The sequence below is a fragment of the Magnolia sinica genome, chromosome 5 (genome assembly GCF_029962835.1).
Source record: "Magnolia sinica isolate HGM2019 chromosome 5, MsV1, whole genome shotgun sequence".
Taxonomy (NCBI): Eukaryota; Viridiplantae; Streptophyta; class Magnoliopsida; order Magnoliales; family Magnoliaceae; genus Magnolia; species Magnolia sinica.
The window spans coordinates 66944744-67088922 of record NC_080577.1 but is presented as its reverse complement, the minus strand read 5'-3'; the positions used below and the strand labels follow the sequence as shown (position 1 = coordinate 67088922).

Here is a 144179-nt window from a genome sequence, read left to right as displayed (position 1 = left end):
CTATCTTCGGTCCATCTTTTAGCGATTGCTTAAAGAATCTTAAATGTGTGCTAAAAATATATGAAGAAAAGAATTTGGTACTCAATTGAGAGAAGTGTTATTTCATGGTTCGTAAGGGAATTGTCCTTTAACATATCATCTCGTCCAAGAAAATTGAGGTAGATTAGGCTAAAATCGATCTTATCTCTAATCTACCTCCACCAAAGAACATACGAGACGTGCTATCCTTCTTAGGACATGCCGATTTTTATAGGAGATTTATAAAGGACTTTAGTCTCCTCTCTAATCCACTATGTAATCTACTTCAAAAGGACGCACTAACAAGTGGACTGAGCAATGTCAGGAAGCTTTCACTAAGCTCAATGGCATCTTAACTACCTCACCTATCATGCAGCCACCCGACTGGAACCATCCTTTTGAACTTATGTGCGACGCATCTGACTATGCTTTTGGGGCGGTTTTAGGCTAGAGAAAAGAAAAGAAGCCCTATGTTATTCATTACGCAAGTAGAACTCTAAATCCTGGCCAAGTGAACTACTCAACTACGGAAAAGGAACTCTTAGTCGTAGTGTTTGCTTTGGACAAATTTAGATCCTACTTGATCGAATCCAAGATCGTTGTTAACACAGATCATACGGCACTCAAGTATCTTCTTTCTAAGAATGATGCTAACCCCTTCCTAATCAGATGGATCCTCCTACTCTAAGAATTTGATTTGGAAATAAAAGATAAAAAGGGAGTAGAGAACGTAGTAGTTAACCATCTTTCCTTCCTTAATCTCCCTAATTCCCTTGAGACGACACATATCAATGACATATTCCCTGACGAACAAATGTTCAAAGTCTCCCATTCACCTTAGTTTGCTGATATTACTAATTATCTTGCCATAGGTTTCACACCGACACATTGGACTACGCAAGATAAGAAGAAATTTTTCACCGAGGTGGACAAATTCTTCTATGATAATCCGTATTTGTTTAAATATTGCCCAGACCAAATCTTAAGGAGATGTGTGCCAGATGATGAACATCAAAGTGTCATCTCCTTCTATCACTCTCAGGCCCGTGGTGGTCACCTTTCTATTAAAAAGACCATAGCAAAGATTCAGTAGTGTAGCTTTTACTAGCCCACTATGTTCAAGGACACTCATGAGTTTTGTAAGGCTTGTGAACGTTGTCAGAAATTTAGAGCATTGTCCCATCGAAATATGATGCCCTTGAACCCCATCCTTATCATAGAAGCATTTAATTATTGGGGCATCGATTTCATGGGACCATTTCCCCAATCATTTGGAAATCTATATATTTTGCTCGCCATAGACTATGTCACTAAATGGGTTAAATCAATTTCATTCTGGAACAATTACCATCGAACGGTCATTAAGTTTTTCAAAGAGAACATTCTTTCTCGGTTTGGAACGCCTCAAGCCATCATTAGTAATGGAGGCTCACATTTTTGTAATAGGCCATTCGCTAATTTAATGAAGAAATATGGCATCTCTCATAAGGTGAGCACTCCATACCACCCACAAACAAGTGGGCAAGCTGAGATTTCCAGTAGGGAAATTAAATACATTTTGAAAAAGATGGTTAACCCTGACTATAAGGATTGGTCAATTCGATTAACCGATGCTTTATGGGCTTACCGTACTGCATTTAAAGCCCCTATTGGAATGTCTCCCATTAGACTTGTCTATGGGAAAGCTTGCCACTTACCTATGGAGTTGGAACATTGAGTCTAATTGGCCATCAAAAATATGAATTTCAACTTGGACAATGCTGGCTCGCAACACAAACTTCAGTTGAATGAACTCAAAGAAATCTAGAATGATACGTACGAAAACTTGAGAATTTACAAGGACAGGATGAAGGCATTTCATGACCAACACATTCTTCAAAAATCATTCACACTAAGTCAGAAAGTCCTATTATATAATTCTCGGTTACATCTTTTTCGAGTAAACTTCAATCTCGTTGGACTGACCCTTTCACTGTTATCAATGTTTATCATCATGGGGCTGTCGAGATTCGAAATCCAACCAATGGTAATGAGTTTAAAGTAAATGGACATCGATTAAAGCCATTTGTTGAGAAATTTGATTCAGAGGACATGTCCATACCTCTGAATGATCCTGTTTATCAGGATTGATTTCCTAGTCTGATGGAGGTATAGGTGGGTTACTGCTTTCATAGGACTAGGGTAATTTACTTTTTATCGTTCTAAGATAGTCAGTTTTATAATGTTAGGATAGTTTGCTTTCCAGTTATTCTAGGATAGTCTTTTTTGTTGTTTAACTCTTGTGTTGACCAACCTTCACACAGGGATTCTTTAGAAAAAGTCATTCAATTTCCTCCTCATGTACTATCTTTCCATCACTTCTTCTTTATTTTCGTTGTCTCATGTGCATTGCATGCTTATATCTTTTACATTGAGAATAATGTAGATTTTAGGTTGGGGATGGGAGATTAGGTTACCTAATCAGTGTTTTCTTAGTCTTGAGCAAAAATTATGATTTTTTTTGAATTTTTCTGAAAATTTTATGAATTCGAGTGATCTTGAAGGATATTCTTGATTTAAAAAGTATAATATACGTAATGTTGGTGATTTATGACTCTTGATTCATTTACCTGTTAAACTTCACAATTAAGTTTGGATTAATACTCCATGATTAGAAGTTTTAAACATTGATTGAGTCATGATTTCACATATCACATCTAGCTTACTCATTAAGATTTCAGTTCGATATTGAAGGGATACCTTGGTAATCACTAAGCATAGAAGGAACTAACCTGGGGAATTTGTCTATCATGTTAAAAAAAATACCCAACAAAAAAAAAACAGTTGTCGTCAAAAATGGCTACTTGTTAAAGATCTTTAAAAAGGTTGACACATCGTGAAGCCATCGATGGAAAAAATCAAAAGCTGGAAGAATAAAAAGGTCGAAATGTAAGGCAAGTTTCGGTTTAGGTTTGGTTATCTAGAATGCTCTTTTTTATTACCAATGATATCATGAAAATTGAGAATTGGACCTTTAATTGTGATAAGTCGAGGTTGCACTATACACCCATGGAACTCAATGTTTAAAATTGTTCTAATCGATAGATTAATACTTTAAACTTAACCATGAAGTTTGCCGTGCGCTTAAGTTTAGGAGAAACTAATGCTCAACATTAATGCATCTTAGAATTCTAGTATCTAGATTGTTTTTTCAAAAATCACTCGAGTTTATAGAAATTATCCTGTAATTCTTAAAATATTTTTTGCATACTTTACTCGGGACTAGCAAAATGCTGGTTGGGGATTGTGTTGAGGATCAAATATTGTATATTAGACCCAATTATTACTTGGTTTTATGAACATGATAATGCTTAACATTCTATTTTAATTGTCTTTTTGTTGGAATGTGAATTTAGGAGCTTGAATTGAAAAAGGGTGCTAAAGACATGGATTTGATACTCAAGAATCACCAAGGTAAGGGACGGATCTTAGGGGACCGAGACTGAATAATTCACATGCTAAAGATTTGAGAAAACCTAGTGATTGAAGAAAAGAGGCCTGAAAATCATCCTAAATGTAAGATCACAGGGTTCCCACTATCCGTTTGGCTCGAAATTTTATATCTAGCCTGAGGATCATAAAGTAACCGTACACATAAAATTTCAGCCATTGGATCTTTGTTTCAGTGGCTCAATGGAAAGATCAGCCCCAAAACCACCAATTTGGGGCCCACCTGATCTCCGGATATGCTTCAAACGCAGGATGAACGGTAGGAAGATTTGATCCCTTGGGCCGCACCAAACTCAAGCAAAAGTATCCATTCCCGACTGAAATCTCACCACGAGTCTAATGTACAGAGTGGATTTCTCCGCTAACGTCGACCAGGGGCCCACTGAACATCTCAGCGCAACTCCCGTGCATCAGAACTTGTGTAACAGTGTCCTAAACACTGTGTGCCAATTACATGATCAAGATCACATCCAGATGCATGATCCAGACCGTCCAAAAGCTTGGAAAGGGGGTCCTGACCCCAACCATGGAGCCAAATCAGTTTTTGGGACAATCTTTTAGCCAAAACCCTCATCCAAATGCAAGACAATTTATGTTTTCTTGCGCGTAACACGTTTCCAATTTGTTGCTACGTAAGGTTACGCACACGCCACCGCCCTACCTTCTCTCTATAAAAGAGCGAGAGAGAAGGACATGAGGGCATTATCTAACGTGGAGGAAGAGAGAGAGAGAGAGAGAGAGAGAGAGAGAGAGAGAGCGTGGACGACCGGCGGCTAGAGAGTTCTTCCTTCTTCCTTCTTCCGTCTTCTTTAGTTTTCCTTTTATGCTTTTTAAGAGATTTAGTTTAATCATGTCTGTGATTGGATAAACCTCTTAACTAGGGCTAAGAGGTGAAGCTTGTAGTGTGATGGGATACTTTCTATAACTTGATTCATGTTTATTAAACTCTCATTGATTTTAGTTTGATTAGAAGAAATACTTTTAACTTTTAATAGTTTATTGTGACTTAAATTACAATAGATCTACGATAGCTTTGAGTGTGTTCTTTTCATTATAGGGATTATGAACTTGGGAACCCTGTTATTCACCATCATCTCATGGACATGGTTGGATGATAGAATCCTTCCTAACCTTCATAATTTCCCAGATTGGTTATGGATTGGTATGTTCTATTATTTGCTTTATCTCATGGGCATGGTTTAGTGATGGAGCCACTTCTAATTCTTATACCTATCATTCATTGAAAACTAGATCAAAGGAAGTTCAGATTGAATTTTTAAAGAGATATCTTCCAATTGGATGAAGATGGGACTCTAATTCCAGTTGTGTTCTTGAATCAAGCATAGATCTCCTTGATCTCTACAAGTGGATCCTTGGAAACCCTAGTTTCCTACCTTTGAATTTTACAAGTTTTAGTTTAATAATTTACAATTATTCTCTTATATTCTCCTGATTTAGATTATATCTTCTTCTGGTTCCTTATATTCTCCTGATTTAGATTACATCTTCTTCTAGTTCCTTATATTCTCCTGATTTAAATTACATCTTCTTCTAGTTCTAGTTCTTGTTACTTTCAGAATACGTATAAGGTTTAGTCCCTGTGGATTCAACCTCGGTCTTACCGAGATTATTACTACATTGTGACCCTATACTTGGGGTTGTGAACAAGTTTTTAGCGTCGTTGCCCGGGATTGACAGTTGCATTTTTCTGAGATTGACTAGTTTTAGAATTAGGTTAAGATTAGGGTTTTCTAATTTTAGGCTTAGGTTTTTCTGTTTAATTTTTAGAATCTAACCTAACTTTCCTGTTTTGTAGGATCCTGATATTAACTTTCTAAATTGGTAATCTCTTTATAATCTTTCCATTTTCTATTTTTAGGATTAGGTTTTATTTTATGTTTTTAGAAACTTTCTAATTCTAGGATTTCTTTTATTTTTAGATACTAACTTGCTTTCTAATTCTAGGGTTTAGAACTTCCCTAATCAGTCTTTTAGAAACTTTTTATTTTTTATTTTTAGAAATTTTTCTTTTTTTAGAAACTAGTTTACTTTCTATTAGAACTTTCTAATTTTAGAATTCCTATTTTAGAAACTAACTTGTTTTGTTTTGTTTTGCAGGACCTAACTTAAGAACTTCAAATTTGATAACTTCTTTTTAATTCCCTCTTTCTTTCTATTTCTAGATTTCTATTTTCTTTCTTCCTTTTTTAGGTTTAGGTTAGAATCTGAGATTGAGGGCTGAGAGTATTTCATGTCCAAGTGGGTCCGTGACAACACTCGACGTCTTTTGAGTGAAGGAGGATTGGTTGAGGGGTTAACTATCCCTCGCAGGATTAGACACCACTCGAGATCCCCTAGAGTTAACTGAGGCCATGGCTACAGATCAACTGGCCAATCAACTAGAAGGACAATCTCAACCTCGGGTTGGGGAAGTCCAGGATAAGAATGAGGTACATCAACCACCCTCGCCTTATACTTTACGAGATTATTTACAACCAGCGGAGATGAATACACCATCATCCATGGTTTTTTTCAGAAAATATGGGACACATGGATATCAAGCCAGGGGTGATCCAACTCCTTCCAAAATTTCATAGGCTTGAATCTGAAAATCCATATTTACACATAAAAGAGTTTGATGAAATCAAAGCCACTCTATATTTTCCTAACATGTCTGACGACGCGGTCAGGCTGAAACTCTTTCCCTTTTCTTTGAAAGAGAAAGCTAAGACGTGGTTGCATTCACTATGTCCTTGATCTATTGGTAGATGGAATGACATGACAAGGGAGTTCAAAAAGAAATTTTTTCCATACCATAAGACGAACACCCTTAGAAAGTCAATCATGAACTTCGCCCAAAGGGAAGATGAAACATTCTTCCAATGTTGAGAGTGGTTCAATGATCTTGTCAGTTCATGCCCACAACATGGTTTCGAAACATGGCGCATCACGAACTTTTTGTATAATGGACTGACATTTCCCATGCATCAATTAGTCAAGACAATGTGTAATGGGGAATTCATGAATAAAAGTCTCAACGATGTGTGGGACTACTTTGATAAACTTGCTGAAAAGACACAATCAAGGGACATCTCCCTAAAACTAAGCACCATGTCTAGGCCGACTCAATCCAAGGGAAGGGATGGAATGTATCTCCAAAAAGAGGACAATGATATCAGTGTTAAAGTGTCTAATCTCGTAAGGAAATTTGAGGCCATGGAATTAAAGAAGGATAAGTTAAGGAAACTGTTTGCGGTATTTGTGCTTGCAACGTTCACACAACTGTAAATTGTCCAACAATACCTGCCTTTCATGAGGTGTTGAATGAGCAATCTAATGCAGTGAACAATTACCAAAGACCTTTCAATGGACCTACCTCCAATACATACAATCCTAGTTGGAGAAATCATCCAAGCTTCAGTTGGAGGAATGGACAAACCGCTACCCCTCAAGGTTTCTTCAATCAAATTCCACATCAAGAAAAACTACATGAGGACCTGGTTCTAAAACATCTTTAAAAGCAAGAGATTCTCAATCAGGGTATGCGATAAGGCTTTCAAGACCTCACAAAGGCCATACAAGGACTTGAGACTAAAAGTGCGATTGGGAATAAGAGGAGCCTTCCAGCTTAACCTCTTCCCAATCCAAAACCACAATATGAAGTTAGTGACCCGAGCTCTTCAAATCAGATGGAGTAAGCTAAATCTATTATCACTCTTAGGAGTGGGAAGACCATTGACAAAAATATTCTGGTTATAGCCGAAAAGCCTAAGGACCTGGAAGAGGATAACAAGGATAGACCTAGCATTGCTCCACAAGAATTAGAACTGGAACCTCAAGAGAAGCCAATTGCCCCATTTCCCCAATGGTCGGTTGCATCAAAACCTCTCTCTAACTCTCAGAATATTCTAGAGGTGTTGAAACAAGTGAAGGTCAATATTCCTCTACTTGATGTTGTAAAATAAATACCTTCATACGCCAAATTTCTAAAAGACTTGTGTACGACCAAAAGACGGTAAAATATTCAAAAGAAAATCTTTTTTTACTAAAAAAGTGAGTGTCATCCTAAAGCAAGATGTGCCACAGAAATTTAAAGATCTTGGTAGCCCAACCATCGTTTGTGTAATTGGAAATTATCACATTGAGCACACACTTCTTGATTTAGGAGCGAGCGTAAATCTGATTCCTTACCCAGTCTACAAACAGTTAGGTTTGGGTGAATTAAAACCCACCCTAACCACATTATAACTTGTTGATCGCTTAATTCATGTACCGAGAGGGATAATTGAGGATATGTTGGTCCAGGTTGACAGATTTTACTACCCGATAGATTTTATCATCCTATTTACGAAACCCATCAGTAACATGAGCACTCAAATTTTCGTCATTCTTAGTCACCCATTCCTTGCCACTTCAAATGCAATCATTAATTGTAGGAATGGAGTCATGAGTATGTCTTTTTAGAATATGACATTAGAGTTGAATATCTTTTTCAACACAGGAAGACAGTTAGAGGATGATGACAATTTTCATGACATTAACATGATTGATTCTTTCGTAGAAGATAGAACACTTTTGACCAATTCCTCTGACCTTTTAGAGACATGCTTGGCCCACTCCCATGATTTAGATGATGATATGATTAGGGAGATGGGTGACATGCTTACTACCGCGTAGGTACTTGAAGTTAACTGATGGAGGCCACAATTTGAAGAATTGCCTCAAACCGATATAGTGCCTCTATCGTCTAGCCTCAAGGCACTGAAGCTTGACCTAAAACCTTTGCCCTCTGATTTGAAATATATCGATTTAGGTGAAGATAAGACATACCCGGTGGTGATTTCTTCCCACCTTGAGCAAGAATAGGAGAGTATGCTCATATCTACTCTCATTAAGCATAAGAGATCCCTTAGATGGATAATTGCGGTCCTCAAAGGAATTAACCCTTTAGTTTGTACTCACCGCATTTTTCTTGAGGAAAATGCAAAGACCTCTTGGCAATCACAACGTAGACTAAATCCAAACCTGAAAGAAGTGGTTAAGGCTGAAATTCTTAAACTATTGGATGTGGGTATCATATACCTTATATCCGATAGCCAATGGGTGAGTCCAACTCAGGTGGTTCCTGAGAAGTCCAAAATCACTATCGTAGCCAATGCCAATAATGAACTCGTGCCAACTAGAGTTACTACTAGTTGGAGAATGTGCATTGACTACAGGAAGTTGAATACCGCCACAAGGAAGGATCACTTTCCTTTGCCCTTCATCAATCAAATTTTTAAAAGGCTAGTTGGTCATTCATATTACTATTTCCTTGATAGGTATTCAAGATACAACCAGATAGAGATAGCCCCTGAAGATCAGGAAAAGACCACATTTACATATCCTTATGGCACCTTTGCTTACCGAAGGATGCCATTCGGACTATGTAATGCCCTTGCCACTTTTCAACAATGTATTATGAGTATTTTTCTGATATGGTGGTGCAATATCTAGAGGTCTTCATGGACGACTTATTTGTCTTTGGTCCATCTTTAAGCTATTGGTTAAAGAATCTTAAATGTGTGCAGAAAAGATGTGAAGAAAAGAATTTTGTACTCAATTGAGAGAAGTGTTATTTCATGGTTCATAAGGAAATTGTCCTTTGACATATCATCTCATCAAAGGGAATCGAGGTAAATTAGGCTAAAATCAATCTTATCTCTAATCTACCTCCACCCAAGAACATATGAGACGTGCTATCCTTCTTAGGACATGCCAATTTTTGCAGGAGATTTATAAAGGACTTTAGTCTCCTCTCTAAACCACTATGTAATCTACTTCAAAAGGATGCACTATACAAGTGGACTGAGCAATGTCAGGAAGCTTTCACTAAGCTCAATGGCATCTTAACTACCTCACCTATCATGCAGCCACCCGACTGGAACCATCCTTTTGGACTTATCTTTGACGCGTCTGACTATGCTCTTGGGCCAGTTTTAGGCTAGAGAAAAGAAAAGAAGCCTTACATTATTCATTACGCAAGTAGAACTCTAAATCCTACCCAAGTGAACTACTCAACTACGGAAAAGGAACTCTTAGTCATAGTGTTCGCTTTGGACAAATTTAGATCCTACTTGATTGGATCCAAGATTGCTGTTTACACAGATCATATGGCACTCAAGTATTTTCTTTCTAAGAATGATGCTAAACCCCACCTGATCAGATAGATCCTCCTACTCTAAGAATTTGATTTGGAAATAAAAGATAAAAAAGGGAGTAGAGAATGTAGTGGCCGACCATCTTTCCCACCTTGATCTCCCTAATTCCCTTGAGATGACACATATCATTGACATGTTCCATTACAAACAATTGTTCAAAGTCTCCCATTCACCTTAGATTGTGCAAGATAAGAAGAAATTTTTCACCGAGGTGCGTAAATTCTTCTGGGATGATCCGTATTTGTTTAAATATTGCCTAGACCAAATATTAAGGAGATGTGTGCCAGATGATGAACATCAAAGTGTCATCTCCTTCTATCACTCTCAGGCCTGTGGTGGTCACTTTTCTGGTAAAAAGACAATGGCCAAGATTCTGCAGTGTGGCTTTTACTATCCCACTATGTTCCAGGACACTCATGAGTTTTGCAAGGCCTATGAACGTTGTCAGAAATTAAGAGTATTGTCCCATCAATATATGATGCCCTTAAACCCAATCCTTATCATAGAAGCATTTGATTGCTAGGGCATTCATTTCATTGGACCATTCTCCCAATCATTTAGAAATCTATATATTTTTCTCACCGTAGACTATGTCACTAAATGGGTCGAAGCGATTCCGTGCCGGAATAATGACTGTCGAACGGTCATTAAGTTTTAAAAGAGAACATCCTTTCTCGATTCGGAATGCCTCGAGCCATTATTAGTGATAGAGGCTCACATTTTTGTAATAGGCCATTCACGAATTGAGAATTGTGAAGCCATCGATGGAAAAATCAAACACTGGAAGAATAAAAAGGCTGAACTGTAAGACAAGTTTTGGTTTAAGTTTGGTTATTCGGAATGCTCTTTTGATTCCCAATGATATCATGAAAATTGAGAATTGGACCTTTAATTGTGATAAGTCGAGGTTGCACTATACACCCATGGAACTCAATGTTTAGAATTGTTCTAATCGATGGATTAATATTTTAAACTTGACCATGAAGTTTACCGTGCACTTAAGTTTTGGAGAAACTAATGCTCAACATTAATGCATCTTAGAATTCTAGTATCTAAATTGTTTTTTGAAAAATCACTCGAGTTTATAGAAATTGTCCTGTAATTCTTAAAATATTTTTCGTATACTTTGCTTGGGACTAGCAAAAAGCTGGTTGGGGATTGTGTTGGGGGTCAAATATTGCATATTAGACCTAATTATTACTTGGTTTTTTGAACATGATAATGCTTAACGTTCTATTTTAATCATGTTTTTGTTGTAAGGTGAATTTAAGACCTTCGATTGAAAAAGGGTGTTAAAGGCATGGATTTGATGCTCAAGAATCACCAAGGCAAGGGGCGGATCTTAGGGGACCGAGATTGAAGAATTCACACGCCAAAGATCTAAGAAAACCTAGTGATTGAAGATAAAGAGGCCTGAAAATCATCATGAATGTAAGATCATAGGGTTTCAACCATCCATTTGGCTCGAAACTTACATCTGGCCTGATGATCCTAAAGTAACCGTACACGTAAAATTTCAGCCATTGGATCTTTGTGGAAGTGGCCCAATGGAAAGATCAGCCACAAAACCATTGATTTGGGGCCCACCTGATCTCTAGATATGCTTTAACCGCAAGAGGAACGACAAGAAGATTTGATCCCTTAAGCCACACCAAACTCAAGCAAAAGTGTCCATTCCCGACTGAAATCTCGCCACGAGTCTAATGCATGGAGTGGATTTCTCCATTAATGTCGACCAGGGGCCCACCGAACAACTCAGCGCAACTCTTGTGCGTAAGAACATGCGCAGCAGCATTTGGACACTGTGGGCCAGTTACATTGCCAAGATCACGTCCGGGTGCATGATCCGAACAGTCCAAAAGCTTGGAAAGGGGGTCTTGACCCCAACCATTGAGTCAAATCAGTTTTTGGGACAATCTTCTGGCCAAAACTCTCATCCAAACGCAAGACAGTTTGTGTGTTTCCTACGCGCAAGACGTTTTCAATTTGTTGCTGCGTAAGGTTACGCACATGCCACCGCCCTACCTTCTATCTATAAAAGAGAAGGACAGAAGGATGTGAGGGCATCATCTGATGTGGAGGAAGAGAGAGAGAGAGAGAGAGAGAGAGAGAGAGAGAGAGCGTGGATGGCCGGCGGCTAGAGAGTTCTTCCTTCTCCCTTCTTCTTTAGTTTTCCTTTGATGCTTTTTAAGATATTTAGTTTAATCATGTTTGTGATTGGCTAAACCTCTTAGCTAGGGCTAAGAGGTGAAGCTTGTAGTGTGATGGGATACTTTCTATAGCTTGATTCATGTTTATTGAACTCTCCTTGATTTTAGTTTGATTATAAGAAATACTTTTAGTTTTTAATGGTTTTTTGTGACTTAAATTACAATAGATCTATGATAGCTTTAAGTATGCTCTTTTCATTATAGGGATTGTGAACTTGGGAACCCTGTTGTTCACCATCGTCTCATGGACACGGTTGGATGATGGAATCTTTCATAACCTTTATAATTTTCTCAGATTGATTATGGATTGGTGTGTTTTATTGTTTTCTTTGTCTTATTAGCATGGTTTAGTGATGGAGCCACTTCTACTTCTCATACGTATCATTCATTGAAAACTAGATCAAAGGAAGTTCAGATTGGATTTTTAAAGAGATATCTTCCAATTGGATGAAGATGGGACTATGATTCCAGTTGTGTTCTTGAATCAAGCATAGATCTCCTTGATCTCTACAAGTGGATCCTTGGAAACCCAAGTTTCCCACCTTTGAATTTTACAAGTTTTAGTTTAATAATTTGCAATTATTCTCTTACATTCTCATGATTTAGATTATATCTTCTTCTAGTTCTAGTTACTTTCAGAACACGTATAAGGTTCAGTCCCTGTGGATTCGACCTCGATCTTATCGAGACTATTACTACATCACGACCCTATAGTTGGAGTTGTGAACAAGTTTTTGGCGTCATTGCCGAGGATTAACGCTTGTGTTTTTCTACGATTGACTAGTTTTAAAATTAGGTTATGATTAGGGCTTTCTAATTTTAGGTTTTAGTTTTTGTGTTTAATATTTAAAAACTAAACTAACTGTCCTTTTTTGTAGGATCCTGATATAGAGTTTCTAATTTAGTAATCTCTTTCTAATCTTTCAATTTTTCTATTTTTAGGATTAGGTTTTATTTTTTTATTTTTAGAAACTTTCTAATTCTAAGATTTCTTTTATTTTTAGAAACTAACTTACTTTCTAATTCTAGGGTTTAGAACTTTCCTAATCAGTCTTTTAGAAATTTTTTATTTTCTTTTAGAAATTTTTCTTTTTTTAGAAACTAGATTACTTTCTATTAGAACTTTCTAATTTTAGAATTCCTATCTTAGAAACTGACTTGTTTTGTTTTGTTTTATAGGACCTAACTTAGGAACTTTCTAATACCCTCTTGCTTTCTATTTCTAGATTTCTATTTCCTTTCTTTCTTTTTAGGTTTAGGTTAGAATCTGAGATTGAGTGCTGAGAGCGTTTCATGCCCAAGTGGGTTCGTGACAACACTCAACGTCTTTTGAGTGAAGGAGGATTAGTTGAGGGGTTAACTATCTATCGCAGGATTAGACACCACTCGAGATCCACCAGAGTTAATTGAGGTTATGGCTGCAAATCAACTGGCCAATCAACCAGAAGAACAACCTCAACCTTGGGTTAGAGAAGTCCAGAATGAGAATGAGGTGCATCAAGCACCCTCGCCTCGTACTTTACGAGATTATTTACAACTGGCGGGGGTGAGTACGCCCTCATGCATGGTTTTTCTAGAAAATACATGACACACGGTGTCACGCCCCAAACTCGAAACTGGGCTCACAAAATTTTCGATCGCCGAATCCGGTGCCGACAGCCTCTGTAATACCCCATTCTCGGCTCCTAGCGCGCATGCGCCAGATTTCGAACCTGGGATCCTATAAGGAGGATTTTCTAACGTATATTTATTTTGTAAGAAGCATAACCACAAGTATACACAAATTACAATAGCAACATCATCACCACATATCCACTAATATAATCATTTAAGTACAATGCTGAAATGGAAATACAATATAAATATATCAAAGGAAACTCCAAAAGCTCCACCACACGCTCCTGCCTCAGATCGGATGCATCCTAACATCACCTGCACGCATCTATCGTGCTTAAGCTTATAGAAAGCTTAGAGGGTGGTGAAAGTGTGTGTGCAAGATAAGTGCCAAGCACACAAATACAATGCCATAAATCATACAATATCGGAAGAAGAAGATATACTGACAAGATCATGAATCATACGATATCAGAGTAAACGGAAATATATTGGTAAGTCCATGAGTCGTACAATATCAGAATATGTAACGTAGATCGGCTATGCAAACATGAAATCATAGAGAGTCAAATATCAGATGCCGAGGATGCAATGCACTATACAAATTTCGCTAGTCTGTTCAGGCCATATAAGTGCAAAAACATAGCAACTCAAAATGTCATATGCCTGCAGATGTAATGTAATATGCGATGCGAATGAAATGACCAAGCTGGAGTGTGAAGTCGGGATGACAGTACGTAGTATCACAGGCTACGGGGTCCATCACAAGGTACTTCTATCCAAACCAGTCACATACCTAAATTTAGATAGACAGACTCAATGTGGTAAACTCCTGATCTTAGGTTAGTCATGCGCCCAACCGAAATCCTAGCCATATGAAGGTACACGTAACAAGTAGTTACGCACCACCAGCTCGAATGGATAGTGAATGAATGAATGAATGAGTATACAATTCCTACTCAATAAGTCCATATATCAGTACGGTTCCTTTCTAGGATCATCACTGGTGTCTAGTACATTCCACACTGACTGCCGCCTCCCTAGCCACACAGCCCAGCAAGCGAAATAGACCACACTATCCACCTGATCAGTAGTCTGCCAAACCTACCTGGCTTATCAATAACAGACTTATTTGCGAGTTGGTCAAACTCAGCCTAGCTTACAACCCCCTCACTCAGGCAAATAAGGCCACATCCCCTCCCAACTGACCACGACACAATGGGAGACACAGCCTACTAGTATTCGACACTTGGGCGCTCATGTATCTACTCGGTCTAGACGTTAGGGCGACTCCTGGCCTCGGAGGTTTAGGGACTTTCACCCACGGACTTCCAGAGTGCCCAGATGCTCAAACCAAACATTTTCGGTGTCCTATCTGGTCATCCACGATGTGCATGTGGAGGCCACGGCCCTGATGTCGCTAGGGCGTATAATGATCACGACACACAAATGCGAGATGCATGAATCACACTATCCAGTAATGCAGCAATCCTGCGCGTACCACGCGCTCATGTGGGTAACTCTTATCAATGAGTCCCATAAATAATCTGCCCAATGACATATGCTATGATCAGTTACTATTCATATCAAGCATACATATGATGCATATGGCATGAGTCATGGAATTATACGAAGCATGTTATATGGTGATGAACTATCTTTCCAATGAGGATGTGCCTAGATGGCCTACACAGAACAAGTATAGGCCTATCAATAGGCCCTACGGAGAGTCATAATGCATACATTTAACCAACATTATCCTTATAATGTGGACGTCAAACCATCATTGCTCCCAAGGCATAGCCTGTCATAAACATCATTACATAAACCATGGTGGAATTACACATTGCAATAGACCTTATGTACATCCCATTGGGCCTCGACCCATGGGCCTCAAATACATCTAGATGGCCGCATCACGTGGGCCTTATATATATCAAGGTGGGCCTCAACAACGGGCCTCATACATCACATCAAGTTGGGCCTCAACAACGGGCCTCATATATCACATCGGGCCTAATTAAATGGCCCGAATCAATGGGCCGAATTAAATGGGCCAAGTTGAATGGGCCGAGCACAATTCATCTATTTGTAGACATTAATATAGAGTATTATGCAAAAACATAGCCATATCAAGAGATGACGGGACCATACCATATCTAACCGTGGGTAATGATTTACATGGTTAAATTCCAGTGGGCTCCATCATAAGGTTTATTTCCCATCCAGCCTATTCATAAGGTCACAAAGACCTAGATTTAGGGGAAAAACAAATATAATATTGGTCAAAACTTTAAAGCCCAAGGGTTTAATGGTGGACGCTCAAACCCACTGTTTCCTATAATGTGATCCACCTGATCCTAGATCTGTCTTATTTTTAGTCTCAAGCTGTAAGACAGGCTCGCCAAAGGGTTAGATGGTTTGGATGCAACACATGCATCATGGTGGGTCCCAAAGGGATGGACGACATAGGTAAAGTACATACCTCATGGTGGGGTCCACATGTGTGGCCCCCCAGATGTGCAGACAGTTGGATACAACATATACATCATAACCAAGCCCACTGTCTAGCTACCTAAACGGTGGAATAAACACATACATCAGGGTGCAGCCCACCGTCCAGCCATTTGGATGGTGTGGGCCAACCATATACATCAAGGTGCGGTCCCACGTGGGGCCCACCATAACGTTTGTATACCATCCAACCCATTAATAATGTCACAGGGACTTGAATAAAGAGGAAAAATAATTTTCATAATGATCCAAAACTTCTGTAACAAAAAAAAAGGTTCAATGGCAGAAGCTAAATCCTCACTGTTCCTTGCCGTGTGGGCCACCTGAGCTGTGTATACAGCTAATTTTGGGGGTGCCCCACGGTAAAAGGGGCCTCATCAAAGTGCATGGTGTTGATGTCAACACACATCATGGTGGGGCCTTTGGTTAGGACCCATGTCCTTACCCACCATGACAGCGTAGGACGCTGCTGCCTCCTCTAGACGGTCAGTAGCAACAGCGACTGCTGCTACATATTTTTTTTATTTTTCGGAGGTTTTTACTAGGTGGGGCCCGCATCAGGAGAATCCGCTCCAACTATTGGATTCTACGACTCAAGACAGCTAAATGAGCCCAATATTCGAGGTATTTTGGTGTAAAGAAACATAAGGGTGGATTTCAATGGTAAAAAATACTGTTTTCTATGCTATGGCCTGCCAGATAATCGGATTAACTTCATTTTTCGGCTCAACGCCTAAAATGGGTTAAGAAATAGGATGGATGGCGTGGATTGAATTCATATATCAAGGTGGGGCCTGCATAAGCGGTCCACCTAAGTTTTGAATCAAAATAATATATAATTGTTTTGGTTTGCACATCAGTGCACCACGCTGTCAGTTCATACTTCACTTGTGGCCACGTCCAGCATCCCTAGACGCTTGACGATTTGGTTACAACAACCTTTTAAGGTGGGCCCCACCTACAAACGTGGGCCACTAAAAGGTTGGTGGTGTAGATAATACGTACATCAAGGTGGGGTCCATCCGAGTGGGCCACACAGCCACGTCATCACACACAATAACAAATGAAAAGGAGAGGGAGAGAGAGAGAAAGAGAGGGACATGTGTGATGGAGGGCTCCGCCACTATGAGCCCTCCCTTGCATTCAATCATACATCAATTGGGTCGCAATACATGTGGGCCCACCAAATCAAAGATCAACGGTGGAGATTCATTCTCCACCAAAATAGAAGGTCTAGATGACCCTATCCATGCAAAGAAAATAAACATCATGATAGGGTCCATGGAGAATGGCCCAATCATGGAATGATCATGAGAATCAAGGTGGGCCATCGACCACATCTGGGGTCCAAAGTGAGATCCATACCATCAATCGGTAGACCCCACTTGGCCCATCATCAAAACATAAAAATTTAGGCCTATAAAACACCAACCGTTCGATTTTCTTGGTCCGATGGAACGCCGATCTCCTTGTTTCCCTCTTTGATGGAAGATGATGAGAAATGAAGGGCTAGGTGATGGAACTTGGGATGGGAAGTGGGCCACACAACACACTTTTCTCTCTTGAAATTGCTTGGACGTCCACCACTTTGTTGCTTGGAAAATATGTTAAGAAAGAGAGAGAGAGAAATGGTGGTTGTAAGGGAGAGGTGATGGATGTAAGTTGATAGTGTACTTGACATGTATGGGTGTGTAAGAGAGAGGGTGAGAGAGAGTTGACTTTAGGGTTGCTCTTGTACTCGACATGAAGTGATTGATTAACTGATTAATGGAGTGATTGATTGATGGGACATGTTGTAGAGATTCTCTTGGGATTGCAAATGCGCGGTGTTTTCCTTAAACAGAACGCGGGCCGACATCTCCTGACCTGGGTATCTCCTCGGCGCGTGAGACGCGACATCGAAACCATGGCGATGGCGCGGTTGCTAGGGTGCAAGTCTAGGATCGAGCCAACTCTAGAATATGGGACATGACTTAGGGTTGCGCATAAATGCAGTCTACGCATCGCAGGTCATCGGAATTCGACTGGAGGATCGCGGAAGCCTACGGAACAGTATGGGCTAGGATACGGGTCTTACACATGATATCAAGCCAGGGGTGATCCAACTCCTTCTAACATTTCATGGGCTTGAATCTAAAAATTCATATTTACACCTGAAAGAGTTTGATGAAATCATAGCCACTCTATATTTTCCTAACGTGTCTGACGACATGGTCAGGCTGAAACTCTTTCCCTTTTCTTTGAAAGAGAAAGCTAAGACGTGGTTGCATTCACTACATCCTCGATCTATTGGTAGTTAGAATGACATGACAAGAGAGTTCATCAAGAAATTTTTCCCATACCATAAGACAAACACCCTTAGAAAGACAATCATGAACTTCGCCCAAAGGGAAGATGAAACATTCTTCTAATGTTGGAGCGGTTCAAGGATCTTGTTAGTTCATGCCCACAACATAGTTTTGAAACGTGGCACATCACGACCTTTTCTATGATGGACTAACATCTCCCCTGTGCCAATTAGTCGAGACAATATGTAATGGAGAATTTATGAATAAAAGTGTCGACGACGATGTCTGGGACTACCTTGATAAACTTGCTGAAAACACACAATCATAGGACATCTCCCCAAAACCAAGCACCATGTCTAGGCCGACTCAATCCAAGGAAATGGGTGGAATGTATCTCCTAAAAGAGGACAATGATATCAGAGCAAAAGTGTCTAATCTCAATAGGAAATTCGAGGCCATGGAATTAAAGAAGCATAAGGTTAAGGAAACTGTTTGTGGTATTTGTGCTTGCAACGTTCACACAACTGAAATTGTCCAACAATACCTACATTTCAAGAGGTGTTGAATGAGCAATCTAATGCCATGAATGATTACCAAAGACCTTTCAATGGACCTACCTCCAATACATACAATCCTAGTTGGAGAAATCATCCAAACTTCAATTGGAGGAATGGACAAACTGCTACCCCTCAAGGTTTCTTCATTCAAATTCCACATCAAGAGAAACCACAAGAGGACCTGGTTCTAAAACATCTTCAAAAGCAAGAGCTTTTCAATCAAGGTATGCTACAAGCCTTTCAAGACCTCACAAAGGTCATAAAAGGACTTAAGACTAAAAGTGCGATTAGGAATAAGGGGAGCCTTCCAGCTCAACCTCTTCCCAATCCATAACCACAATATGAAGTTAGCGACCCGGGCTCTTCAAATCAGATGGAGTAAGCTAAATCCGTCACCACTCTTAGGAGTGGGAAGACCATTGACAAAACTATTCCGGTTAGGGCCGAAAAGCCTAAGGACTCGGAAGAGGACAACAAGTATAGACCTAGCATTGCTCCACAAGAATTAGAACTATAACCTCATGGGAAGCCGATTGCCCCATTTCCCCAATAGTTTGTTGCACCAAAACCAATCTCTAACTCTCAAGATATTCTAGAGGTGTTGAAATAAGAGAAGGTCAATATTCCTCTACTTGATGCTGTAAACAAGTACCTTCATACGCCAAATTTCTGAAAGACTTGTATACGACCAAAAGACGGAAAAATATTTAAAAGAAAATATTTTTAACTAAAAAAGTGAGTGTCATCCTAAAGAAAGATATGCCACAGAAATTCAAAGATCCTGGTAGCCCAATCATTACTTGTGTAATTGGGAATTACCGCATTGAGCACGCACTTCTTGATTTAGGAGCGAGTGTAAATCTAATTCCTTACTCGGTCTACAAACAGTTAGGTTTGGGTGAATTAAAACCCACCCTAACCACATTACAACTTGCTGATCGCTCAATTCATGTACCGAGAGGGATAATTAAGGATGTGTTAGTCCAGGTTGATAGATTCTACTACCCGGTAAATTTTATTGTCCTGGATATGGAACTCATCAGTAACATGAGCACTCAAATTTCCGTCATTCTTAGTCACCTATTCCTTGCCACTTCAAATGCAGTCATTAATTGTAAGAATGGAGTCATGAGTATGTCTTTCTGGAATATGACATTAGAGTTGAATATCTTTTTTAACACAGGCAGGTGATTAAAGGATAATGACGATTTCCATGACATTAACATGATTAATTCTTTCATGGAAGATAGAACACTTTTGTCCTATTCCTCTGACCCTCTAGAGACGTGTTTGGCCCACTCCCTTAATTTAGATGATGATATGATTACGGAGACAGGTGCCATGCTTGATACGGCATCGATACTTAAAGTTAACTGGTGGAGGCCACAATTTGAAGAATTGTCCCAAATCGATATAGTGCCTCTATTGTCTAGCCTCAAGGCGCCGAAGATTGACCTAAAACCTTTGCCCTCTGATTTGAAATATGACTATTTAAGCTAAGATGAGACATACCCAGTGGTGATTTCTTCCCACCTTCAGCAAGAACAAGAGAGTATGCTCATATCTACTCTCATTGAGCATAAGTGAGCCCTTGGATGGATGATTGCAAACCTCAAGGGAATTGACCCTTCAGTTTGTACTCACCGCATTTATCTCAAGGAAAATGTGAAGACCTCTCGGCAATCACAACATAGACTAAATCCAAACATGAAAGAAGTGGTTAAGGCCGAAGTTCTAAAACAATCGATGTGCATATCATATACCCTATATTCGATAGCCAATGGGTGAGTCCAACTCAAGTGGTTCCTAAGAAGTTCGGAATCACCATCGTAGCCAATGCCAATAATGAACTCGTGCTAACTAGAGTTACTACTGGTTGGAGAATGTGCATTAACTACAGGAAGTTGAATACCGTCATAAGGAAGGACCACTTTCCTTTGCCCTTCATCGATCAAATTTTATGAAGGCTAGTTCGTCATTCATATTATTGTTTCCTTGACGAGTATTCGGGCTACAACCAGATAGAGATAGCCCCTGAAGATCAGAAAAAGACCACATTTACATGTCCTTATGGCACATTTGCTTACCGAAGGATGCCATTTGGACTATGTAATGCCCTTGCGAATTTTCAGTGATGCATGATGAGTATTTTTTTCTGATGTGGTGGGGAAATATCTAGAGGTCTTCATGGACGACTTCTCTATCCTCGGTCCATCTTTAAGCAATTGGTTAAAGAATCTTAAATGTGTGAAGAAAAGATGCAAAGAAAAGAATTTGGTACTCAATTGAGAGAAGTGTCATTTCATGCTTCGTAAGGAAATTGTCCTTAGACATATCATCTCGTCTAAGGGAATCGAGGTAGATTAGGCTAAAATCAATCTTATCTCTTACCTACATCCACCCAAGAACATACGAGATGTGTGATCCTTCTTAGGACACGCCGATTTTTACAAGAGATTTATAAAGGACTTTAGTCTCCTCTCTCAACCTCTATGTAATCTACTTCAAAAGGATGCACTATACAAGTGGACTGAGCAATGTTAGGAAGCTTTCACTAAGCTCAAGGGCATGTTAACTACCTCACCTATCATGCAACCACCTAACTGGAGCCTTCCTTTTGAAATTATGTGCGACGTGTCTAACTATGTACTTGGGGTGGTTTTAGGCTAGAGAAAAGAACAGAAGCCCTACGTTATTCATTACGTAAGTAGAACTCTAAATCCTATCCAAGTGAACTACTCAACTACGAAAAAGGAACTCGTAGTCGTAGTGTTTGCGTTGGACAAATTTAGATCCTACTTGATCAGATCCAAGATCACCATTTACACAGATCATGTGGTGCTCAAGTATTTTCTTTCTAAGAATGATGTTAAGCCCCACCTGATTAGGATCCTCCTACTCTAAGAATTTGATTTGGAAATAAAAGATAAAAAGGGAGTAGAGAACGTAGTGGCTAACCATCTTTCCCACCATGATCTCCCTAATTCCCTTGAGGCGACACATATCAATGACATGTTCCCTAATAAACACTTATTCAAAGTCTCTCATTCACCTTGGTTTGCTAATTTTGCTAATTATCTTGCCACAGGTTTCACACCGACACATTGGACTGCACAAGATATGAAGTAATTTTTCACCGAGGTACGCAAATTCTTCTGAGATAATTTGTATTTGTTTAAATATGTTGTGAGCTTGTGTGCGTGATTTCAAAGACAGTTGGGATGATTGTCTTCCTTATGCTGAGTTCGCTTATAACAATAGCTTTCAGGCGAGCATTGGCGTGGCCCCGTGCGAAGCACTATATGGGTGTCCGTGTAAAGCACCACATTGTTGGGTAGAGGTTGGCGAGAAGAGTTTGATTGGCCCAGAGTTAGTGCAGGCGACCTCAGAGAAGGTCGACATTATCAGGCGTCGACTCCTGACAGCACAAAGTAGATAGAAGAGTTACGCCAATACGAGGTGGCAACCGCTAGAGTTTGAGGTTAGGGACCATGTGTTTCTTAAGGTTTTCCCAATGAATGGAGTCCTTCAGTTTGGCAAGAAAGGGAAGCTCATACCACGATTTTTGGTCCATTCCAGATTCTAGATCGAGTAGGTGTGGTAGCATACCACCTTGCTTTACCCACCCCACTCGCAGGCTTGCACAACGTATTTCATATATCTATGTTGAAGAAAAATGTTTCTAATCCGTCCCACATTATCAAATAGGAGCAGGTACAGTTGAGTGAAGATGCCACTTACATACTGCGACCGACATGTATCTTAGACAGGAAGGAGCAAGTGCTGCGTAGCAAGGTTATCCCGCTTATGAAGGTACTGTGGACGCACCACACTGAGGAAGAGGCTACTTAGAAAAAAGAAACCGAGGTCCGAAAGAACTACCGTCAAATTCTCGAGGAGTATGAAAAGGTACTAATTTCAAGGATAAAATTTTTCTTTAAGGGGGGTCGATTGTAACGTCTCGAAAAAATCCGAACAAAGACCCGAGTACCACCTCAGGAAGAAACCGCTAAGGATCAAATTATGAAGAAATTAGATGAAAATTAATTAAGTACTAAACTAAATTAATTAGTAGATTAGCTTGAACCGCTTTCTATATGAACTACAAGACCCAAAACCAATAGAATCGCTAACTTTACATTACCTAAAAGCCTAGGATCAATCTCAAAACCAAGTTGCTCTAGGGAGCATCCTGAAATTTTGTATCGGACCTGGACCGCACGTCGAAATCCCAATTAACGCGAAACTATATGGTTATGACCACCTTATTGGGCTTGACAGCCATCTCAGAAATCAAGTCCAAATAGTATCAAGAAATGCAAAACCTGAGCCCAGAGCGAAGTGTGTGAGAAACGTGAATATCTTCAGAAAATAGACTCAAACTTAAGTGAATTGGGTCGTTCGCTTGCAGACCAAATTTAAGGTTTCAGACCATCAGATTCTGACCCAACTACATCCTTGGATCAGGGAAAATTTTCAACACATGTCAGTGTACTTGTGGCCTTGATCGAGTGACGACGACCGTTGAATTGAAACTGGTCCTCCATAGTCAATCCTTAAATCCGATCAGACCGAAAACTTAACCTAACATAGATCCATTATCAAGGAACTTTCTCTACACCGTATGCAAAAAATGGGCCTCCAGATGAGATCCGTTGGCCCGAAACAAACAACTTTTGGCTATAACCTAAGTAGACCATGGCCCTAGGGCCATTGACATCAGTTCTAGGCCTATATAAGGGCCTTAACTCACCCCTCTCTCATTCCATAAGAATTTCCAAACCCTAGGAGAGAAGAGAGAAGAGTGAAAAGAGAAGGATAAAGAGAGAGAGAGAGAGAGGGATCCTTGCTGGGATTCGATCTCACCACTCCACGTGCCGAATCATCCTACATGTATCGTTATACCAGCGATTTTGACTCCGTTCTTGGGTAATAAATCCTAACCCTAATCTGTGTTAGGTATCCAAATAGAGTAAATGGTGAAATAGTTAACCTATTTCATGCTATAGGTTGTCGTTGTGTCGTAGACAAAGACGTAGTATTCAAACTAAGTACGATCCGAGTTTACCAATGAAAGGTGCAAACTATAAACATTTAGGTTATGGTTTTCAAGGCTTTCAATGTCAGTTAATGATTTATGACTGACTTAATTGCTATCACATGTACTTAGATACAATGATTGCCGTATATTACACATATATATGAACTATGTATATAATGCATTCCATGTGTTTGATGAAATGTTTGAATGAATATGGAATTATGATTTGTGCTTGCCATGATTATTGATTGAGAATATATGATTCTTGTACGTGTGACAACTCCTTTGTGAAAGGATTTGCCCTAATACATGTTATAACCAAGTTATATCATATACATCGAAAGGTGTAGCTTAATTGTTTGATAAAATGTCTGAATGAGTAATTATTTGATAAAATGCATTCATTAAAGGTGTCGAGATAAGATTATCAACCACCTTAACTATATGCATTGATTTCTTTATGTAACCTCAATACAACTACGTGATTTAAGTATGGAATGCATATGTGCGATAATATGTTTATTCTCTATTTTTTTATGAAATGCTCAAATGATTGCAATGCTTGAATTGTTTGCTCTATACGGCTATGACTACCATATGTGAATGCTATTATCTTAGAGTGTGATTGGGACTATGACGTAGTCTAGGCATTCAGTAACAGATTTCGTTAGAGTGGCCGGATTGGTTCCGCCACCAAGGACACGTTCGATGAATCTAAGTTGTACGGTGATTATCAACAGTGGTTAGGCCACAAGGAGTGTGTATGCACTTCATGTCAATTAACTTAGCATGCGCTTATACCAATCAGACTTGTCAAGTAACCCGATTGGCCTAATGTGTGTTTATCATGTATGGACACTACTGCTTGAATCTAAGGTACCACTTACCAGTGCAAAGTCCATTTAACCTTGGTACCAAGATCCACTAAGACGCATGATTTGGGCATGGTGGTGTATGGGACACCATGGTCGAGCTGTTAGCCTACGCTGGGGTGACGAGCCTCCCCATAGTGACCAGTGAGCAACCCAAACTCATGAGCTGAATATGGTGGTGTATGGGACATCGTATTCAAGCTGTCGACCTACGCTAAGGTGATAAGCCTTCTGGTAGTGAGCTTGAGTATAAAATAGGCCTACAATTAGGTGACGAGCCTCTCGTAGTAACCTCAAGTGTGAATTAAGCCTACACTGAGGTGACGAGCCTCCCGTAGCGACTTATAGTGTAAACTCGTGAACTTGCCTATCATATGTGATTAACTAGAATTGACGACCCTAGATGGATCATTGTTTGGGTCAATGATATAAAAGGTGGTACCTTAGCTTCCCAAACCTGCAGTATGAATAGGTCTAATTAAGAACTTGGCCAATCACGCACATGCACCGCGTTGCATATGCCTTTAGTGTTGGAGTTGAGCACAGTGGGAGTGTTGCATGCGCGATCATGAGATGATATCGCAGAGGGAGTATAAGCGAGGGCATATATCATTATCGCATCCCATCCTTGCATTAACAAGAGTACTTAGGAATGCTTATTATATTGCTTTATCATTACTTCTTGACTGAATTGATAACATGTTAACCTTTGCCTTATAGCTCCACTAAGTTGATCACTCACTCCCACGCTGGGACGGTGTTTTAAAATATTAAATAGACTCTATTGTAGTTTCAGATGACGCTGAGGCTTACAAGACGGAGCCTGCCTTCTATGACAACGAGGAGAAGTTCTCCTATCTGCAACTCTCTAGTGGGTCTGTATAAATCTGGATTTGCATCACTGGGGCTACAGGGATATGGATTATTTGACATTACACTTTATCATTTTATAAATTTTAGAATTATACCTGTAATTATTTAACCTAGTGACATTCATACTCTAGGGACTTACAATCACTTATATGCTTTATATATTTATCACAGTCTTCCGCTTGGATAATTTAACTGTCTCCAGAGTATGATATGCTGATTTGGTACAATCCCACTCATGTTTAATGCACTAATATGGTCAACATTTAATCATCATTGTCTATGTTGCATAAGTGATGCGTTGGAACTCGGGAGTTGAGCTTCTACTCGACCCCCGATTTTCAGGGCGTTACAAGTTAGTATCAGAGCATGAATTAGATTAAACTGGACTTAGGTTATGGTCACACGATGCACACTAACATACTTTGACTTAGGAAGGAGCGTTAAAACATAGAAACAGTCGTAGGATTCCCAGTTTCGCCGACAGGTGAAACTAACCGTTGAAACAAGACTTGTACATATGTTTGATCATGTGAGGTGATCCCAGTTCTTTTCTAGACTATCAATTAATGGGTTTAGATGATACTTTAACAGATTCCACACTTAAATAACCCGAAGAGCATGAATATACTTGAGATGGAACCTGAAACTACACCAAACGGACTCAGGGGCCCAAATCTGGGGGGGGGGGGGAACAAAGTGGTCCCCGCACACATACGGCACCCCGGGGGGGATAGCATCACCCCTAGGGTGATACCATCACCCTAGGTCCAGTGGACCATGATGGCATTGCCCCAACGGCGAGGCCTTGTGTTCTAGCCACAGCGGGCCGACGAGCCGGGCGGCCCGACGCACTTATACACACATGTGGGGCCATGTTTTTCATGTGGGCACACTTATTTCTTCCCTTTTATGCTTCATTTCACCCCCACCTAGAGTATAAGCCTTTCCAATCCCTCCAAAACTTTGATTTCCCCTTCAAATCCTCCCTCCATCCTCATACTATATTCTTCTTCTTCACTATGTACCCATTCTCCATCATATCCCTTAAACCCATCTCCTATCTCCCTCATTTCCTCCCATTTGAGCACACAAACCCTCCTTTGTGTCTCAAAAATCTCAAAGACCACCAATCCACCCTATCCCTCCATTTTATTTCACTTTCATGGCTCTTTTTGAGCTTGTGGCGGCCCTTTCCACACTTCTTTCTCTCATGGGAAAGAAGAGGGCTTCCACGCATGAAGTCGGGCTTAGCTACCCTACCCATTCAAGGAGGCAGAAAGGCATCGAGGCTAGCACAAGCGTCGATTGAGAGCTAGGACAAAGCAGGAACTCGATCCCCAACTTCCTTTCAAAAGAGCTCTACTGGCGAATATGACACATGGAAGGTTTCAAGGTCGTAGGGTTCTCTTTGAAGCACACATGGACGAGAAACTATTTGGGCTTTATCCGACGATGGATCTCCTGTTAGACGCCGGGTGGGGTCCCATATTTAAGGGCAAGTCTCGTACGAATGAGAGCATTGTCCGAGCCTTCTACGTCCATCTACGAGAGCCTCTGCTGGAGCCTTTATAGTTCTCTATCCCCGTAGGAAGGCGGGAAGCCATTGTCAATGTGGACTTGATAGCTCGACTCATGGGGATGCCGCTTGGTGAGGTTCATGCTAGCGAGAAGAGTCTCAGGAGTGTGCATGAAAGAGATCGACGTACACGATGCCTTTGTGGCCAACAGGTCCACTGGAATCAAGGCAACTACCTCTCAGTGACCTATGGTACCGCAGTCGAACCTTCTCAACAGGCTCGTGTGCACTCACTTGTAGCTGAGGCATCCGAGACAGCAATTACAGCATCAATGGCTTTCAAAGTCATAGCACATATTCAAGGTATACCAGTCTTCCTATTGGTGGACACTGGGTCCACTATCTCTATAATATCATGCGTAGCAGTCAAGCGACTGGGGTTGGAAACTAGTCATATGGTTGGGTTAAGACTCCTTGCTGCCACAGGGACCTTCTCAGATACTACCAAGATGTGTAAGGGTTGTTCGATAGACTTAGGGAGCAGAGCAGTACTCGTCGACCTGATTATTGCCCCGCTATGTCATTACGATGTGATCTTCGGTATTGATTGGCTCACCGAGATGAGGGCAGAGATCAATTGTGATGCTAGGGTGGTGACAGCCCATGGACCTGAGGGCATGACCTTTACATTCTCAGTGCAGGTCAGTTGGTACTACCGCATTAGTTGTTATGCTACCCTGCTAGAGAATGTTGATGGTCCGACACTGGGGAACACACCAGTAGTTCAGGATTTTACGGACGTGTTCAAGAAGATAATTAGATTACCTCCTCAGCGCGAGATCGATTTTACCATTGACCTTGTGCCTGGTGCAACTCCCATTTCACTACCAACTTATCGCGTGCCTCCATGTGAAATGGAGGAGTTGAGTAGATAGATTGGCGACCTATTGGACGCAGGTTTCATACGACCAAGTGTATCCCCATGGGGAGCACCTGTGTTGTTTGTGAAGAAGAAGGATGGATCACTACGATTGTGTATTGATTATCGCAAGTTAAATCACGTGACAGTAAAGAACAAGTATCCTTTGCCCAGGATAAATGATTTGTTCGATCAGTTGAAAGGAGTACAGTATTTTTCAAAGATTAACTTACAGTCAAGGTATCACCAGTTGTGCGTCAGGAATAAGGATGTGCAGAAGACAGTGTTCAGAACCAGTTTTAGGCACCACGAGTTCCTTGTGATGTTGTTTGGACTCACAAACTCACCGGCCATGTTCATGGACCTGATGAACCGGGTGTTTCAGCCGTATCTGTACTGATTCATCATCGTATTTATAGATGACATCCTAATAAACTCCAAGAGTCGGGAAGATCATGAGGAACACCTACAAGCAGTCTTCGATACTCTCAGGAAAAACTAGTTGTTCACTCAGTACAAGAAGTGTGACTTCTAAAAAGAAGAAGTGAAGTTCCTGGGACATGTGGTGTCCAAGGAAGGAATAGCTGTGGACCTTGCTAAGGTGGTCACAGTTCAAGACTGGGAACAGCCCGGTTCGGTTACAGAAGTGAGGAGTCTTCTTGGCCTGGTAAGCTACTACCATCAATTCATTAGAAACGTTTCCAAGATAGCTAGACCGTTGTCACAGCTAACTCGGAAGGATCTTAAGTTTGCCTGAAATGAGAGGGCAGAAGCATCTTTTCAGGAACTAAAGGATAAGTTGATGTCCGCCCCTGTGCTAGTATTGCCAGAGTAAGGGGTCAAGTATACAATATACACTGACGTGTCTCATGTTGGTTTGGGTTGTGTCCTTATGTAGAAGGACAGGGTGATAGCCTATGCATCACGACAGTTGAGGAAACACAAGGAAAATTACCCTACGCATGACCTAGAGTTAGCAGCGGTCAGCTTTGCATTAAAGCTCTGGAGACATTTCCTCTACTGAGAGGAGTTCGACCTCTTTTGCGACCACAAGAGCCTCAGATACATATTCACACAAAGAGACTTGAATATGAAGTAACGACGATGGATGGAAATTTTGAAAGACTTCAAGTTCGAGGTCTCCTACCATCCTGACAAGGCTAACCTTATGGCGGATGCGTTGAGCAGTAAGAAGACTATAGCATTTGTGGCTCCGTTGATGATAGAGGAGTGGAATATGGTAGAATTTGTGTGAGACTTCGAGCAGAAGTTTATGGTAAAGGAGCCGTTCGAGAGCATCACACATTCGGGTACAGCCACTCATCGATGACTGAATCATAGTGGTCCAAGGGGAGGATGAATGGTTAGTGAAGATGAGGAAACGAGCTAGTGGCGATGAAGACTCGGAATGGAGAGTTGGTTAGGATGGGGGTTTACGTTATCGTGGCAGCCTATGCGTCCCAAGTCTTCATGACTTGAGAAAGGAAGTTCTAAAAGCTGCTCACAATTTGAGGATGGCGATGCATCCTGGTAGTACAAAGATGTATTGAGATATGAAGCACTCGTACTAGTGAGATAAAATGAAGGCCCATATAGCAGACTATGTATCCCGTTGTCTCACGTGCCAGCAGGTCAAGGCCAAATATTAACGACCTCCTGGACTACTTCAGCCCATGCCCATAGCGGAATGGAAATGGGATTTCATTTCTATGGACTTTATTTCAGGGTTGCCAAAGACGAGGAAGGGACATGACTCTATTTGGGTGATCATGGCCAGGCTATACATCAAGGAGATAGTGTGTCTGCATGGAGTGCCTATGGAGATCATGTCGGATCGAGACACGCGATTCACATCTATCTTCTGGACTCGTATCCAAGAAGCAATGGGTGTGAAACTGAAGTTTAGTACCGCATTCCACCCACAAACGGTTGGGCAGATGGAACGGGTGAATCAGGTGTTGGAAGATATACTGCGAGCTTGTATGCTTGATTTCAAAGACAGTTGGAATAACTGTCTTCCCTATGCTGAGTTCGCTTATAACAACAGCTTTCAGGAGAGTATTGGCATGGCCCCCTGCAAAGCAGTGTATGGGCATCTGTATAGAGCACTGCATTATTGCAGAGGTTGGCGAGAAGTGTTTGACTGGCCCAGAGTTTATGTAGGTAACCTTAGAGAAGATCGACATTATCAGGCATCGACTCCTGATAGTACAGAGCAGACAGAAGAGCTACACTGATACGACGCGATGATCGCTAGAGTTTGAGGTTGGGGACCATGTGTTTCTTAAGGTTTCCCCAATGAAGGGAGTCCTTCAGTTTGGCAAGAAGGGGAAGCTCACGCCATAATTTATTAGTCCATTTCAGATTCTAAATCGAGTGGGTATGGTAGCGTACCACCTTGCTTTACCCACCCTACTCACAGGCGTGCACAACGTATTTCATGTATCCATGTTGAACAAATACGTTCCTGATCCATCTCACATTATCAAATGGGAGCAGGTACCGTTGAGTGAAGATGCCACTTACGTACTGCGACCAACGTGTATCCTAGACAGGAAGGAGCAGGTGCTGCGTAGCAAGGTTATCTCGCTTGTGAAGGTACTGTGGACACACCACACTGAGGAAGAGGCTACTTGGGAAACAGAAGCCGAGGTCAGAAAGAACTACCCTCAAATTCTCGAGGAGTACGAAAAGGTACTAATTTCGAGGATGAAATTTTTCTTTAAGGGGGGGTAGATTGTAACTTCTCGAAAAAATCCGTACAAAGACCCGAGTACCACCTCAGGCAGAAACCGCTAAGGATCAAATTATGAAGAAATTATATGAAAATTAATTTAAGTATTAAACTAAATTAATTAGTAGATTAGCTTGAACCACTTTCTATACGAATTACAAGACCCAAAACCAGTAGAATCGTAAACTTTACATTACCAAAAAACCGAGGATCAATCTCAAAACCCAGATGCTCTTGGGAGCATGCTAAAACTCCATATTAGACCTGGACCACATGTCGAAAGCCTGATTAACGCAAAACTATATGGTTATGACCGCCTTACTGGGCTTGACAACCATCTCAGAAATCAAGTCCAAATAGTATCCAGAAATGCACAACTTGAGCCAGGAGCGAAGTGTGTGAGAAATGCGAATATCTTCAGGAAATAGACTCAAACTTAAGTAAATTGGGTCGTCCGCTTGCAGGACAAATTTAAGGTTTCAGACCATCAGATTCCGACCCAACTACACCCTTGGATCAGGGAAAATTTCTAACATATGTCTGTGTACTTATGGCCCTGATCAAGTGACGATGACCGTTGAACTGAAACTGGTCCTCCATGGTCGATCCGTAAATCCGATCAAACAGAAAAATTAACCTAACATAGATCCATTTTCAGGGAACTTTCTCTGGATCGTATGCAGAAAATGAACCTCCAGATGAGATCCGTTGGCCCGAAACAAACAACTTTTGACTATAACCTAAGTATTTCATGGCCTTAGGGCCATTGACATCAGTTCTGGGCCTATATAAGGGCCTTAACCCACCCCTCTCTCATTCCATAAGAATTTCCAAACCCTAGGAGAGAGAAGAGAGAAGAGTGGAAAGAGAAGGAGAAAGTGAGGAGAAGAGAGAGAGAGAGTGAGGGATCGTTGCTGGGATTCAATCCCACCGCTCCACGTGCCGAATCATCCTACTTGTATCATTATATCGGCGATTTCGACTCTATTCTTGGGTAAGAAATCCTAATCCTAATCTGTGTTAGGTATCTAAGTAGAGTAAATGGTGAAATAACTAACCTATTTCATGATATAGGTTGCCGTTGTGTCGTAGACAAGGACGTAGTATTTAAACTGAGTACGATACGAGTTTACCGACAAAAGGCATGGACTATAAATGTTTAGGTTATGGTTTTCAAGGCTTTCAATGTCAATTAATGATTTATGACTGACTTGATTGCTATCACATGTACTTAGATACGATGATTGCCGTATATTACACATATATATATGAACTATGTTGAATATAATGCATTCCGTGTGTTTAATGAAGTGTTTGAATGAATATGGAATTATGATTTATGCTTGTCATGATTATTTATTGAGAATATATGATTGTTGTACGTGTGACAACTCCTTTGTGAAAAGATTTGCCCTAATACATGTTATAACCAAGTTATATCATGTATGTCGAAAGGTGTAGCTTAAGTGTTTGATAAAATATCTGAATGAGTAATTGTTTGATAAAATGTAATTATTAAAGGTGTCGAGATAAGATTATCAACCACCTTAACTATATGCATTGATTTCTTTATGTAACCTCAATCCAACTACGTGATTTAGATACGGAATGCATATGTGCGATAATATGTTTATTCTGTATTTTTTTATGAAATGATCAAATGATTGTAATGCTTGAATTGTTTGCTCTATACTGTTATGACTACCATATGTGAATGCTATTACATTGGAGTGTGATTGGGACTACGACGTAATCTAAGTATTCGGTAACAGATTTCGTTAGAGTGGCCGGATTGGTTCCGCCACCAAGGACACGTTCGATGAATCCGAGTCATACGGTGATTATCGACAGTGGTTAAGCCACAAGGAGTGCATATGTGCTTCATGTTGATTAACTTAGTGTGCGCTCGTACCAATCGGACTTGTCAAAAAACCCGATTGGCCTAATGTGTGTTTTTCATGTATAGACACTACTGCCTGAATTTAAGGTACCACTTACCAGTGTAAAGCCCATTTAACCTTAGTACCACGATCCACTAAGACTCATGAGCCAGGCATAGTGGTGTATAGGATACCGTGGTCAAGCTGTTGGCCTACGCTGGGGTGATGAGCCTCCCCGTAGTGACCAGTGAGCAACCCAAACTCATGAGCCGAATATGGTGGTGTATGGGACATCGTATTCGAGCTGTCGGCTTATGCTAAGGTCACGAGCCTTCTCGTAGTGACCTTAAGTATAAAATAGGCCTATGATCAGGTGACAAGCCTCTTGTAGTGACCTTGAGTGTGAATTAACCCTATGCCGAGGTGACAAGCCTCCCGTAGTGACCTATAGTGTAAACTCGCGAACTTACCTATCGTATGTGATTAACTAGGATTGATGACCCTAGATGGATCATTGTTTGGGTCAATGATATAATGGGAGGTACCTTAGCTTTCCAAACCTGCTGTATGAATAGGTCTAATTAAGAACTTGGCACATGCACCGCATTACATGTGCCTTTGGCATTAGAGTTGAGCACAGCGGGAGTGTTGCATGCTCGACCATGAGATGATGTCACAGAGGGAGTATAGGCAAGGGCATACATCATTATCACATCCCATCCTTGCATTAGCAAGAGTACTTAAGAATGCTTATTGTACTGCTTTATCATTACTGCTTGACTGAATTGATAACATGTTAACCTTTGCCTTATAGCTCCATTAAGTTGATCACTCACTTCCACTCTGGGATGGTGTTTTAAAACACCAACCAGACTCTGTTGTAGTTTCAGATGACGGCGAGGCTTACGAGAAGGAGCCTACCTTATATGGCGACGAGGAGTTCTCCTATCTGCAACTCTATGGTGGGTCTATATAGATCTAGAGTTGCGTCACCGGGGCTACAGGGATATGGATTAGATGACATTACACTTTATCATTTTGTAAATTTTAGAATTATACATGTAATTATTTAACTTGGTGACATTCATATTCTTGGGACTTACAATCACTTATATGCTCTATATATTTATCACAGTCTTCTGCTTGCATAATTCAACTATGTATGGAGTATGATATGCTGATTTGGTATAATCTCACTCCTGTTTAATGCACTAATATGGATAATATTTAATCATCATTGTCTATGTTACAAAAGTGATGCATTGGAACTCGGGAGTTGAGCTTCTATTCGACCCCCGATTTTCAGGGCGTTACATATTGGGCCATCAAAAATCTGAATTTCAACTTAACGCTGGCTCGCTACACAAACTTTAGTTGAATGAACTCAACGAAATCCAGAATGATGCGTACTAAAACTCGAGAATTTACAAGGACAGGATGAAGGCATTTCATGACCAATACATTCTTCGAAAATCATTCGCACCAGGTTAGAAAGTCCTATTGTATAATTCTCGATTACATCTCTTTCCGGGTAAGCTTCGATCTCGTTGGACCGACCCTTTCACTGTTATCAATGTTTATCCTCATGGGGCTGTCGAGATTCGAAATTCAACCAATGGTAATGAGTTTAAAGTAAATGGACATCGATTAAAGCAATTTACTGAGAAATTTGATTCAGAGGACATGTCTATACCTCTGAATGATCCTGTTTATTAGGATTGATCTCCTAGTCTGATGGGGGTATAGGTGGGTTACTACTTTCATAAGACTAGGATAGTTTGTTTTTTGTCGTTCTAGGATAGTCGACTTTATGCTATTAGGATAGTTTGCTTTCCAGTTGTTCTAGGACAGTTTACTTTTTGTTGGTTTAACTATTGTGCTGACCCACCTTCACGCTAAGATTCTTTGGAAAAAGTCGTTCAATTTCCTCCTCAGGTACTACCTTTCCATCACTTCTCCTTTATTTTTGTTGTCTCATTTGCATTGCATGCTTATATCTTTTACATTGAGGACGATGTAAATTTTAGGTTGGGGATGGGAGATTAGGTTACCTAATCAATGTTTTCTCAATCTTGAGCAAAAATTGTGAATTTTTTTTGAATTTTTCTAAAAATTTTGTGAATTCGAGTGATTTTGAAGGATATTCTTGATTTAAGAAGTATAAGATACATAATGTTAGTGATTTATGACTCTTGGATTCAGTTACCTGTTAAACTTCATAGCTAATTTTGGATTATTACCCCATGATTAGAATTTTAAACATTGATTAAGTCATGATTTCACATGTCACATATAGCTTACACATTAAGGTTTCAGTTCGATATTGAAGAGATAACCTGGTAATCACTAAGCATGGAAGGAACCAACCTGGGGAATTTGTTCATCATTTAAAAAAAAAAAAAGAGAGAGACAATACCCAGCAAAAAAAAAAATAGTCATTGTCGAAAATGGCTACCTGTTAAAGATTTTTAAAAAGGTTGACACAGCGTGAAGCCATCGATAGAAAAATCAAAAGCTGGAAGAATAAAAAGGTTAAACTGTAAGGCAAGTTTCATTTTAAGTTTGGTTATCTTGAATGCTCTTTTTGATTACCAATAATATCTTGAAAATTGGGAATTGGACCTTTAATTGTTATAAGTCAAGGTTGCATTATAAACCTATGGAACTCAATGTTTAAACTTGTTCTAATCGATGGATTAATACATTGAACTTGACCTTGAAGTTTACCATGCACTTGAGTTTAGGAGAAACCAATGCTCAACATTAATGCATCTTACAATTCTAGTATCTAGATTGTTTTTTTCAAAAATTACTCGAATTTATAGAAATTGTCCTGTAATTCTTAAAATATTTTTCGCATACATTGCTCGGGACTAGCAAAATGCTGGTTGGGGATTGTATTGAGGATCAAATATTACAGATTAGACCAAATTATTACTTAGTTTTATGAACATGATAATGCTTAACGTTCTATTTTAATCATATTTTTGTTGCAAGGTGAATTTAAGAGCCTGGATTGAAAAAGGGTGCTAAAGGCATGGATTTGATGCTCAAGAATCACCAAGGCAAGGGACGGATCTTCGTGGACTGAGATTGAAGAATTCACATGCCAATTATCTGAGAAAACCCAGTGATTGATGATAAAGAGGCCCGAAAATCGTCATGAATGCAAGATCACAGGGTTCCCACCATCCGTTTGGCTCAAAACTTTATATCTGGCCTGAGGATCATAAAGTAACCGTACAGGTAAAATTTCAGCCATTGGATCTTTGTGGAAGTGGCCAAACAAAAAGATCAGCCACAAAACCACCAATTTGGGGCCCACCTGATCTCTGGATATGCTTCAAATGCAGGATGAACGGAAGGAAGATTTGATCCCTTAGGCCGCACCAAACTCAAGCAAAAGTGTCCATTCCTAATTAATAAAATATTTTCTGATGAGCATTCTCTCATCTTTTCTTTGTAATTATTGAATAAGATAATTCCCCCAAATCAAATACTTTCGTTTCTTGTCGAAACACTATGACAACCACAGGGGATGACACTAATGACTCCAACTTAGAAATTAGTGAGTCTGAAAGTGATGGAGACCAAAAATCATTGAAAATACTTATGGCCTCCACCACTACAGTCATCCTCAATCTAAAGGACAATGATGAGATAGATCAGTATAACGTTGAGAATGCCAACTTGAAAGATAATAATCTCGACAGCCTCCCGGCGTGCAATATATTCGTAAGTGTTGTGTAGATCTGAAACATCCTCCATTTTCCTTCCTACTTGTCTAAAATGACAGCTTGTACAAATAAATGACTGGATCTCAAAAGATTAGAGGAGATTCAGAAAATTCGGCAGCATATATCCCATATACAATGTTTGCGTACAACAGGCAGGAGTTGCGTGATCCAACTGCTGTTGCACGGTCCAACACAACATGTTCTTTGCATTCTTCTTCTTCTTAAGATACCTCACAAAGGTATCAGGGCACTTCTTCTTCTTCTTCTTGAATTCTAATTTTCTTTGTCCCTCAAATAAAGGGGTGAAGGGGTATTTATAGACCCACTACACATGTAAGACCTCAAACCTTGGACCATGGGACCCACCTTGCATGCCATTCTTGTTGCACGGCGCGCAACTAATCTTATCTTCAATATGAGTTATGTGGTCTTATGCAACAAACATAAGTTGCGCAAACCCGGGCAACTCAACTGTCTTCTTTCTCTCTTGTCTTCACTTTCCCCTCTCTTCTACTAATCACTTTCTTCTCTTTCTTTCAAAATTCCTTTTCCATGTCTAGCACTAACATTTTTATGCTCCAACACATAGCCTTTCCCTTTGATTTCTTTGTGGGACATTCCGTGGATATGTGACCATACTTCTGGTAGTTGTAACATTGGGGCTCCTTGGACTTTCTGAAGGATTTGCCTATTTGCCACTTGTTGTACGATTGTTTCCCCTTGTTATCGTATGTTCTTCCACGGTTCTTCTTGAAGAATTTTTTTGAACCATTTAGCCAAAAGAGCCACCTCCTCATCAACATCTTCATTCTCACTCTCTTCTTCCTCAGAGGATACGGGTCTACCCAAGAGAACACTCAGACAAACCCACGAAGATCTCCGCCAAGACCAAGGGGATGATGCTCTGACGAGAAAGGACATGGCGGAAGGTGTCAGAAAGGACCATCAGAGATGACCATCACCATCCTAATAAAAAGTAACTCTGCCAAAACACAGAAAATCAGTGCATTCAAGCACTGCAGCTGACGAGCAGATCCGTCACATCCTCGAGCAGTCAAGCATCGATCATACGATAACTCATGGGTGAACTCTTCTGTAGCACCGTCAACTGTGGGAGGAGCTGCTGCAAATTCGAACCAAGCCTCCAATTCGGATGTCCACACCTGTCAAGACGGAGGAAGATATGGCTCACAAGAGAAGGGAAAACCAGTCAATCGAGATAACTCCTCCAAAGAACGACCTAACTCCAGGTCATTAAAGGAAAATAGGTTCAGTGCTGGAACCTAGTCATACGATGCACTGCTCAACATTCACTAATCTAGGTGAACTCGATGAAGGTGCAAAACCTCTCCAAAGCCCAAAAGATGCAACTCACGGCTCTCAAGAGTAGTCAAAATCCATATTCAGACACGCAGTCTCTCTGAACAGGTGTCACGTGGCTGCAAGTGACAAGTACGGACAGGAACACCCTCGACAATCTGAAGGCCAGGATCAATTGGTGAATCATCAAAGATAGGCATCCCCTCATCCAAAAAGTCAATCTCATGATGAAAAAAGAAACCCGACGCCCAATAGCCTCATGCAATGTGTCCCGAAAAGCAGCAACAGGAGGGCCCGAGTAAGCCACAATCATCACATCGAGAGCCGTCAGAAAGGCGCCCGCCTCAGGAGTCACAATATCAGGACCTCCCCAATATAACGAATCATCTAGCCCACCACCCAAATTTGTATCACCTATCATAGCCACCTCACCACCATATTCACCCACATCCACACCAACCACTGCAACTAATCCGCAACCACCGTGAGCCATGCTGCCCATCACGGTCTCATAATCCGCACCAAATATCATGGTCAAACCATCACCATGGGGCATACCACCCGTCAAAACCCCATGATTCATGCCATCCATCAAAACCAACCCATCCCTATGATCCATTCCATCCATCAAAACCAACCCATCCCTATGATCCATGCCATCCATCAAAACCAACCCATCCCCATGATGTATGCCATCCATCACATCCCCACCATCAATACCCATGCCATCAATCATGGCCAAATCTGGACCATCCATCATCATCATGGTCCCATCTCCACACCTAGGCTCCTAAAAATCAACCCACGAAAATCCCCATCTTCACTATCCAATGGCCCACCAAATGTGAACTCATCCAAACCATCAAAAACCCATCCATCTCCCAAACCATTCCCTACAACCTCTCTAATATCCATCTCTCCCCCATTAATGGAGGATAAAGCCCCTTCATTTATGGCATTTATCTCACCATTAACACCCACCAACCCACCATCAAGAGCTTCACCCATAAATAAGCTCTCATCCATCATTTCTTCATAAAAAAAGGCTAAGAGGTGCATCATTTACCTCAACCATGGAACCCAAAAGCTCCTCACTTTCAGGCCCACCAAAGCTCCCTCTATCTTCAGCCATGGAAAAGAAGACACAATGAAGAAGACAAGAAAAGGAAAGGACAAAAAGAGGAGGCAAAAAGGAAGAAAAGGGACAAAAGAAAAGATTTGAGCTGTAAAAACAGAGAAAGAATAATGGGACAGCAACCTGAGGAACAGAGAAGAAGCAGTGGTTGCTGGAAGAGAAGATAAGCAGGGGTGGTAATTGGATTACCACATGCTCTGGTGATGAATGTTGCTCACCATGAAGGCCTAGGGAAGCCAAAAACACATCAAAATATGCACTCTTGGATCATTAAAGAGCTCGAAAAACAATCGGAAAAGTAGCACTGGATAAATGAATTTTTGATATACAGGAAAGTTTTATACAAAAGTACATGGACGAAGAAAGTAAATAAGCTGCTACTCATCAGGTATATATTCGTATGAATCCTTCGAAAGAACTTTAGGGCCCAAAAGATTCCCTCCAGCAAAGCGCGAACCACTGCCAGGAGCGTATGCATTCCCCAGAATGGGACCGATGTCATACTATACACACCAAGAGTTACACTCTCTCGTAGGGTGCACAAAAGCACTAGCATCGTAACCCTCTAAAGCAGCCGCCAACTCGCGCTCAGGAACTGCTCTCCAATTCGCCAGTTCAGCTGGCGGGCTGAGTGGTACAAGAGGACTACCAGTCAACTGTCATAAGAGTCTCTCTCTCAAGTACCATTTGGTCACCCGAGGATCCTCTAAAATACAACTACGGCGTAAGGCCTGGAAAGCTTCTTAGGCCTTAGGAGTAAGAGCGGCGGTAGATTGAATATAAGGCCTGGTGTGAAACTGGCAGAACAATCAAAGGTTAGGATAAAGGCACAAACAAAAAGAGAAAAGGAAAGAAAAGGCAGTCACTCACGTCATCAGGGAGCAATGCGTCTACATTAGACCTCCAAGCAAGATCTGAAAACTGGCGGGTATGGCTTCAGTTATCCTTGTACCACAGCATCATGCGAGGAAAAGGAGAGTTGTGGTTTATCAAAGTGGGCCCTAAGTGTGGAAAATGATCAAAAAAGCAGACATGTACAAAGATCGATCATCAGGACATGTGGTCATGAGAAACAGGCGAGATAAAAGGTTCAATAACGTACCTCAATAACTGGGAAAAAGCCAGTCATCGACCTACTACTACAGCGGCTAACCTTGTCCAACCCTTCATACAAGTGGGCCAAGAGCGCATCATTCCAGTTATACGATGTGGGAAATGTAATGTCAGTCACAAGTGATAGCAAACGGGAGCTCACCAACTCATTCTTAGGATAAAAGATCATGCATCCTAAGGTATACAAAATCAAGGCATGATTTTTCACAACAGCTTCGACCTCAGTCTGCAGAACTCACCGGGAGAAATTCAACGATAACCAAAGCAGCTTATATTAGGGTCCAGAGAAATCAGAGGAATGGGGAACCATCCCTAAAAGGTTCATCCAGTCATCCTCAGAAGGAATAGGGAGATCCTCCTCAAAGGGAATGGACCACCCCTCATATTAAAGGCCAAGCTAGATAAAGATGTCGTAAGGGGTGATCCCCCACTCACCAAAAGGAAGATGAAATGTGTAGGTCTCAGCACACCATTGCTTAGTCAATACCGATAAGAGCAACATGTTCATCTTACTCAGATGAACTTTAAACAAGCCATAAAGTGGAGTGCGCTCTAACACCTGAAAGAACAATGGCTGGTGATCCACAAACCAATCTGGCCAGTGGCGGCAGACCTCACGTCCCCTCAAGATAGCAGGAGCCCCTCCCTCTCAGGCTACATTAGAGAGATGCCAACCCTCTTGAGGTACATGACAAGGGTTGACTGACTAGTTAGAAGGTCTAGCCTCGATACGACCACGACGAGGCATGCTGAAAGAACGACATTCACAGATAAGTATGCACCCCTACCTTCACAAATTGCTCAAATATTCCCTAAAAAAAAAGACGCATCATGAATGGTCCCATAAATTCTCACTAACATGAGTTACTCCTGTAGCCCATTATCCAAAGCCCATTGACCAAGCCCATCTCAAGGCCCATATCAAGAAAGGCCCATCTCAAAGCACATCTCAAGAAAGGTCCACCTCAAAGCCTGTCTCATGAAAAGCCCATCTCAAGGCCCATTGTCCAAGCCCATTCCAAGACCCATCTCAAGAAAAACCCAATCCAAGACCCATCTCCATTAGCCCTAAATCACATTTTTTTTATAACACACACACACACACCACCACACACTCACGCTGTAGTGGGATTTCACCACCTATGGGTACTCGAACCCTTAACCAGGTGTTGAAACTCCTAAGAGTAGCCCCAAATCACTTTAAGGCCCACCTGGGAAAATCCATCAATTCAAAGCCACACCAAGGGTCAAGATAAATCATGTCAGGGAAGAAAACAAGACCCACTCCAAAATGGTGGCCAACCATAAAAAATCCACAAACATTTGAGGATCCGAAAGGGCCACAAATGATCAATCTGGCCCATCAAATTAAGTCAGTCCCTTTCTTTCTCACAAAGAAGCAATCCATCCAAGGGAATACATTCTAGTGGCCCACCATTTCATGATATGTAAGACTTAGACCTTCTTCCAAAAGAATAAACAAAAATAAAAAATAAAAAATAAAATAAAATATCCATGCATAAATAAGAATGGGGCACTTTTCTTATCACACCCCACTCCACCAATAAAAACCAGACTAGTTGATCAGTCCCACGGAATCACCAGTGGAGGCAACAGAACTATCTGGACTTATTCCAAAAAATGATGGCCACAATAAAAATCAGACGACAACGCCCTCCCGTGAGATCGAATGAATCCTTTCAAAAGGACTTCAAGAAAATCTTCAAAATTTTACAATAAAATCCCCAGGGAGTGTAGCTCCTCATGCAGGATAGTTTTCAAAATAAAATTTTCAAAAATAGTGCTCAGCATGTAAATTACTAAGAGATCTCCTATACTTCTCAGTAGCATCCAGCGCAAATAGTAAAATAAGATTCGACTTCTTCTGGTTTCCCCAGGAGTTGATTGAATCTGTATGCAATACAAGTACAGTTGGCCTAATTTTTGATATCATGACAGTCATGAAATGCAAATGATGATAGACTCGATTAGCTCTAGTCAAAGTAACTAATTCAAAAGAATGAAAAAAATTAGTTGTAACCAAACGCATCAAAATCAGAAGACTGCATGGAAAAAAGATCACCCGCACATACCTAGTCTGGGATGCTTGGAAAGTCTGATCGAGTCTAAGTCGACGTAGTGAGTTCCCCATAAGGCCTCAGAACGCGCAGGGCAGCTAACTACTTTGACGATCAAATGGAACAAGTACTCTTAGTGTGAGACCCATATCCTAGACTGTACCGTTCCATTGGCTTTCGTGGTCCTCCTAGTCGAATTCCAGCAACCCTTGACCTGTATCCGACATTTGTGCGCGATCCTCAGCCGAGTCCTGCATATCGAAGTCCACTCGACCTGAAACTTGTACCTTAGTGATCGTGTCATCGCCGAGGTTCCAACGCGACTCGCGCACCAATCCGAACCCGGGCCAGGAGATGTGGGCCCACGTTCATTCCAAAGAAATGCCGCGAGTTGCGAATTCTGAGAGAATCTCTACAACATGTCACATCCATCAAGTCAAGTACATCCTCCATAACTCAATGCCACCTCACCCTATTCCAAGTACAAGCATCCACTCCTTCCTCTCCATAAGTCAACTCTCTCTCCCCCTACCCATCCCTTTTTTACCATAATTTTCAACAAAACCATACCTCTTCATCCCCTTCCTTACAACACCCATCCCATATCAATCCATCACCTCTCTTTCTCTCTCATTTTCTAAGCAACTTGCCAACTCCCATGAGAGCTTCCAACATCCAAGCTCTCTCTCCCAAAAACATGTGTGGTCCATTTTCCTACCCTCTTATCTCCCATCTCAAACTTCCAATATCCATCAACCTCCATTAAAGTTGAAGGCACAGAGCATACAAGTCTAAGGAGCTATGTAAGACCCGTATCCTAGCCCATACTGTTCCGTAGGCTTCCGTGGTCCTCCCGGTCAAATTTCGGTGACCTGCGACGCGTAGACAGCAGTTGCGCGTGATCTTGAGTCATGTCTCATACATCAGAGTTGGCTCGACTTGAGACTTGTACCATTACGACCGCATCGTCGCCGCGGTTCCAACGCCGTGACTCGTGCACTGATTCAATACCCTGGTAGGGAGATGTGGGCCGGCATTTATTTCGAAGAAACGCTGCGCTTTTGTGATCTTAAGAGAATCTCTACAATATGTCTCATCAATCAATCACTCCATCAATCAATTACATCACATCATGTCAAGTACAAGAACACCCATGCTTTCTTTTTCCACAAGTTAAACAACCACCAAAGTCAACCAATCCATCACCTCACCCATCACTCACATCCATCACCCATCTCCCATCACTTCTCTCCTTACATCCTCTCTCTCTATCTTTCTCTACACAATTTCCAAGCAACCAAAGAGAGAAAAAAAAAAGTGGACGTCCAAGCCATCCCAAGTGAGAAAAAAAGTGATTTTGGTGGCCCACCTTTCCATCCCAAATCCATCATCCTAGCCATTCAAACCTCATCTTCCACCATCAAAGTGAAGCACAAGGAGACCGGCGTTCCAACGGACCGAGAAGATCGAACGGTGGGTGCTTCTATAGGCTAGTTTCATGTTTTTATGATGGGCCAAGTGAGGCCTACCGATCGATGGTATGGATCTCACTTTGGACCCTTGATGTGGCCGATGGACCACCTTGATCCTCATGATCATTCCATGATGGGGCCATTCTCCATGGCCCCCATCATGGTGTTTATTTTCCTTGTATGGATAGGGTCATCTAGACCTTACATTTGGTGGAGAAAGGATCTCCACCATTGATTTTCGATTTGATGGGCCCATGTGTAATGGGACCCACTCGATGTATGATTGCTTGTAAGAGAGGGCTCATAGTGGCGAAGCCCTCCATCACACGTGTCCCACTCCCTTTCTCTATCTCTCTCCCTCTCCTTTCCATTTCTTCTTGTGTGATAACGTGGCCGTGTGGCCCACCTAGATGGGCCCCACCATGAAGCATGTATTTAGTCCAAGTCATCTATGGGTGGGGCCCACTTTACCTATGTGTTGTATTCTTACCATCTATCATTTGGTGGCCCACCTGAGCAGGGCCCACCTTGTAAAGCCATTTGCCCAAAACCATCCAACGTCCAGAGACGCTGGACGTTAGCTGAACAAAAAAAAAAGAAGAGATTTTTGGTTTTGGGGTGGATCGTTCATGCAGGCCCCACCTTAATGTATGATTCTAATCCACGCCATCTATCCCGTTCCCCATTTCATTTTAGGCGTTGAGCTGAAAAATGAAGCCAATCTGATTTTCTGACGGGCCATAACATTGAAAACAGTGGTCATTACTTTAAAATCTACCTTGATTTTTTTTACCCGCCAAAACACATCGTATATTAGACTTGTTTGGTCCGTCTTGAACCCTGGAATCCAACCGCTGGGTCAAATTTCATTGATGCGAGCCCCACCTGTTAAAAACCATAGGAAAATAATTTTTTAAGAAAAAAATAAAAAATATATATTTAGGCAGCAGGCGCTACTGACGTGCAGCAGCGTCCCGCTACACTGAGACGCTGGAGGCGGGACAGGGTGCCATGTGTGAGCCCCACCCTGAAGTGTCTTGAACATCCAAACCATGCACTTGATGGCCGCTTAGGGTAGTGGGCCCCCCTCTAAAATTTAGTCGTATACATGGCTCAGGTGGCCCGCATCATAGGAAATAGTGAGATTGAACGGCTGTCATTGAAACCTTTTTGTGTCATAGAAGTTTTAAATTAATATGAAATTTGTTTTTTTCTTTCATCCAGGTCAGCGTGACCTTATCAATAGGTTGGACGGTAAATAAGCATTATGGTGGGCCCCACGTAGGACCCACAATGATGTATGTGTAACAGTGGAAACCACCGTATCTGTGTTTTATCAATGCCGTCCAGTCACTTGCTGGACGACCAGTAGGCCCCACCTTTGGTGTTTGTGTTAAATCCACACCGTACATTTAATTGGTGGGCTATGTTTGTGGACCCCACCATGATGCATGTGTTGCATTCTAATCGTCCAATCATTTGGCAAGCTTGCTGTAGACCCCACCATGATGCATGTGTTGCATTCCAACCGTCCAACCATTTGGCAAGCTTGTCTGTAGACCCCACCATGATGCATGTGATGCATCCAAGCCATCCAGCCCCTTGGAATGCTCATTTATGGCATGAGCTAAAGAATGAGCCAGATCCAGAAGTTCAACTGGACCCCACCATTTAAAATAGTGGGGATAGTGACATTCACCGTTCAAAACTTCTTAAGGGACACGACAGTTCTGATCAAGATGATGTGTTGCCTTCACTTCATCTACCTCCATGTTAACTTATAAATAGGTTAGATCCCAAAAATACATAATAATGGGCCCCTGTAGGATTTTTAATGGTGGAAATCATTGTCACTACCATTATTTGAATGCAGTCCAGTGGATCTTTTGATATGATTCATTTATACATATATATATATATATATATATATATATATATATATATATATATATCTGTTATATATACATCTTGATGTATTTGTGGCCCGTTGTTGAGGCCCACCTTTGATATGTTTATGGCCCATCTGTGAGGCCCACCTTTGATATGTTTATAGCCCATCTGTGAGGCCCACCTTTGATATGTTTATGGCCCATCTGTGAGGCCCACCTTGATATACATGAGGCCTATGCTATGAGGCTCATTCGATGTATCCGAGGCCTATGAGTCAAGGCCCAACGAGATGTATATAGGTCCATTGCAATGTGTGATTCCCCATGGGTTATGTAATGACATTTATGGCGGGCCATGCCTTGGGAGCAATGTTAGTTTGACATCCACATTGTAAGATTATTGTTGGTTAAATGTCTGCATTATAACTCTCCCTAAGGCCCATTAATAGGCCCATACTTATTATGTGTTAGCTGTTTAGTCCCATCCTCGTTGGAAGGATAGTTCATCACCATATAACATGCTTAGTATAGCTCTATGATTCATGCCCATACGCATCATATGTATGCTTGATATGAGGAATGTTTGATCCTAACATAAGCCAGTTAGGCTTAGACATTTACGGGACTCCTTATGAGATGGAGTGCCCCACATGATCGTGCAGTACGCGTTGGATTGCTGCATGATTTGACGGTGTGATTTATACATCTCGCATTTGTGTGTCATGATCATTGTATGCCCTAGTGACATCAGGGTCGTGGCTCCACAGGCACATCATGGATGGCCAGATGGGACACTGAAAATGCTTGGTTCTAGCACTGTAGGCACGTAGGATGTCCTTGGGTGAAAATTTCAGAACCTCCTTGGTACCAAGAGATGCTCCAACATCTAGACCAAGTGAAATATGAGTATCGGTGCCGATACCATGAGGTCGTGTCTCCAACTGTGTCGTGGTCGGTTGGAAGGGGGTGTGGCCTTATCCACCCAAGTGAGGGGGCTATAAGCTAGGCTAAGTATGACTAGCTCGTAAATGGGTCCGCTATCGACGAGCCGGGCTCGATATTGGTAGGTGGATAGTGAGGTCTCTTCCACTCACTGGGCTGTGTAGCTAGGGAGGAGGCAGTCAGAGTGGAGTGTAATAGATCCCGGTGATTTTCCTAAAGAGCAACCGTACTGATATGTGGACTTATTGAGCAGAAATTGCATATCCATTCATTCATTCATTCACTATCCACTTGGGCTGGTGGTGCGTAACTATTTGTTACGTGTACCATTGCATGGCCAGGATTTCGGTTGGGCGCGCGACTAACCTGAGATCAGGAGTTTACCACATTTTGTCTGACTATCCAAATTTAGGTATGGGACTGGTTTGGATAGAAGTCTCTTGTGATGGACCCCATAGCCTGTGATACTTCGTACTATCATCCCGACTTCACATTTCAGCATGGTCATTTCATTCACATCGCATATCACATTGCATCTGCAGTACTTAGCATTTTGGGTTATTATGTTTTTGCACTTATATAGCCTAGATGAGGTTGATGGTATTCACGGCTCGTCAGGATTTGCATATTGCATTGCATCCTCAGCATTTGTTATTGTCTTTTTATGTTTCGCATCGCATGGCATTGGTATGGCCAATAGCATTCTTGCCTTACATCAAATAGCCTTGGTACAGCTGATAGCATTCACGGACTTACCGCATATTTTTGCATTACTCTGATATTGTATGATTCATGATCTTGTTAGTATTTTCGCTTATTCCGATGGTGTATGATTTACGGGCTTTATGGTATACTTGGCACTTATCTTGGCACACACTTTCACCACCCTCTAAGCTTTTATAAGCTTATGCATGATGGATGTGTGCAGGTAGCGTTGGGTTGCAGCAACGTTGAGCATGGGGGATGGGTAGCGGTCTTCTGGAGTTTTGATTTTCGACATATGTATTTCCCTTTCAGCATTGTATTCAAATATTTATATTAGTGGATATGTGATGATGATATTGCCTTTGTGATTTGGGTAAACTTGTGGTTATGCTCCATACAAAAAAAAAAAAAATCATACTGAAAATCCTCCTTGTAGGATCCCAGGATCAGAATCTGGCGCATGTGCGCTGGGAGCCAAGAATGGGGTACTACGGAGGCTGTCAGCCCCGGATCCGACGATCGAGAATTTTGTGAGCCCAGTTTCTGAGTTTGGGGCGTGACAAGCTAAGAAGAATGCAGATAGGTGGGTGATCCACAGTTAAATTCAATTTTTAAGAGCCCACTTGTTGTGTGACCCACTTGATGTATGCATTGTATGGGGAGTGCCCAATAGTGGCGGGGTCCCTCCCCCTCACGTATCTCTCTCTCTCTCTCTCTCTCTCTCTCTCTCTCTCTCTCTCTCTCTCTCTCTCTCTCTCTCTCTCTCTCCCTCCCTCTCCATTATGATGGAGTGGGCCCCACCGATATATGTTATATTTACTCAGTCCATCAGACGGTGTGGCCCACCCTACTATAGGTGATGATCCACACCGTCCACTATTGGGACGGTGGGAATTCCACCCGCTGGACTACTTGCATATAAAATTGATATATGTGTATATATATTCTCTGGTGGGCCCTATGTTGGAAACGGACGATCTGGATGCTAGCCACCTCACACCAGCGTCATAGCTGGTGTTTGGCACCACCAAGCTCTATGGGTCCCATCATTGTGACATCTATAGCAATGGGGCCCACATGCCTTGTGCATGAAAAAAATCCAGGCCATCCACCCATGTGAGACCCACACGTGAGGTATATCCATGCCGTCCATGGCCTAGACGGTGGGGGGCCACCTTGATATATGTGTTTACATCCAGGCCGTCCGTCCAGGCCTGGATCTGGATGTCTGGACGTTGTTCTTTTTTTAAAAAAAGGGAAATATTATATATTATTTAATATAATATTCATATTATGTATATATGGAATGGTGGGCCCCACGTGGGAAACCACCTTGCCTTATTTTATATATTATGTAATATAATATATATATATGATATATCTTATTATATAATATCATAGTTTATATTAAATAAATATCATGGTGGGTCTGGCATGCCAGGTACGGCCCCACCATGATGCGTGTGTTGTATCCCTACCATCCATCTGTGTGTGGACGTGGGGCCACTATGATGTTTGGGTTTTGCCACACCCGTCCAGCATGCTGGACGGGTTAGACCCACCGCCGATGGATGTGCTCCATCCAGCCATCCATCCATTTGGCTAGCTTGTCTCAAGCTTGAGACTGGAGATGAGACAGATCCAGTTATCAAGTGAACCACACTACAGACAACAGTGGTGTTAAACGTCTGCCATTGAGACCTCATTTTGGGTTACAAAAGTTTTAGATTAATATGATATTTGTTTCTTACCCCTGTCCAGGTCTTTGTTACCTTATGAACTGACTGGATGGAAAATAAACGCTATGGTGGGCCCCTCTAAATTTTAACAATGGAAATCATTATCACCATTGTTATTTGTGGTATGGTCGAGATGATCTTTTGATCTAATTCATTATTTGGATAATGCTCTAAAATGATCTTTATAGATGGATGAATGGTGCGGCCCAAGCAGTGCGGCCAACTTGTTGTATTTGAGAGGCCTAATACGACGTATTTGGAGCCCATGGGTTAAGGCCCATTGTGATGTATTTGAAGCCCATGGGTAGAGGCCTATAGTGATGTGTATTAGACCCAATTGACTCGGCCCATTTGATCGGCCCATTTGATCGACCTAATTGACTCGGCCCACTTGATTCGGCCCAATTGATTCGACCCAATTAATTCGGCCCAATTGACTCGGCCCATTTGATCGGCCCATTTGATTCGACCCATTTAATTGATTCGGCCCGTTCGGCGTAAATGAGGCCCATCATGATTGTATGTGAAGTCATGGGCCCACTATATGTTTGGCCCTATGTAGGCCACTCCTTGGGAGCAATGTTGGTTAAATGTCCACATTGATGGTCAATGATGGTTGGATGCCCACATTGTGGCCTTCCCTTAGGCCTTATTAGGCCCATTCTCATAATTCTCTTATGGGTTAACCCAGATAAGTGGGCCCCATTCACCATAAAGGGATGGTTTCGTGCTATCAGATTTGATATAACCTCAGCCGAGGGCCGATCTTTATATTATAGTTGATCGGCTGTTCCTCTATGGACCCCGCTTTATTTACATGTTGATTATCGGTGCCGATTATCGATGCTGATTGTCGGTGCCAATTATCGATCATTAGTGCCGATTATCGAGGACGATTCCGTTTGGTCGAGGTCGATTCCATTTGGTCGAGGCCGATTCTGTTTGGTCGAGGTCGATTCCGTTTGGTCGAGGTTGATTCCATTGTTAAGGCCGATTCTGTTTGGTTGAGGCCAATCCATTTGTCGAGGCTGATTCCATTTGTCGAGGCCGATTCCAATTGTTAAGGCCGATCATTGAGGTCGATTCTGATTATCGAGGTCGATTCCGATTGTCGAGGCCTAATGTAATGTATATAAGGCTCATGGGATGTGGCCCTTTGTGATGTATATTAGGCCCGTGTTAGAGGCCCATTGTGATGTATATGTGGCCCATGTGATGTGGCTCACTTGATGTATATGAGGCCCAATGTGACGTATTTATGGCCATCCATTGAGGCTCACCTTGATGTGATGCATAATGGACCTGTGTGAGAGTCCCATTGTGATGTGCTTAGGGCTTATGGGTTGTGGCCCATTGTAATGTGTTCAGGGCCCATGGGACGTGGCCCATCCGATATATATAGGCCCATGTGATGCAACCCATGTGATGTGTATTAGGCCCATGTGACACAGCCCATTGTGATTGTATGAGGCCCATTGTGGTGCATTTGAGGGCCAGGCTATGGAGCCCATTGTGATGTATGTTAAGCCCATGTAAAAGGCCCATCGTGATGTGTATTAAGCTCTTGAGTGAGGCCCATGGTGTTGTATTTTTAGCCCTCTTGTGAGGCCATGGGTCCACTATATGTTAGGCTCTATGTGGGCCATTCCTTGGGGGCAATGTTGGTTAAATGTCTACGTTGTCGAGGTCGATTATTGATGTCAATTACTGATACCGATTATGAGTATGTGACAGTATAGCATCATGATACATGCCCATATGTATCATCTGCATGTTTTTTATGAGATGTGGCTGACCATTACATATGACATTGGGCAGGTTGTTATGAGACTCCCAAATAGGTGAAGGTTATCTCACATGAGCGCACGGTATGCGCAAGATTGATGCATGACTAGATTGTATGACTCATGCACCTTGCGTTGTGTGTTGTGATTACTGTAATCTGGGCCATAGCTTCCACAAGCATATCGTGGATGGCTAGATGGGACACTGAAAATCTATTATTAACATCAGGCTGTCATAGATGGCCCTAGGTGAAAATCCCTAAACCCTCTTGGTACCAGAGGACGCCCTAACATCGAGACTGAGTGGATACATAAGCGCCCGAATGCCGAATACTAGGAGGTCGCGTCTCCCACTGTGTCGTGGTCGGTTGGGAGGGGGTGTGGCCTTACCCACCTAAGGGAGTAGGCATAGCTAGGCTGAGTCTGACCAGCTCCTAAATGGGTCCGCTATCGATGAGTCGGGTAGGCATTGGTATACTACTAGCAGGTAGGTAGTGAGGTCTTTTCCACTCGCTGGCCTACGTGGCCTGTAGGGGTGGTAGCCAGTTTAGAGTGTACTAGACCCTGGTAATGATCCCAGAGATGTACAGTACTAATATGTGGACTTATTGAGCAGGAGTTGCATACTCATTCATTCATTCATTCACTATCCACTCGGGCTGGTGGTGCGTAACTTTTGTTACATGTACCTTCGCAATGGCCAGGATTTCGGTTGGGGCACACGACTAACCTGAGATCAAGAGTTTACCGCATTGAGTCTAACTATCTAAATTTAGGTATGAGACTGGTTTGGATAAAAGTCCCTTGTAGTGGACCCCGTAGCCTGCGATACTACGTACTATCATCTCGACTTCACACTCCAGCTTAGTCATTTCATTCGGATCGTATATTACATTACATCTGCAGGCATATGGCATTTTGGGTTGCTATGTTTCTGTATTTATATGGCCTAGACGGACTTAGCAGGATTTACATATTACATTGTATCATTGGCATCTGATATTTGACTCTCTATGACTCCTCATTTGCATAGCTGATCTGTATTGCATACTCTGATATTGTATGATTTATAGACTTGCAATATTTCCACTTACTCTAATATCATATGATTCATGATCTTGCCAGTAATTTCGATATTGTGTGATTAAGGCATTGTATTGAATACTTAACACTTATCTTATGCACACACTTACACCACCCTCTAAGCTTTCTATAAGCTTATGCACGATAGATGCATGCAAGTGGCATTAAGTTGTAGCAGCGTCGAGCTTGGAGTGTGCAGCTGACTTCTGAAGCTTTGATTTTTAATTTATGTATTTTCCTTTCAGCATTGTATTCAAATGTTTATATTAGTGGATATGTGATGATGATGTTGCTTTTGTGATTTGGGTAAACTTGTGGTTATGCTTCTTATGAGACAAATGTACGTTGGAAAATCCTCCTTGTAGGATCCCAGGATGGGAATCTGCCGTATGCGCGCTAGGAGCCGAGAATGGGGTACTATGGAGGCTGTTGGCACCGGATTCGACGATCGGGAATTTTGTGAGCCCGGTTTCTGAGTTTGGGGCGTGACACCGAGTGTGATTATGTAGCAAAGGAACAACAAAGATTTAAACAGTAGGGGGATCCCCGTAAGACCACGACGTGTTGGGCCCCTACTTTTCAGACTTATCCTCCGATGCTATTATTAGTCCGATGTGAAAAGGTTATGATTTGTGGCCCGTAATGCTACAGAAAGCACAAGGACAATTACAACGTTTTCCTCAAACCCTCATGATATGTACAAGTTATCTCTTTTCCAAACAGTAAACTGAAGACGATACTATGACAGGCGATAGATCTAAATCACAATCTCTTTTGACCAGAAGGGTGGGGTGTCCACTCGTGCACACAACCTCTGCCAAAGAGGGGCATCTGTAGACATCCCACCTAAGCTAGCAATTTAGTAAGGCATGGATGATCCTTAGGAATTGAACCTAAACCCCACACCCTACCCAAAACCGGAATCAAACCCTAGCCAAACCTAGGTCATCCTATTACCCATTTTTGAGCCACTTTCGAGCCATTTCCAAGCCATAACTAAGCCGCAATCAAGCCATTTTCAAGCTAAAAAACCAAAACAGGCTTCGGACCACACCCAAGATTCTATTAAAGCCCACCAAAGGGAATTCAGGATCAACAGTGGGCGGGCAGTAATCGGATTACCGACCTACCTTGACAGTGTGCCCCTCTGAGATACAGTTGTTGCTCCCTCCCAAAGTCAACTCTTCCACCAATTTGACCCCAATACTTACCCTATTTACCATCCTAACAAGCCCAAAGACTTATAAGAGAATGCCACATGGCATTACCCTCTCATCAACCAATCACAAGCCGCCACATCATATTCACCCTCCAAAGTCCTTAGAATCACTAAAAGACCATCCTAAAAGGCTATAAATACCCTTCATTTCTCTTCATTTCTCATCAACCAACAACCAACAAAAATCATACAATGAGAGAGAGTGAGAGGAAGTTATGAGCAATGTTCGAGTTTTCAAGTCTCTATCCTTCTAAGCCTCTTCAGCCATCTCTTAGCTTTCTCACTTCCACTCAAGCCAAACTTTCCAGCCATAGTACATCAAAACATCCAAGCCTTTTCAAGTCTAAGTCAAGGATTGCACGTTCGTCATTAATACTCATATCATATCATTACTTCCCTTCTCAACCCCCCTGCTCCTCTAGATTACCATCGAATGTATGTTGTTACTACTAGAATCTTATATCCTATTACATCAGAATTCTTAGTAGACTAGTCCATTTTCAATAATATTTTAGCATCATCATATCTATTCAAAACCCTTCTAGATATTCTTTAGATGTATGCTCTGTGGCTTGCCGGAATTCTAGACCTTGCCCCATCAGAAATTCAAGTTTACCTACTCCTATTTCAATCTCAGCATCCTATCCTTTAAGACTATTTTACCACACGAAGTAGAGATTGTACATCCATATGAGAAGAGAGGGTGTCTAACACCTTCCCTCTTTGTAAATGAGGTCCCTTACTCAAAATCCTGAATTGCAGATTAGGAGTCAACTTAAAGCAAGAGAGTCTTCGGATTCTCTAACTTTACATATTTTACAGGTTCTAGCCGACTGCGGGATTTTGAGTTAAGTAGCTAGTGGCGACTCCAAATCTATTGCATCAACAATCCCCATAAAATATAAATCAGCGTGGGCGCCGATTTCCTAGTGTTCACATTGTGATACCTCTAACACATCACTTGCATTGATAGAGAAATAATTTGAATCATGTGAGTTTTGGAATTCCAAGACACATGCCCAAGCCACCAACGTAGATAGCATAAGGCTAACAAAATAAGGAGGAGAATAATAATGGCTAACTCAACAAAGATGAGAGTAACAAGGGATAACTCAACAAAAGAGAAGAGTAGTAAGGGCTAACTGAACAAAAATTGGTAAAGGTAAGGGCAAGGCTTGTATCCATCGCCCCACATAAATTAATAAAGATCACACGTAATTAAATTCACACCTTAACCATAATTCTCAAAGGATAAATAATTGTTGGTAGTAAATTAAACAATTGCAGAGAGAGAATCTTAGTAACATGGAAGCATGTAAAAGGAAAGATAAATCATACCAATTCAAATTAATATAAGCTTAAAGGAATCCCTTACTTTATCCTTAGATCTAAACCTTATATAGATATCCATGTAGGAAAGTTTCTACATGAATCATGACATCGCTTGAGTAAGTGGGAGACACCATACATATGGAGAAGGAAGGGGGCGTCTAGGCTTCTCCTTGTCTTTCTCTTTCCCTTTCTCTTTCTTTCTTTCTCTTTCTTTCTTTTTCTTTTTCTTTCTCTTTCTTTCTTTTTCTTTTTCTCTCTCTCTTTCTCTCTCTCTTTCTTTTTCTCTTTCTCTTTCTCTCTCTCTTTCTCCTTGGGCGTTAGGAGCTTGGGCATGGGAGAGGAAAGGGGAACGCACACTCCTTTTTAAAAGGAGTGTGCATGTGAGAAGGGTGTGTTTCACATCCCACTTAGATTGAGTTTATCCAATTTTTCATTTTTTGATGATCTTTCTTTAAATTTAATTTGTCCATTGTGTCAAAGTCATTGAATAGTGCCGGGGTATATGATTTTCTTAGTGATCCGAAATTTAGATTAGCCTATCTTGAAAATTCTCCTAACGGGTGCCAAAAAGAACTTGATCTCAATTAACGGTTCACACTTAATGATCAAGCTCCAATTTTATGAGAAATATATAGTCAAGATAGGCAAACAGTTGAACAAAATTTGGTAGTTGATCGATGGTGGAAAAGTGTAAATCTAAAATTTCACCTTTTGTACCAAAAGGAAAGAACTGGCTTTAACCTTCAACGGTGTAGGATCATAGATCGGGGCCTAAATTTTGTATAAAATGATATTCATATGAGAACAAAGTGTGGTCCAAATTTGATTTGCGATGGACAGAAGGAAGTGGTTCAATCAGAAGATCTAGATTTATAAGGAGTTGGTAGGCCTTGACAGGATAACTTCGCGCCTAAGGAAAAACCTACCAAAGTAGGGTCTTCATATTTTACACTTAGTCCATATGATGGGCATTCCAAGTCATTCATATAAAGAAAAATATCTTACTGCGACTACCCACGAGGTTTCTTTACGCAATGGACATCAAAATCAATAGTTAAGGAGCTAATTTATCAATTGGGTCACTTTTACAATGATCTAAGGGCCAAAATTTGACATGTAAGGTTAATTTATGATACATAGGCATGGTATAAATTTTCACATCAAACAGATCGTAGAAACCATGTGATGTAGAATTCAGGGGTCTAGGTTAATAGCATTTTCGTAATTATTGCTGATATGAGAGTTTGGGGAAATCTAATAGTTCTACATGATTGTAGGCATGTTTCTAAGTAATTATTACAAAAGAACTTATATCTAAATAATTATGAATAAAGAATTATTCACCAAACTAATTAAGGGAATGTACATATATCAACCAACATAATGGATGGTCAGATGACATGTTAAAAATAGAAAAACTTGATGGTTAGCATTCCGATCATGTATGTAAGTGGGTGTGCGGTCAGTTTTGTAAACGGATGATCATAAGTGAGTTTTCGGAGTGATCAAGAGGTAGAACATGTATACCATTAGATTCAAGTGACTTGTTCACATGTATAAGTTTCTCATATTGTAGTTTTGATGACGGGTTAAGCATATTTATAGGTGGTGAACAAGATGAATGGATCAGAATCTTAATTTGATATGTGTACGAGTGGATGCTGAGATCAAGTAGGTAGTTTACTATGATCAGGTGGTCCAAACTCATAGTGGACAGTTAGATATCTTTACTTAGTGGTGAATAGTTGACTGAACGGTTGGTTCTGATGGACAAGTGAGAATACTTGGGTATATGATGATCATATCTCAAAATCAACGGTCAGATAGCTAGATCTATGAATGGAAATTATTCCCAACCGTCAGATTTTTGTTGCAGAATGGATGTAAGGTTAGGATAATTAGATTGGTATCGTACACATATACATAACAAGTTAAATTTCATGGTAACACTCGAGAACTTTCAATACTCAGGTATTAAAAAGTTCGCGTTGTTACAAATCCTTCAATGAAGCCGCTAAGATTGTTCAATCAGGTCCTCTTTCATCGTGTGTCGAGTGGGAGTGAGCAAAGTAGGATGGGTGCAAGAGTCATTTCCACTGCCAGGACCAGGAAGAGAAGAGGTGTGATGAGCCTACCTACCATCGTGTGCCAGGTTGATGTGGGTGGTATTCCGACTGATAAGGCTAGGTAGGGTGAAACAAATCAAGGTCCCCCTAAGCCGAAGGCTAGATGGGTAGGGGTGACACGTCCAATACTTTACTTTTTAGAAATGTTGTCCCACTCTTATGTGAGAATGGTGGATTACCCAGGTATGGTATGTTTGTGATTCATGGTGGAGATGTATTATGTGTTGTGGAGATGTACTAACAATGATGAGGGATGTTGTCCTACTCTTATGTGAGGATGGTGGATAACCCATGTGTGGTCTATTTGTGGTTCATGGTGGAGATGTACTCACAGAGATGAGGGATGTTCAACATTTGACTCATGCATTCATTAATCCACTATTCACTCGGGCTAGGGTGCGCAAATAAATCAGTATGTGCACCTTTACAATGGCCATGATTTCGATTACGTGTGGGACTAACTAGAGATCAGGAGTTTACTATATTAATTCTAGCTATCTAAATCTAATATGAACTGGTTTGGATAGTAAGTCCTTTATGATAGACCCCACAGCTTATGATACCGCCTACTATCATCCCGACTACACATGCCAGCTTTGTCATTCTTTTTTTATCGTATACCCTATAGTAGAATATAGAATTTAATTATCTTGTACGAGATGATTGGCTGATCTCATGATTCATGGTCACTCGATCGAGTAGTATGCCTAACATTGATGAGTGTTCATGATAACCTATTTAGCTTTCATTACATGCTCACCTGTGATAACATGTTTGGTGGATATATGCCTATGGTTATTTTGAATGTCTTTACGAGAGTGCCCTAATAAGCCATGTTTGACTCTTGACACGGAATAGATTCACGAGTTATGGTTTGCTCATACAAATGACTTACACTTTTTCAAGATATGTTTAGTAGCATGGTGTGTGCATGTAACGCCCCAAACTTCGGAGATCGAGCTGTACTCGACTCCAGAGGTCCTGGGTGTCACTTATGCTTTCATGAGAATGCGAGAGTTAGTGCGTTTAGCCAGGTATCACGGTGGGCATGAATTTAAACCAATTAATGCAATATACTTTGAAGTAAATGATCCAAACCATATCAACTAAAATAAACATTATACGCATTCGTTCAGAGTACATAGCAAAAGTTGGGCAAGGGGTGAGTATATAATCCAAAATGCAAAAAAAAGAAGGAAAATGGTGTCTGCCCTAAGATCCTATTAGTGGCCCAACGATGCCCTACATCAGCCCTCCGAGTGCCTAAAAGTAAGAAAACTCCTCTGAGTCCACATATGTTTCTTCCGATGCATCGGACTCTAGGGTACCTGCATATAGAATCGGGTCTGGTTGGTATTTTAAAAAATCGTCCCAGAGTGGGAGTGAGTGATTAACTCAATGGTTCCATTAACATTAAGTTACACATATTATCAATTACACAAGTATGATCAATGGTAAAGCATATTAACAACCAGTTCCTAAGTATTCTCGTTAGTGCATATGCATGCCGATATGGAATGATGCATGTCCTCACTTTCCAACACTCCCTCATAAGCGTCTCCAACACTTCATTCATTAATGCCAACACTCCTCAACAAGCGACCACTACACCTAAGTCGCTACATCCTAAGCTAATGTAATGCGATGAATGTTCATGTTAGCCAAGTATTTAGTTAAGTCCGTTCATCCAGCAAGGTTGGGGAAGGTGAAGTACCACCATTGAATCAATGGCCCTATCCAAATCTCTTAGCCCAGGGCTGCCATGGCGGCCCTATACCTACAATCATTGATCCGTCTGGGTTCGTCACTCCCAGGTGAGCACATATAATGGGAAGGTTTGTGAATTAAATTTGCTCGCAGTCACTACGGGGAAGCTCGTCACCTCAGGGTAGGCCGACAACACGGGCCCAGTGTCCCATACCGCCATGCTCGGCTCCCGAATCTTATGGATCATGTCATTGGTGGTTAATAGTGGGCCTTCAGAGGTATAGGGTGCTTCGGATTCAGACATGGGTGATCATACATGGTGAACACACGGGGTTGGCTTATTGGTGGGCTAATCTGACTGACCTGGGCGAACTCCAACACCACCAGCACTGGGTGCACGCATCTCACATAGTCTAACTACTATCGGTTGGCCGTGTTCGACTTGGACCAATTAGGTTTGCCCAAGTAGCCCACTCGATTTGGGCTGCCCTCATGCGTTTAGGTTTTACCGACCAACCGAATTAGTCGATCAATCACAAATAAACAACATACTTCATGCATTACTCATTTCAAGAACAGGAAGGGTTGAATAATAGTAAATTAAGAAGGTCTCACTTAACTTGGACATTTTACCGAACATGTAGACGTATTACACAGGCATCAAAATTTGTAAGTGATAAACAAACAACTTACATGCATATGTTGGAGGATGATACAATGCATGAGCAGTAATCTTAGTAAATTAAATCTACCCTAGCATTTAATCACTTATCTAATTTACACTACACATAATTAACAATTTATAAAGGATAATGTCACGCCCCAAACCCAGAAATCGGGCTCACAAAATTTTCGATTGCCGAATCCGGTGCCGACAACCTTCGTAGTACCCCATTCTCAACTCCCAAAGCTCATACGCCAGATTCCGATCCTAGGATCCTACAAGGAGGATTTTTCAACGTACGTTTGTCTCATAAGAAGCATAACCATAAGTTTACCCAAATCACAAAAGCAACATCATCATCCATATCCACTAATATAAACCATTAAATATAGTGCTAATAGGGAAATTCATATATCGAAATCAAAGCTCCAAAAGACGTTGCATGCTCCAAGCTCTACGCTGCTGCAACCTAACGCTACCTGCACGCATCTATCGTGCATAAGCTTATAGAAAGCTTAAAGGGCAGTGAAAGTGTGTACACAAGATAAGTGCTAAGCACATAAATACAACACCATAATCATACAATGTCAGAAATACTGGCAACATCCTGAATCATACGATAGTAAATCCATGAATGCTATCAGCCATACTAAGGCTATACAATGCAAGGCATAAATGCTAACGGCCATATCGAGGCTATGCGATGCAAAAACGTAATAAGTCAATATCATATACCGAGGATGCAAAGCAATATGCAAATCCTGCTAAGTCCGTCTAGGCCATATAAGTGCAGAAACATATCAACCCAAAATGCCATATGCCGCGGATGTAATGTAATATGCGATGCGAATGAAATGACCAAGTTGGAGTGAAGTCGGGATGATAATACGTAGGATCGCAGGCTACGGGGTCCACCACAAGGGACTTCTATCCAAACTAGTCCCATACCTAAATTTGGATAGTCAGACACAATGTAGTAAACTCCTGATCTTAGGTTAGTTGTTCGCCCCTACCAAAATCCTGGTCATTACGAAGGTACACATAACAAATAGTTGAGCACCACCAGCCCGAGTGGATACTGAATGAATGAATGAATAAATATGCAACTCCTACTCAATAAGTCCACATATCAGTACCGTACATCTCTGAGATCATCACCGGGGTCTAGTACACTCTAAACCAAATTGTTGCCTCATCGCGTGTAACGAGGTGAGTGGAAGAGACCTCACTATCCACTTGCCAATATCGGGCTTGACTCGTCGATAGCGGACCCATTCCTCAAGCTGGTCAAACTCAGCCTAGTTTTACCCTCTCGTCTAGGGCAATTAAGGCCGCACCCCCTTCCAACCGACCACGACACAGTGGGAGACACAGCCTAATGGTGTATGACCCTCATGCGCTCATGCATCCAGTCGGTCTAGACGTTAGAGCAACCTCTAGAACCAAGAGGGTTTAGAAAATTTCACCTAGGGATATTTATAACACCCCATGTAGAATAAATTTTTAGTGTTTCATCTGGATATCCACGATTACGTTACGCATGACATCCTCCAGCAGTGCCAACGACTTCCACGCACATACAAATGCGGTGCATGAACATGATTACCAAGTTGTTATTAGTCCTTTTCATACAGCAGGATTGGGAAGCTAAGGTACCTTCCTCATATCAATTTTCACACAGTGATCCATTCTAGGGTCGTCAGTCCTAGTCATCTCATACGATCATATGGTTTTAGGTCGCTGCAAAGGGCTTGTCACCAATCAATGCACGCCTATCATACCTTCGTTACTACTCTAAGGCTCGTCGCCCTAATGTAGTATCCAGGTATGCTCGAGGTCACTACAAAGGGCTCATCACCAATCAATGTAGGCCAACCGCACGAATATAGTGTCCCATACCACCATAATAGGCTTACGAGTCTGGTGTGCTCACTGGTCACTACGAGGAGGGTCGTCACCCCAGCGTAGGCCGACAGCTCGACCACGGTGTCCCATACCACCATGTCCGGTTCATGAGTCTTAGTGGATCAAGGTACAACGGTTAACGGGATTTCATCGGTAAGTTTGGTATCCTAGATTCAAGCAATAGCGTCCATACATGGTTAACATACATCGGACAATCGGGTTACTTGACGAACTCGACTAGCACGAGCGCATGTTAGGTTGAACGATATAGAGTGCGCAAACACTCTGTGTGGCCAAACCACTACCGACAACTCTAATACGACTCGGGTTCGTCAAATCACGTCCTTCATGGCGAAAGCAACCTCGGCCACAAACTCAAGGCCGATTACCGATTTCCTAGACTATTTCATAGTCCCAAACACATTCCACTACAACATATATTCATATCAACACTTGAAACAGTAATGGAACAACAATTCCAATCATACAGTATGTGAGCATTTCAAGAATATCAACTTAACATGGATTTCAACATAAGTAGTGCTTGAAGTTAAACAACAAAGAATGTGACTTGCATGTAGGAAATCATACACACTAATAGGAGAGCTGAGAATCGCTTCTTAATGCCCGCAATTAGGATAAATTGCTACACTTTAGACCATTCAGACAATTCTACAAATACTTAGACTACATAGGTCAACATACATGACGTATGTTGGAATACACGCATTTGGACAATTCCTTTTGCCAAGGAGTTGACACACAAACAACTAGCACAAATACACGACAGTTAATCATGGCAAGCACGTGTTCATATTTTATACGTATATGATACTTCCTACATATACATAGAATACACAAATCTCAACATAACACATACATATCAGGAACGCAAAATAAACATAGCTTTGGCATGTGAAATTGTACCCACAATAAGAATAAACCATTAACTAACATTGAAAGCCTTGAAAACCATAACCTATGCGAATATAGTCCGCACCTTAAACCAGAAAAAGCACACCGAACTGATTCAGACGATATGTCTTCGTCAACGGCGACTAGATAACCTAAGGCAAGAATAAAAATGAGCTACATCAACACATAGACTCTTCTAAGCTCTAAAACAGATTAGGGTTAGATTAACTTACCCAAGAAGGAACTTAGAATCGCCGGAATAACGATTCAAAAGTGATGGTTTAAGGATGTAGAGTAACAGGAAAGAATCTTGAGACGATTCACCAACTTCTCTCTCACTTTCTCTCTCTTTTCTCCTCTCTCTTTCTTAGCTAGGGTTTAGAAAATTCATATGGAAAAAAGAGTGAGGGTTTTAAGGTCTTTATATAGGCCTAACATTGATGAAAATAGCCCTAGGGCCAAGGTATACTTAGGTTATAACCAAAACAGGCCTCTCTCGATCCAACAGAGCACTTCCGGTGGTCCTTTCTCCACGTGCGGTCGAACTTAAGCTCACTGACCATGGATCTAGGTCTGACTAAGTTTTCGTACCGATCAGATTTACAGATAGCCGTGGCAGACCACTCTCAATTCAACGGTCACCGAAACTCGATCAGGTCCACAAGCACTATGACATGCCTAGGCCATCTTCCCTGATCCGAGGGTGAAATTGGGTCAGAATTCAACGGTCAGATTGCTTAAAATCGTCGCGCAAGCAACACGACTCAGATTTCATAAAATCATATTTAATTTCTCACCGTTCTCACACTCTTCACTCCAGACTCAATCAAATCGACGCAGGACATCATCTGGACTTGATTTTTGAGGTGATGGTCAAGTCCAACATGGTGACCACAACTGTCTAAAATCATCGCTATCGGACTTTCAACGCGCGGTCCAGGTCCGATCCAAAGCTTCTAAAAATTCCCAAGAGCAACTGGATTTAGCGTTGAATTCCAAATTTTAGAGTAACATAGCAATAACAATTCTACAGGTTTTGAGTCCTGCAGATCAAATTTAAAGTGATTGATGCTAATTTCACAAGGAATCGAGTTTAGCGGTAATTAACCCACAAATAACTTCTAAGGGAAAGTAGAGGTAGTACTCGGGTCTTAGCACGAAATTTTCCAGGTCATTAGAATCTACCCCCCTTAAAGAAAAATTTCGTCCTCGAAATTCATACCTTCTCATATTCCTCAAGGATCTGAGGGTAGCTTTTTCTGACCACAGTTTCAGTCTCTCAAGTAGCATCTTCCTCACTATGATGAGTCCATAGTACTTTCACAAGAGGGATGACCTTGCTACGCAATACCTGCTCCTTCCTGTCTAAGAAAAGCGTCAGTCGCAGTACATATGTGGCATCCTCACTCAACTGCACCTGCTCCCAACTGATAATATGCGTTGGATCAGGAACGTACTTCTTCAACATAGAAACATGAAATACGTTATGCACGCTCACAAGTGTGTGGGCAAAGCAAGACGGTATGCTACCGCTCCCACTCGATCCAGAATTTGAAATGGACCAATAAATCTCGGCATGAACTTTCCCTTCTTACCAAACCATAGAACTCCCTTCATAGGGAAAACCTTAAGAAATACATGGTCTCCAACCTCAAACTCAAGCGGTCACCGCCTTGTATCAGCATAACTCTTCTGCCTGCTCTGGGCTGTCAGAAGTCGACGTCGAATAATGTCAACTTTCTCTGAAGTCGCCCGCACCAACTCCGAGCCAATCAAACTACGCTCGCCAACTTCTGCCTAGTAATGCGATGCTCTGCACGGGCGACCATACAATGCCTCGTATGGAGCCATGCCGATACTCGCCTGGAAGCTATTGTTATACGCGAACTCTGCATAAGGGAGACAATCATCCCAACTGTCCTTGAAATCCAAAACATAAGCTCGCAACAAGTCTTCCAGAATTTGATTCACACGTTCCGTCTGCCCATCTGTCTGCGGATGAAACGCGGTGCTGAACTTCAATTTCACACCTATCGCTTCCTGGATACGAGTCCAGAAGATAGATGTGAAATGTGTGTCTCTGTCAGACACAATCTCCAAGGGAACTCCATGCAGACGTACAATCTCCTTGATGTACAATCTAGCCAACTCGTCTGCAGAGTTTGTGACTCTGATCGGTAAGAAATGAGCCGACTTCGTCAATCAGTCGACGATCACCTAAATAAAGTCATATCCCTTCCTCGTTCTCGGTAGCCCTGAAATAAAATCCATAGAGATGAAGTCCCACTTCCATTCTGCTATGGGCTTGGGTTGAAGCAACCCAGGAGGTCGGCGATGCTCTGCCTTGACCTGCTGGCATGTGAGACAACGAGATACAAACTCAGCTATGTGAACTTTCATGTTGTCCCACCAATAAGATCTTCTCATATCTTGATACATCTTCGTGCTACCTGGATGCATCGCAAGCTTAGAATTATGGGCTGACTCGAGAACCTCCTGTCTCAAGTCAGGAATGTCTGGGACACATAATCGGCCACAAAATCGTAGGCCCCCATCTGAACTAACACTCCACTTGGAGTTCTCATCTGTACCAATCCGCTCTCTCATCTTCGCCAAAAGCTCATCATCTGCCTGAGCTGCAACAATCCTCTCGTCAATGAGGGGTTGTACACGAATGTGTGTGATAACCTCATACCGCTCTTCCACTGTAAGTTTCTACTCAAAGTCTTGCACAAACTCAACGCATCTGCCACAAGGTTCGCCTTGCCTGGATGGTAAGAAACATCGAACTTAAAGTCTTTCAATGTTTCTATCCATCGGTGTTGCCTCATATTCAAGTCACGCTATGTGAAAATATACTTAAGGCTCTTGTGGTCGCAAAAGAGCTCGAACTCCTCTCCATAGAGGTAATGTCTCCAGAGCTTTAATGCAAAAATGACAGCTACCAACTCCAAGTCGTGTGTAGGGTAATTTTCTTCGTGTTTCCTCAACTGTCTCAAAGCATAAGCAATCACCCTGTCCTTCTGCATAAGGACACAACCCAGGCTAACGCGAGAGGCGTCAGTATAAATCGTATACTTAACCCCTTGCTCTAGCAATACTAGCACAAGGGCGGACGTCAACTTGTCCTTCAGCTCTTGAAAAGCTGTCTCTGCCCTCTCATTCCAAGCAAACTTCAAATCTTTCCATGTCAACTGAGACAACGGTCTGGCTATCTTCGAGAAGTCTCGTATGAAGCGTCGATAATAGCCTGCTAGACCCAGAAAGCTTCTCACCTCAGTAACTGAACCAGGCTGCTTCCAGTCCTGAACCGCAGCTACCTTAGCAAGATTGACAGCTATCCCTTCCTCAGACACCACATGTCCTAGGAACTTGACTTCCTCTTTCCAGAAATCGTATTTCTTGAACTGTGCAAAAAGCTGATTCTTCCTGAGAGTATCCAAGACCGCTCTTAAGTGCTCCTCGTGCTCTTCCCGACTTGCAGAATATATCAAAATGTCGTCAATAAAGATAATGACGAATCGGAACAAGAATGGCCGAAATACCCTATTCATCAGATCCATGAACATGGCCGGTGCATTCATAAGACTGAACGACATCACAAGTAACTCATAATGGCCAAAACTATTCCTGAAAGCGATCTTTTGCACGTCCTTATTCTTGACGCGTAACTGATGATACCCTGACTATAGATCAACCTTCGAGAAGTACCGTGCCCCCTTCAACTGATCAAATAGGTCAACGATCCTGGGCAAAGGATACTTGTTCTTCACAGTCACCTGATTCAACCTACGATAATCAATACATAATCGCAAGGAACCATCCTTCTTCTTCACAAACAGAACAGGTGCTCCCCAAGGAGACACACTAGGTCGAATAAAACCCAAATTCAACAAGCCATCTATCTGCTTCCTCAATTCCTCCATTTCACTCGGAGGGATACGATAGGTGGGCAAAGAAATGAGCGTCGCACCAGGCATGAGATCGATAGTAAAATCAATCTCGCGCTGAGGGGGTTATTCAGGAATCGACTCGAACACATCTTCAAACTCCCGAACTACAGGTGTGCTTTTAAACGCCGATCCAGCAATACTTTCCAACAGAGAAGTATAATAACCAAGATGAAAAGGGTAACTGACCTGAACTGGGAAAGTAACTGCCTCGCCCTCAGGTCCATGGATTCTCACCGACCTAGCTTCACAATCAATCTCTGCCGCATCCTCGTGAGCCAATCCATACCCATAATGACATCGTAATGGTAAAGAGGTGCGACAAAAAAGTCAATAAGAATCGATCCACTCCCTAGATCAATCAAACAATCCATACAACACTTGTTTATAGCAGAGGAGATCCCTGTAGCGGTAATGAGCGTCACTCCCTTCATAGAAACAGTGCCCAAACCTAGGCACCTAACTGCCGCATACGATATAAGAGAGGTAGTGGACCATGTATCCACCAACATAGAGACGGGAATACCTTAGATGTGAGCAGTAACCTCAAAGGATCTCGGCACCAAGTCAGCCACAAGCGCTTTAGCTGAGAGTGCATGAGCTCGAGCTTGCTGCTAGCGATTCGGTGGAGGAACCATGGGCCGCTGAGGTGGCCTGAAGCGAGGTACAGGAGGTCTAAAAGATAGGTGAGCTGGCACTGACCGAAGAGGTGAAGGTGATATAACCTGAGGCATTGGACGGTTGATCCTCTGTGGTGGAGTAAAACCACTGTCCCGCATCCTTGTAAAGCAAGTACAATCTGAATGTCCCATCTTCCCACAATACGTACAGTGTAAGTCCGATCACATCTGCTGAGCGGGTGGGGCTGAACGCCTCGGAGGAGAATCTGCCCGCAGCCTCTTGCCGAGAAATGGTACACTCTGAAAGTCAGGTTGTGGTCTGGGAACCATAGGTGCTCGCATACGAGACGACCTGTCCCTGTCCTGCTCAGCTCGCAGAGACATGCTCACCAACTCCACATAGGAAGATATGCTAGCACAGCACATCTTCGATCGGATCTCAGGCCTCAACCCCTCAGAAAAACGCCGCATCTTCATCGACTGATCACTCAGAAGCAAAGGAGCATAGCGACCCATCTCAGTAAACCGGTTCTCATACTCCATCACCGACATCCCTCCCTGACGAAGGCGAAGGAACTCACTCTCCTTCTCAGGTCGGTACGTAATCGGAAAATACTTCTCGTGGAAGCATGTCTCAAACGCCTACCACAACCACTCATACCCTTCTGCAATAGTGCAAAGAACACTGTCCCACCATAAACTGGCCTCCTTCTCAAACATGAAGGAGGCAAGCTCGACCTGCTCAACCTTAGAACAGTGCAGCGGCCTCAGCATCTTAGAGATGCGATCAATCCAGTACTCGGCCTCCTCGGGTCTATGAGAACTCACAAATGTGGGAGGTCGTAAGCGTTGGAATCGCTCAAATGTACCACTCGCACTAGCGCTCCCAGATGGGTGCATAGGTGAAGCAGGTGGAGTCGCCCCCATCGACTGAGCAAAGATGTCAGCCATGGAAGACAGAAACTGCTGCTACTGCTGCTGAATCTGCTGTTGCTGCATCAACAGCATCATCTGTTCAAACTTATTAGGAGGCGGAGTAGACAAAGATGCATACGGCATCGACGCAGATGCACGGTTTGGCTCAGGAACCGAAGGCGTGACTGGAGGAGCCATAGGTGGAATCACAGGTGTCGGCCCAGCAGCGGGGCCAGTAGCTGGCTGAGAGTCCAGCCCAGCACCAGTATGAGACGAGCTCAACTGTGGATCCATCTGGCTATCGCTCAGGGGAGAAACCCCGGTAAGCGACTAGACTAAAGAGAGACGGAGCGAAGTCTTCAAACCTTTAGGAGGCATACCCTACATTCAACAGAGGATGCAACCTATAAGATTCAACATCCACATAATCCACCCACACAGCATTCACAGCACAACTTCAACGATAAACAACATGCATTTCATTTAATAAAATTGTTGCAATACAAGAAGTGCAACATTACATGAATTACGACAGAGATAGCATGTGAACTAAAACATCTAAGCTGCAAACAACACACAACTTCCAACTACTATGCCAACAACGGCTACACATAACAGCAAACAACAAAACAAAGTAAAGGATGACTACAACTGCAACTACTCGTCAGAATCAGGAGATGGAGGCGGGGCACCCTTATCCTGTAAACAACACAGGATAGACTTCAGAGTTCGAGTCACCTTCTTAAACTTATGCTTCACAAGGCCTCGAAGATCCATGATATCCTGGCGTAGAACAGCCTGACCTTCCTCAAGCCGAGCGATATGGGCATCCCTTGCTGCATGGTCTGCGCTCTGCTCTGGTGCCATAAGAGGAGAACTCTCACTCGTATCATGGGCCTCTACCTCTTCCTCGTCCTGCTCTTCTTCTTCAATCTCAGCTCCACCCTCGCCATAACTCTCTTCCTCATCGCTCTCTGTCTCATCCTCACTTTCTGAGGCTTGTCGTCGATGAGGCCCAATGTCCATCTGATTTAGGATCGTCTCATTAATGTATCGAATAGGTACTGGCTTTTCTGCCCCAAGCCTAAAGCCAAACTCATGTACAAGCTTACAAATGAGTCAGCCAAATGGGAGTGATTCGGTCCTCCTATTCAAACGAGCGATAAGGATAATCTGATGCAAGATGTACGTCGACACACATAACTTCTCTCCTTACCCCACCTGATACAGAAAATCTACCATCAGGCTCGTACACTCGCTGCGGTTGCTCCACCTTGGATAAACATTGAATGTACACATGTGGTGAAGCAAGCGGAAGTCGTCCGTCATGTTGGTAGCTAGAAGGCTTCTATTAGGCTGTCATTCGACCAGACGACCACACAGGAGCTGCGTGCGACGATCCCTCTCGCGCGCACTGCTCAATTTCTTCTCACTGGCATGAACCTCACCAAGCGGCACATTCAGGAGTCAGGATATCAAAGCGACGTTGACCGTGGCCTCCCGCCGCTTCCACAAGGGATCTTGAACTACAGAGGCTCCAACGAAGGTTCCCAAATGATGGCATAAAAAGCTCGAACAGTGCTCGCATTGGCGCGATATTCGCCCTCAAACAAGGGACACCAAACGGCCCCTTCCAGGCACTCCAACAAAAGAAACTCGCCAAATAGCCACGGATCTACATGAGCCTCAAAAAGGACCTTACGGCCTTCATAGACTCCATGAGATAGCTTCGCTAACAAGGTTCTTCCAATGGAAGCTTGAGGATCAAGGTCCTACTTGGTCTGAAACTCACGGGTGGCGGACGTGCTCATGGCGGCACCTCTCAGCCTCCATGCAGGGGTTGGGCGGCTAGGCCCGGCTTCATCCATGGGCGCTCTCTTCTTCCCCATCAAAGAGAGAAAGGTGGAGATGAAAAATATGACCGTAATAAACTCAAATAAGGACATGAAAAATGAGAGAAAAGGGAGAAATGAGAAAAATGGTGAAGCTTCCACACACTTGAGATCCCAAAGAAGGATTTGAGAGCTCAAATGAGAAGAAAAGGGAGTGAAAACAGTAATGGGGATGAGTTTTTGAGATGGGTTGAATGGGTGTGCACGAAAATGGAAGAAGAAGGAAATTGGGGAGGGATTTTAGTAGAGTTTTGAGAGAGACTTGAAGAAAAGGAAAGCTTGGGAGGGTATTTTATGAAGGAGAGAGGGTTTAGGAGGTGTTTTAATCGACCAACCATGGAGGAATGGGCCACACTAGGCCCCAACGGCATCGGCCCGAGCCGGCCCGCCCGGCCTGGCCCGCTGGGCGGCGAGGTCATCGCCAGTCTCTGGACCATCCGGCGATGACTCACCGTTTGGGCGAGGTCCTCCTGGCCCCCTATGTCCAAAATGATGTGGGCCCCCCCTGGGTCCCCCTGGAATTGCCCCGATCGGGCCCTTAGTCCGATTCGACGCATATCGGGCCACTAAGATTAGAATATGATGCAAACACAGGTTTACAGACATTTTAAGGGCTAACTTGGGAAGATAAACCATCTAAACATATCAATGGACGATCTAGAAGAGAGTTTGGGTCGCTGTGTGTGATCAGGAGTGCACACAGACTCGATCTCGGTGATCGTTTTCAGTAAACTTTCGCCGATAGAAGCAACGGAAACACATACACAAATTCTATAATAAACTCGCACCCTCCTACACTAAGGTGGCGACAGTGTGTGGTGTGTGACCATAACCCAGGTCCGGTTTAATCCAATTCATGCTCTGATACCAACTTGTCACGCCCTGAAATTCGGGGGTCGAGCATAACTCAGCTCCCGAGTTTCAAAACATCACTTATGCAACATATTTAATGATGGATGTATGTTGTCTGTAAGAGTACATAAAACATGGGATAGATTAAGCCAAACTGCAAACATAATTCAGGGATAAGTGAAAGATGCAAGCGGAAGACTTATAGAAACATATGTGTACATGTGCAAGTCCCTGAAATACGTATACATGCCAGGACATACTTACAAGTATTACTATCAAAAGTATAAGTGTTAAATGACAACATCTATTACAATAACCCAGAATTTCCCGCACATCAGGACATGGCTCACAAGAACCCGCCTGAGAACTGCATAAAAGAAAATACGGCCTCATCATCCTCGAACTCGTACTCTGCCTCAGAGGTCGCGTCAACATCTACATCTAAGATAGAGTCTGGTTGGTGTGTACAACACCGCCCTAGAACGTGGGAGTGACTAATCAACTCAGTGGAACAATATCGCAAAGGTTAACATGTTATCAATTCAATCAAGCAGTAATGATAAAGCAGAACAATCAAACATGTCCTAATTACTCTTATTAGTGCAAGGATGTATGTATAAATGATGCATGCCCTTGCCTTCCTCCCTCAGCGTCTTCATCTTACGTTACGCATGACATCCTCCTGCAGTGCCAACGACTTCCACGCACATGCAAATGCGGTGCATGAACATGATTACTAAGTTGTTATTAGTCCTTTTCATATAGCAGGATTGGGAAGCTAAGGTACCTTCCTCATATCAATTTCCACACAATGATCCATTTTAGGGTCGTCAGTCCTAGGCATCTCATACGATCATATGGTTTTAGGTCGCTACAAAGGGCTCGTCACCAATCAATGCACGCCTATCATATCTTCATTACTACTCTAAGGCTCGTCACCCTAATGTAGTATCCAGGTATGCTCGAGGTCACTACAAAGGGCTCGTCACCAATCAATGTAGGCCGACAGCACGAATATAGTGTCCTATACCACCATAATTGGCTCACGAGTTTGGTGTGCTCACTGGTCACTACGGGGAGGGTCGTCACCCCAGCGTAGGCCGACAGCTCGACCACGGTGTCCCATACCACCATGTCCGGCTCATGAGTCTTAGCGGATCAAGGTACAATGTTTAACGGGATTTCATTGGTAAATTTGGTACCCTAGATTCAAGCAATAGCGCCCATACATGGTTAACATACATCGAACAATCGGGTTACTTGACGAACTTAACTAGCACGAGCGCACGTTCAGTTGAACGACATAGAGTGCGCAAACACTCCGTGTGGCGAAACCACTGCCGACAACTCTAATACGACTCGGGTTCGTCAAATCACGTCCTTCGTGGCGAAAGCAACCTCAGCCACAAACTCAAGGCCGATTACCGATTTCCTAGACTATTTCATAGTTCCAAACACATTCCACTACAACAGATATTCATATCAACACTTGAAACAGTAATGGTACAACAATTCCAATCATACAGTATGTGAGCATTACAAGAATATCAACTTAACATGGATTTCAACATAAGTAGTGCTTGAAGTTAAACAACAAAGAATGTGACTTGCATGTAGGAAATCATACACACTAATAGGAGAGCTGAGAATCGCTTCTCAATGCCCGGAATTAGGATAATATGCTACACTTTAGACCATTCAGACAATTCTACAAACACTTAGACTACATAGGTCAACATACATGACATACGCTGGAATACACGCATTTGGACAATTCCTTTTGCCAAGGAGTTGATACACATACAACTAGCACAAATACACGACAGTTAATCATGGCAAGCACGTGTTCATATTTTATACGTATACGATACTTCCTACATATACATAGAATACACAAATCTCAACATAACACATACATATCAGGAACGCAAAATAAACATAGCATTTGGCATGTGAAATTGCACCCACAACAAGAATAAACCATTAACTAACATTAAAAGCCTTGAAAACCATAACCTATACGAATATAGTCCGCACCTTAAACCAGAAAAAGCACACCGAACTGATTCAGACGATATGTCTTCGTCAATGGCAACTAGATAACCTAAGGCAAGAATAAAAATGAGCTACATCAACACATAGACTCTTCTAAGCTCTAAAAAAGATTAGGGTTAGATTAACTTACCCAAGAAGGAACTTAGAATCGCCGGAATAACGATTCAAAAGTGATGGTTTAAGGATGTAGAGTAACAGGAAAGAATCTTGAGACGATTCACCAACTTCTCTCTCACTTTCTCTCTCTTTTCTCCTCTCTCTTTCTTAGCTAGGGTTTAGGAAATTCGTATGAAAAAGAGAGTGAGGGTTTTAAGGTCTTTATATAGGCCTAACATTGATGAAAATAGCCCTAGGGCCAAGGTATACTTAGGTTATAACCAAAACAGGCCTCTCTTGATCCAACGAAGCACTTTCGGTGGTCTTTTCTCCACATGCGGTCAAACTTAAGCTCACTAACCATGGATCTAGGTCTGACTGAGTTTTCGTACCGATCAGATTTACAGATTAGCCGTGGCGGACCACTCTCAATTCAACGGTCACCGAAACTCGATCAGGTCCACAAGCACTATGACATGCCTGGGCCATCTTCCCTGATCCGAGGGTGAAATTAGGTCAGAATCCAACGGTCAGATTGCTTAAAATCGTCGCGCAAGCGACACGACTCAGATTTCATAAAATCATATTTAATTTCTCACCGTTCTCACACTCTTCACTCCAGACTCAATCAAATCGACGCAGGACATCATCTGGACTTGATTTTTGAGGTGATGGTCAAGTCCAACATGGTGACCACAACTGTCTAAAATCATCGCTATCGGACTTTCAACGCGCGGTCCAGGTCCGATCCAAAGCTTCTAAAAATTTCCAAGAGTAACTGGGTTTAGCGTTGAATTCCAGATTTCAGAGTAACATAGCAATAATGATTCTACAGGTTTTGAGTCCTGCAGATCAAATTTAAAGTGATTGATGCTAATTTCACAAGGAATCGAGTTTAGCGGTAATTAACCCACAAATAACTTCTAAGGGAACATAGAGGTAGTACTCGGGTCTTAGCACGAAATTTTCCAGGTCATTACAACATCACAATAGGCCTTATCAAATGGGCCACAAATACATCACAATGGGCCACATACCTGGGCCTAATACACATCACAATAGGTCACATGACATGGGCCCAATACACATATCATAATGGGCCACTCAATGGACCGCACCAATGAGCCTCATATACATCAAGTGGGCCGCATCAATGGGCTACACCAATGGGCCTCATATACATCAAGTGGGCCGCACCAATGGGTCTTATATACATCAAGATGGGCCACAACAATGGGCCAATATACCTCAAGTGGGCTGCATCGCATGGGTCGCGCCAATGGGCCTCATATACAACACATCAGGCCACATCACATAGGCCTAAAATACATCACTATGGGCCGCTCACACGAGCCTAATACACATCACTATGGGCCGCTCACACAGGCCTAACACTCATCACTATGGGCCATATCACATGGGCCTCGAACACGGGCTGCATAAACATCACATTATGCCTCACTCATGGCCATATAAACATCACATCAGGCCTTATCAGATAGGCCTCACACAAAGGCCCAATGTACATCATAATGGGCCTCATAACAGGTGGGCCGCTTTGGACGGTCAGCCCAGCTGCATGCTAGACCTGATGGGTGCACAAACGAGTGGGCGGCCTAGATATACAAAACATACATACAAGGTGGGCCACACGTGCAATCAAGGTAGGGCCCACCATAACATTATTCTCCATCCAATCTAATCATAAGGTCACAAAGACTGGGATTAAGTGGAAAAATAAATTTCATACTGATCCAAAATTTCTGCAGTCCCAAAAAGGCGGTTTCAATGGTAGACGTTCAATCCCTCACTGGTTGTAGTGTGGTCCACCTGATAGACAGCATGGATATAGAATAAATCATCAGAGGTGGGTCCCACCGTCCAACTATCTGGACGGTGTGGATAAGACCTATACATCATAGTGGAGTCCACCTAATGGACAGTGTATATAAAACACATACATTAGGTGGTGTCCCACCATCCTTTGCTGGATTAGACGGTGAGGATATAATACATAAATCACGTGGGTCCCACCTGCTAGACCACGTGGATGCAATATGCATCATGCAAGCTCCACCGTCCAAACTATCTGGATGGTGAGGATTCATTCATCAATGTGCGCTACCACCGTCCCAACTGGACGGTGTGGCTATAATCCAAACATCTAGGTGGTCCAACACCATCCCAGCTGCCTGGATGGTGTGGATCAAAGCACATACATCAAGGTGGCCCACTACGGCGTTGTCCAAACTGTCCAGCACCGTCCAGACAGTCTAGACGGTGTGGATGAAACAAATACATCAAGGTGGGGCAAGGCAGCACCTACACATGGTGTCCAGCACCATCTAGAGCAATTAGACGGTGTGGATGGAAGACATATTTCAGTGGTTCTGTCCACTGGATGGTGTGGGGCTTCTCACATACACCAAGGTGGGCATACACTAAAAGAAAAAGGAAATAAGGAAAGAGAGGGAGAGAGAGAAAGAGACGGTGGAGATGGGAGGGACCCCACCACTATGGGTCCCTCTAAATACAATGCATACATAAGGTGGGTCCCATTACAAGTGGGCCCTAAATCCAAAAAAAAAATGAGATGATGAACACCCACTGTTAGATCTCATCTTCCTTCTTCCGCCTATAGGTTCTGTAGCTCTAAGGGAACAATTCCAATGGTTGAGATGGACTTTGGATGGTGGAGATGAGTGGTAGAAAGGTGGGCCACACTAGCTTCTCTTATGGAAGCTTAGACGTTGGGTTGCTTGGAGAATGAGAGAGAGAGAGATGAGAGAAAGAGCTTGTAAGAGAGAGAGAGAGATGGGTGAGTGATGGGTGAGTGATGGGTGTACTTGGTTGTAAGAAAAAGTTGACTTTGGGAGGGTGGTTGTACTTGGGGATGGGTGTTGTACTTTGACTAGTGATGTGATTGATGGGATTGGTTTGATTAGAGATTCTCTTGGGTTTGTAAATGCACAGCGTTTTTCTCGAACTGAACGCGGGCCCGCATCTCCTGGCCTGGGTATCTCCTCGGCGTGCGAGACACAGCGTCGGAACCGCAGTGACAGTGCGGTCGTAAGGGTACAAGTTTCGAGTTGAGCCGACTCTGATATACGAGACATGACCCAGGATTACATGCAAACGCTGATAACAGATCGTGGGTCACCGAAATTCGACCGGGAGGACTGCGGAAGCCTACGGAATGGTACAGGCTAGGATATAGGTCTCACAGATAATCAGACAAAAGAACATATATTGGTTAGCATGCGATCATTAATTGCAATTCATGGAGGATAATCGATCAAAAAATTATACATTGTTAACATGCGATCATTTATTCATTACACAAACCATTGATCGCAACACGTGTTTGATAAATGGTAGCCTAAAGGTAATGGTCTACACCTTAAGGTGGTGTGTTAGGTTTGGAGGCTCGTTCCTAGGCTAAGTTCTCACGAATTAACTCCCCAATGTCTTATAACAAGATGATGAGCTCATAAGGGCTCATGCAATTGGTTTTCAAGAGGAAACCTTCAGGGAAAGGTTGGTTTCTCACCTCAAATTGTTGTCAGGAGAAGTTCCATCAGTATGGCATGGTGCAGATATGCTGTCGGCTGGTGGGGGCGGGGTGCATCCTCTACACCAGCTCCCTTTCCTCACTTTCCCCTCTTTCCACCTCTCTCACTCCCTCCCTTGGCAATGGAAATTCGTATGAGAGTGAGGAGGGGGGGTGCTAAATGAGGTTTTATATAAAGCCAAAAATGTATGAAATGGCCCTAGGCCACCCCTTTCTATTAACTTGTCCTGGGGGTGGTCAATTTTAGATTTACAGGGCCCCACCGGGGCCCACCGATTTATCCATGATAGGGAAAAAGTTTCCCATTATAGGATCTACAACTTGTCACGGTTGGGCTTTGATCGGACGACTCGATTTATCGGGAGGACCACATTTGTGTTGGACGGCCATTGGCGATTGATAGGGACCACGATTATACGAAAATGAGCAGGGAAATATCCCTAACTCGTATATCGAGTTTGGTCGTATTCCGACATTTGAAAAACCACAACTTCACGAAAGAGTTGAGAGGCCTATTTTACTAAAATTTCCAATTCTAGTCTAGGGGATTCACATATATTAAGCACCCGACCTCTGACCCAAATTGAGTGGTTCCATGCACTATCCTGGTTCACTGTCCACAATGGGTGCCAAGCCCCGTAAGACGAACGATTCCTTATAGTTTCAAGCTTAATGGACCTAGGATGCTCATCTAGCCCCTATTTGGTTCATCTGAATGTTTTTGGGGCCAGACAAATCCCCGAGATCCGCTCAGGGCTTCAGTCGCAACTAGGTTTAGCTATGTCTATGTTAGCATCGATTTACAACTTGTGTAAGTGCTTGTTCGACCTTATTTACCGTTAATTCCTGGGATTTTGTGTGCTTGACCCCTTTTTGGCTAGCCCGATAGGGTTCCCAGGCAGGTCCGCTGGTGGATGCCCTAAGACCCCAACATGGTTTTGGCTCAGGTGTTACAGTGCAAGAGTTATAGGGGCTTATTATCTCTTCTCCCTTATTATTGAGCTGGTGCACCATCATATGTGTGATATGTCAAACAAGTTTGTCTCTTTGATATGCGTTGATACCATGTGCAAAATGTGTAATTGCCTAATCAGATTAACCATTCCAAAAAAATTCCTCCGCCATGGGGTTTAGTGCTTAGAAAATTCGCTAACTGTTCACCAAGTTCAACGAGTGGCAAGGAAGTTGCTCTGATTCGAGTTTGAGACTTGGGTAGTATTAGTGCCCGGGTTCCGAATTTGGGGCGTGACATAGAATCAACTAAAAAGTAATAAGATGAGGGAACAGAGTTACCGGTTTAGGAGAAACATGATTAATGATTCTACAAAAAAAAAAAAATCAAGCAACAACGTTAGTTTCAAAATCTGTAACAACACTTACTATAACTAAACTTCCTAAAATTAAAACCTAAAATCAAATCCCTAGGTTAAAACAAGAAATTAAAACTTAACCTAAACCTAAGTATTCTCAGCGCAAATTCCCTGGAAACGACATCAAAAACTTGATCGAACCCAAGGGTTGACAACCCCAAGTATAGGACTACGATGTAGTAATAACTCTATAAGATTGAGGTCGATCCACAGGGAACTTGGTGAAGATATACTATGACTTTAATTTAAGAAAAACAATTGGTCTGAGTTTTTAATACAGCGAAGTAGAGTTGTGAAAAACAACAATAAAAAGGACTAAGGATCTGGGAATTCCTAATCAATAGACTTTGAATTCAATTCTTCTCTAGTTAATAACTCAACGAGAATTGAATTGGAATCTATTCTAATTGGAAGATGACGCATTAATATCAATCAAAAACATCAAACATAGATAAAAATCAGATAAGCTTGATCTCTCATGAAGATTTAGGTAATCACATCGTAGGGAATTGAAAGCATCTAATGTACACGAAGGCAATAATAGATTAAATAACTTTACAGATTGATTCTTTCCCCAATCTAGGAATTCAATCACATCCAATTACAATTCAACATAAAAACCTTAACTTTCATTAAAGAATGAAATTAAACATCAAATATCCATTAAAAGGTTCATCCCTTCACCTTAGTTAAGAGAATAGCTAATTAAAGACATGATTGAACTAAAACTCAAAAATAAAAACATAAAAAATTGAATAAAATCGAAAGATTAGAGAAGGAGAACTCCATGAAAGCTCCACAACTCCCTTCTCTATCCCTTCTACCCTAATTCGTATTTTGGAAGGCTTAGAACACCTCTTAAAATAGGAAAAGTCTACACTGACTTAGAACTGACTTCAATTTCCGTACTTTTGTTACGCTTCAGCTACAACCGACCATAGCCTTCGATCACACAAAATTGGTGCTCAGTTGCAGCCGAATTTCCTCAATTCGCATCTGAAGTCTCTATCTCCCGTAGGTCACACTGAACATCCCTTTAGTAGCACTGAACCTAACTTCGGTCGCACCTAAATTCGAGCTAAATTAAGTTTGAAAATTATAGTTTTTTTGCTAGATATTCTGTGCACATTCGGTCCGACCAAACCATCCTTAAGTGGGACCGAACAGTCTGTTATTTCAATCATTTGCACTGTGTGATTGTTTAATCTTTTCTCTACCCATTGCACTTGGTTTTCTTGGATCTTTGGCAAGTGAATTCTTCATTTATGGCTTCTAAATCTCCAAGTCTTCTCTTGACTAATGTTTTGAGCTTTAATCCTTTTTCTTCTTAGGTATGATTCCATCTTTGTTTCTCAAATTACCTCTCATGTGCAAACTAGATGTTAGTTAATCAATTAAGCACTTTAAATGTATGAAAAACTAATGCAATTAAGAGGATAAATATGTAATATTTAAATGTTATCAAGAACCTGGTCCACACAAGGGGGCAGGATGACCCCACTGCAGCTCTTTCACCTCCACCTTATCGTTTGGTTTGGGTGAATTGTTGATCGGGGTGGTATTGACTCTTAGATGGTAAGTTATTCATTTTAGAGTGTCACTAGCCAAATAGCTTAGAATCTATGATAAACTAGAAACTTTAGATCATTTAAAAAATGAAAGATCCAAAGATCTCTCGATCTGAGTGAGTCTTGTAGATATTTTGCGTCCCGAGATCCCAAGTAAGGTCCTCTATGATGGAAAAGGAAGGGTTAGGCACCCTTTTTCTCCTACATAGAGTGTGGTCTCTACTTTACAAGATTTTGAATTTTTCAGGAATCTGGAAAGTTCTAAGATTGACTACATTCATGGTCAAGTGATAAATTCAGGAGTAAAAAAAGTAAACTATGAAGAATAAGAAAACAATGTGTGGATGGTATGTGCGAGAGCGTTGATACAAACTTAGAGGAGATGTGAGGAAGAAAGAGGGAAACCGGGCAATCTGAAGTGGAAAGAGATGATCGGGTGCCCCCAATTCTAACTATACTCTGGAAATTAGTGAACTTCTTCGAAAACAGGTGGCCTTTCGGCATTGAAGAATATTCCTCCTATAAAGCCCTCGAGGCGAATGACTATTTCTCTCGGCGGACCCTTTACTCTCACTCCTTCCTTACCTCTCCTAAGTGTGTCCTAGTGATTTGAGAGTCACTTACCGACAAGGGGGTATAACTAGGAAGTCTTGGCTACCCTTGTTTCCTATTTTAAAATGAGGATTAAGGCCAAATTTATAGACCAGATCGATAGGGATTTTATTCCTGTCAATGCTGATGTGGCACAATTTTCTAGCAATCAGAGTCTGATGGGTGATAAGTGCTCTCTTAGCTGATAATAGTAGTTTCGAGTGCCGGTAGGAATAAAATTTTTGCCAATACCTTTTTGCAAATCTTGAGGCAATTTTGCCTTCTCAATAAGCCTGCGGTCCACTTGGCAAATTCTAGTGGGCTAAGGTGACTCGGAAGAATTTTATTCCTGTCGATCCCTTTAGCCTGATCAAAATCGTTGGATATCTCTGGGAGGGTATGGGAATCATCTCTATTTGGTTATGATTGGCCAGGATTGTTGGATACTTGGGACTATATGATTGGTCGTATACCTAGCATTGGGTCCCCCATCGTTGGGTTGAAGCCTAGGTAAGCATTTTGGTTTGCTAGTCCCCACTGCCAAGGATGGGTGGGGAAGAGGTGTGATGAGCCTAGATAGCATTGGGTCAGATTTGGTGACTTGATTATAGGGAGGGATCCCCAACCGCTGAGGTTAGCTAGAGTGAGAAACAAATGCGTCCCCTTTATCATCAAATTCGGGTAGGATGATGCACATTGGGTTTTGGTCACCAAGGAGCCATACTATTGAGGACAGGTGAGGTACGAGAGGTGCTCATTGTCAGGTTCAAGTATGATGCCCTACTGTTGAGCACGGGTGGATCTAAAGGGGAGATAGATCTGACGCAAGGGTATGACCTAATTTGCTTGCACCGAATTTGCAATATATGATTATGATGGAGATGGTTATGTTGGAGGAGGCTTGCACACTAATTGCATTCATACTTGCATTGCATCCATGATTCCACTTTACTAATTTTAGTATTTGATACCTGTGATTACATGCCTATACATCTTGTTATTATACACACTATAGTTTATCTTCCCTCATGAGTAGAGATGTGTTCACTGGGCTTATAAATCTCATTCTAATTGTCTTTAATCTTTTTTGAGGAATTGAAGCCAGTGAAGATAGCTAGACAATAAGAAAAATTACATCCCATTTAATTTAGTCTCTCGAAAATGTGGTATTGTAATCAAATAGTTGTATGTATTGGGAAATCAAATAGAATCTCATTTTGTGTTGTGCGTATATCTTGTGTTCGATGTTATACCATAGTTAAAAGGGGAAATACTACTAAACCAACCATAAAAAATTTCCTTAAATGAGCCGCATCTCAAAAGTGGAATTAGAGACCAGGGCTCTATTTTTGGGGCGTGAAAATAGCCTAACCAACCAAAGCAAAAGAAAAAGAAAATTAAAGCAATAATAGATTGCAAGTAAAAGAATGTAGAACAGAAAATGCAAGCTTGAACAAGATGTGAGAAGGAAAGGGAGAGACCAGACACTATTCGAGCAAAGAGATGATCGAGTATCCCCAATCTCAACCCTATTTGTAAACTTTAGCAAACTTATCTTTCTCTTTTTATCTCTTCCCATTTAAAACTTTCAGCCTTCCGACCTAGTGAAGGGATCTCTCTTCTCCGTTAGAGACCACCTAGAAAAGCCTTGAAGTGCCTCTCTTATCACCATGAAACTGCCTTCTCTCCTCTTTAAAGCCCTTCCCAACTCTTAGAATCCTCTCCTAAATGAGAGAAATGAGTTGGATTTTATAAATTGCACTAGTGGAAATTGGATTCCCGTTGATGGCCTACATTGCCAATCTCGAGTTTTTTCAAGAAGATTTAGTTGATACAAGCTGTCTAGCTAATAAGTGGACTTTTTGGCACCGTGGGAATCAGATTTCTGTTGGTCTTTTTTACACATTTATCTAGTCAGTAATATTTGATGTAGTTTTAGGTGGCCACAATGACTTATGAGAATCGAATTCCTCATGGTGCCCTTTCTTTGTTTTCAACACTTAGCTGGCTCTAAGAAGTTGTTGGGATGTCTTTTATTAGACTCTTTCAATTTTGCGATGCTTCTCTGGGTTGATTGAAGGCCTAATTTTGAAGTTTGACTTGATTCTTGTGAAGTAGTCACTCTTATCTTGGGTGTGATGTCCACAAAATTAACACCGATAGAATTTAATACGTCATATATTAGTATTTAATATTTGTTAAAATATTATTAGTTAGGTAAATTATGAAATGCCCATAAGTAATTGGCTAACCATATGCAAATATGGTAATACCTTGTGAATGTTGGGAAATCGGTGCCCACGCTTAGTTCTTGTTATGTTTTTGTTTTGCTTTTTGTTTGTGGGAGTGATTTGATTGATGTAGATTTGGAGTTACCACTAGCCACTTAATCTAAAATCCCGTAGTCGGCTAGAACCTGCAGAATATGTGAAGCTAGAGAGTCTAAAAACTCCCTTGCTTTAAATTGACTCCTGGTCCACGATCCGAGATTCTCAGTAAGGGACTTCAATTATAAAGAGGGAAGGTGTTAAACACTCTCTCTACCCGTGCACATGTACGATCTCTAATCTGTGTGGTAAAGTAATCTCAAGGGACAAATGATGTAGTCGAAGTAGGGGCTAAGCATACTTGAATTTTTGATGTAGCAAGATCCGAGATTCTGGCAAGCTACAGAGCATACGTCTGAAGAATGTCTAGAAAGGCGGATGTAATGATGCTAATGTAATAATAAAAAAGTGGATTAGATCACTATGAGTTTCTGATGTGACAGGATCTGATATACGGCAAGCCACAGAGCATACATTCGATAGTAATCTAGAGTAGCAAGGGGGTTGAGAAGAGAGAAGATGATATGATGGATGCTTTAATGAAAAATGAGATGATCTTTGGCTTGCTCTTACGATAGCTAGGACATAGAGTGCACCATGTCCAACCCGGGTGGGATTGTAGGATTGAGGGTGGCTTGGAGGAGGCTAGGGGAGAGTTAAAAGATCGGAGCTTAAAAGCTTCAAGCTCCCCTTCACTCTCACTCCCTTCCTCTCTTTCTTACTCTCCCGTAGAAAATTTTAAGAATGTTTTCTCTTGGATAAAAGTGTTGTGTGAAATAAAGAGAGGTGAAGGCTATTTATAGCCTTTTGTGATGACATTTTGGTAATTATTGGGTTTGTGAATGGTAAAAGGTGATATAGCAGCTTGTGATTGGTTAAGAAGAGAGAAATGCCATGTGGCATGCTTTTATAGGCTCTTGGGGTTTGGTAAAAGGATAAATGGGTGAACTACAGGAGTAATTTTATATGACAGTTGACTTTGGGAGGGAGGACAACTGTGTACTTAGAAGGGACACCTGTCGGATAAGGAGCGACACTCCAATTATCTCCAGTGGTAGTCAGACTACTGCCCAGTCTAGGTTCCCTCTGGGCTTTGGTTGGTGGTCTTGATTCGAGATTTTGGGTCGACTCAAAGCATGTTTTCGGCTGTTTGGCTCAAAATGGTTAGGTGTGTTTTTGGGAATTGGGTTGATTTTCAGGTACACATTGGCTTGGGTGGTGGTTGGGATTAGCTTGGGGTTTAGGTTAGGGTTAGGGTTTAGGGAATGGTTGGGGTTTCGAGTCATCTTTTGAGGGTTGTCCTTTCTTGCACAAGATGCTAGCTTGGGTGGGGTGTCTACATACCTGTATCCAACTTGCTTAAAAATAGATTATTAGGTAATTGGGTAAACTTTTTTAAATCAGGTAAAGCTCCCATATTTGTGCTCAATTTTCTTAGGTTAAACATGCCATGTAATTAAGTGAACTAATATTAATTGCCAACCCTAACGATAAATGATCTAGATCACAATGAACAATAACGGGATCTCTTAAAAATTAATCATGCTCTCAAGTTGTCCTTGTTTCATCTTTTACGAGGATGGGAAAATAAAAAATAAAAAAAGTTAACAATTTTTTTCTCTTTGAAATGGAAATGGAAAACCATGGTGAAAATACAATATTCACCTCACAAAATAATTTAAGAGTGACAATAAAAAAAATACAAGAAAGGGTGATTATTGGCCTCACACAATAAAAACAGAAAAAAATAGAAAGAAAAGAAAAGAAAAGAAAAAACATACCTTTTTGTAGATGATTTTTTTTTTTTTCCCTTCAAATGGATGAGTGGAGATGATGTAAGGGGTGAGATTTTTTTAGTGGGGTTTTCTAGTTTCTACTTCTTGAAACTAAAGAATGTGTTGATAGAAAAGGGTTTATATACTCTTTATAACTTAAATGAACAGGATCATTTAAAATCCCAATTTCAATAGATAAAGTCTTGGTAGATCATATTGCAATGCAACGTGTATTCAAGCAAATCTTAATGAAGATACCCATTTTCCCCTAGGGTGTATTTAATAGGATGAATAGAAAAGCAAATAGAACACTTTTCCCATGATGAAATATTTTATTATATTTTATTGCCAGAGTTACATGTAGCAATTATCATATTGTAGTCAAAATCTTTAGCACAAGATTTAAGGTAAATATTATCTTATAAAATTGAGATTTCCACTTATTATAAAAAAAAAAGTTTTAAAAATGGAATATATGGAAATTATGGATACCCATAGTGTTCAAAGAATCTACCAAATTTATCATTGAATAATCATTACATTTCCTTTTTAATTTTTCATTAATATCCATTTTTCATCTTTTTCTTTCGAAAATTGTAATGAAAATGCAGATTCCAGAAGATCAACTTGGATTCAGTCTTGCTATGTTAAGCCATTGAGTTAATTCTATAATTTTGGGTGAGTCCCCTTTGGCTTCAAGTTTTCAAGAGATTTGGGTCAAATCTCATTGAGTTGACTTGGCCAAGTTTCAATTGGATGATTTAACCGTTGGATGCGTCAATGGTCCATATATTAGAAACAATCTCACTCTCCCATCTCCTTACAGTCAGTACTAAAAGGCTTGAAAGACAGAATTGCTAGTTTCTGACATTTTGCATAGGGCTGTCAAAATTGGACTCATACCCTAAAATTTGGTGGAAAAATGTATTTACCATAACGATAATACTATAAAATTGGATTGTGTAGTGAGTTATTAGGCTTTTATAGTACAGAGTAAACTTTGTTGGGTTCATATCTTTTATCCTTACTGTTAATCTGTTTTTGCAGACAATTTTAAGGCTTTATCTTAAAATTGAAACATATCCAAAGCTCAAGTATGCCACATCATAGGAAGCTTTCCTGCGGAAGTAATGATTTCCGCCTTTGTAACTTTGCTAGGGCCCACGGTGACGTTTATATGTCATAAGATCACACGGACACGGCCCTGGGAAATTTTCAACTGTAGGCGTTCAATTCACACTGTTTCCGAGGTGTGGTCCACTTGAGTTTCCGATATGCATCATTTTGGGCTCGAGCCATGAAATTACGTGGTAAGATGGATTGACGGAGTTGATAAAATACATAAATCACAGTCGACCCACAGAGTTTGCTCAGTGCGCAATACGCTTCCTAGAACCATACATTACAGGGGCCCCACAGAGCCACTGCGTGGACCGATTCCGTCCAGGCGGGCCCAGGACGCAAATCCGTTTCCTTCAGTATTGACAGGATATCAACGGTGCTTCTAGATGGACGGTCATGATCGCCACTTGGACGGGTGGGGCAGAGGTAGCGAGCTGTGCCACCACCGCAAGCACGATGCCATTACTATCTTCCCCAGTCTCTCCTTCTCTCTGAGTAAAAGATGAGAAGAAGAGGAAAGGAGGGGAGGGAACAGAGGAAGTGGGCCATCCCTTGGGATGGCATCCGCTTCTCCGCCCTTCCCTTTGCAAAGGAAGAAGAAGAAGAAGAAGAAGAAGAAGAAAAAGAACCCCAAAAGAGAAGATGCGGCTCTGTCTCCCGTCCTCATGATCCAACGTCTCCTCTTCCACCCACTAACCCTAAATCACCACCACCACCACCATCACTATCAGCATCTGCTCCATCAGTGGCAGCCCTCGATCCCGATTTCTCGGCCCTCCCTTTCGACGTGCTGGCTCACATCGCCGCCTCCTTCACCGTTCCCAACCTCTGGGCCGCCAGCATGGTCTGCCGATTGTGGAGGGAGGCCCTCCGTCCGCTAAGGGAAGCCATGGTGCTTGTCCGTTGGGGTAAACGGTTCAAGCATGGCCACGGCGGTGTCCGTCCCAATCTCCAAAAGGCCCTTGATTCCTTCCTCAAAGGTGCTGCCCGTGGTTCCACACCCGCGATGGTCGATGCTGGCCTCCTCTACTGGGAGATGGGCAACAAGGAAGAGGGCATCGCTTGGTATAGAAAGGCAGCTGCTCTTGGGGACCCCACTGGGCAGTGCAATCTTGGTATCTCTTTCTTGCAAGGTACTGATTATTTCAATGTTTCTGGCCCATTTGTTTGGATGGATGGTTCCATGCATTTTTCGTTGGCTGCAATCGGAAGGACTAAACTGCAACAATTGTTATGTTGAAGGGGTTATACGCAATTTTGATCTGAAATTGCCTACGGTTTTAAGGGGCAAGCTTTTGGACTTGCTGGTATTTTGATCACCATGACCGAGAGGCAGCTCCCCTATGTATATGGTATACATTCCCAGTCCGAGTTGGATTACCCCCCTTTTTGGTGAAAGCCATCATTCTAGATAGGTTCCTTTTTAGACCCACAGTCTATAGAGAGGATTGAAGGAGTCAATGATGATTTGGTGTGAGAGTCTCTAGGAAGTCTCAAGGAAGTTTTGAGATTGGGAGATCATCCACTGTGGGTACTCGTCGTCTGCCTCCAAATTCTAAAGCTACACCCTAAAATACAAATCCATGCTCCGGTTCATGTTTGTACAATTGCGGTAGATCTTATTTAGGTTTTAGATTGCATTTTTGAAAAATTATGATTATTTCTGCTCTGTTTTTCAAAATCGTCTATCAAAGTCATGCCTTAGGAAGGGTCCTTCAGGTTTTTAAGATGGAGAAGCTCTTATCCTGCCATTTATTGGTCACAGCTTCATTCTGCACTTGAATTTTGAATTCTAGCTAATCCCATGTTACCCCTCCACTTAATGTTACACGCCTCGATTCATACACCCAGAATCATTAGGTTGTCCTAGACCCAGATTCATAAGGTTGTATGCATCTGGCTGGCAATGGCTTGACTCTAGACTGAAGTTATAAGGTTCTAAACATCTAGTGGCAATAGACGGAGACTGTATTTGTGAGAAGCACTTGATTCGACCATCCTCCACTGGTAAAAGGAAATGTCACAATTGCACATGTCCATTAGCCACAAGTGTAACTTGATAAACGAGAAGCTACAGATGGCTTGTGGTGAGGGATTCACCATTGCCTGGTATGTCCAAATAACATAAATGACATCCTGTGGTTGATCACATTTTTATAGTTGTTAACCACAAAATGCAGTAGCACCTGAGATTCTATGACACTTGCCTATCCCTACATCCTAGGCTGCGTGAACTAGTGCTGGTGCTATTGTTGACTAGTAAAAACAATGAAAAATGAAAAGCAAGAAATTGAAATACCACTTCACTAACAAGAAGAAGGATGTCAACTGAAAACATGATATCAATATGACCAACATGGCCTACAATGATGACAACAATCATCTCATCACCTTAGCCATTTTCCTAGCAGTTAAGTTTTGAATGGTAGATTGACAGAAGATTTACCATCGGCTGCCAACCATACATCACCCTTCTTTTACTCGAACTCTTGGAATCAGCTAGGGCAGAGGCTCACATTGACCAAAGTTTTGAAAAATTATGCTTGCTTCTACTTTGTTTTTCAAAACTGCATTAAAGTTATGCCTTCTGAAAATTATGATGCAACTACTAGCTTTCTTCGGTTTTAACAAGGCTGGCACGATGCATGGGCTAAGGCTTTCACAAATAAAGACTTTAGCTAATAATCCTTCTACCAGTCGACGAAGTTATTTGTTCTCCATTAGACTCATACGTCAAGCTAGCATATTGGGCAATGTAACTCCTGGCACCAGGTTGATCACATGCTGGATATCTTGCACGGTGGGAACTCATTTGGAACCAAATCCTAAAATTGGGACGGTAAGTCCTGAATTTCAGGCGGTGCAGTTGTAGCGTCATGAGTTGTTTCGGGTTCCATTAATGCATACGTGACTTCCGGATCCTGGTTCTCCTCAACAAATTAGGACATACCAAGCACTATTGAAACTGTAGCTTCTCCTTGGGGCTCGTCATTCTTCATTGGCTTGAGAGTAATATGCTTGCCTTTGTATGCGAAGGTATACATATTATTATGACTGGAATGGTAAACTTTTTTCCTGTCATATGAGCATGGTTGACCCAATAGTACATGTGCAATGTTCATAGGGATGGCGTCACACCACATGGCCTCTTTATACGGCCAGAGAGAGAAATTTCCCAAACATCACTTGGTCACTAGAATAAAGTGTCATCAATCCAAGCAACTCTATACAACTTAGGGTGTTTTTCTGTTTTCAGCTTCAACTTGTTGATCATGCCTTGTGAAGCTAAATTCATGCTGCTCTCACCATCTATAATAACCTTCACGACTCCACACTTCACACGTGCGTTGAAATGTTGGTTCACGACCAAATTTCTTCCTCATCTTCTTTGGGTGAATGCGCCTAACTAAGCATGATATGGTCGTCTCAGGTAGACCATCTATCTAAATTGTCATCTTTTATGCTTGGTTCTTCACTCTAATCCACATATTCATCATCCACACCGTCACCGTCTTCCTCATTTTATCATCCTTAAACCAATTCCTCATAGAAATTTAAGTTCCACATAGGACAGGCTGAGGCAAAGTATCCCTGGCCACCACACTTGAAATAGTTGTTAGTGGCCCTACCTTGGTTTGGGGCAACTGCCTTGCCCTTGTTCTCAAAACTCTGTTGTGGTTGTGTGGGGCACAATTACCACCATCGTTTCCTGATGGCATGCCTTGCAACTTGTTTTTGTCACATTGGCCAAAACTGCATGGAGCCATATTTCTGGATATCGGAGCGTGTGAATAACTACGCCTAGTGATTTAAATATCAATGGTGATATTGCATGTGGCCGATACAATATACAAGAGTTACTAAATTCCCTTGTTTCGCATAAAATATCACAATGCATCACCAATATATCACGATATATTGATACATTGCGATATTTTTCCAAAAGCCTATGATAAAATTCCCTTGCATCCTTGATACAACAATACATTGTGATATGTATAGGTGAAATACGTTCACCTATTGAAAATTTAAAAAAAAAAAATTGCAAAAACCCCACAAAAATCTATATTCTCTTAAATTTTTTGGGGATGATGTTTTTATACTTGTATTGTATGATTTATTAATTATATGAACTCATCGTGGATGTAATTGCATCACTTCTGTCAGACAACTCATAGTTTAGGACTGTATACAAAGGAAACTTGTTATGCATACTCACAAACAACAAAGGAAACTTGTTGTGCATACTGTATATATATATATATATATATATATATATATATATATTTGTGATTTTTGGAGTTCAGGTGTGTAATCATGTCTCTTTCAATATATCCTGAAGTTTTGTTGAAAATTTCCATAATTTCCTAATGTTTCCCTCAAACAACGATACATTCTTCAATAGTCAATTCATGCGATATTGATATGTTTCCGTATTTGAAGGATGCAATACATGCATCACTGCTAATATTTAAATCACTAACTAAGCCTAGCTATTGCCAACAGTGCTTCTCCTTTGTTCACAGTGCAACCTGATATGCTACATCCACGGTCTCAGGCTGGACCGTATCATCTTGTTCTGTATGTTCCTGAGCCCTCTACAATTGTGAGCTACCTGGTGCACTTTCTCCCAAATGACACTTCAATGTATGATCATAATATTTTTGGGTGTGCTCCACAATAGTTAGATTGTCTTGTTGTAGATCCACAATCTTCTTGAACGTCTTGGATTCATAACCATTGTATTAAAAAATGGTTATGTAATGGTAATGGTGGATGTTGTTATGCAATATGGGGCCGTAACGATCATTCTAAAAAAATTGGCCCATAACAGGTTGATACATTTTCTTCATTTGAAAAAGATTCTGGCTGTAATATGATCATTTCGGTCATTATGGCCTGTATCATAATGGTCATTAGGGTGGTATTGAATACCTTGTAAATAACTTGTCACGCCCCAAATCTAGTTTCCGGCGCCCATTCGTCGTAATTCGAACTTGGAGTCGACAACCTCCGTAGTATACCAGTTTCGGCATTCAATGTCAATACGCCAAGTTTTGAAAACAGGATCCCGCAAGGAGGATTTTTAGGTTATTATTATTATTATTATTATTATTATTATTATTATTTAAAGAGGGAAGCATAACCATTAATTTACCATAAGCCAAAACGGCATCACATACATCAACTATAAAAGGATTTGAATACAATATTGGAAAGGGAAATACAATACATATATAAAAAGTCCAAAAGGTCTGACATGCTCCTGCCTCACTACTACTACTATCTAGCATAACCTACACATAAACAACGTGCGTAAGCTTACTAAGAAGCTTAGAGAGTGCGTGCACAATTCATATGACAAGTATACTGATATCAGAGTATGTAGAAATGATGAAGAGCTATACTGCCAAGTCCATGAAAGATATCAACCATACCAATGTTATACAAAGTAAAGGCCCATTGAGCCAAATGTCATATACAACCATGCAATACAAAAACACATGACGAATGAATGAGTTGTAGTGCGTAGTATCGTGCCGATATAATCGAAGCCTGCCCACCAGAAACCTAGCCAGTCAACCGTTGTTTTGGTATAACATTAACATAGCATCAAGCATCTTACATATCACATTTTTACATACTTCACAGCCTACATTCGATCAGTTCGAATTATGCTTTGCTGCTTGCCGATATAATCGGATCATGCCCATCAGAAATTAAGATAAATTCCCCATCATTAACATTGGATTACATTACATCATTTGTGTGTGAGAATTAATCTTATTCCTCAGAAATTAGTCAAATTTTGTGAAGGAAAGACCGTATATTTGTACTGGCAAAGTGAGTGCCTAACACCTTCCCTCTCTGTAACCGTTGTCCCTTACTCAGAATCTCTGGAACGCAAACTCAAGAATTACCTTAAGGTTAAGGATCTTTGCTGATAAGGGCCTTGCACCTAGGGTTACAACACATGTTAGTTCCTTACCTAACATGTAATGTAATTCAATGATGATAGACTCCTGATCCTGAATAGTCCCATACCTATTGGGGATTGAACCCACTATTGTATGACACTGAATTATATTTATGCATTTACAATCTCCTCGAGTGCTAATGAATGTATGATTACCATATGTTACATGTCAATGCTGATCTCTAATCCACATCTTAGAACAATTCACAATTGGATCATCACCGGAGTCTAGTACACGTCCGACACTGGCTGCCGCCCATCGTGTAAGATCAACCGAGTGCAAGAAACCTTACTATCTGCCTTGTCAGTGGTATACGGAAACCCACCGGCTCGTTGATAACGAATCCATTTTACAAGCTGGTCAAACTTAACCTAGCATATAACCCTCTTCACCTGGGTTGGTAAGGTCAAACCCCCTTTCAACTAACCACGACACAGTGGGAGACGTGACGTACCGGTATCCAACCATCAGGTGCTCATGAATCCACTTGGTCTACACATTAGAGCATCCTATTGGTACCACAGGGTTTAGGGACTTTCACCCAGGGACGCTTGTGACTATTGTAAATGACGTAAAAGTTAAAACTTACATCTAAACATAATGACTTAAAAACTTAAGGGTTTCAAAATCCCTCTTTCAAACCCTAATACTCAACGACAAACACCCCTCCGGCCCCAAATCCTATTATTCGATTCTCTCGATCTATGAAGCCGTTGAATAGGTGATTTTAGCTGATCAATCGGCATTTCAAGGTCTATCCGTTTTATTTTCAAGATATTGGAGCCCAAGTGAAGGAAGATACCTAATTTCCCCCTTTTCGTGTTTGTATGGTTGTGGAGCTCAAAAATTCAGTTTTTTGATTAATTGAATATCTTCTCGAGCTTTGATAGAGGTATGTTCTTGCCCCTTAATATCTTTTAGTGACTTCTTTTTCGTTTTGGATAAAGATTTATGGTTTCTTTTGGGATTTTTTTTTTCCCTTTTTGGAAGGCAAGTTCCTATGCAATGTTATGGGATATGATTTTTCTACAACATTTTTCTATGTGGGGCCTGCTGTGGTGTGTGTATGGCATGCATGGAACCCATCCAAATAACACATGGGCTACCCTGCTTTAGTGGTGTTTGGGTGCTTGCACATTGTTTTCTATGGCGTGGCACACGTGATGGTTGGATAGGCTTAACTTTCATAGATGGCTCACAGTTGGCCATTCTTTTTATGGTGTGGCCCACCTCCCAATCCAACAGGATAAACCTTTTTTTATTATTTTATTTTTGGTGGGTCAGTATTGTGCAAAACTCTTAAATAAGCTTGTTCTCCGTTCATTTGTTGCATTGGGGCCACTGTGGTATATGGAATGGAATCCTACTTGTCCGGTCCATTATGTGGGCCACCACTCTATTTATCATATTTTCCTATTAAAAAAAATAATTTAAATAGAAGTATCGTGTAGCTTATGCTATCCTTCAAAAAATAAAATAAAATGGTGTAGCTTATGCTAACAGCACCATGTCTTATGCTACATGCTATAGAGAGGGCTGAACACTGTACGCTATGTGCTATTTAAAACATTGAATGAAATAAATCTTTTAGCATGGCAATTTTATTCCATTTGTTGCACTTGTGCGATTTGCTTTGAGGATTCTTGGACTTTGATGGGATCCTCGTAATCTGTGTGGTTCATTTTGGTAGAAGATAATTTTGGATGGCTCCAACTTCAGTTCATGCTCTAAATATGCTACAATACCTTGGGTATTTGGAGTAATTGTGATGCAGGACAAGTAACCACTTGCTCTAAAAGCTCGAATTGATAGAATATGGCGAATCAATCCTTTTATCTCATAGCCCAAGCCCCACATCCCAATGGGTTAAGACCTCGGCTGAACTCCCCTCGTGGGCCCCACTTAACATGGGTTTCGCTTCACACGAGCCACCCGTGACCTGCCTCACACAGGTGGGGCCCACTTCACATGGGCCGCCCACCCCGAGTGTGCCTCTAAATCCCACAGTGCACCCCACTCAAGCTAGGTGTGAAAATGCCCCTGCATTAAATTGGAGTCCATCTAACAAAATCCTAATATTTGTTGGTGCTTAGGGAAAAGGTTCTCCCATGGAAGATGGGGAGGCATCATAATATGGTGTTTTCGGATTCCATTAACCAGCATAATCTTGTTGTTCTTAATAATGTGGATTTCACAAGTTGTATCATCTCTGCCAATTGGGGTGGGGGGCACTTCTTAGGTGTTCTAATGCAGTTTCAACCGTTGGATCTTGATGACAACTAGGATGACCTACGAATTGTGAAGAAACATCCAACATCTCAATCCAACAATAGTTTCACAAATAATCACAAAAACATCAATAGGAATCATATGAAGAGAGTGTCAATAAACTTACCAGTGACTTCTGCTCTCCTTTGCTTGTTTGGGATGGATTGGAATTTGGAACCATCAAAGTGAATTGATGAGGTGCTATGTGCACGCTCCATCGTCATGTTCTTCTCAGGAAAGAATTTATTGCAACAAATTCCTTTGCTGGTGGTTAAAAGAGGAATCTTGGGTTTTCAGTTCTGAGAAGTGAGGCTATGGCTCAGTGATTGGGCATTGTCCCACCCTGGATAAAATATGCCCGAAATCTCTTTGATAGGACAATTCTAGATTCTGAATTTTGTTGGCTACAAATAGATGGTTGAAAAGAGATCAGTGGTCAATATTCAACCAAAAAAAAAAGGCACAAGAATTTTGGCTAAACTCTCTATCCAATGTGGCATAATTTTTGGACATGGTGCATCCATGTTGGGAAATACCAGACCAAGGGTCTGCTAAACTGAACCATGGTCCCACTTGTCAGAACTGAAAACCTGAGCTATACTTTGTGAATGAAAGAAAGGAAAAAAAAAAGAAGAAGAGGAGATTCCAGTCCATTGTACTTCCTCAAATGTTACTGATAAAGATGTTGAAATATTACCATCCTTATTTTGGTTCCTTAGTTTTCATGCTTTTGACTAATGAATCCCATTGGAAAGCTAGCAAGTCATTTTTTTAAGCGAAATATATTATACTTGCTTCTTCTTTTTCAACATTTGGTTTACATCTATAGTGTGGAATGACGGTATAGTATTCATGTAGCCGACTCCAATTAGTTGGGATAAGGCTTAGACGATGATGATGGTGAACATTTGATTTACGGTTGCCTCAATTAGCTGGGGGAAGGCTTAGATGATGATCATGATGATGATTCGAGTTACAAACAGTTAGCTTTAGTAGACATTACTTTGTACTTATTATAACCTTCTTCATGTTTGAAGCTGAACCTCCAAGGCAAGAGGAGGCTGTAAAATGGTTCTACCAAGCTGCAATTGCAGGCCATGTTAGAGCTCAATATAATCTCGCACTCAGTCTGCATCAGGGACGTGGCATTGAGCGCAATCTACCAGAAGCTGTATGTAATTTGCGTCTTGAACCTTTTATTAGATTTCTAAAACCTATGAGTGGAATATACAACATTGGAATAGCATGCTTTCTTTGAAAGAATTTTCAAACATTGAGGTCTCGGATTTGAGCCCAGCTTACCTATAAAAAATAAAAAAAATAAACAAAAGTCTCCTCGTGGTTATGGTCCTCGTATTCATGTTGACATTACCCTTAAATTGGTCATTCCATTAATGTATGGGTGAAAATGAACTTTTAAAGGAGACGTAGAGGGAGGTATAGGTTGCACAACACTATTACCAAAGTTCTAGTGACACTCTTTGCAAACTATTTTGGAATTTCCATTTCAGAGTTCAGGATTTGTACAATTCCATGATTCAAGCTTGCTACTTGCTGACACCTGCTTTCACTTATTTTCTTACAATGCTCCAGGTTTATGAATATCCTACTTGATTTTATTTTTTATTATTATTATTATTATTATTATTATTATTATTATTATTATTATTATTTTTGTCTTTTCTTTTTACTTTTCTGTTAGCATCCTATTCTGTAGTGTCTTGGATGGGCACATGAAAAAACCAACTGTAAGAATTCACATTCCTCTGATAATGGCTCACTTCTCTCACACAATAGCATTTTAATTAAGCTGTTAAGGATGGATTTTTAGTACTCACCTTATTTTCATTAAATCTAAATTTCCTAATTGGAATGGCATATGCACTCGATCAGTAAGATAACTTTCTTCAATGCAGTTTTTGTAAATTGCCATTTCCTACTGTTTTGATGAAAATTCTGATCGACTTCGCATGGTTTTTGATGGTCACTAAGCCTTGATTTGGTAACACTTTATATTATCCTCATCCTTATCATTATCAGAATTAATTTGTTCATAGAAAATTGAAAAATCTTATTATCCTTAAGATATTAGTAAAGTTATTATTCTGGCAAATATATGTATACTATTTTGAGTCTGCTTAGACACAGGTAACCCGTTTACAGCCTTTGAATGGAAATTCGATCTTTCATTCCATATGGATACAATGAAGGTTTTCAGCAACACTTTCAGCCTCCTGCTTTAACTACTATTTGTTTCAAAATAGGTCAAGTGCTGCTGATAGTCTATGCAACAAGGAATAGGGTTTGCCGTGTGGATAGTATTGGCTGATACTATCGGTATCAACGTTTGCTGATACAAAACACCCCAGAAGTCATTGGACCTCTGGGTATCGACATTTGCCGATTCGAAACACCACGGAAGTCATTGGACTTCTGGGTATCAACGTTTGCCGATATGAAACACCCCGGTAGTCATTGGACTTCTGGGTATTGACAAAGATATTGCTAAATATCGCGTTGTATTGACAATATATCAATAAATGCGATATTTTTAATATATCACCGTTGCAACGTTGTTAGTTATAATGTATCACAAGCCCAAATCAAATGGTCTCAAGATGTGCTGGATAGAGTGGGAGACATGATAGGTCTATCCTTTGGAGCATGAGAGGAAGATGTCTACGATTTGTTCAATTTGTCGAAAGCAAGGGTGCGCAAAGGTTTCATCAGGAACATAGATCGACGACTAGGAAATCTCCTCGGGGAATGAAAGAACTTCTCAGCCTAGAGTGCTCGATCAATTACAATTCGTCAAATAAAGCTAGTGGCAGCTCAAGGGTTAGAGGGGGTAGATCAGGCGATCAATGTTAATCCTTTCCTGGAATGTTAGATGTTTGGGCTGCAACCTAAAAAGGGCCCAGGTTAGAAAATTGTGTAAGAAATCTAAGACTAATGTTATAGTGCTGCAAGAATCGAAGCTGCAGTTTGTCGATGGAGGTATGGTAAATTCTATCTGGGGCATTTGCAATAAAGATTGGGTTGTTTCAGAAGCTCACAGTTCCGCGGGAGGTGTCATAGTTGTGTGGAACACATTTTTGGCACAAGGAAGATACTTTCACGGGCTCATTTTCAGTCTCAGTTGTTCTTCATGGCTGCTCTTCCAATTTTAAATGGGGTTTCATAGCAGTTTACAGTCCTTGTTCTTACTCTTTAAGAGACCAGTTCTGGGTGGAACTTTTTGCAGTTGGACAGAGGTGGGATCTTCGCTGGTGTATCGGCGGGGATTTTAACTTGTTCAATTTTTGCATGAGAAATCCAATGGTTGTCGTGTCAATCACAGCATGAAAAAGTTCTCTGGATGGGTGGCCTTTCATGAATTAGTTGATCTTCCTCTAGGAGGTGTGAATTTCACTTGGACAAATAATCAAGCAGTCTCTATAATGTCACGTCTTAACAGATTTTTAGTTTCGCCCGACTAGCTCCAAAAATGTCCTCTAGTAAATCAACGTGTGCTGCCGTGGCTTTTCTCCGATCATAGAACGATTGTCTTAGAAGTGAACGATGTCAATTGGGGTCCAAGAGCGTTCAATTTGAATTAGCATGGTTGGAAATTGAAGGATTCAAACAGTTAGTTGCGGAATGGTGGTCTTCGTTTGGAGTTGAGGGATTTGCAGGGTTTAGACTAAGTCGCAAGCTCAAGTTATTAAAAGATAAAATCAATACTTGGAAGAAAAAGGTTTTCAGTGCCAGAGATGCGGAATTTGAATTTATTTTGTCAAAGTTTCATGAGCTTGATATAAAGGAGGGTGGAGGGTTGTCGGAAGAAGAAAGAACCAAACGATCAGAGTTATCGCTGAAATACTCAAATTTCTCCAAGGAAGAAGAAATTAGATGGCGGCAAAGATTTAGAGCAATGTGGTTGAAGGAAGAGGACAAAAACACTATTTTTTTTCTCATAATATTGCCAGTGCTCAAGCCAGGGTTAATAAAATCAGTAGTTTGGTGATTGAGGGTTCTAGAACTGCAGATAAGGGTCAGATTTGTAATTCCATTGTGGACTTCTATAAAAATTTGCTTTCTTGTGATCATTAGTCTAGACCACAGCTGGATAACTTACAGTTTCTACAGTTGCCATTAGAAGATTCTATTTCTCTTGAGATGCCATTTTCAGAAGAAGATGTTAAAATTGCTCTAGACTCTATGTGGGGATACAAGGCCCTGGGTTCAAATGGGTTCCCAATAAAGTTCTTTCAGATTTTTTTGGCTGTTGGTTAGCAGAGATGTCACGGACTTCTTTTCGGAATTACAACCATTCTACATGGTTACAACCCAAGGTATCCCGTATCGGTATCGGTTGGCGTAACGGTGTCCTCCAAAACCGATACGGATACGGGGGCGTAACGGCCCGTAACGGCGCAAAATTTTTTTTTGCCAAAAAAATATGAAAAAATATGGATTAAATCCAGAATATTCTAAGCATTCCAAATATGCATTCATTTATAAATTGGAACATGTTTATGGTGGTGTAACGGTCCACTCTTTGGTGAGAAGTTGTATCGGACTGTCTGATGAATTTATGAACCAGATAACCTGAATTTGATCATATATTTAATTTTCTAACTATCTACTATCAATGATAGATATATTAGAATGAATGTAAAATGAAAATATCTTACATCAGGTGTTTGCAATTATTTTTGAGGAATTTCTCGAACATACCTGTGGTCCTGTGCAGTGTGGTGCACCATGCACGTGACTGTGATAGTGTAATTCCTGTCTATGACCTAACATCCTAATATTAAAAAATAAAAAATAAAAAATTAGTAGTGTCTGATATACTCCCTGCAACTTGATTAAGGATTACTTGATTGGTTGTCAGGGGAGCTATTTTAAATACAAGTTCGGCAGTGTCAAGTGTGTGCATGGCTTCTTGCAATAATACTGTTGTGAGCTGTCTGCTGTAATAAATACTTACCTTAACACAAATATATACTCACAAGTCACAATCACAAGTCACCACCAAAATGAAAATCTGCTTTTTTGTGGTTGCTCGACCTCCACATCATCGTCATCGTCACCATCAGGCTGAGGCTGTCCGATAGGTGTAGGTGCTACATATCCATAATATCCAGTGCTAGAAGGAAATACTATATCAACGAAACCAGAGGATGACTGATCTTGACTAGGCAACGACTCCGACCCCGAGTAAGGATATCCACTAATGCTCGTCGAATAGCCATACTGGTGCCCGTACTCAGGCTGTTGAGAATCTTGAGATTGAGAGTGCGTCTGCTGTGATGAGTAACTTGGATTTGGATCTGGATATCTATAATCATATGGATATTGATCAGGAGGGCTACTCCAACATGAATGTGATGGAACAGGCTCAGTATAACCATCATAATTCAATTCACCATAAGAATATCCATCATAATAACCAAGACCATGAGCCTGCTAATGTTCCGAACCTCTCGGACCCGGTGCACCACTAGATGTACCCACCTCCTGCTGGCTGTATCGTGACTCGGTACACTCATAAGTCCAACCTCGTGTACCACCTCGTCGCTGTTCATCGACATCATGATCTGTAGACGGCTGTATAGGGCACTGAGCAACACCAGAAGTGCCAGCACCAGGGGCAGGGGGGTCATCATCTTCATCCGACACGGTCACGCTACCACTGCTCGTACTCTTTTGTTGATCTTGAGCCGTATCTGTACGTGGCATAAACGCTGCCCCTCTTACTGGGTCCAACACATCTGCACGACTCTCTTGTTGCGCTCTGCGTATTTCTGGGTCATCAATTTCCAATTCTTCACTATCCTCTTCAATTTGTTTTTCCCTTGTTTCCAACCAAGGTAAAAGTGGGTCATCCTCATCATAAATATTATCCAAGTTTATTGGACAGTAGTCTCCGTCATCAGTAGCTGTAATGCTCCTATGATGTCGTCGCATTCTTAGTTTTATATTGTAGTGCATGAAGACAAGTCTATCTAATGTTCTAGTCGATAATCTATTCCTATTCTTTGAATGAATGAGCGCAAAACAACTCCAATTCCTTTCGCAACTAGATGAAGATGTTGTCTGGCTCAAAATTTCTACTGCAATTTTTGGAGAGCCTTCGTACTCTCTCCGAAATTAATCCACCATTCGGCCGGTTGCAATCTAGATATTGCATGCTCGTGCAAGAGCATCTCCAAAGCTACCAAGGCGATTTCCAAATGTATCTAATTCATTTAATGCCTTTATTTGCAGATCTAAGTCGGGCTCTAATCTCTTTATCACATTTTTTAGCCCGACACGAACTTCATCATCCGCAACAAATGATTGGGCATATCTATACCTAGGATTTAGGTAGTAACTTGCATGAAGATCGTGATGGAGTTGGTTTGTCCATCTCTTGTCGATCATCTTCCAATAAGTCTGCCAACTTCTACAATCACGTTGAATTGTAAGATTTACCTTATCCATGGCATCATATAGGAAGCCCATGGTAGGTGCTTTATCAGATTCAACAAGACGGAGTACCCTCATTAGTGGCTCCATCACCTTTAGGATCGCCTTGACCTTCTTCCAATATTTGTTGTCCCGTATGGTGTTCACAACTTCGACCAGTGTCCCTGATGTCTTCTTCCCATGTTTTGTGTTGAGCCATTTTCGGGAAGCGAACATCTCACTCAACTCTTCCTTATGCTGGAATAAACTCTCTAATGCTATAAAGTTTGTTGCGAATCTAGTCGCCGCGGGCCTCAACAACTCTCGTCCTTTCGTGAACCTTCTCATTATTGCAACTACTTGATTATGGTTGTAAATAAACGTCGTCACTTCCCTTGCCCTTTCGACCATTTCCTTAACATTCTTCTTCTTCCCAATATCTTCCAATATAAGATCAATACAATGGGCAGCACATGGTGACCAAAAAAGATATTTTCTCTTATCCATCAACATATGTCCTGCAAGCTTATATGTTGCTTCATTATCTGTCACAATCTGCACTATATTCTCCTCTCCAATCTCGTCCCACAACTTTATCCATTAGTTCATTAATATAAGTAGAATTTTTGGTTGCCTCGAGGCATCAATTGACTTGTGGTATATAGTTCCTAAGTGGCGGTACACTATGAAGTGGTCCATTAAAATGTGGTTGGGCCATCCAACCATCACACATGATTGTGCATCCTCCGGCTTGCCATACGGTTTAAAGGTAGCCACGTATGCTTTCACATCCGCATACTCTGCATCTGTCCATTTCCCCTAATCTCCTTAGCCGTGGGAGCTTTTATTCCTTCACCTGGCTGCTGCATCAATTACCACCTGCCAATATGGAGAATTGGCTGCGTTAGGAGGTATGTTGGCATGTATAAATAACTTTGCTGCTGCTCTACCTAATTTCTCAACGGAAGTTCTACTCCACATTTGTTTTATCTTCTTTTGTTTAGTTGATTCTTTCCTAAATAGGATTGGATCAATAGAGGGTCTCCTAGGCTCATTTACTTCTTCATCCAAACGTATAGGGGCATCATGTGAAGATGTCTGTCGTCGGCTCCCAAACATACGTCGTAACCCACCAAACCTACCCCCACCCCCACCCCCACCTGCAGAAGCAGTTGCACTTCCAGTTGCACTCCCACTCCCACTCCCACTCCCCCCCCCTGTATCACGCACTGACCCATGCGTGCCAAACATGCGGCGATGTTCTTCCTCTTCACGAGCTAGACGCAAGCTCTCTCTCCTAGCTATAGTAAGTTCTCGATCTGAATCTTCGTCAGAATCAATAATATCTTCATCACGAATGCCCATATATTCAGGACCAAACACTTCCTGTCGAGCTGCATCCAAAATATCATCTTTCTTCTTTTGTACAGCAGCACGTTTACCCTTCGACTCATCCAGACTAGCTTGCATTAAAAGCATTATCTCTTTCGGTACTCTACTACATGGCGCAACTTGACCCTTTCGATGTGCCAAATGTTGTTTGAGACGGGTAATTCCACCAGTCACTAGTCTATCACAATACTTGCACTTCATTTGGTGCCTAGTACCACCAACCCTCTCACAATGTTGCCATCCAATATCATCACTTACTTGTTGTTGGCCAGATCCAGACATTTCTTTAGGCTTAGGTAGACACTAGATAATTAGATTTGAGTATGAGTGTATCTGTATGCCCGATGTTAATAAAGATGATTTTATATTCTAACTAAACCCTAAGAAGCTCCAAGGCAAAACTCGTCCAATATAAGCAAATAAAAACATAAAGTCACTAATTCGAAAATAGAAAAAATTATAAAATGCCACCCCAAATCTGTAAAATGCACATTAACATATTCTACCATGATTAACACATCATATGGCATGATTAAAACAGTAATACAACCATTAAAAATTGATTTTTCGAATTTTAAAAAAATGGGGCAAAATTCATGCGTAAATAGAAAAAAATATTTAAAAAATATAAAATGGGACCCCAAATCTGTAAAATGCACATTAACATGTTCTACTATGATTAACACATCATATGGAGTGATTAAAACAGCAAAACAATCATTAAAAATTGATTTTTCGAATTTTTAAAAAAAGGGGCAAAATTCATGCGTAAATAGAAAAAAATATTTAAAAAATATAAAATGGGACCCCAAATCTGTAAAATGCACATTAACATGTTCTACTATGATTAACACATCATATGGAGTGATTAAAACAGCAAAACAATCATTAAAAATTGATTTTTTGAATTTTAAAAAAAGGGGCAAAATTCATGCGTAAATAGAAAAAAATATTTAAAAAATATAAAATGGGTCCCCAAATCTGTAAAATGCACATTAACATGTTCTACTATGATTAACACATCATATGGAGTGATTAAAACAGCAAAACAATCATTAAAAATTGATTTTTTGAATTTTAAAAAAAAGGGGCAAAATTCATGCGTAAATAGAAAAAAATATTAAAAAAATATTAAATGGCACCCCAAATCTGTAAAATGGATATTAACATGTTCTACTATGATTAACACATCATATGAGATAATTAAAACAACAAAACATATTAAAAAAAGTATAAATACCTATTTTTGATAAATTTATGAAAAATGGCCCACCAAGCTTTGATTCAACAAAATCCGCCAATATAATGTGTTTTTTCCTCAAATATCCAGCCAAGGTTGGTCGAAATTAGCAGTAGAAGGAGTGAGAAGGAGTTTGGAAGCAAGAAGTTTCGAAAAAACATCAAAAACGGACCTTAAAATGCAAAAAAAAATGGCCGTTTTTCGACCGTTACGGGTGACCGTTACGCCCGATACGGCCCCGAATCGGGTAACGGTGCGTACCGTTACCGTTACGTATCGGCCGTATCGGCCGATACGTAACCGATTTGGCATTCCTTGTTACAACCATAAAGCATCAACTTAGAGAAAAAAAAACAAAGAAACCTACTTTTAATTTTTTTAAAATTTTTTTTCAATAATCATGAAAAATACATATGAAATTACTAAAAAATAAAATAAAAAATCGAAAATTGCATTACAGAAAGTGATCTACTGCATGATGTTTTAGATTCAACCATTCTACATGTATTACAACAATAAAACATTCGTGCCTCGTCACTCTTTTACACCCTGATCCATAGCTCAAGTGGCAGACTGAGTGAAAGATACCTCATTTCAACACTCAGGTCTTGGTATCGATCCCTTGTGGGGGTGGCTAACAGTGAAGTGTGAACTGACAGTGGGGTGTACTAACCAGCTAACAAAAAAAAAAAAGAAAGGAGACTAGCTTCTATTGGAAGCAAAGCTGGAAATTGGAAAAAAAAATTTCTATATATATATATATTTTTGACAAAACATTGTATTTTAAAAAAATAATGAAGAAAAAAACCACATGAAAATTATAAACATGGAAACCCCCAAATACATGGAAAATCACCTTCAGTTTCCAAATGATACCCTCCTGTTTTATGAGACTTTAAGTTTGAGGTGGCTAATCTCCAGATCACTATCAGATGGTTCAAGGTAGTTTCTGACTTTAACGTTAATTTTACTAAAAGTGAGCTTTTGGGTATTAATATTTTCCAGGAATTGGTTGACCAGTTAGATTAGGTCTTTGGCTGCCTGGCCAACTTCTTCCCTTCATCTTATCTAGTGTTCGAGTTGTTGGTATCGCTACAAGTTTCTCTAGCCGGAGATAAAGATATAACATCTTTATCGCTGATAACAAGAAATGCGGGGAAAAAGGGGGAAACATGGGGAAAACGATGGAATTTTTTTATTTAACTAGGGCTTGAAAGCATGTGCTACTATAAGAAATCAGTCCAATAGTAACCAAAATGAATTTATATAATACAAACGCAGGCAAGCAACATACAATAATTAGGACATGTAAAAGTAAATGAACATCAATCCATCCTTCCATCCAATCCATCCATCCAACCATCACATCCATCCAACCATCCAATCCAACCATCCCATCCATCCATTCAACCCTTGAATCCAACCATCCATCCAACCATCCAATCCATCCATCCATCCAACCATCCAATCGATCCATTCATCCAACCATCCCATCCCATCCATCCATCCATACATAATAGATGATACATTATTATTTTTTACATCCAATATATTTGTATTTTTATTTTTTTTAAATAAAAACAAAATCTGAAAAAAAAAATTTAATCCACCCCCCTCTTTTTTCTCTTTAAATGGGCCCCAATGAGCCCCAATTAGCTCGGCTCATGCCCCATCATCATCACTAATTATCATATATTAAAATGATCCAATGGGCCCCATTTAAAGGAAAAAAATAGATTAAATATATATTTTTTATAAAATATTTAGAAGTTCCAAAAAAATTAGAAAATTTTAAGCAATGGCTAGATCAGTCCGTCTTCATAATAGTATAAAAAAAGGGGCCTCAATTTGTTGTTTTTGGGAGGAAATTGGGAGAAATCAGATTCTTCCCATTTTCCCCAAATCGGATTGAAGCGATCCCAAAAACTATGGATTTTACCATGTGAATGCATGATTCTCATGCACAAACATGGATTTCAAGTGAAATCCATGCTTAAATCTAAGAAAAATGAGGGTTTTTGGTGATTTTTTCATCTCTTTAAGTTTCGGTCCACATGAGCTTCAATCTCTGAAATCGCCCCAAATCTTCTGCTCAAATCCAAATTGCTTCAAGAGGAGATGCCGAAATTGATCATCCAACCAAGATCTGAAGTAATTACAACAAGTCCTCACAATTTTCCAGTTTTTTTTTTTTTTTTTTTTCCTTTGATTTTCTTCTATTTACGTAGGTGCTACTGTCGGTAGAAATCGTTGTTGTTGGAGTGATAATATCGCAATATATAAAGAAAATATCGTCGCATGTGGTAGAAGCTATTTCATGACAACAATGCTCGAAGATGTTATGTGTGAAAATGTCGCCAATATTGCCATTTTCATCGACAACTCGTTGAAACCAGGGAGGGATGCGAATAAAGGCGGAGTTGATGTCGGTAGGCTGCCGAAAACGATATTATCGATAATATCGTTGACAACACGAACACTGGTTTTATCTAGGCCTCCTATTGTGTTTAGGTAAGCTAGCTCTTCATCTCTGGGACAAGGTGGTGGAAAAAATAGAGAGGAACCTGTCTCCTTGGAAAATAAAATTTCTATCCCTTGGCGGTAGAATTACTCTTATTAAAGCTTCTCTCTCCAATCTCCCTTTTCTTTATGTCCTTGTTTAGGTGCCCTAAGTCAGTGTTGGCTTGGATCGGTTACGAAGGGATTTCTTGTGGCAAGGTAGCGTTTCTAATAGGAAATTTCATCTGTTAAATTGGAAAGAAGTTTGACGCCTTGTGTGGGTAGGTGGGGTAGGGATTAAGAACGTTGAGCTCATTAATAATGCTCTAATGGGTGAGTGTGGAGATTCGGCGTGGAGTTTGGTTTGTGGTGAAGAGTTATAAATGCCAAGTATGTCTCCTCATTAGGCTGGAGGATTAGTGAGTCTTTCATCTATAGGGCCTCCTTGTGGAAATTGGTGGCTAGGCTTGCCTCTTTGTTGTATGTGGGCTTTAGTTTTGCTATCAAGGGAGGGTTCTAGGGTTAGATTTGGGCATGATGCATGGTGTGGGAATACCCCTCTTCGCACTTCGTTCTCTGCCCTTGCCAACCTTCCTCCGTTGGAAAATATTTCGGTTGCCAATTGTTTCTCTCATCAGGGCTCTAGGGGAGTGTGGCTACCTCTGTGTCATAGAGTTGTTTGATTCGAAGTTTAGTTATTTGGTTGTCTTCTTTTCTTGTCTGCAGGGGATTGTGGCTCTAGAAGCCGAGGATTCGTCGGTGTGGCGCTTCAACAAGTCCGGGGTCTTCTCAGCTAGGTTGTTGTTTGTTTGCTTGGTTGGCTGGGAGAAATAAGATTCTTACCATCGACTATCTATGTAAAAGATCCTTCATTCGGACTAATGTGTGCCCTCTTTGTCTAATTGCTGAAGAGTCAGTCGATCGCCTGTTCACTTCATCCATTGTTCCTTCTCTCGTATTGTGTTGTCTAACATTCTCATATCTGCGAACATTACTTGGGTGATGCTGCTCTTTATTGAAGGTTTATTTTGGTCTTAGCATCAAGGTGGGGGAGGTCTTTCCAGAGCTGTTAGGTGGTGGTTTGCACTCTTACTTGCCCTTTGGTCCATCTGGTTGGAAAGAAATAATAGGTGGTTTCATAACATGAGAGGCTCTATGTGTGGGGTCTGCAGGGGCTCCTTTAGGGTGTTTTTTTTTTTTTTTTTTTTTTTTTTAAATTTTATTTTAAAGGTTGGGTAAGCTTGTATAGGTTTGTTTTTCTTTTTATTTCTTTGCTTTTGTGTTTTGCTTTCTGCTTGTAGCTTTTTCTTTGCCTTTTGGCTTTAATAAATTTCATCATCTTTCAAAAAAGAAAAAAGGAAAAAATAAATTGAGAAAATATTTAGCAAGATACCGTTGATTTGGTGTTTCCCCACTTGATTTCATCATTTCCAATAAGAAATCACAAAAAAAAAAAAAAAAAAAAAAAAAAAGTCCCTATATCGACATAATGGTGCCCACCGTTACCGATACGCTGAATCGGCGTAACGACCGATATGCCCCTATATCGGTCGATTTTTATTTTTATTTTTGCTAATACAAAATCCCAAAAAAAAAAATCCAAAAAATGCGAAAAATTGTAAACATTCCAAATATGCATTTATAATTTTGAATATGTCTAAGGTAGTATAACGGTCTAATCTTTAGTGAGAATGTTGTATCGGGTTGTCTGATGAATTTATGAACCTGACAACTTGGAGTTAATTGCAAATCTTTTATATTTAATTATTCAACTATATAATATCAATATAAATTTATTAGAATGAATGTAATACCAAAACATCTCATATTTATAGGTTTTATTATTATTTATAGTATTGGTATGTTACATACCTTGCAACTCTCATACATTTGATTTCGACATACAGAGGTTAGGGACTCTTGATATTATTTTTTTTCCTAATATCTTAAAAAAAAATTGAAATTAAATTCAGGTGATCATGTTGTTGATTTGGCAGACCATTTGATGTCCCAAATCAGCCTGAAATTCATGTAATTTATTGGTACCTGTCCCACTGATGGATTGGTGCACATTTATTGGACAGTGAAGAATGAAAAAAATATCAAATGGTCCAATTTCAAAATAACAAGTGTCTACAAATTAACGATGAAATCATTCAAATAAATTAAATTTTAGATTGTGACATAGCAACAATAGTCTATAATTTAATTAATTAATTTTGAGTTAATATATGCCTTATGTCCAATTTTTTTGGCCCATGTATATGGGCTCACCTTGATGTATGTATTATATATCCACATTGTTCATCTGTTATGCCTACTCATTTTATGACATGATAAAAAAAAAATGAGGTAGATCCATATCTCAGGTGGACCACTAGTGGACGAGACCTTGAATGTGGGGTCCATCTCAGTGTATTTTTATATTCATGCCGCTAATCTGTTTTGCTAACTCATTTTAAGGCAGGATCCCAAAAATCAGACAGATCTAAATCTCAGGTGGACCATAGTGAGTGACATGGTATTCCGTATCGGTATCGGTTGGCGTAATGGTGCCCTCCGATACCGATACGAATATGGGGGTGTAATGGCGATATGGGGGCGTAACAGCCTGTAATGGTGCATTTTTTTTTTTTGCCAAAAAAATGAAAATATATGGATTAAATCCGGAATACTCTAAGCATTCCAAATATGCATTCATTTATAAATTGGAATGTGTTTTTGGTGGTATAACGGTCCACTCTTTGGTGAGAAGTTGTATCGAATTGTCTGATGAATTTATGAACCAGACAACCTGGATTTGACTGCAAAACTCATATATTTAATTTTCTAACTATCTACTATCAATGATAGATATATTAGAATGAATGTAATATGAAAATATCTTACATGTGTTATATATTCGAATTTTAAAAAAAAAAGGGTCGAAAATAGTGCATAAATAGAAAAAAATTATAAAAAAATATAAAATGACAACAACAATCTGTAAAATAGACATTAACATGTTCTACTATGATTAACACATCATATTCTACCATTAAAACAGCAAAACATTGAATAAAAAATGATTTTTCGAATTAAAAAAAAGGGCCGAAAATAGTGTGTAAATAGAAAAAAGTTATAAAAAATATAAAATGACATCAACAATCTGTAAAATGCACATTAATATCTTCTACTATGATTGACACATCATATTCTACCATTAAGACAACAAAACATTGAATAAAAAATGATTTTTCGAATTAAAAAAAAAGGGCTGAAAATAGTGCGTAACTAAAAAAAATTATTTTAAAAAATATAAAATGACAACAACAATCTGTAAAATGGACATTAACATGTTCTACCATGATTAACACATCATATTCTATCATTAAAACAACAAAACATTCAATAAAAAATGATTTTTCGAATTTAAAAAAAAAGGGCTGAAAATAGTGCGTAAATAGAAAAATATTAGAAAAAAATATAAAATGACAACAACAATCTGTAAAATGGACATTAATATCTTTTATTATAATTAACACATCATATTCTACAATTCAAACTGCAAAACATTGAATAAAAAATATAAATACCTATTTTTGAGGAATTTCTGGAAAATAGCCCACGGAGCTTCGAATAAAGAAAATCCTTAATATAAGTTGTTTTTATCTGTAATATCAAGCTAAGAGTGGTCAAAAATAACAATAGAATGATTTAGGAAGTGTTTGGAAGAAAGAAGTTTCAAAAAGTATAAAAACAGATCTTAAAAAGCAAAAAAAATAAAAAATAAAAAATGGCCATTTGATCTGTTTTTTTTTTTTTTCATTTTCTTTTAGGTTACCATGCGTAACATCTGTTACGAGGACCGTAATGGCTGTTATGCCCTATAACGGCCCATTATGGAGGGGCACGGATTTGTGGGGCATATCGGGTAACGATATCGACCGTTACCGTTACGTATCGGGCAATACGACCAATACGTAATTGTATGTTAATACCTTGATTTCGAGTGCAAAATGATAAATTTTATACATAATAAACTAGCTGTTTTATGACCGTTATGCACGTAACGACCATTACTTGATTGTTTTTTAGTCCCCCAACCCCCAATTACACCCCTGTAACGCGAAATGGCTACTAGCATTACCGTTAAGTTACGGCCGTTACATTACCATTTTTGACCTTGGCATAGCCAGTCAAGTATTCGGTAAAATTTTGTTTAAGTTTCATAGTCATGCGGCCAAACCCCAGAGCCACAACTCCATGTCTACGACCTAGAGGGAGGGTAGCATTACCACAAATTTTAATTCCTAAACGAAGGGTGGCGGTAGGGTTAAGTGTTATTTATTCTTGTAGTACCTATTCATAAAGTAGAAATGGTTTAGTGTTCTCAGAGCATAAGTTATAGTGATCCTAGTTACATCGATTTGCTTGGATAGTCCAATTGATCGATTTGAGTTGTCTTAAGTGTTATTTATATTTGTACATATTAATAAAAACAGATATGCTCCAGTCCTCTCAAAGCACTTGATGCAGGACAACTAACCACTTGCTTTAAAAGTTCGAACTGATAGAGCGTGGCGAATCAATCCCTTTATGTCATAGCCCAGGCCCCACTTCACATGGTTCAGGTCCTTGGCCGAACTCCCGTTGTCGGCCCCACTTCACATGGGCGCACATCACATGGGTCTCGCCTCACACGAACCACCCACCTCACACGGGCCGCCTACTCGGAGTGTGCCCTCGCTTCACATAGGCCACTCCACTTGAGCCCGATGTGAAAATGCCCCTACATTATTACTGTAAGTTATGGTGCACCTAGTTACATCAGTTTGCTTGGGCAGTCCAATTGATCGATCTGAACTATCTATTAAGTGTTATTTATATTCGTACCTATTCATAAAACATATATGCTCCAGTGCTCTCAGAGCACTATAAGTTATAGTGCTCCTAGTTACATTGGTTTGCTTGGACCGTCCAATTGATCGATCTGAATTGTCAATTAAGATGACCCAATCCATCCTTGGTTTGGCCTTCTTTTCCGTAGGCATTTCTTTTTCCAATCCATGAATGGGATGTTTATGATTGCTTAACAAAATTGATTTTTTTTTTTCCACAAGATATCCACGATGTTCACTAACAAATAGATGGATCACATTGTTGATTGGACTTATTTTTGTGTAAATGATCTTAACTGTCTATGTTAAAGTGCATTGATCAAATGGTTTTTATTAGTCAGATTGCTTCGATGCTTGCATGGTAGCCCATGAAATGTGCATTAGACCTAAGGAATAGTCTAGAAAAATTGATTGGGCTAAGTATTCAGATGCAACTAGGACCACTATAGTTTATAGTGCTCTAAGAGAGCATTTTTCTCTTTTCTGGCCCTTTCTTCTCAATGAGAATGGTATGAGCAGCTTTTTCATTTCTGCTTGTTACTATCATTCCGACGTTCTATATTCACCCTTCCCATCACAATGCCTTTCCTTGTTCCCCAATCCATACTCGGCTATTTGGTATGTACGGACATTGTATTGATTAATCTTCCATTCCACATCTTCATAAAAGCAGCACCAGCTTCTTTCTGAGAATAATAAGCTCCCTGCAAGAACTGAAGATTCTAAGGAGATCTGTTGTTCCCTCCAAGATGTTGCTCACATGGATAGATGAGGTTCTGAAAATCAGTGGCATTCAGTGTTTTCCTCAATGCTATTTCTGCCCACCTCTCCTCACTGTTAGTCAGAGATGAAGCCTCTGCTATCACTCTTTACATCAACATAGACAAGTATGATTGATGTTGACTGGAATCTGCTGCTAATATTTTAGTTGCTTCAATGTCTGCAGCAGCTGCGTCTACTGCGCCTCATAGTTGATAGCACATGGTTGAATCTGATTCCTAATGCTTTTGATCTATCAATTTTTACAGGTCCCTGTTTGTGATACATGAGCATGTCAATGAGACCTTAACAAGAGAACATCCATGTAGGCAGAACAATACTTTGCTTCCTTCCAGCATTTGCCTTAAAAAACACATCAACACACTCATAAATCAAAACATTACAAAAAATAAGTGCATATAATAGTTTTTCTTTGTATGGGGTCTTAATCTATGCATTGTCTAACTGAATTGATGCAAGTATATTCAAAGTTCATTCATATAATTTATAAATATAAGAAGACGTGTGGAAACACAAGTAATACATTCAAAAGCAAAAGAAGAATCACTAGATTAGGTTACATACATGTTTGATTTTATGTTTGGACACAAGGATTGCAACCGATTTGTGAGCAAGTGGGAAATTTTGAATTTTTCAACTTTCTGCAACTCGGCCCATCTCCTCCAAATCTCAAAATTGAAGCTCGCAATCCATGCTTTTTCATACAAAACATGAAAAACCATGTATTTGTAACAGTCATGGAATGCCAAATCGGTTACGTATCGGCCGTATCGGCCGATACGTAACGGTAACGGTGCGAACCGTTACCCGTTTTGGGGCCGAAACGGCCGATTCGATTTTTTGTACCCGTATCGGCCGATACGGGACCGATACGGGCGTAACGGGCCCAAAACGGTAACTTTTTTTTTAGCTCTGTTTTTGCCGTTTTTTGAAACCTCTTGCTTCCAAACTATTTCTAAGTCCTTCTACTACTAATTTCGACCAACCTTAGCTAGGTATTTGATAGAAAAACACATTATATTATAGATTTTTTTGAATCAAAGCTCGGTGGGCCATTTTTCAGAAATTCGTCAAAAATAGGTATTTATACTTTTTTTAATATATTTTGCTGTTTTAATCATGTCATAGATGTGTTAATCATAGTAGAACATGTTAATGTGCATTTTACAGATTTGGGGTGCCATTTAATAATTTTTTAATATTTTTTTCTATTTACGCATGAATTTTGGCCCCTTTTTTTAAAATTCGAAAAATCAGTTTTTAATGGTTGTTTTGCTGTTTTAATCATGCCATTTGATGTATTAATCATAGTAGAACATGTTAATGTGCATTTTACAGATTTGGGGTGCCATTTTATATTTTTTTAATATTTTTTTTCTATTTACGCATTTATTTTGGCCCTTTTTTTGAAAATTCGAAAAACCATTTTTAAATGATTCTTTTGCTGTTTTAATGATGTCATATGATGTGTTAATCATAGTAGAACATGTTAATGTGCATTTTACAGATTTGGGGTTCCATTTTATATATTTTTTATATTTTTTTCTATTTACGCATTTATTTTGGCCCTTTTTTTGAAAATTTGAAAAAATCATTTTTTAATGATTCTTGTGCTGTTTTAATGATGCCATATGATGTGTTAATCATAGTAGAACATGTTAACATGCATTTTACAGATTTGGGGTGCCATTTTATATTTTTTTTATATTTTTTTCTATTTACGCATTTATTTCGGCCCTTTTTTTGAAAATTCGAAAAATCATTTTTTAACGATTCTTTTGCTGTTTTAATGATGCCATATGATGTGTTAATCATAGTAGAACATGTTAATGTGCATTTTACATATTTGGGGTGCCATTTTATATATTTTTTTATTTTTTTCTATTTACGCATTTTTTTCGGCCCTTTTTTTGAAAATTCGAAAAATCATTTTTTAATGATTCTTTTGCTGTTTTAATGATGCCATATGATGTGTTAATCATAGTAGAACATGTTAATGTGCATTTTACATATTTGGGGTGCCATTTTATATTTTTTTCTATTTACGCATGAATTTTGGCCCTCAAAAATAATTGCAAACACCTAAATGTAAGATATTTTCATATTACATTCATTCTAATATATCTATCATTGATAGTAGATAGTTAGAAAATTAAATATATGAATTTTGTAGTCAAATTCAGGTTATCTGGTTCATAAATTCATCAGACAGTCCGATACAACTTCTCACTAAAGAGTGGACCGTTACACCACCATAAACATGTTCCAATTTATAAATGAATGCATATTTGGAATGCTTAGAATATTTCGGATTTAATCCATATTTTTTCATATTTTTTTGGCAAAAAAAAAATTTTGCGCCGTTACGCCCCCGTATCACCGTTACGCCCCCGTATCCGTATCGGTTTTGGAGGTCACCGTTACGCCAACTGATACCGATACGGGACACCTTGGTAACAGTTTGACGCTGATTTAACATGATTTACAGAAAAAAACAAAAAAAAAAAAAAAAAAAAAAAAAAAAGGATCGAAAATGCTCACCTAATCGAACATGTGAGATATACCGCACTACTTGCGAGTTTTGTATCGCACAGGTGGGATACAAGATATATCAGCCAATATTGTTGATATTTAAAACACTGGTTTTATGGCATGGTGCTGCTGTTTTTAGTTGCCACATTTTTCCATTTCAGTAGGGGACATTAATGATGTAGCAGATGATTTGGCTAGAAAGAGATCTCTCCTTTGTTTTTTTATGAAGACCCTTTCTGTTTTATAATGCTTCTTTTTCCTTAATAAAATCTAATCCTTAACATTTTTTTCGAAGATGTCATTTTCATATATTGTTCTATACCCATTGTAAGCCAACCCCCAAATAGATGGGACAAGTCTACAATGATGATGATTATGATGGTTCTATATATTTTGCCAACATCATTTGTGTACCTCTCCCTCTAAGAGCTGTAAAGAGAAAGTTTGAATTGTATTTCCTGCTACTGAATGTTTTAGCAGTTTATTAATGTTGACAGTGTATCCTCTGCTTTTGTTTATAGCAATGCTATTACTAATAGCAAGTTGAGATAAACATGATAAACTGGCATGCTTTCTATGCTAGGAATTCGATGAGAGGAGCAGCTTGTAAATACTAAAATAATCTTGAATAGCAGGTCTTCCTAAATATGGCAGAATCCATGATTCTAAACTCTTCTCTCAGATACTCCAGGCTATAGTTTGCTATTATGAATGGGAAGATTAATATTTCTTCCTGAGTAATGCATTAGATGCTGATTCTAAATTTGGCATCTGTTTAATCATTTTTTTGCAATTAGGATACAGTGTGTTATTTGTTTTTCTGTAAACCTAAAAGCAGAGGATCCTGAATGTGGGTTTTGAAAACAGGCTAAGTGGTATTTAAGAGCAGCAGAAGGTGGAAATGCGCGTGCAATGTACAATACTTCCTTGTGTTACTCCTCTGGTGAAGGATTAATGCGAAGCCATCGACAAGCGAAGAAGTGGATGAAACGGGCAGCCGACTGTGGTCACAGGAAAGCTCAATATGAACACGGCCTCAAACTCTTTTCTGTATGTACATTTATCCCTTCGCTGCTTGCAAGCTTTGCGTGTGCATTTGCAAGTTACTATAGCACTTCCACACCTTGTGGGCATGTCCCAGCCTTGCTTGCACACACTTGCCTTTCTTTCTTTTCTTTTTTCTTTTTCTTTTTTTTTTTTTTTTTTTTTGAAGCTTGCTGAATTAAAAGGACAAAAGGCTGAAAACAACAAAAGAAACAGAAAAGAGAAAACAAAGGTACATAGAAACAAATCAAAACAAAACAAAATAAAAAAAGGCCTATATAGCTATACAACTCGAAGAACAAAACCACCGGGCCTGGGCCCGAGAAGAAGCCTAAGGAGAAGAGGTCCAGATCCCAGAGGTGAAAAAGACAGGGCTCCCAATCCGTGATGTCGCTGAAGATAATGGCCAGAACACAGGCTGAAGATGAAGAGGAACTTAGGAAGCACCGTGTAATCCTTTATTTCCAAATGGCCCAAAGGGCAGCCAGGATGGAGAGGTGCCAAATGACTCTACGAGCATTTCTAACATTTCTGCCATCATGCCAATCAAAGAGATCCTGAGTAGAACAGGGCATTTCCCAAGATGTGAGGAGGCTGCTTAGGATGGCCGACCAGATCCCTTGAGCGTATAGACGGAGAATGAATAGATGATCAATAAATTCGACTGCCTTACTACACATCAGGCAGATATTGGGGAAAACTAATCCCTGCCTTTGGAGGTTGTGATGGTCAGAATTTTCCCTTTAGCGAGGAGCCAAGCAAAGGCAAACAATCTTCAGTGAAGCACCATTGGACTGGATGAAGGGAAAGCATGGCCAAGAGGAACTGAGAGAGAGCCAAGGAGCTTGAAGAGGGAGTGAATTGAGAACTTGCTAGATCTTTCTAGGAGCTAGGTTGGTGAGTAAATGACTCTAGGAGAAGGGTGAACACCGTGACAACTCCAAAAGCCGAATGAACTTATTGAGCTCCTAATCCAAGAGAGGTCTCTTGCAAGGAGGGCACCACACCCCAGACTCCTCATTGGCAAAACAAGAAACAAGGCCATTTATGTTCTAATGCAGGGGCATTTTCACACCGAGCTCGAGTGGGGTCGCCTGTGGGATATAGGGGCACACTCGGGGTGGGCGGGGCCTACGGGGGAGGTCTCGTGTTCGAAACTCCTAACCGGGGGTGATTAATGCGCATTTCACACCAGGCTCGAGTGGGGCAGCCTCTGGGATGCGGGGACACACTCGGGGTGGGCGGCCTGTGTGAGGCGATACTCGTGATTTGGGGCCCACGAGGGGGGTTCGGCTGAGGTCCTAACCCATGAGATGTGGTGATGCGGGACATAAAATTTAAATATGATATGCAAGATTTGTCACGCCCCAAACTCGGAAACCTGGCTCACAAAATTCCTGATCGCCGAATCCGGTGCCGACTGCCTCCGTAGTACCCCATTCTTGACTCCCAGCGCCCATACATTAGATTTCGATCCTGGGATCCTATAGGTTATAAGGAGGATTTTTCAACGTACATTTATCTCGTAAGAAGCATAACCACAAGTTTACCCAAATCACAAAGGCAACATTATCATCACATATCCACTAATATAAACATTTGAATACAGTACTGAAAGGGAAATACATATATCGAAAATCAAAGCTCTAAAAGACAGCTGCATGCTCCAAGCTCAATGCTGTTGCGACCTAACGCCACCTACACGCGTCTATCGTGCATAAGCTTATAGAAAGCTTAGAGGGTGGTGTAAGTGTGTGCGCCAGGTAAGTACCAAATATGCAATATCAGAGCAATGCGGAAACATGTTGGTAAGTCCATAAATATCATCAGCTCTATCCAGGCTAAGCGATGCAAAAACATAATAAGCCAATATCATATACTGAGGAAGCAATGTAGATTAGCTATGCAATGCGGAGGCATGGTAAGCCAAATATCATATACTGAGGATACAATGCAATATGCAAATCCTGACAAGTCCATGAATACCGTCAGCTGTATCTAAGCTATATAAATGCAGAAACATAGCAACCCAAAATGTCATATGTCGCGGATGTAATACAATATGGAGATCCTACCAAGTCCATAATACTATCAACCTTTTTCAGGCTATGCAATATAGAAGCATAGTAAACCAAATGCTGTGTTGAGGATGCAATGCAATATGTGGTACGAATAAAATGACCAAGCTGGAGTGTGAAGTCGGAATGATAGTACGTATTATCGCAGGCTATGGGGTCTATCACAAGGGACTTCTATCCAAACCAATCCCATACCTAAATTTAGATAGCTAGACTCAATGTGGTAAACTCCTGATCTCAGGTTGGTTGCGCGCCCCAACCGAAACCTAGTCATTGCGAAGGTACACAACAGTTAGTTATGCACCACTAGCCCGATTGGATAATGAATGAATGAGTAAAATGCTGAGTATGCAACTCTTGCTCAATAAGTCCACATATTAGTACCGTACATCTCTGGGATCATCACTGGGGTTTATTACACTCTACGCCATCTGCCGCCCCATGAAGCGCACAACTGGGTAAGTGGAAGAGACCTCACTACCCACCTGCCACCAATATAGCAATGCCTACCCGGCTCGTCGATAGCGGACCCATTTGGGAGCTGATCAAACTCAGCCTAGCTTACAGCCCCCCTCACTCGGGCGGATAAGGCCATATCCCCTTCCAACTGACCACGACACAGTGGGAGATGCGACCTACTGGTATTCGACACTCAGGTGCTCATGTATCCACTCGGTTTAGACGTTGGAGGGTCCTCTGGTACCTAGAGGGTTTAGGGACTTTCACCCAAGGATATCTATGGCACCCCATGTAGAAAGATTTCCGTTGTCCCATCTGGCCATCCACGATATGCCTTTGGAGGCTACGGCCCTGATGTCGCTAGGGCGTATGGTAGTCATATCACAAAATGCGAGATGCATGAGTCATACTATCCAGTCATGCATCAAACCTGTGCATACCACGCGCTCATGTGGGACAACTCCGCCTATCAGGGAGCCCCATAACAACCTGCCCAATGGCATATGCAATGGTCAACCACATCTCATATCAAGCATGCGGATGATGCGTATGGGCATGTGTCATGATGCTATACTATCACATACTCACAATCGGTATCGATAATCAGCCTAACAAAGGGCCTAAGGGAAGGTCACAATGTGGACCTTTAACCATCATTGTCCATCAATGTGGACATTTAACCTACATTGCTCCCAAGGAGTGGCCCACATAGAGCCAAACGTATAGTGGGCCCATGGCCTTACACAAGGGCTTAATATGCATCACCATGGGCCTCACTCAAGAGCCCAATACACATCACAATGGGCCACTTGCACATCGTAATGGGCCTTATCAAATGGGCCGCATATACATCACATTGGGGCCTGATATTTGGGCCTCAAATACATCACAATGGGCCTCTTACCTGGGCCTCAAATACATCTCAATAGGCCTCTTCCAATGGGCCTTAAATACATCATATTAGGTCTCACATAAGGGCCTCATATACATCTCATTGAGCCTCAAACAAGGGCCATATATGCATCACATTGGGCCTCACTACATGGGCCACATATAAATCGAATTGGGCCTCAAACAATGACCACATATATATCAAGGTAGGCCCCATGATCTGGACGGTTTGGATATTACACATTCATTGCATGGGTCCCATTGTCCATATCTGGATGATGGACTGCATGGATGAACACATGCATCATGATAGGGCCCACTGTCCAGATCATGGTGGCCACGTCCAAAAAAAATGGATGGACGGCTTAAAATAAAACACATTATGGTTGGCCTCAACGTCCAGCCCCCGGATGGACGGTCTGGATATACGAAATATACATCAAGGTGGGCCAAATACACCGCAGTGGGGTCCATAGCCATTACCCCCCCCACCCCCCCCCCCCCAAAGAAGGATGGTGAGCATACAAACACATATCAGGGTGCGCGCCACTCAACACACCGTGGGTGCAAAATACATAAATCAAGGTGGGTCCTACCTGCCCACGTGTGGGGTGGGCCCACCCTTAAAACAAATAGGTGGTGTGGAGAAACACATGCATCTTGGTGTGGCCCACGTCCTCAAACGGACGGACGGTGGGAACTAAACCCATACATCATGGTGCACCCCACACCTGCACCGTCTAGATGGACAGTGTGGGGATCGAATACATACATCAAGGTGGGTCCCACCACACGTGCAACACGTGTGGAGTGGGTCCCATGTCTTGGACGGATGGTTTAGATACAACACTACCTCGTGATCAGACCCTCGGAACTTGCTGGCGTCAGTGGGCAGTAGCAACTGCTGCATGGGGGTACTCCGGCCAATCCACATCCACCGTCCATGGATTGGACGGTGTGGATGTAACACATCAAGTCAAGGTGGGCCCCACGCTGCCATGCAAGGTATCCCAAATCGGTTACGTATTGGTAACGGTGGGACCTGTTACGCGTTTCGGGGCCGTATCGGCGATGTCCCATTTTTGCACCCGTAACGGCCGTTACGGGCGTAACAGCCGTTACTGACCCGTAACAGTCATATAACGGCAAATTTTTTTTTTTTGCCTTTTTAAGCTCCATTTTTCATTTTTTTAAAACCATTTGCTTCCAAACTCTCACTCAATCTTTCTGCTACTAATTTCGACCAATCTTGGCTTGGTATTTGAGATAAAAACATATTATATTACGGATTTTCTTGAATCGAAGCTTGGTGGGCCATTTTTCAGAAATTCGTAAAAAATTGGTATTTATACTTTTTTTAATATGTTTTTCTGTTTTAATCATGCTATATGATGTGTTAATCATAGTAGAACATGTTAATGTGTATTTTATAGATTTGGGGTGCCATTTTATATTTTTTATTTATTTTGTTCTATTTACGTATTAATTTTGGCCCTTTTTTTAAAAAATTCGAAAAATCAATTTTTAATGATTGTTTTGCTGTTTTAATCATGTCATATGATGTGTTAATCATAGTAGAACATGTTAATGTGCATTTTACAGATTTGGGGTGCCATTTTATATTTTTTAAATATTTTTCTTCTATTTACGCATTAATTTTGGCTTTGTTTAAAAAAATTCAAAAAATCAATTTTTAATGATTGTTTTGCTGTTTTAATCATGTCATATGATGTGTTAATCATAGTAGAACATGTTAATGTGCGTTTTACAGATTTGGGGTGCCATTTTATATTTTTTTTCTATTTACACATTAATTTTGGCTCTTTTTTTAAAAAAATAAAATCAAAACATCAATTTTTAATGATTGTTTTGCTGTTTTAATCATGCCTTATGATGTGTTAATCATAGTAGAACATGTTAATGTGCATTTACAGATTTGGGGTGCCATTTTATATTTTTTTCTATTATCGAATTAGTGACTTTATGTTTTTATTTGCTTATATTGGACGGGTTTTGGAGCTTCTTAGGGTTTAGTTAGAACATAAAATCATCTTTATTGACATAAGTCATACACTCATACTCTAATCTATATCTAATTATCTAGTATCTACCTAAACCTAAAGAAATGTCTGGGTCTGGCCAACAACAAGTGAAGATATTGGATGGCAACATGGTGAGAGGGTATTGTGATAGAATAGTGACTGGTGGAATTACCCGTCTCAAACAACATTTGGCACATCGAAAGGGTCAAGTTGCGGCATGTACTAGAGTACCGAAAGAGATAATGCATTTAATGCAAGCTAGTCTGGATGAGTCGAAGGGTAAACGTGCTGCTGTACAAAAGAAGAAAGATGATGTTTTGGATGCAGTTCGACAAAAGGTGTTTGGTCCTGAATATATGGGCGTTTGTGATGAAGATATTATTGATTCTGATGAAGATTCAGATCGGGAAGTAACTATAGTTAGGAGAGAGAGCTTGTGTCTAGCTCGTGAAGAGGAAGAACGTCGCCGCATGTTTGGCACTCATGGGTCAGTGCGTGATATATGGGGAGTGTAGGTTTGGTGGGTTACGACGTGTGTTTGGGAGCCGACGACAGACATCTTCACGTGATGCCCCTATATGTTTGGATGAAGAAGTAAATGAGCCTAGGAGACCCTCTATTGATCCAATCCTGTTTAGGAAAGAATCAACTAAACAAAAGAAGATAAAAAAAATGTGGAGTAGAACTTCCGTTGAGAAATTAGGTAGAGCAGCAGCAAAGTTATTTATACATGTTAACATACCTCATAATGCGGCCAATTCTCCATATTGGTAGGTGGTAATTGATGCAGCAGCAGAAGCAGGTGAAGGAATAAAAGCTCCCACGGCTAAGGAGATTAGGGGGAAATGGACAAATGCAGAGTATGTGGATGTGAAAGCATACATGGCTACCTCTAAACCTGTATGGCAAGCCAGAGGATGCACGATCATGTGTGATGGTTGGATTGGCCCAACCAGACGCAGCATGATCAACTTCATGGTGTACTGCCACTTAGGAACTATATACTACAAGTCAATTGATGCCTCAGAAGTAACAAAAGATTCTAATTATATTACTAAACTAATGGATAAAGTTGTAGAAGAGATTGGAGAGGAGAATGTAGTGCAGATTGTGACAGATAATGAAGCATCATATAAGCTTGCAGGACATGTTGATGGATAAGAGAAAATATCTTTTTTGGTCACCATGTGCTGCCCATTGTATTGATCTTATATTTGAAGATATTAGGAAGAAGAAGAATGTCAAGGAAATAGTCGAAAGGGCAAGAGAAGTGACGGCGTTTATTTACAACCATGATCAAGTAGTCGCAATAATGAGAAAGTTCACGAAAGGACGAGAGTTGTTGAGGCCTGCGGTGACTAAATTCGCAACAAACTTTATAGCATTAGAGAGTTTATTCCAGCATAGGGGAGAGTTGAGTGAGATGTTTGCTTCCCGAGAATGGTCTCAATACAAAACATGGGAAGAAGACATCAGGGGCACCGGTTGAAGTTGTGAACACCGTACGGGACAACAAATATTGGAAGAGGGTCAAGTTGATCCTAAAGGTGATGGAGCCACTAATGAGGGTACTCCGTCTTGTTGAAACTGACGAAGCACCTACCATGGGCTTCCTATACGATGCCATGGATAAGGCAAAGTTGGCAACTCAACGTGATTGTAAAAGCTAAGAGTTTTATTGGAGGATGATCGACAAGAGATGGATAAGACAACTCCATCATGATCTTCATGCAGCAGATTATTATCTAAATCCTAGGTATAGATATGCCCAATCATTTGTTGAGGATGATGAAGTTCGTGTCGGGCTAAAAAATGTGATAAAGAGATTAGAGCCTGACATAGATCTGCAAATACGGGCGTTGAATGAATTAGATATATTTGGAAATCGCCTTGGTAGCTTTGGAGATGTTCTTGCACAGCATGCAGTATCTAGGTTGCAACCGGCCGAATGGTGGATTAATTTCGGAGAGAGTACGAAGGCTCTCCAAAAAATTGTAGTAAAAGTTTTTAAGCCAGACATCTTCATCTAGCTGTGAAAGGAATTGGAGTTGTTTTGCGCTTATTCATTCAAAGAATAGGAATAGATTGCAGACTAGAACATTAGATAAGACTTGTCTTCATGCAGTACAATATCAAACTAAGAATGCGACGACATCATAGGAGCATTACAGCTGTCAATGACGGAGACTACTGTCCAATAAGCTTGGACAATATTTATGATGAGGATGACCCGCTTCTACCTTGGTTGGAAACAAAGGAAAAGCAAATTGAAGAGGATTGTGAAGAATTGGAAATTGATGATCCAGAAATACGTAGAGCGCAACAAGAGTCGTGCAGATGTGTTGGACTTAGTAAGAGGGGCAGCGTTTATGCCAAGTACGGGTACGGCTCAAGATCAACAAAATAGTACGAGCAGTGGTAGCGTGACCGTATCGGATGATGGTGAGGATGACTCCCTGCCCCTGGTGCTGGAACTTCCGGTGTTGCTCAGTGCCCTATACAGCCGTCTATAGATCGCGATGCCGATGAACATCGACGAGGTGGTACACGAGGTCGGACTTATGAGTGTACCGAGTCACGATACAGCCAGCAGGAGGGTACATCTAATGGTGCACCGGATCCGGGAGGTCTGGAACATCAGCAGGCTCATGGTCTTAGTTATTATGATGGATATTCTTATGGTCAATTGAATTATGATTATGATAGTTATACTGAGCCTGTTCCATCACATTCATGTTGGAGTAGCCCTCCCGGTTAATATCCATATGATTATAGATATCCAGATCCAAATCCAAGTTACTCATCACAGCAAACGTACTCTCAATCTCGAGATTCTCAACAGCCTGAGTATGGGCACCAGTATGGCTATTCGATGGGCACTGGTGGATATCCTTACTCGGGGTCAGAGTCATTGCCTAGTCAGAATCAGTCATCCTCTGGTTTCGTTGATCTAGTATTTCCTTCTGGCACTGGATAATATGGATATGCAGCACCTACACCTATTGGACAGTCTCAACCTGATGGTGACAATGACAATGATGTGGAGGTCGAGCAACCACGAAAAAGCAGATTTTCATTTTGGTGGTGACTTGTGATTGTGAGTATATATTTGTATTAAGGTAAGTATTTGCAGCAGACAGCTCACAGCAGTATTATTGCAAGAAGCCATGCACACACTTGACACTGCCGAACTTGTATTTAAAATAGCTCCCCTGACAACCAATCAAGTAATCCTTAATCAAGTTGCAGGGGAGTATATCAGACACTACTAATTTTATTTTTTTTAATATTCTTAACTTGAGGATGATAGGTCATAGATAGGAATCACAGTCACATGCACAGGTATGTTCGAGAAATTCCTCAAAAATAATTGCAAACACCTAATGTAAGATATTTTCATATTACATTCATTCTAATATATCTATCATTGATATTAGATAGTTAGAAAATTAAATATATGAATTTTGCAGTCAAATTCAGGTTATCTGGTTCATAAATTCATCAGACAGTCCGATACAACTCCCCAAAGAGTGGGCCGTTACACCTCCATAAACATGTTCCAATTTATAAATGAATGCATATTTGGAATGCTTAGAATATTCCGGATTTTATCCATATTTTTTTGGCCAAAAAAAAAAATTTTTGCACCGTTACGGGCCGTTACTCCCCCGTATCGCCGTTACGCCCACGTATCCATATCGGTTTCGGAGGGCACCGTTACGCCAACTGATACCGATATGGGACACCTTGCTGCCTTGGTGGGGTCCACACCCAATGGATGGACGGTGTGGATGCACAACATATGGGCCTCATGTCCCCAAAAATCCCAGCCCTGGACGGCTTGGAGATGCACATACATCATGGTGCCCACAGAGCTTGCTAACGTCTTTGAAGCAGCTATATAGCTGGGTGTGGTGCTCCGGCCAATCCACTTCTAGGTGGGTCCACATGTGTGAGACCTACCAGCTGCATTGAATCAAGCAGATATTTGTATTTTCTCTTCATCTGGATACATACTTCATGGTGGGGTGCATCAGGGTGGGCCACACACATATTATCATCAACATAAGAAGGAGAGAGAGAGAGAGAGAGAGAGAGAGAGAGAGAGAGAGAGAGAGAGCGGTGTGATGGAGGGACCCTGCCACTATGGGCCCCTCTTTGTTTATAACACATACATCAAAATGGGTCCCATCACAAGTGGGCCCTCAAATGAAAATCAACGGTGGAAATCCCAAGATCACCCACCGATTTCGCTCCTTCTTGGCTCCATGGAATGTTGAGCTCCTAAGCTCTCTTGGATGGAGGTTAATGAAGTATGGATGGCTAGGATGGGAGATTGGCCGGTAGGGAGTGGACCACACTTGGCTCTCTTTCTCCCTTGGAAGGCTTAGACGGTTGCTCCCTTGGTAGCTTGGGAGTGAAGAGAGAAATGAGAGAGTGATGGTGATGGGTGTAAGGAAGGGATGGGTGGAGAGAGAGAGAGAGAGAGTTGACTTTGGATGGGAGAGGTATGGGTTGCCATGCCTTGTTGGTAAGAGAGGGATGGGTGTTGTACTTGATTGATTGATGAGATTGATTTGATAGATTGTAGAGATTATCTTCTCGGGATTTGCAACGCGTGGCGTTTTCTCGAAATATACGCGGGCCCACAACTCCTGGCCAGGGTATTGCATCGATGCGCGAGACGCGGCGTTGGAACCGTAACGACGACACGGTCGCTAGGATAAAGTCTCGAGTCAAGTCGACTTGGGTTGACAGGATGCGACTCAGGGTCGCGCGCAAATGCCGATTATAGGTCGCGGTTTGCCGGAATTTGACAGGGAGGATCGCGGGGGTCTACGGAATGGTACAGACTGGGATACGGGCCTTACAAGATTTCAGGCTTAGATCATACTAATTCAAAACAATCACATAATAATTCCACATCCCACACAGAAGCCAAACATTCAAGGGGAATTTGCATGGGTCCAGGCCTACACAGGCTTAGGACTGGATTAGTAAAATTATGGACCAAATGATGCTCAAAGGGAAATAGAAATCATCCACACATGCACAGTAACCGGTCCCTAATCCAAGGGATTCCTCAATTTCAAATCGAGGAAACCTATGGTGAGAAAAGGGGTGAATAAATTATGGAAGATGCAATCTAGGGTTAGGGTTATGAAAATAGGCATTAAAAAAAAACGAAAGTAGGAAGAAAACCTAAACCTGGAACAGCTCCCGCCTGCGGATAGCCTGCCAGGGCTTGGCGCACGTGCGCAATAGACTGGCCACAGGTGTGGTGGCGGCCCGAATCCCCAAATTGCTTCCTTGACCTTGGTCGGCCAGGGGGGGACCTCAAACCCTCCAAGTTTCGTCGTAATCCGATCTGCGGTCGAGGCGCGGTGTTCCGTCGAAGTTTCAGCCCTCCTGCAAGGCCAGATTCTGGAACTGGCTGCAGAGAGACGAACAGCTGCAAAACAAGTGGATTTGAAGCGAAAACAATCGTAGAATGGATGAAATAAGATGGAGGGACGAATTGGGATAAACGTGGCTTCACACCACGGTAGTTAACCCTTCGAAAAAGGAGGGTTTTGCACCCACTTGAATTTAGCCCTTCGAAAAGGAAGGGCTTCACACCCACTTGAATTTTTCAACAACTCAAAAACTCAGATAGCAGAAATACACGCAGGAATATTTATTCAACTTCAATGAATCAAAAGAACTACAAGTGATGCCTATTTATAGGAAAATCCTATACCCCAAAACTCATGCCATGTGCGCAACCTATTACTTGGGGATTAAGTAAACCAAAATAAAAACTAATCAAAGAAATCTAAGGAGTTCATGATATTATAAATAACATAAATAATTAAAACCTAAAATATGAAATCAATCCGACTAGTGGGACACGGTCATGAGATCCCATGATGGGCTTTACTTGGCTAACGGGCCTACTTTCTTGAGCCAAAACTCTGTCTTCTAACTAGGAGGCCCTCCCTGGATGTCATCATCAAGCCAGATCGACGGTGGGGCCCTTCCTCTCCTTGCGTACGTGTGTGGGGGCGGCGTGCGTGCGCGTGTGCACGTGATGTCCCCATCAATTCTCCTCAGCTACGAAGATTTCGCCACTAGCGAAATAAAACTCTTGAACCACTCCAGGATGTCAGGATCAAGTCTCTGAAATTCTTCCTCAGTGAGCCACGTGCTGTCTGAAGCTGGGTGTGACTTCCATTTAACCAGCTACTTTTGAAACCCATTGTTCGACATTGAAATTATCTGATGGTCCATGATATCGTTTATTTCCTCTTTGGGTGTGTGAAGGTTAGGTATGGGAGGTAGAGGCTGAGAAGAAAGGTCAGGAAGAGTAAGTATGGGAGATAGAGGCTTGGAAAATGGGTTTGGACGGGTAGGAATTAGACGTAGAGGCTGGAAAAAAAGGTCAGGAAGAGTAGGTATGAGAGGTAGAGGCTTGGAAAATGGGTCGGGATAGGTAGGTATGGGACGTAGAGGCTGAGAAAATGGGTCAGGAGGGGGCTATGGATCAAGGGAAAGGTCTGGGGAATCAGGATGGTTAGGCGAAAGGTTGGACAATATATCAATGGTCCCTTGAAATGCAACTAGATCCTCCACATTGAATGTATAACTAATTCCCATGGAAGGTGGAAGATTTGTCACATACGCATTGAGACCGTTTCGTTTTATAATTTTGAATGGTCTAACGCTATACGCGTGTAATTTTCAAACGGTTCCCCGAGGGTACCGCTCTGGCCTGATGCGGGTCATCATAGAGTCCCTTACATTGAATTCCTTGAAACATTAATATTGGTCTGCAGAAAATTTGTAATGCTCATTACTAGTAGTGATCTTCTACCTGATTTCTTAATGTCATGAATGAATATGATGCGTAAAAGACTCTGCAGGCTCTGACGGCCTATAGGGCAGTGACATGGGGACAAGATCAATAGGTTTTTCAGGTTTATAATCAGTAACAACTTCATAAGGGCTGAGACCTATGGGCCTATCGATAGAACTATTAAACGCAAACTCGGCTGTAGGTATTATGGTGTCCCATGTTCTGGTGTGCTCTATATCCCTCTTAGGTGGAGACTCATCTGGTAGATCATCAGGAAAAACATCACGGAACTCATCCATTACTGGAATGGCCTCAGTGGGTAACTCTACACTAGCCTCTGGTGCATCCTCTCTAGCCACAAGGCCGTGCATGTTGTACCACTCAAAATAGCGGTCTTGATATCCCTCATGTAGGTACACGGGTGCATGCCCATGACTGATTCCTTGGCTAACTCCATTCATTGGTCTATCCTCTTGGCCATCTGCCTAAGATTGGGCATCTACCTCAATGGTGGGGTTTGTCCCGGTGGAGGCCTTTAGTTGGGTAATGCGCATCTCAAATTATTCGAAGCGTTGGTTTATATGTTGTTCCCAGCGCTTATCTAAAGTCTCGATCTGCTGGGACAGTTTGATTAGTGACTCTAGCAATCGTTCCATGTAGTGTAGGGTGCAAACCAACCACGACCCGTACGTGGGGCATACGACTGCTAACTCCACCCAAAGATTTTCTATGACGACTATATGCAACTAAATGGGACTAAATGATCTTATGAGACTCTATATGAGGGAAACTACGCAGTGTTACTAAAATCCAGCAATATAGTTGTTGACATAAGGGAATAACAGAAAGTTACAACAATGTAAATTGCTAACTTCCTGCTGCTAAAAATTTTAGCAACAAATATTAGGGACTACGGTCTTCTAAACAGCTATATGTGATGAACTGGATGCATGAAGGACTTAACAAACTAAACCTGAACATGTAATGTATTTCCCTACAAGAACCCTAGGCTCTAATACCAAATTTGATGCAGGACATGAAATTTAAATATGATGTGCAAGATTTCAGGCTTAGATCATACTAATTCAGAACAATCACATAATAATTCTACATCCCACACAAAAGCTCAAACATTCAAGTAAAGGGGAATCTGCATGGGTCCAGGCCTACACAGGCTAGGATTGGATCAGTAAAATTATGGACCAAACGATGCTCAAAGGGAAATAGAAATCATCCACACATGCACAGTAACCAGTCCCTAATCCAAGGGATTCCCCAATTTCAAATCAAGGAACCCTAGGGTGAGAAAAGGGGCAAATAAATTATGGAAGATGCAATCTAGGGTTAGGGTTATGAAAATAAGTTTTTTTTTTTTTAAAAAGGAAAATAGGAAGTAAACATGAACCGGGAACAGCTCCAGCGTGCAGACAGCGGGCTAGGGCCTGGCGCACGTGCACAGTAGGCTGGCCGCACGTGTGGTGGGGGCTCGAGTCCCCAAACTGCTTCCTTGACCTTGGTCGCCAGGGGGGGACCTCAAACCCACCAAGTTTCATCGCAATCCGATGTGCGGTCGGGGCACGGTGTTCCGTCGAAGTTTCAGCCCTCCTACAGGGCCAAATTCTAGAACTGACTGTAAAGAGACGAACAACTGCAAAACAAGTAGATTTGAAGCGTAGACGATCGTAGAATGGATGAAATAAGATGGAGGGGCAGTTGAGATAAACGTGGCTTCTCACCACGGTAGTTAGCCCTGCGAAAAGGGAGGGCTTCGCACCCACTTGAATTTAGCCATTCGAAAAGGGAGAGCTTTGCACCCACTTGAATTTAGCCATTCGAAAAGGGAGGGCTTCGCACCCATTTGAATTTTTCCACAACTCAGAAACTCAAAGAGCAGAAAAACACGCGGGAATTTTTATTCAACTTCAATGAATTAAAAGAACTACAAGGGTTGCCTATTTATAGGAAAACTCTATCCCCAAAACTCGCGCCATGTGCGCAACCTATTACTTGGCGATTAAGTAAACCAAAATAAAAACTAATCAAAGAAATCTAAAGCATTCATGATATTTTAAATAGCATAAATAATCAAAACATAAAATATGAAATCAATCCGACTAGTGGGCCACGATTATGAGATCCCATGATGGGCTTTACTTGGCTATCGGGCCTACTCTCTTGAACCAAAATTCCGTCTTCTACCTAGGAGGCCCTCCCTGGACGTCGTCATCGAGTCAGATCGACGGTGGGGCCCTCTCTAGACGTCGTCATCAAGCCAGATCGACGGTGGGGCCCTCCCTCTCCTTGCGTTCGTGGGTGGGGGCGGCGTGCGTGTGCGTGTGCGCGTGATGTCCCCATCATGTGGGGCCTGAGTTATGAGATAAAGGGATTAATTCGCCATACTCTAACAGTTCGAGCTTTTAGAACAAGTGGTTAATTGCTCTGCATCATGTTCGGGGCAACAAGACCTAGGTAGGGAAAGGCAGAGATGAGAGGCCTATCAAAGAACCAACAATCTTTCCAGAACCTAATGTGGAGACCATTGTTGAGGGCGAAGGAAATGTTTTCCTGACTACGGGGCTTGAGGGCTGAGATAGCTTTCCAAATAGAGGAGGCCCTATAGAGAGAAGAACATTTGGTGAACCACTCCTTAGCCTCAAGCCCAAACTTCTTGTCAAGGAGCCCTCTCCACCAACTTCCTCCTAAGTTGAAATGCCAAACCCATTTGCCTAGAAGAGCAGAGTTGAAAGCCACTAAGTCTCGAATGCTGGCACCTCCTTTAGAAAGAGGTTTGCAAACTCCAGACCAACCAAGAAGGTGAAATTTATGCCCCTCAAAGTTACCTTTCTATAGGAATCTCTTCTGAGCTTATTGATCCTAAGCAGAACCAATTTGGGGCATTGGACAAGAGAGAGAAGGGTAGGTGGGAAGATTTGGAAGGACAACTTTGATAAGGGTGAGACACCTCCTGAGGGAGAGAGTGACATTCTAGGAGGATAGTTTCCTCTCGACACACTCAATCACCACATCCTCAAGGTGCCTGGCTGGCTTACTGATAGAAAGGGATAGCTCAAGATGACTTTAAAGCAATGAACCACTTTTTGAGGTTATTAACAGCCACCTTCGAAGCCTCACAAAGGAGAAGCATGTCTTCTACAAACTGAATGTGGGCTACAGGGGCTTGACAAATCACCTGAAGGCCATTGAAGAGGCCAATCGACTCGCCTTTCAGTAGCATCCTATCGAGGCCCTTAGTGGCAATGACAAAAGGAAGAGGGAGAGTAGATTGCCCTGCCTAAGGCCTTGTTAGGAGGGGAAAAACCCTTTGGGGGATCCGTTGACCAGCATAGAAAACCTAGCCGAGGAAATGTAGACTTTGATCCAGCTTCACCATCGCAGTTTGAAACCGAGACGAAACAACATATAATCCAGATAGCCCCTATCCACATGATCTAAGGCCTTCTCAATATTCATCTTACAGGCCACACCGCTTTTGCCCTCGCAATGATGAGAATCAATGCTTTCATGGGCAACAAGGGCACAATTAAGAATCTGCCGGTTAGCCATAAAGGCTCTTTGAGCCTAAAAAATAATATTGGAAAGGGCCGAGCGTAGCTTGGAAGCAAGAACTTTGGCAAGTTTTGTTTTGTTTTTATTTATTTATTTTTTTTATTTAAGGGCCTCCTAATGGATTTATGGACCGAAAGTACTTGAGGACCACTCCTTCGGTTTGGTGCTTAAACTCACACCTACTCCACTCTCAAAATTACTACCCTCGTAATTTTGAGTTTCACTATTTCGAGGTTTTCACAGGATCACCTTAACAACCTGATACAGTTCTTGTGATTTTCACGGGCTATCACAACAAAACCCACTTTATGATTTTCACGGGCTCACCACAAAACAACCCGCTGAGATTTCCGGGCAATCTCAGAAAAACCCAAATGAAACAAAAGTAAATACAAGATAATACAAGATACTTATCTTCAAATGCCGATTTAAAGATGTAACCGAAGCTTAGGGAATTGATGTAGCAGTATATGTTCAACCCAAAAGAATAAAAATAGATCTAAAGTATTTTCAATAAAACAAAACTCTAATGCTGCAAATTCAATTATCTGAATCTCAAGTAGAGTATGAAGAACTCTCTTAAATTTGATTTAAAAACTAACTTGAGAAAGAAAATAGAAATGCTAAACAAAGATTAGAGTTACTGCACAACTAGATTGAAGAGGGCCTGAATTTCTCTCTGACTTTGAGAAGGTTATTTACTACTTTGAGAAGGTTATTCACTAATTTTCATTGTTGAAATGAATGAGAAACTGCATCTATTTATAGCCAAGGATTGCGATCCAACGACTCTTGGATTTCGTGGGATAAGAAAATCAAATTTTCTGCTGGCCCGACCCAAATTTGACTGATCCAATTTGCTTGGAGTCCGAAAAATTGCATTGCTGGAAACTTGACCGAACAAAACTTAGGCTGACCGATGTTAAGTTCGGCTGGCTGAACTTACCACGAAAAATTCAATCATTGCCGTAAACTTGCCCGAATTATGTTGGGTTAGCTGAATATTGTTAGGCTAGCCGAACTTCAAAGTTTTTACATTGTATACGTTATGCTTACGACCAAAACTTAAGAACACCGAACCTAGGGTCATTCTAGATTATACCACCTGATAGTTGACATATACAGAGTGCTTTAGTCTTGAACCATGCAAAGTCTTTAACAATTGAGATGTTGAGCCAGTCTTCAAGTGATCTTCATGAGTTGCCGAAGAATATCGGAGTGTGCTTGTGATCCATCTGGAACTACGAAATTTGACAATACTAAGTGTGCTTTAAGTACTTATAACCATCAAATGTGTCAGTCCACTTCAGGCCTACAGTCCAAAAAATTACTCCATTTTGCAATTTAGGTGGGCTTGGTGAAATTAAGAGTGGGCATTCACTCCCAACTGTTTTTGTTGGTGCGGCCCACTTGAATCACAAATTGGCTTGAATTTTGGGCCCTGGCCCTAAGGCAAATCGACACACTTGATGGTCAGATTGGATTTCAACAAGAAATTATGGTGGAGCCCACCTGGTTTGTGTGCAAGTAGTGTTGTTAAAATTGTACGATTTACGAATCGTATTGTATGATTGTACGATCTGAATTGTGCATTCAAATCACAATTGGGGGTTTATCGTACAATTCGATATTTCCTTCGCAGAACTGGGATCGTCCAGTAGAAAATTCTTCTTCTTTTTTTTTTTTTGCAAAAATTTTAGGGCTTTTAGTTTTAAAAGCTATTTAGGCCCCACACTCATTAGAATAACACATATTATACTAGATTTTGGGGACTTTTGGAGCTTATGGGCCATAAGAAATCTAGAGAAAGAAATTAACATATCTTTTTTGTCGCTCAATAAAATAGAATTCCGCTTGTTGCATTCGATTTTTATGTTAAAATAGGTAAGAATACATATAAAATATTCATTTATTCTTTTTTATTTCGTTTCTTTCATATATTGGTGAAAGTATGCATTTTTCCGGAAAAGAAAGAGGGATTTTACTAGAAAATTCGTCATAAATAATAATTTTACTATAGAATGTCTTTAAATTCCATATTTACGAAATCATGCTTCCTACTATATAGATGAAGGTAAAAAGACATTTTAACCCATCCATTCTCATCCATCATCTCTCCCATGGAGACCGATTACAGCCAAGGTGTTCTGTATCCATTACGATACGCCCGTAAAGGCTAATACGTATAGGTAATGGCCATGACCGTTATGCGATACGGGGGTGACAAGGGGCAGTTGGTTTTTTTAGACAATATCATCCGTTACAGTGGTCACAAAGGCCATTACTGGGCATAATGACTGTTACTCCCGTAACGGTCGAAAAATGATTACTTTTTTTCTTTTTTTTCCTATTTAAATTCACTTTTCTCCTCTTTTTAACTTTTCTCATTTCGAAAACTCTCCTATATCATTTTACAACAGATTTCGACCACTCTTACTATAGCTTTTAAGATTAAAACTGTGGATTGAAGTAATTTGAGCAAATAGAATCTCCGAGGGCCTTTTTTTCAAAAAATTGAAAAAGCAGTATTTATGCCTTTTAAAAAAAAAAAAAAAATTCTAGTTCTAATGTTTGATTATGATGTGTAAACATTAGAGACATAATTATATTAAACAATTTACTAGACAACCCGATACAATACTCTCACCAAAGAGTGGCCCATTACACTGTCATAAATATGTTCAAAACAAAAAAATTGAATATATATTTGAAATATTTACATTATTCTTGATTTTCTTGATTTTTTATTTTTTATTTTTTTTATTTTTTTTCAGAATTTTTCAGGCAAAAGAAAATTTTCAACCGTTATGCCCCATATCGACCGTTATGGCTGATACCCGTATCGGTAATGGTGGTGACTGTTACGACCACCGTTATCGATACGGAATACATTTACAACCGAGTCTTGCCAATAGAAACTCGTAAAAGGCTTCCGTCACAGTAATTGGTCGGTTGCATGGGGTGGGACCCGTTTCTGAAATCCATTCTAGCCATCTAGTGTGTGACCCATATTTAGGAGAAGTGCTCAAGGCTCAGTTCTATCTGTGATTCAGGTGGACCATACGATTAAAAACAATGTATAGCGCGACGCCCACCCTCCAAATTGTTTCCCTCGGTGTGGCCCACCTGAGTAACGGATTGTCCCATGATAATCATGGTAAGCCCTGTGAAAACTCAATGGAGGACATCTGTCTCTCAACCATTCCCTTTATTGTGGCCCATCTGAATCACAGATTAAGGCTGATTTTTTGGACTCAGGCCTAACGTGAAATTATACATCTAATGGTCGGAATGGATTTCAAGTACACATTGCCATTGGGTTCGAGTGGATTGCTTACAACACTTGCCATAGGGATATCCCTATGACATTATGTGGCCCAAGCTCCGTGGGGCCCATTCTGTTGTATGTGTTTTATCCATGCCGTCCATTCATTTTTCCAGCTCATTTCAAGGCATGAGCCCAAAAATGTTGCAAATCCAAAGTTCTAAGTGGTCCACACCACAAAAATAGTGGTGGTTGAATGCTTACCATTGAAAACTTCTTGGGGGCCACAAAAGTTTTGGATCGACCTTATATTTGTGTTTTCCCTTCATTTAAGTCTGTGTGACCTTATGAACAGGTTGGATGGAAAATAAAACATCATGATGGGCCCTAGGAAGGCTCCAACGGTGGGCGTTCAACTCCCACTATTTTCTATGATGTGGTCCACTTGAACTTTGGATCTACATCATTTTTGGGCTCATGCCTTAAATTGAGCTGGCAAAATGGATGAACGACGTGGATAAAACACATGCATCATGGTGCGCCCCGAGCTTAGCCCACATCACGCGCCACAACGTAGCCGGTGCTGTGCTTTCAAAAATCTCGTAAAACAGCTGGAGTGGGACACCACGACATATTTTTGGCGGGGCCTACCTTGATATGTATGTAAAATCCACTCCGACCATTAGGTATGTTATTAAACATTAGGTATGTTATTGAATGTTAGTCCCACGTCCAGAAAATCAGGCTGACTTGTTATTCAGGTGAGCCACACTAAAGGAAAGAGTTGGGAGAGAGACCATTGTTGAATTTTTATGGAGCCTCACCATGCTGATTAGTTAAAATCCACTCGAACCATTAAATGCCAAAAAAAAAAAAAAACATGTAGGCCCAGGGTTCAAAATTCCGGACAATCTGTGATTCAGGTGGGTCACACTGAGGGAAATAGTTTGAATGGTGAGCATTGCCCTGTACACTTTTCCCAATGGTATGGTCCACCTGAATTATGGACGGGGCTGGTTTTTGAGACCTACGTTTAAAATTAGGCTAAACAGCTGGTGATCAAATTGGATTTAAGAAACACATCAAGTTAGGATCCACATAACATCTGGTTTTTGCAATCCTAATTTTCTTCAGCACATGGCGGGGCTTTGGGTTATGCGTAAGTCCTTATAATGGTAAATAAGGGTAAATTAGACTTTCCACTTACCATCTGTATGATTACAAGAATGTTTTTGTAAATATGAAATGTCAGAGGTCACTATTAGAATATCATCAACTTAGAGGAATTTTGGGGTAAAAACCCCAAGGAAAAATAGTATATTTTGAATTTTTTTTGCAATTTTTGTTTAGGGCTTTTGTGTTTAAAAGCTATTTATGCCCAACATACATTATAATATCACTTCTTCTTCTTCTTCTTCTTTTTTTGAGAGATAGTGGTGAGATTTAGAGTTTATGTGGGCCTAAATAGTTATTTTTTCAAGAGTTTTCTTATTTCAAAATTTCACTCGTTTTCTCATTTTTAATCTTCTATGTTTGTGTTGGGCCTAAATAGTATTATTATTATTATTAGTATTTAATACGTAGGCTTGTCATTTGTGTGTTGATTCTTTTTGAGCATTGGAGATGGGAAAGAAATTAAAGACCAAGGACAATGATCTTACGTGGGAATATTGTTCAAAGATGGATGAGAACAACAATCTCCACGACTCCACCTAAAATGTAAATTGTGGAAAGGCATATTGGGGAGGTGTGTTTCGAATGAAACATCACCTAGCCCAAATGAAGAAAAATATAGCGGGATGTCCCCGAGTTGGTGATGACTGATGATATAGTGGAAAAATTCAAGAATTTATTGGATGGTAATGTTAGTGAGAAGAAGCAACAAGAAGAAATGGCATATGATGGGTCCTTACTCTTACCCGGGTGGTAGACTCCCTGGAGTTTCAACACCGGGTCAAGGGTTCGAGTACCCACAGTGGTGAAATCCCACGGTGTGCATGTGTCGGGGGTGTGTGTGCGTGTGGCGTGAGTGTGTGGGGGTGTGTGCGCGTGTGTAACAAAATTTAAAAAAAAAGAAGAAGAAGAAGAAGAAGAAGAAGAAATGGCATATGATGTCGGAAGGATTCCTATTATTTATGATGTCGATGAAATAGGTAGAGGTAAAAGAAAAGGAATAGTGGATGATTTTATCATAAGCAAGAGTGGGCCAAAAAAATAAATAAATGCTATTCTAAACAAAATTTGGAAGAAGGGAGATAAAGACAATGTGTGTCTATTTCTTGTTTCCTATATGTGAGTGCTCTACTCTTTAACTTTGTAAGAGCTTATTCTTTGCACCTATGATGGAAGCAGTTACTGCGTTTGGGCCGGAATTTAAGCATCTGTTGTATCACAAAGTAAGAAATAAAATTTTTTAAGATGGAGGTTGAGTCAATATAGAAATCTATTGATGTTTATAAGAAAGAATGGGAAAGACCGGGTGTACGATTATGTCAAATAGGTGGACCAATGGAGTGAATCGGTCGATTACAAATTTTTTGGTTAATAGTCCAAGCGGTATTGTATTTTTTAGATTTGTTAATACGTCTGATATTTCAAAAAATGCAAACAATTTGTTGGGCTTACTTGAATTAGTTATTGATGAAGTGGGCGAAGAGAACGTAGTACAGGTAGTTACGGATAACGCATCCACCTATGTGAAGGCGGGTCAGACGTAAATGGAAAAGAGGAAGACATTGTTTTGGTCTATATGTGCAGTCCATTGCATAAACTTAATGCTTGTAGACATTGGAAAGTTGCAACTTCATTTGGAGACCGTGGTGAAAGCAAGGGCTATAACAGTCTATATTTACCAACATTGTTGGGTCTTGAATTTTAAGAGGTAGCACACTAGGGGGGAGTTAACTCGACCGACTATAACACGGTTTGCTACGTGTTACTTGACTTCGAAAAGCATTCATGAAAATAGAATTGGCTTGAGGTCGATGCTTACCTCAAAAGAATGGAAAGGTATCAGCTTCTCTAAGATCACAAAGGGGAAGCATGTTAAAGACAGTTTTGGCCAATGTAGATTTTTGGTTGTTTATTAAGTTTTGCTTAAAGACCACTCTCTCATTGGTCTAGGTTTTACGACTAGTTGATTTGGATAAGAGGCCGGCCATGGGATATATTTATGTAGCAATGGATCGGGCGAAAGAGGCTATAGCAAAAAACTTGGGAGAGGCAATATTAGACAATATGAGAAATCATAGACTAATGATGGAATCTTCAGTTGCATAGGCCCTTACATGCGGTTGCTTATTTCTTAAATCCTAGATTTCAGTATGATGACAATTTTTATCTGGATTTAGAGATTAAAACCGACCTGTATGACTGTATTGAAAGAATGGTTCCGGATTCAAGGCAAAGGCCATCATTGATGAGCAGATGGATAATTTCAAAAGGGCTTCTAGTTTTTTTAGAAGAGAGACGGCAAAATTAACTAGAACAACAAAGAAACCAGGTAATTTTACTAACAATTATTTTACTTCTTTGAATTTGATGGTGTGCATATGGTTTATGAATTAGTTTATTTATATAATTATATATGATTGTGTTTTAGGTTTATGGTGGGATAGTTACGGAGACGAGTGTCCAGAATTATAAAAGCTAGCTATTTATATTTTAAGTTTGACATGTAGTGCTACTTGTTGTGAGTGCAACCGGAACAATTTTGAGCAGGTGAGGCATTATTGAATTCATTAATTAACTTATAAATTCACCATGTTGCGACCAATAACCTCATGTTATTACATTCATTGGCTTGTAGATACATTCAAAGAAGAGGAATAGACTCGAGCAACAGAGATTGAATGCGTTCGTCTTCGTAAAATATAATCTCCAACTTGAAATCCGTCATGCAAAGAGAGAGAGAAGGACCAATGGCTTGATCCTATATGCTTATCAGATATGGAATTTGATGGTGAATGGATCACGAAGAAAGATGATCCTGCACTTCCTATAGATAACACCTGGATGGACATAGGTGAATGATTTACCAAAGGATTGGAGGATGTGCAAGGTGTAGGTGGATCCACATCAAGATCGGATGGGCGATGTGGTATGATTGCACGTCATATTCTTATTGTTTAGTCTTGTTTCTAATAATTATTAATTAATAGTCTTATATTATAATGCATTATGCCAAAACTATTTCGTAGGTCCTAGAAAACTTGCTATTCGAAGTAAAGCGAAGGGAAAAACGAAAGTGGTAGAAGAGGAGGAAGCAAAGTTTATTTCGACATCAAATTTTGAAGATGAAGATGATGTTGATAATGTTGACCTCATTGGTAATGAGGAGGATGATGACACCTTGCAGCCACTAAATAATTGATTCGTTTGGACTTTTTATTTCCTTTTTGACTTATAAAAACAAGTGATAGAGAATACATTATACATGTAAATGGGGATGGGGGAATGTTATTTTTTTGAATCATATGGAAAACTAACATATGTACATGGGATGGGAAAGGGGTTATTTTTTCAACCTGATTATGATATGATGATACAACACAATGACAATGAATCAATGATACATTTAACATACAATTTATCACAATTTTAGATTTAATTGTTGGGATTTTTACCTGAAAATTCCTCTTAGTACGCAATATTCTGATAACATGCTTTGACCCCTTCATATTTACCAAAAGGTTACTACCTCATTGTATGGGCAGAAGATAAAAAGTCCAAACTACCCTTAACAAAGAGTTACGCATAACTGGTGTCTCCGTCAGTGGGGAAGGGACTTACAATTTATGACAAACTAAAAGCTTTGTATGCACTAACTTAATTGTGTTCAAGAAATCCAATTTGATGACAAGTTGAGTGAACTAATTTTAAGTATAAGTATCAAAAGCCAACCCCATCCGTTATTCAGGTGGACCATACGATTGGAAACATTGTACATGACGATGCCCACCCTTCAAATTGTTTCCCTTGGTGTGACTCATTTGAATCAAGGATTATTATTATTATATTTTAAATGCCCCAAGCGTAAATGTTTTTTGTGGAATCTATTAGTTGGAGTGGATTTCTTATAGTCATTATGGTGGTCTCTATAAAAAGCAACGGTTGACTTCTCTCCTAACTCTTCCTTTTGTTGTGGCCCATCTAATTCACCCATCAGCTTGATTTTTTGGCCTTGGGCCCAAGGTGGAATTATGCATCTAATGGTCAAAGTGGATTTCACATATACATCATGGGTTCGAGTACCCATTGTGGTGTGCATGTGAGCGTGAGGGTGTGTGCGTAGGGGGAAAAAAAAAAGAAACAAAACAAAAAGGAAAGCAGAAGTCCCTTAAAACGGAAGCGGATTAGGTGAGATCTTGGATTGAACAAGATGGTGTGACCCTTGCCATGGAGCCCACCTTGATGTATGTATTTTGTATCCATGCCGTCCATCTATTTTTCCAGATCATTTTAGGGCATTATCTCAAAAATGAAACAAATCCAATTATCAGGGGGACCATAACATGAGAAACAATGGTGATTGGCCATTAATGGACCACAAACATTTTAGATCAAGCTGATATTTGTTTTTTCCCATCATCCAGGCTTATGTGATCCTATCAACAAATTAGATGGCCAATAAACACTACAGAAACATCAAGGTGCGCCTTAAGAAGTTTTTAATGGTAGGGCATTCAATCACCACTGTTTCCTAAGATATTGTCTATTTGATAATTGGATCTGCTTCATTTTTGGGGTAATACTCTAAAATGATTTGGAAATATGGATGTATAACATGGATATAGAATACATTCATCAAGGTGAGCCCCAAAGTAAAGGCTGAATCGTCTTGTGTGAGGCAAGGTCTCACCTAATCCGCCCACCCTTAAAATGGTCACTAGAGGACACAGATTGGTAACCTCCACTAGGACCTAGCTAGAGACGGACGGTCCTGCAGTCTCTGTGGGGTCCACCGTGATGTATGCGTTTCATCCACGACGTCCATTCATTTTGGCGGAACAGTTTACGGCATGCTCCCAAAAAGGAGGTAGATCTAGGGCTTGAGTGGACCACACCACATGAAATAGTGGTGACAATGATGCCCACCATGGAAACCTTCCTAAGGCCCACCATGATGTCTGTTTGCCATACAACCTTTTCATAAGGTTAGACATACTTGGATGAAGGGAAAACATAAATATTAGCTTGATCCAAAACTTGTGTGGACTCCAAGAGGTTTCAATGGTAAGTGTTCCATTCCCACCATTTCCTGTGGTGTGGTCCACTTGAGCCTTAGATTTGCCTCCTTTTAGGGCTCTCTCCAAAATGATCCGTCAAAATGGATGGATGGCATGGATAAAAAACATACATCAAGATGAGCCCCACAGAGCCTAGCCCCATCCGTTTCTAGCTAGGTCCTTGCCAAGGTAGTACCCAATCCACATCCGTTTTCATAGGGACCGCCATGACCAATTTTTGCAGGGGCCCTTTGATGTGTATATGAAAATCCACGTGGACCATTACACGTGTAATCCAACTTGGGGCTACAACCAAAAAATCAGGCTAACTTGTGATTCAGATGGGCCACACCAAATGAAATATTTGGAAGAGACATCTACCATTGATTTGTGAAATCCACTCACACCATTAGATGCCACAGACATTTAGGCCTACGTCCCTAAAGCCAGGACAATTCTTAATTCAGGGGAGCCACGGAGGCAAAAAGTTTAGAGGGTGGGCATCACCGAGTACATTATTTCCATATAGTCCACCTAAATCACGGATGGGACTGGTTTTTGATACCTACACCTAAAGTTCGGTCAAGTAATTAGTGATCGGATTAGATTTCCTAAACACAAAAAGTTAGTGTCCACATAGCTTTTGTTTTTTTCGCAGGCGTAATTTCCTTTTGTATTGTGTAAGAGACGAGGGCCTCTGGTTGTAGGTGTAATTCTCTCCCGCATCGTGCAAGAGACGGGGCTTCCGGTTGAACAAACAAAGGTAATTTAGACATTTCATCCTCTATCCGTATGCTGAGAGGGAACATTTATGGTAAATAGGCATGGTCAAAGGATGTTATCGGAATATCATGCTCTTGCAGAATTTTTCGAGTAAAAACCCCTTAATTGTTTTGTTTTGTTTTTTGTTTTTTTTTTTTTATTTTTTTGTTTTTGTTTTTTGTTTTTTGTTTTTTTTTGTTTTTTGTTTTTTTTTGTTTTTTTTGTTTTTTTTTTTTTGTTTTTTTACAATTTTTATATTTTTATGACATTTTAAAAATGAAAATCTGAAAAAATCTTGCGATTTACGATACAATTCATGATATGATACAATTTGGACCCCTTTACGATTTACAATACGATAACGATTATGAAAACATTGTATGCAAGTGCTAACCATGTTATGCTGACAGATGAGACAAAGTCCCGCTCGTAGGCTCACCACTTTCCCCTCTTCTTCTCAAGATTGCATTATGCTTGGGGATTTTTATTTTTATTTTTGGAATTACAATTGGGGATTTTGACATGCAGTTTTTCATTTATAAAAACCCGTGAGGTTGTGTATATAAACTAAGTTCTTTTCCTCTTTGTTTTTGTATTTTAGAGAAATGAAATCCTTAATAGGGGAATATGAATTCTAAAATCCTTCACTGGGGTTTTTGAATCCAAATGTCCCTGGGATTCCATATTCTGAAATCCCTAATTGGGGTTTTTGAATTAAAAATCCCTTTTTGGGAATTCTGTATTTTGAAATCCCTAATGTTCCTTATTATTATTAGTATTATTATTATTGCATTTTAGAGAAATTAAATTCCTAGTGGACGATTTTTATTTTTTATTTTTTTATGTTGAAAACCCTAATTGGGATGATTGTGAATGTTGAAGTGGGGATCATTTTTAAAATCCCTAATCCTTAAAATTTTGAATTACGAAATCCTTAATTGGGATTTTTGAATTCAGAAATCCCGAATCAGGGATGCTTTTGTATTGAAAATCCTTAATTGGGGATATTGTAGATATGGAAATATGCAATTAGAAATCAATTGAACCATTATTGTAGATACAAACACATGCTATCATCTTGTAGAAACTCATCCCTAAGTGCACACTTCAAAATCAGTTTAGTACGCACGAGTTCAATTTAAGGATTAGGGATTTCAAAATCATCTCCAATCACATGTCAACATTTACAATCATCCTCGATTAGGAATTTTTCAATAAAACACCAGCTATAATCTTGTAGAAAATCATCCCTAAGTGCACACTTCAAAATCAGTTTAGTACGCACAAGTTCAGTTTCAGGATTGGGGATTTCAAAATCATCTCCAATCACATATCCACATTTACAATCATCCTCAATTAGGAAAATTTCAATAAAAATCATCCCCAATTAGGGATTTCAGTATTCAAATATTCAGGGATTAGGGATTTCAAAATCATTTATAATCACATACTTCAACATTCACAAGCATCCCTAATTAGGGATTTTTAATACAAAATCGTCCCAAGTAGGGATTCTTGATTCAAAATCCCTTTTAGGGATTTCTGAATTCAGAAACGCCAATTAGGGGTTTCAAAATTCAAATCCCCAATTAGGGATTTCATTTTTGTAAGATGCAAAAAAACAAAGAAAACGATTTCAGATTACATAATCCCGAATTATGGATTTTATTAATTTAAAATGCTAGAAAAGAAAAGAATTAGTCTGTATTTAAGGTACTAAAAAACGGTTACGCAGTGGCTGTTGCATGACAGTAACGGTGGTAACCGCTACGTGTTAACAGTCTGTTAAGGGCCAAAACAGGTTTTTTCTGGTTTTTTTTTTTTTTTTTTGAAGGCCATTACGGGAGCATTTACATATTATAACAGTAATGGCGGTGACTGTAACAGGAACCATTACGGTTATGGAATACCTTGGTATAAATGGCTTTAAGGGAATTTGAAAAAATAATAATAATAATAATCAAAATAAAATAAAAATAAATAAATAAAATTCCTGAAGCATAAGGCAATTTTAAGGAGAGAGAGACTTTGCAGTCGCGCAAGGTGGCTTCAAGTAGCAAGTTGATGGGTGAGACTCTTTAAGTTGCCCTTTAGTTCAGCCGTCAGTGCCATCCAATGAACATGGTTAACACTCGAACATATCTTAATTACAGTCTGCCTTGCAGGAGGCCATCCTCTCTCTCTCTCTCTCTCTCTCTCTCTCTCTCTCTCTCTCTCTGTGTGTGTGTGTGTGTGTGTGTGTGTGTACATATATAAGGTAGGAATGTTTTCAAGTTGGCTACTAATCAAGGATTAATTGCTTGCTTCTGTATTTACATTAGATGGGGGAGATGACAACTGCTCTGGTCTATCTTGAGCTTGCAACACGGGGTGGTGAAACTGCTGCAGCACATGTCAGGAATGTTCTACTCCAGCAGCTGTCACCGCCTTCAAGAGATCGTGCCATGCAATCTGCTGACAACTGGCGTGCTTCTCGCTGATGCTAATGTGTATACTTATATAAAATCAATCTTCATTCGTATAACGTCATACCGCCCATGGTCCAAAAATGCGTGAGGTTTACTAATCCCACGTCAGTTCATGTAGGAATCTTCATGACCCACCTGTGACAATGAGGCACAAGGTGAGAGATTCAAGCAATCTATGGGCTGTGTTGCAACCTGCAGATGTCTTTGCCCACAAATCAGGCTGGTCAAATGAAACTGCACCACCATTTATGAATGAAAAGAAGTTGGCCAAGGAACCTACATGGTGGGACCGACCTGATTGCTAGCTTGGATCGTGCACCAACGTGTCATGGCCTTTACACTGGGATTGGCAAACCTCCAAATATCTTTTACTTTTATACCACTTGTTTGGCCTTTTTTGTTATTGCTGTGTAACCATGCCTTGTGATTTTCCAGTTTATGCAGTGTAAAAAACCAAGGACAGCCTTTAAATTTATGTCTAGATTCAGTCCTGACTGTAAATGTCTGGGACGTTTGGGTGGAACCTAGTAACTTATCAGTTTGTTAAGCTTCACATGCACTACTGTTTTCAGATTAGTCATGATTGATGAGACACCAATTCGACCGTGTTAATCATCAATCAGATGCCTTCTGAAGGTTTCGGATGGATGGTTGAGTAGAAAAAGAAAAAGTTGGTGAATGCTGTCCACAAGATGAATGATCTAGATCTCATACATGTGACTACCGTCACGGGAAATACAAAGGCACGAAAATGATCCTTTTAAGTGTCCATATTTTTAGCCTTAACTGAGGATATTCATTCATGTGACCAAACAACTGACGGTGATCCTAAGCCTAAGGTTGTTTGTCCTTTTAGTTTGAATAGTAAGGTATATTCCATTTTGTGATAAATTCCAATAGTGCTAGAAAGCCAATGTCAACCCATTTCTGTTTTCTAATAGTTTGAATACTTATATGCATATGCCATTTCTGTCAAGTGTTCTGTCCAAAATGGTCCTCACATCAGCCAAATAAATGGGTTGCTGATACGAGTTTTACTGTGTCTACAGCCTGCTCATGCACATGGCGTGTAGCTTGATATAATCGGATTTGTTGTAGTATTGGCCATATCATCATTGTTCACAACATTTGGACAGTTGGCTTTTATGAAGTTTAACCATTAATTTGATGGCCACCATTGAATTAGCATATGAACCATCTGCGTTAGGCCTGACAATTTGAATTGTGTTGATTGGGATGTGCGCCATGCTACTGGTGCAAATGTGCAAGCATTGGTTAGTTATATTGGACCAGCTTATGAAATATTTACTTCCACTGGAGAACTAGAGAAGATAACGGATGCAAGTTCCCCATATCATGTCGGGAGCCCGTGCAACAAAAACCCAAGTCTGACCCACCTAGAAGTCCATGTGAAATCATTTCTTTCCATCAGTTTGCCTGCTCATGTTAGGATGTGAGCCCTGACTAAAGTAAGCCACATCATAGGAAACTAAGTTGAAGATGTTCACCATTGAAACTTTTATTGGGGCCCACCAGAATTTTGGACGACTAATATTTATGCTTTGCTCAATCCGAGTGGGTCTCACTTAATGTAAGAGATTCGATGGCACGTAAACACAGTGGTAGGCATGTAGCCCAGTTAAATCCTGCAATGTTGGGTCATTAGTCAAACCATGCTGTGTTTTTATAAGAAAAATAAATTTCAAAAATAAATGTTTATTTTTTAAAAAAAAATTAAGTAAATATATTATATATAAAAAGTTTATAAAAAATATTCACTGAATTTGTGGTAAGAGGATAGGCTTTTGTCATAGGATCCAATGTTTAAATATTCACAAGGATTCGTGGGCGGTAGGGTTTGGGCATTTTTGGTGCTTTATTTAGCGCGCTTTGTATTTTGCAGGTATGCATCGTAGCAAGGTGCTTAATGTGCCTAATCTTTTTGACACTTAGTTTGGACTCATTTGAGCTATGGTGCAATTAGTAGTGAACCGGAGTTTAGTCATAGGTTTAGCTTTTTGGCGCCTTAGATTTTAGCCATGATGTTGATTGAGAGTGACATGGCAACTACGATTCGAGTCAGATGTAGCAATAGTTTTATATTATTGAGTAACTGTCTGTCCATAAGAACTAGAAATAATCACCACAAGACAACGGGTCACTGTCCATTCATTGCAAAGTGACTGGTTATTATGAATTAAAGCATACTTGAAGAGGCATAAAGTGTTTCTCCAAGGATACCA

General features: G+C 40.8%; 1 protein-coding gene, 2 long non-coding RNA genes and 1 other non-coding gene across 9 annotated transcripts; 1 reads left to right on the top strand and 3 right to left on the bottom strand.

Annotated features, from left to right (window-relative positions):
- Window positions 1-18399: 18399 nt before the first annotated feature.
- Window positions 18400-18505, bottom strand: LOC131247643 (small nucleolar RNA R71). Its single transcript, XR_009171919.1, has one exon. It is a non-coding gene; the product is annotated as a small nucleolar RNA R71 (small nucleolar RNA).
- Window positions 18506-84582: 66077 nt separating this feature from the next.
- Window positions 84583-142489, top strand: LOC131246102 (F-box protein At1g70590). 5 transcript variants are annotated; one of them, XR_009171165.1, is made up of 5 exons: window positions 84583-85427; window positions 88821-88900; window positions 113166-113348; window positions 136288-136578; window positions 136679-137773. XR_009171165.1 is itself a non-coding variant. In XM_058245970.1 (5 exons), exons 1-4 carry the CDS (start codon window positions 84797-84799, stop codon window positions 136480-136482), a joined length of 1143 nt encoding a protein of 380 aa, XP_058101953.1. In that variant the 5' UTR covers window positions 84610-84796; the 3' UTR covers window positions 136483-136503; window positions 136679-137773. The 5 variants fall into 5 exon arrangements, 2 of the variants coding, with proteins under 2 accessions (XP_058101953.1, XP_058101954.1); XR_009171163.1 differs by lacking the exon at window positions 88821-88900 and adding an exon at window positions 93578-93711 and having other exon boundaries at window positions 84610-85427; XM_058245970.1 differs by lacking the exon at window positions 88821-88900 and adding an exon at window positions 93578-93711 and having other exon boundaries at window positions 84610-85427; window positions 136288-136503.
- On the bottom strand, window positions 111791-122517 carry LOC131246104 (uncharacterized). The gene is made up of 2 exons (XR_009171169.1): window positions 122193-122517; window positions 111791-111848 (listed from the first exon to the last, which is right to left on the bottom strand). It is a non-coding gene; the product is annotated as an uncharacterized LOC131246104 (long non-coding RNA).
- On the bottom strand, window positions 141502-141832 carry LOC131246103 (uncharacterized). Of its 2 annotated transcripts, none has more exons than XR_009171168.1 (2): window positions 141717-141832; window positions 141502-141674 (listed from the first exon to the last, which is right to left on the bottom strand). It is a non-coding gene; the product is annotated as an uncharacterized LOC131246103 (long non-coding RNA). The 2 variants fall into 2 exon arrangements; XR_009171167.1 differs by having other exon boundaries at window positions 141502-141682; window positions 141717-141824.
- Window positions 142490-144179: the final 1690 nt, after the last annotated feature.

Bases quoted from the DNA above. Each gene is read 5' to 3' on its own strand.
- LOC131246102 (XM_058245970.1), top strand. From the start codon at position 84,797: ATGAGAAGAAGAGGAAAGGAGGGGAGGGAACAGAGGAAGTGGGCCATC. The intron at 93,712-113,165 runs GTATGTAATTTG...TTTTGAAAACAG, and splicing joins AGCGCAATCTACCAGAAGCT to GCTAAGTGGTATTTAAGAGC. The intron at 113,349-136,287 runs GTATGTACATTT...ATTGGCTTGTAG, and splicing joins ACGGCCTCAAACTCTTTTCT to ATACATTCAAAGAAGAGGAA.